The sequence below is a fragment of the Ornithorhynchus anatinus genome, chromosome X1, assembly GCF_004115215.2.
Source record: "Ornithorhynchus anatinus isolate Pmale09 chromosome X1, mOrnAna1.pri.v4, whole genome shotgun sequence".
NCBI lineage: Eukaryota > Metazoa > Chordata > Mammalia > Monotremata > Ornithorhynchidae > Ornithorhynchus > Ornithorhynchus anatinus.
This window is the reverse complement of record NC_041749.1, coordinates 33,170,759-33,301,086: the sequence shown is the minus strand read 5'-3', so window position 1 is coordinate 33,301,086 and position 130,328 is coordinate 33,170,759. Positions and strand designations below refer to the sequence as shown.

Here is a 130,328-nt window from a genome sequence, read left to right as displayed (position 1 = left end):
CACCAACCTCATCCCAATAAGGGAGGGCACAAGAGACAGGCAGCCACATGTCCTGGGACTAGGATGTCACAGAAGGAGCCCGGTGGGTATAAATGACACTGTTCACATTTTATTCACTGTTCACACTGCCTGAAGCAACTTCACTGGGGGGACAGACCAAGTTGTGTGCCCCTCTCCTCCCAGGAGACAAATCCCTCTCCCTTCCCTCCCTCCCACCCACCCCATCCCACCGTCCCACCCCCCACTGGTCTTTGGTGCCCCCTGCACTTAGATTTGGCTGTGGGATGCTGCTCCCACTGTTGGCTGTGTCTTCTCTTGGGGAAAACTGGCTGCAATCAGAGGATCCTCTCTGGGCCAGATGGGGCGAAGTGGCTCTGACCTGGGGCCCGACCGGCTCCTCAGCTACCCCCAGGCTGGCTAGTCCTCTCCTCCGCAGAGCGCTAGCAGGGCCTTGAGGTAGTCCCCAGAGTTGTCACTCTGACAGGAAGGAAAAGAGAGACCCAAGACCCATGTGAAGACAAGCAACCAGCAAGGGAACGCCAGAGACCACCCAGGGGATGGAGTGGGCAGGCAGCCCTTTCCTCAGCCTGGAAAGGCCCAGACAGCCAGGGGAGTGAAGGAGGGAGGGAAGGAGGGCAGTGGTATGAGTCACACATTAATTACCATGCCTGGGCTTCCAGCCCCCGACGAGAACGAGTTCAGCAGATCTAGCCCCCGACATCTGCCCGCCCCCCAACAGAAGACTCTGACCTCAGCATTCAACATCCCTCCCAACTCCCTGGCTGGGAAACCAGTCATTACCCCAGGGTGGCCCATTTCGGCCCACCCCTTGCCGAATGCAATATGGCCACCCTGTCCAGCAGATATTCAAGGGCCGCCTCGTGGCTGAGATCAAAAATGGAGACTCTCCTCAGACAAACTGTGGGCCCAACCCCAGCCAAGATGGTCCTCTCTCTTCACCAGTAAATTGAGAGAGGAGGCCCATCCCCACCCCCAAGGAGAAGAGCCGGGGCGGGGCGGGGACCTGGCGGGAATAGCGTTCTCCTACCCTCTCTCCTCTCACCTCAATGACATGGTGCAGCGATTTGTCATACATGTCGATGAACTCCCTCCTGATGTTGAGCAAGTCAATCTCGCTCCGGGAGACCATGATCCGGGTGAGTGTCTTCTCGTCCGTGCCAGCCCCCTATGGGAGTTGAGCAGAGAAACCCCCGCACCCAGCTGGGAAGCCAGCCCACACAGCTGCAGGAAGCCCTATCTTTAGCCCCCAAAGCTGAACAATGTGGATTTCTGCTACCATTTGGCGAGTGGGCTCCTGCGTAATGGCTCTAAGCGCTATAGGAAACAAGAGGATCAGCTACTTTCCCCACCCTCTGGGACTCCCCAACCTAATGGGCCCTCCTTGTCAACTGAGACCCCACACAGACTCTCAGGGCACCAGAGCTCTCCAAGAAGCCAGCCTTGATTAGCAGTGAAGCCAACCAAGGTGGTGGAGCAGTTGGCCAGGAGAGTTTCCGAGGATGTCCGTCCATCCATCCATCCATCCTTTCTGCCACCCCAAAAGCATCTCAGAAAGAGAACATCCATCTATCTCCCTCCTTCAGCCTGCCCAGTGTCCCATTTGTATATTAGTTTCGAGTCACAGGGCAACATGGTCTAGTGGATAAGCGTGGGCCTGGGGGTGAGAAGGGCTCTGGTTCTAATCCCAGCTCTGCCACTTGTCTGCTGTATGACTTGGGCAAGTCATAACTTCTCTGTGCCTCAGTTACATCACCTGTAAAATGGGGATTATGATTGTGCACCCTAAGTGGGACATGGACTATGTCCAACCTGATTATCTTGTATTTACACCAGTGCCTGGCACATAGAAGTACTTAACACATACCATAAAATAAAAAAAATTCCTGAGCTAGGCCCATGGATTGCTGTCACTCCTCCTGGTCTCTGGACCAGGGACAGTGAGCCTGCTTCCACCCTGCAGCTTCTGAGCCTGACCTCAAAGGAATAATCCCCTAGGAGGCTTTACCTTCATGGATTTGTACAGCTTGTCGGCAAAGAAGAGAGGCTTGTTCTTGACACTCCGTACTGGGGGCGAAGGAAAAAACAAACAGTAAAAAAAATGAGAGGAGAGCTAAGCGCATGAATGGTCAAGGACAAGGCTGCCCCCAGACTGCCACCCAACAGCAGTGTGGCCTAATGGATAGAGCATGGGCCCGGGAGTCAGAAGAACCTGGGTGCTACCCCGGCTGTGCCATTTAACTGCTGTGTGACCTTGGGCAAGACACTTCACTTCTCTGTGCCTGTTACCTCATCTGTAAGATGGGGATTAAGACTGTGAGCCCCATGGGGGACATGGACTGTGTCCAACCTGATTAATTTGTATCTACCCCTGAGCTTAGAACAAGGCATGGCACATGGTAAGTGCTGAAAAAATACCATAAAAAACAAAAACCAAAAACAACCGGCAGCTTACACCTGGGCCTGCTTCAGGGCACATCCTGCCCACCCTTCTTCCGCCCCCGAAACCAGCCGTGGGGCCCCTGAATCCTGACCGTTGGAATCATAGACAGGAGGGGGGCTAGGCAGTATGTAGGGTGGAGGAGGAAGGGACACAGGGGAGAGGCAGGGGAGGGTCCCAGCAAAGATGAAGCTGCTGACTCAGTGCCCAATGAGGCTCCGGTATTGGAAACCGCAACAACCAGTCACGGGAGGCTGGCAGTCCTGCCCGCCGTCGGCAGTCCTACCGCACGGCAAAGGGCTCGTGACCGGCTGACGCAGGACTGAGCCTCGTGCGCCTGGCTGTTGGGCCTTATCTCAGCCTATCAAGGTTCTTTCCACCCGGTGCCTCGTTTATCCCAATCATCTGCTCTCACACACACGGAGAGGGTGTCTCCCCTCATTTGTGTTCCATCTCCAGGGAAACCGTGCCCAGTGGCCCCTTGCTGCTGCTGACACTTCAACAAAACCCCAAAAACAAACCACCAAAGCTTTCCGCATTAGCGCAGGCTGCATCCTGATGCCTCCACTTGCCGCCCCAGGGGTGCCAACCTGCCAATCGCTACAGTTCGCATCCTCCCTAGTGGGAAAGGCTCAGAGTTTTTTGCAGGAGGCAAGGGTGTCCCCCCTACCGCCTCGATCCCTGCCCCCACCATCAAATCACGCTGACGCTACCCAATCATCTGCGGAAACCAAGGGCCGGCCAGACTTCACGGCCATCCCTTCTCCCTTCCCAGAAGCCGGTGCCCTCGCCCGCCTCCTCCGCGGAACCAGATGCGACCGTGAGTGGGTGTCTGGGCACTGACCGATAGCCACCAGCGCATCCCTCACGTCGCCTGACATCTCCTTCTTGATTGTGTTCTCCACGTCATGGTTGGTCAGTTTGATGAACTCTTGGAACACTGCCCAACAGAGAGCCCGTGATGAAGGGAGGAAGGGAAGGTGTTAGCCTAGCTGCCCTGACCTTAACCCTCACAGGCTCGGACAGCTAGCACCCACCTGCCACCATTGGCTAGGCAGCTGGGCTCTGACCTGGGACGGTGCCAGGACACCCAAGAGGGGTTTGGATCAGTTTTGGCCACGTGGACCCACGCATTCCCGGTCGGAGTCGGGGTGGAGGGGGTGGAGAGGAGAGTGCAAGTTAAGGATGGGAGGCGGCAGGAAGGGCAACCGTTAGATTTTTCCTGCCACCACCTTGGGACCACAGTCCCAAACAGGACGATCCTTTGGCCCGACTTAGTAACGGCTCGTGAGGCTCTGCAAGCCACAGTCCTTGGGTCCAACCCATGGCCAGTCTACTTGGGGACTGGAAGCGGCCAACAAAAGCCCTTTGGGGCTGGTGCCCCAGAAGGCTGTCCAGCCGACCTGCAGACCGGGCAGACAGGGGCACGGCCCTTCACCCGCCTCCATCGGGAGTGGTCTTCCTGCTCCTGTGAAGCCCCTAGGAGAGCAAGTTGACACCCACGCCCGGTTGCCCAAACCCAGAAGCCACCCATTTCTGGCTGGCTGGGGGAGCTGGATAGTGCCACAAAAGCAAGGCAGATGACAAGAGCAGGCCCTTTCCGCGTGCTCTTCCTGTCTCGATGACCCCAAACCAACAGCTTTGCATGCAGCTGGCACCACTGCCGGCTCAAGGCCGTGGCTGCAGCCCCCGTAACTTCCCCTAGACCAACAGGCCATGAGACGTCAAGAGCGGGTCCCGGGGTCCGGAAGGAGCCCCGTGACAGAGGCAAGGGAGAGGCCGGGCGGAGGGGCGGCTCCTCACCCCTCCGGAGGTGCTGGTAGCTCCGAGTGCACAAGATGCTCATGAAACGCGTCTCGAGGGAATTTTTGTCCCCACTGGAGGTGTCGGAAATTTCCTACAAAACCAGCCGCGTGGGAAAGAGCGGGAGAGGGGGAGAGGGAAGAGAGACAAGGAAAGCATTTAGTCCTCTCAGATCAAGCAACCAACACTTTGGGGGGTGCTGAGGAGCCTCACCCTGGGCCAGGGTCCAGCTCTTCCTTCTGGGTGGGCCGGGGGCAAGCGACTATCCCTCTTGGGTAGTGTAGAGCTGGGCTATAGGTGAGCCCAAAAGTTTGTGGGGATCAACCCACAGCCTTCCCTCCCCAAAGGCTGGCAGGGTAATCTAGATTTGGAGAGGGGGTGGGGAGGCCGGCCCCCTAAGGCTGAGAGCACAACTGGATTCTTAAGAGAATCTTTGGCCTGTTGGTGGGGGGTGAAAGTGGATAGATGGATGAGTTATCCTCATGCTATTTCAGTAAATATGAGAGAGAGAGAGAAAGAGAGAGTGCAAGAGAGAGAGGGAGCCTCCACTGCCATCCACCCATCTTCCCTTCTCCTTCCGACTTCCACAAACCCTTCTCGCCACCCGGCCCCAAGCAAGCCTGCAAACTGAGAGCACAGCTGGCTGGATTTCACCCCAAGATAGTGTTAAAATTATAATAATAAAGTGCAAGAGACTCACCAGGATTTCAGCAACAACCTGAGAGCAAGGAGAGAGAGAGAGGGGGAGAGAGGGGAAGGGAAGAGAGTAAGAGAAAGGCTGGAGGGGGTTTGTGGGAAGGGGAGGGAAAGGGGCAGCGGAGGGAGAGGGCTGCGGAGCGGGGTGTCGGAAAAGGATCTAGTCATGGCAAAGGAGGAGGCGGCAGAAGGGCCTTGGCACTGTATGATGGGGACACAAAAGAGCTAAATTCCACCTCATCTTTCCCCTCATTATTATGAGCTTGGCCCTCAGTCAAGATGGGATGGAAATCATAGAAGGGGACAGAAACCCTTAGAATCTCTGCGTGTCCTGGGGGACAGGCATCTAGAAATAAATGCCTACTTGCCTCTCTGAACTGGGTTGGCACCTCCTGGCCCCAAAACAGAGATCCTGACATATGTACGGGGAGTAGTTGGACTGGGGGTGTGCAGTGAGGTGGCTGGGGTTAGAGGCCCAAGCATCTTTTGGTAGGGTAGTCTCTTTTTGTCTGTCTGTCTGTCTCTCTCTCTCTCTGTGTCTCATACACAGAGGCAACAAGTGGTGAGCAGAGCGAGTAACAACAGACCAGCCAGGCCAAATCTCCCTCTGCTGGTATTAAGAGAAAGCAAAATCAATGGGCCAGAGGCCTGGGCTTCACAGCACAGCTGGAACAGGTGGGGACTGGACGAGAGAAGTGCTAGAGGGGAATACCATCCTAGGGAACCACCCCAGAATTAAACTGTCCCACCAGCATGGTGGGCCAGCAGAGCCTTTGAAGCCAAATTCTCCCCAGCCACAACTTAGAAGCTCTCGAGCACCGTCCTGTTGAGGATGAGGATGTCAGGGTGGGTTAGAAACTTTTTGGGGGTGGGGAATGGGAAGGAAGGGGAAGACAGGTTTTCCCATTGTTCTGAAAACTCCAAGTCAGTTAGATGAGCCAAAATGTTGTTGGCTCACCTGACTGGTGGCTTTTCATTTGGCCCCGGGAGAGGGCTAAGCCAACTGGGGCAGGTTCCTGCAGAGAGAACAGCTAGCTTGGTTCTCCCACAAAATAATCCAAGTCAGTCAAATTTTCCCGAGGGTCAACCCCTACTTCTCTCTCACCCTATGGAAAGGGGAAGCTCTCAAGCACCAGCAAGTCCTGGGAAGTTGATACACCCAAGCCTCGAGACCCCCTGCCCAAACCAAGACACTTAGCCAGCCACCAAGCTCCCAGCAAGCCAGAAAGGCCTCAAAGAATCCTCCTTCTGAGCCACTCAAGATGCTCAAAGAACACAATCCTAACTCACCCTCCCAGGAAGGCTGTCGGGAAACCAAAGTCTAGAGTCCTGGAGGCCTACTCTGTCCAAGCTGGGGGCCGAAGCCAGGAGTCCTGAATCCTAGCCCAGTTGTCTATCCGCTGGACAGCTTGACCTCTCAATGGCTTAATCCTGATATTTCCTCCCACTAACCAGCCCTTCTGAACAGATTCTCTGGAGATTCCCCAGCTTTAAGTTGTCTTCTAATCAATCAATGCTATTTAGTGAGTGCTTACTGTGTGTCATGCACTAAGTCCTTGGAAAACTACAATACAACAGAGTTGGTAGACATGTTCCCTGCGCCCAGTGAGAAGCAGAGAGGCCCAGTAGAAAGAGTACAGGCCCGGAACTCAAAGGACCTGGATTCTGATCCTGGCTTCACCACTTGTCTGTTGTGGGACCATGGGCAAGTCATTTAACTTCTCTGGGTTTCAGTTACCTCATCTCTAAAATGAGGGTTAAGACTGTGCACCCCCTGTGGCTCACATGGTTGGACTGTGTCCAACCTACCGTGTATTTACCACAGGACTCAGTACAGTGCCTGGTATGTAGTAAGCACTTAAATGCCATTTAAAAAATAAGCTAAGAGTCTAGAGAATTCTTAGGAATTGGGGACCCATTTTCTCCAGGAAAAAAGTGCTCTCAGAAGGAAGTTCCAACTAGACCAGACTGAAGCGCCATCTCAGAAACCAACACCAAACCATGCCACTCCCAACCCCAGGCAGGGACTCAGGCTTTGCCTGAGCTGCTTAGCTGGGAGTGAGTCTCCCTTTGGTGGAGGGGCAGCTTTTACCTTAGCATCCTCCAGGGCTTGTTCCCGATCTTCTGCTCCCTCATCTCGGTTGCCCTGCAGCCAGAGTCAAAAAAGAACAGAAGATAATGATCTTGGTTCACGCTAACAGCCTTTCCGAAACCACAGCCCCTCTTGCCCCTTCCTGGCCTAACCCAGATGGCACAACCAGCCCTGTCACTGGGTTTTGACTACTGCCCATGAGACCTGGTGGCTAACCTCGCTGTCAGGGAACAGAGCCACGATCTCTAGTCCAGTCAGCCTGACTTTCTCTCTGCCTGTCAAAGAGATTTGAGGTAGTCTAAAAACAAGAATGAGGCATTCCACGGCTTGGTGCTTTTCTGCCCAGTCCACGGCTCCCTTTGCCTGAATTGTGCAGTGGTCTTGATGGAGAGGATTCAGTCCCCTAGGTAGTTCAACAGCAAAGCAAATGCCATGAGGCAGATGGCTCCGCCTCTTCGGCCCAAAGACCAGCATGGGCCTTCCGGGTCCTCTCCAGTGCCAACGGCCCCAGGCTGGATGCCAGGGAACGGGGCAAAGGAAGAAGGGGTGAGATGCCAAGTGCCCCTCATTGTTGGCTCCCAGGCTTCCTCTCTAGGTTGGCCTCCTGCAAGGGAAAGTCCCTTGAAAATGAGTGTGGCTCACAATGATAGAAAGACTCACTTTAGCTCTCCTATAAGTGACATCAACAGGCAGCTTCAGTGGCCCCAAAATTAGTTTGACCCAGTGGAGGCTGGCAAGTGTCTGGCATTTTCCTACCCTCACAGCCTTGGTGCCATTGGCCACTCGCTCTCCTGTCCTGGCTAGTGTATCTCTCTCCTCTAGGTCCCCGGGGTTGAGGAAGTGGATGGAGGGTCCATCTGCCTTATGACAGATCCCAGGGCATCCTGACAAGAATGGCTAAGGCAGAGTCACACTCCCAAAGGAGGGGCATGGAAGGGGTGGGGGTGAGGCTGCTTCATCGCTGTATGGGAGGGCTTTGGAAGGCAGTTGGAGGGGGCAGGGATGAGCATGGCAGCGGCCCTACCGTTGCCAGGGAGACAAGGATCCTTCTGAAATGGCCCGACGTGTCTGAGCTCAGGGCGTCCTCCAAGGATTTGTGGTAGTCTAGAAACAAGAACGAGGCGTTAAGATCCAAGGCTCCCTAACCATCCAACCGCAGCCACAGAGGAGCATGGGGGGCCTCTTCTCCGAGGGCAGAGAGGGAGCCACGGGGCCAGGCCCAGCCACAGACAATCAGGGATTAGGGCAGATTTGGGCCTCCTCATATCGGTGCTGCTCAATTCTCTCTCTCCAGCGTGAAGACTACAAGTGCCACCCACATCCTTCAACCCCCCTCCACAACATCCCAGCCCAGGACCAGGCTGGGTCTAAATTCTACCAGGCCAAAAGAAACCAGCTGCCAGAAACCACTCTTGGGGTGCCTACTGACCTCTCTGAGGAGACCCGAGCACTTTTCAGCCAGTGGGTCCCTCCAGGAGCTCAAAGACAAGACTGAAGCTCTTTCTCCCCACCGGAGGGCATCTCATTTACTTTCAGAGACTGTCTCCAGCAGCACCCAGGCTCCCGGCAGCACCCCTTGCTGCTTCCATCCTTCTAATAACAGGCAGCATCTGGGCCCAAGGAGCTCTTTGGGTGAGGAAATATGGGCACTCCGGACAAGGTGGAGATTAAGGATTCAGGGTTAAAGGGGAGTGGGAACCGGGGGGGGGGTTGGAGGGGGAACGACACCTAACAGAGATTCCATCAGATGGAGAGATTCTTGGTGCTTTTCTGCCCAGGCCCCACAGCTCCAATGGGCTGTCCCACAGCTCGCCAGACTCACCTTCCCGAAATGCTTCATTAATGGCCTGGATCTCCTGGTTGTTCCGAGTGGCCAGGATTTCAATGAGCGCCTGTTCATCAGTGCCAGCTCCCTGAAACCACAAGAGGACCAGCTCAGATACCCACCCCCACGTTAGGGCTGGCCGGCCAGGAGAGGGCAGGAAGCAGGCCTCAGCCTTCAGGCTCACACAGAGACACGGCTCTTACCCCTCCAGAAATCTGTCCAGAAATCAGGGGTCAGGATTCCCCTGCTGGCAAGTCCTAGTTGGCCCTGAAATTGCCCCGCCCCTCACCCTGTCTCAGGGAATGCGACTCCTTGGATCGCTTGAGATCCAGCCCTCCTGGAGCATGGGCCTGGAAATCAGAGGAACTGGGATCTAATCCTGGCTCTGAGGCTTGCAAACTGTGACACCTTGGGCATGTGGCTTAACTTCTCTGTGCCTCAGTTCCCTCACCTGCCAATGAAGATTCAGTACCTGTTCTCCCTCGTACTTGACTGTGGGTCCCATGGGGGATCTGATTATCTTGTAGCTACCCCAGGGCTTAGTACAGTTCTTGGCACATAATGCTTAACAAATACCACAATTATTATTACTACTCTCAGAGGGGAGTTGATGGGACAGACGAATTGGATACTCAGATGTGCCTCTCCTCACATTTCTGTCTCAGAGGCAAAGGTCATAGGTGGGGGGTACAACTTGGTTGACCCAGTCAGCAGCATGAGAAGGGGCAAGAGTGGTGGTGGAACAGTTGGCGAGGGTGTCGACATTAGGCTGAAGAAGCCTGAATATTGAGGAATCAGGGTGGCATCTAAATGGGCCTCTCTCTTCCCCCAAGGGACTCCCAATCGGTGGGCTGCGGGGGGGGGGGGGGGGGGGCGGGGGGAAGGAGACGGGACACAGACAGACGGAAGGACCCCAGGTGATCCTTAATCATCAGAATTGAACTCTCAGTCCCATCCCATCAGGTGGGACTCCCAGGTGCAGTGATTTCCTGATTTTATGAAGGAACTTGGTAGGAGGCAATGTGACCTAGTGGAAAGAGCACCAGAGTAAGGAGGTCCAGGTTCCAGTAGTGGCTCTGCCACTGGCCTCATATGACACTTGGGGCAAGTCACCTGACCTCTCCAGACCTCATTTTCCTTCTCCATAAACTGGGGATTTGATTTCTGGTCTCCCTACTTAGACTCTGAGCCCCTTGTGGGTCAGGGCCTGTGTCCATTCTAATTATCTTCTATCTATCTCAGGACTTAAAGCAGGGCTGGGCACAGAGTGAGCACCCTTCCAGGGGCTGGAAGGGATTCTGAGAGGTCACTTATTTCATCCCACTGTCTCCAGACAGTGTCCTACACAAACCATCCCCAAAAGGTCATTATCCTTTTCAAAAACTTCTGGAGATGACTGCAGGCTCCTGCAGTAAAATGTTACAGGCTGCAAGACACTTTCTTTTTCTTTTTTTACGGCATTTGTTAAGCATTTATTGTACATCAAGCACTGTTCTAAATGCTGGGGTAGATTCAAGTTAAACAGGTTGGTCACAGTCCCTGACCCACATGGGACTCACAGTCTTAACTCCCATTTTACAGGTGAGGGAACCAAGGCATCGAGAAGTGCTTTGCCCAAGGTCACACAGTAGGCAAGTGGTGGAGCCAGGCCCAGGCTCTATCCACTAGGCCACGCTGCCACCACTTGAGGAATGCAAGTTCACAGACCAGTTGAAAGCCTGTGCAATCTGGGAGCTCTTCCTACAGCCTGTATGTAATTCCGGTCCCCTCTGACAGGCTCTGAGTGGAACAGTAGCTGTACCTTATCCTTATCATAGACTAAAAAAGAGCCACAGTTTGTTTTCCCCCAGCCTTCCCTACGATGAGCAGCCAAGTTGGAATCAAGCCCCTCTCTCCAAGATTCAAGATGTATTCCATCCTTCCCTTGAAGTCTCCAGAGGCCCCACAGGATAGGGACATGGTCTCCTTCCCTCTCCCTCCCTCCCTCTCTGTTCTGATGGGCTGCCAACCACATACCTCCATGGCCTTCTTCAGCTGCTTGGCATCGTAATGGGCTGGCGTCATCATGAGTCCCAGGATCAGCTTGGCCAGGTTGCCCGAAATCTCCGACTTCAGGTCGGCCATCAGGTCCTTCCGGAAACCCAACCGGACAACGGGTGTTAGAGACCCCCTCGGCCGGAAGGAAAACACAAGTCCCACCCTCGGGGCCTTCTGTGCCCCAACGAAGGGCACCCATGAGGGGGAAGGAACGGGGGGCCGGGGTCACGGGTGGAAGAAAACAGTGAGGATGGCAGCCGATACAGCTGTGAGGGGCCAGACCGGCTCCCAGCCACATAAGCAGGGCAGAGGTGACGAGGAAGGAGAGGGGGCTTGGCTGACGTCAGGATGGAGCAGGGGTTGGGGAGGCGGTGGGGTTGGGAGGAGATGTGGGAATAAGAGAAGGAAGATCACTACCCTGCCAAAGTGGGATTTGAACGTCTTTCGGATTTCCTGCCTCTGGGCATTGCTCCGGTGGGTGAGGATGTCAATGATGGTGCTTTCATCGGTTCCTAGAACAAGAGAAGCAGTATGGTCTAGTGGTTAGAACATAGGCCTAGGAGTCAGGAGGAACTGGGCTGTAGTCCTGGTTCTGCCACTTGTTTGCTGTGTGACCTTGAGCAAGTCACTTCACTGTGCCTCAGTTATCTCATCTATAAAATGGGGATTAAGACTGTGAATCCCATGAGGGACATGGACTGTATATAACCTGATTACTCTGTATCTACTCCAGCACTTAAAACAGTGCCTGGCAAACAGTAAGTGTTTAACAAATATTATTTTAAAAAAACGCTAACCTACTCACTGTGCTTCCTTCCTCTTGCCACTGAGTCCCTTGCCTCACATCCTCCCTCCTTTCTGGAACTCCCTCCCCCTTCATGTCCAGCAGACCATCACTCTCCCCACTTTCAAAGCCCAACTAAAACAATCTCTCCTCCAGGAAGCCTTCCCTAACCTCTAATCACCCCATTCTATTTTCCCTCCCTACTCCATCACCCCTGCATTTGAGCCTATACCCCCTAAACACTTAGGGACACACACCACTCCCACAGTACTTACGTACACATCTCTACACACTGTAGCTTCCCCTAATTATTTTAGGGTCTATCTTCCCTACTAGACTGTAAGTTCCTTAAGGGCAGGGACCATGTCTACTAACTCTGCTGTATTGTATTCCCAGTGCGTAGTACAGTTCCCTGCACACTGTAAGCACTCAATAAATAAATACTGTTGCTTGATTAACTCGATGGGGTGAACGACGAACATGACTGAATCAACGATTCGAAGCTTCCATACCCTCTCTGCCCCTTCAGCGGGGGCAGATCCCCCTTAAGGGGCTTCCGTACCAAGTCCTTTCATGGCTTTGCGCAGGGCCTTGGCGTCCGCCTCGGGATTGAAGTCCACAGCCGGTTGCACGGTTCCTTTCAGCTGCAGAAAGTACAAAAGGCTTCAGGGGGAAGCCAGGCCCTCTTCGAGAGGGGCGGGACAGAAGGGGGCATGCGATTCAGCAAAAGTGAGGACAAACACCCAGCAAACTGGGCTAAGCAGGCTGGGGGAGTGAGAGCGGAGGCGGCTGGGAGTGCGGTCCCCTGCCCCTCAACTCACAAAGAGAAAACCCACCACCCAGACAGCAGAGCATCCAGGAAGTGAAGAACAACTGTCCCAGGAGGAATGGAGGCCGGGGCTTTTGAATTCAAACCCTATTTTTGTCTGAGGTGCTGACCCCATTTCCTGTTCTTCTCAATCAGGATGGGGCCTCCCCCAACTTCCCACACTTTGGGAGTTTGTAATCCACTGCCACTCTTTCCTCACTCTATGTCTGCTCCGTTGCCCTCGTCCTCCCCTGCTTCCTATGGGCTCAGCCTCAACCCACCGCCCAACGCTCCCCAGGCCCTCTCATAACCACCCCAGGGAGTGTTTCCTGGCAGCTTCAGGGAGCTGGAGACCAGGAAGAAAAATCCCAGAGAAGTTTGCTCAAACCTCTCTCTTAACCCTCCGCCCGCCGCTGCTTCTGCCTTACAGGGGCCTGGAGCCTGATGAATCCAGACAGGAGCCAGGGTGGTAGGGATCCCCCAGTGGAGGGCACGAGAGGGTCCCGCTAGGAACTACTGGGTTTCATGCCAAGATCTTTCCGCTACAGGATGACATGCCCTCAGCAGAAGCAGCCTGGCCTCCTCTCTCCCTCATTCCTCAACAGTCCCTGTCAGTGGTTAGTGGCCCAGGAACCTTTCCAGCATGTTAGGGGTTAATGCAAGAGCGCCCACCAATCCACTCACAAAAGAGAAGAGAGTCCCAAGTGCAGGAGAGAGAGTCCCCATCGGCCGGAGGGGGGCTCAGAGCAGGGAGAAAGGGAGCAGGGCCACCCAATCGGCTGCAGGGGGAGGAGCCAGCACACAGGTTAGAAGCAGTGTTGTTTTTAGAGTGCAAGCGGGAAAGGGGTGGTGGGAGGGTTCGGGGGGTGCCTGACCTCCACTCTGGCCACGGCACTAAGTTCCCACATCCGATAAGCCACCTGTGCTGCCTCGGGGAAGAACTGGCCAGCGGCACTGGAACGGAGCGGACAGGACACGAGGATGGTGAGGATCGGTACGGAACCACCGGAGGCGGCGGCAGCAGCCCAAACCCACCCCCGGCAGCCCTCCGGTCCTGCCCAGGGGATCGTATCTGGGCAGCCCAGCAGAGAAGCTGCCCCCTTCTTACCCGCCCGCCTGGAAGTGGAGGTTGATCGGAGGGCCCGGAGAGGAGCGGCTCCAAAAGGCATGGAGGTAGCCCTCTCCTTCTCCTCCCTCTTCTCCTCCACACTGTGGAGGAACGGGGGGTACCACCCTGCCACTCGGTCCCCTACCCCTGGAGGTGACGCTTGGAGCAGAACTGATCCCAAATCTTGCGGGAGACCCACTGTTACTTACCCCAAATGGGGAGTGACCATTACCATGGCTAGAGAAGGGCCCCAGAGAAGGAGCAAAACCAGGTCCCCGCTGCTGTGGGGACCATCCCATGGGCCTGGTTGCTAGGCCATGGCCCTCACACCTGGTTCCAACACCGACTGTGAGGCTCGGGGCTGGGGGCCCAGTTGCCACGGAGCTCTGAACCCTGTAGGCCGATGGGGGTTTTTGACAGCAGCTGGAGGGCCCGGGTTGGTGGTCAGGGTGGGATGCTTCCTTAGCTCCTTCTCGCCCGAGGGACAGCACAAGTCCAGCCTTGGTGTGGTTAGCCCGAGCGGCACCTGGGTCCAGCCTCAGGCCCATTCCCTCACCACCCAGGCATGGGGCTGCCTGGGGGCACCAGGTTGGTGTGGGACAATCTGCTTTCTCGTCATCACCTACCCTAGATTGGGCTGTGCTGAGACCTGCTGAGGTCTGGCAGAGGCAGGACTGAAGACTGGTTTGGAGCTGGAACTTCTGCTTCCTTGGGGTGGGTTGTGAAGGGACAGAAGGACTACTGAAGGGCCAGTAGCTCCCAGGGACGGTTAAACATGTGCCCCAACCCAAGTGAGGCTGCACAATCCAAGGCAATTTGGACAAAGCTCACGGGGGATGGGAGCGAGCTCTGGTCCACCCACTGCCTTAGTCACCCCCTGGCCTGGCTGGGAGCCCTTCCAGGTCATACGTGGGCATTCACCTGCCCAAAGTGGACTAGAGTTCTTAATGGATGAGGGCACAGGCACAAGCTCATAGTTTTCACATACCCAATTAAGAAACAGGAAGTGCCCCCTTCACCGCCCACCTACCCACTGGGCCAGAGCAGATCTGGACCTGTAGCTGCCATTGGGGCAACCATCTGGCTCATTCCAGACTGCATCCACCAAGCTCCAGAATTTAAGTCTGGGCCAGTCTACTAGGCTAGTGTGGGAGCCAAGGACTAAACAAGTAAACCCAAGCAATCTAAAAGATGGCACCTTTGCTCTGGGGGTAAAGAGGACACATCTTTGCCTCTTGTCTGCCTATGTGGCCCATTAGACTTTGAGCCCCTTGAAGGCAGGCAGTGTGTGCCTTTCTTCTGTTGTATCTTCCAGGCGCCTACTTTATACTTGGTAAATGCTCAACGAATACGATTAAGTGACTAAAAAATCTAACGATCAAGCACCTGTGTACTAACGTGCAAACACATACATTCTCTCTCTCTCTCTGTGCCTGACCCCTACTATAGACGGCCCCAGACGAAGCCCTTTCTCCTGAGCAGATTATCCCTTCCCCAGGGTTTACTAAGTAGCTGTTCTGCTGGATGTGAGAAGCTGGAGAAGATGTCACTTTCCTCCACCTCAACAAACTGAAACCCTCCTGCTCCTTCCCTCCTGTGCTGGCAGGAGGACCTGGGAGGGACTTTCCCCTGGAAAGAGCTACAGGCCCAGGGCTACCCCAACTGGGTGGCTTCACAGCAGGTGACGGGAAAAGCTGCAGAGAGGGAGGGGAAGGAGGGAGGGAGAAGAGGGGTGAGGCAGGGAGGGAGAGAGGGAAGGAAGGCGGGAGAAGAATCGGGGAGGCCTCAACTACTTACTCATCGTCTCCCCCGCAGAGTTTCAGCAGGGCCTTTTTGTATTCCCCAGAGGTGTCATTCTATAAAGAAAAGGGGTTGGGGGAGAGAGGAGCTTGAGTGCCAGCTCTCCCCAATCCTCAGGGAATGTTGCTCACCCTGCTTCTGCTGGGGGTGGGGAAGAGTGGAAATGCCTGGTCTGGGCTGGGAAGGGGAGCAAGTACTGTCCCTGCTCCTCACTACTATCCAGGAGGACTCCTACACACCTTTCCACACCCCCAGAAAAGCTAGCACAAAGCCATATGGATCTTATTCCTCCCAGAGCTACAATTATTGGCAGGTTTGCTTTAGGGGGTGCGTGCCCGAAGAGTGTGCTCAAGATTGAGAAGCAGCGTGGCTCACTGGAAAGAGCACGGGCTTTGGAGTCAGAGGTCATGGGTTCAAACCCCGGCTCTGCCACTTGCCAGCTGTGTGACTTTGGGCAAGTCACTTAACTTCTCGGTGCCTCAGTTCCCTCATCTGTAAAATGGGGATTAAGACTGTGAGCCCCACGTGGGACAACCTGATTCCCCTGTGTCTACCCCAGCGCTTAGAACAGTGCTCGGCACATAGTAAGCGCTTAACAAATACCAACATTATTATTAAGGAGTGCACACTGAAGAGGTGTGCTCACAAGGGGGTGTGTCCCGAGATGGTGTGGGAACAAGGAGGTGTGCCCCAAAAGGGTGACGGGGTGTCCGCCCTGTCTTTCCTTCCTGGAGCTTCCCAGACATCTTAGCCCAGTTCCATGCTCAGAGCTCAGCAAATCTCGTCGCTGACTTCTGTATGGGTCCAGTTCCTAATCCCTGCTAGCTGGAAGAGTTTCTGTCTTTGCCGTTCACTGCGGCCTACAGCTCAGCTTCCAGGTCCCTGGTGAAGGAGACACTCTACCAGGGTTGATTGGCTCCACCCCCTCCCCAAGCCCTGCCCTGGTTTCTGCCACCGCTCACCTTGATCATGCTGAACAGAGACTTCTCATACTTGGTCCGGAAGACCTCCCGGATGTCCAGCATGTCCAGCTCGCTGCGGGAGACCATGATCCGGATCAGGGTGTTGTCCCGGGTTCCCAGGCCCTACAAGAAGCAGAGAGGGTTTGTGAGGTGGGGGGAGGGACGCGGGGGACAGCTTGATCGCTCCTCCTTGGGCTTCTCCAGATGGGCAACAGACGTTCCTAAGAGCAGAAGCCACTGGAGCCCAGGTTGGGCCCCGGGGCCTGAAACACGAGACCAGGGCTAGAGATGCCAGGCTGCGATGCCCTGGGGCAACATCTGAGCACCAGGCGCTCCCCGTTTCTGGGCTCAGAGGCCAATGACAAACTGCATGGCTCACTCCACCCCCACCCTCATGCTTCCAAGCAGCCTCCCAGAACCCAGAACCCACCACTCACTTTCATGGCCTTGAAGAGTCTTTCGGCAAAATACTCAGCAGTGCTGCGCACGCACTTCACTGGGAAAGGAGAAGAGGGAACAGGATCACGGTGGGCATGAAGTGTAAACTCATTGTGGGCAGGGATTATGTCTGTCATATTGTACTCTACCAAGTGCTTAGTACTGTGCTCTGCAGACAGTAAGCGCTCAATAAATACGACTGAATGAATCAATGGAAGTGCTTCCTGCATTCAGAGCCGCTGTAGTAAGTACTAATGAAGGTTATGAGCGGAAGTGTAGCGTGAGAGAAGAGCATGAGAAGCAGCACGGCCTAGTGGATGGAGCATGGGCCTGGGAGTCAGAAGGATCTGGATTTTAATTCCGCCTCTGCCACCTGTCTGTTATGTAATCTTGGGCAAGTCATTTAACTTTTCTGTGTTGTAAAATGTAAAATGTAAAATGAGGTTTAAGCCTTTGAGCCCCATGTGGGATATGGACTATGGTAGCTTGTATCTACCTCAGCGCTTAGGACAGTACCTGGCACATAGTAAGGGCTTAACAAATACCATAAAAAAAGAGTGGATAAGTAGGAGAGAGAGAACTGGTTGAATGCTTTAAAACGATCTGTCAAAGGAGTTTCTGCTTGATAGAAGAGGAACGGGCAACCACTGTAGGCTTTTGAGGAATGGAGAGACGTGTGCAGAATGACACTTTAGAAATATGATCCGGGCCACAGAGTGAAATAAAGATCTTGCTAATCGTTTGGATGGAAAGGAAGAGATAGAGCCAGGAAAAGATGTGGAGGAAGAACAGACTGGATGTGGAGTCCCGCCCCAATCATCTAGATACTCCTGCTTTCCTACCACATCTTTTATATTCCCAGCTGGGACCCAAGCATCCTATAGAATTACTAAGTAGGACGAGAAGGCAGGATGGACTCACCCACGGCCAGCATCAGCTTCTGGAAGTCCCCAGACAGCTCCGCGCGGATACTAGATTCAATTGGCTTCCCTGTGGTCTTCAGGTACTCGTCAAACACTGCAGAAGATGACGGGGCACAAAATGATGTGCAGAGAGACCCCCATTTGAGCAGCAGGGAGACACATAGTGGCTGAGAAGATAGAGTATGGGCCTGGGAGCCAGAGGAACCTAACGCTGGCTCTGTCACCTGTCTGCCTTGTGACTTTGGGCAAGTCACTCACAACTTCTCTGTGCTTCAGTTACCTCATCTGTAAAATGGGGGTTAAGACTGTGAGCCCCATGCGGGGCAGGGATTGTATCTAACCTGAATTGCCTGTATCCATCCCAGTGCTTAGTACAGTGGCTGGCACAGAGTTAGCACTTAAATACAACATAATAATTATCATTATTATTATATGGGGTTAGGGGAGGGAGAGAAGCTGTGTAGTGGGCAGGAGGTTCTTTGCAGAGCCACCAGGTGTCAGGCCAGCTTCATGGGTGCAAATCACCAAGCATATGAGGCCGGGATGGGCCGTTACTTCTGAGAGGAAGGGTCGCTTATCCAATTTCACGGCTGCCCAGCAAAATCCTGTAAGCTGTCACCGTGATAATTGGGCTGGACAAGGAAGTGACTGTTCTTTCAACCGCAGCAGGTCCTGTCTGGTCCCCTGCCTGCCTTGGACATTTTTAACAACCCTATCTGTTGCATGCTCAGGGCCAGAAAGAAGCCACCAAGGTGGGCTCAGGGATCAGAGAGGAGCTGCCACAACAGGCTCAGAGATCAGAAAGAAGCCACCGGGGCGGGCTCAGACCCAGACAAAAAGCCACCATAGCAGGCTCAGGGACGAGAAAGAAGCCACATGGGACCGAAAGTGAAGCTGCTTCCACAAATCAACAGATGGCCTGGATCCAGCCTAATTAGCACCCCCCCATCTGGATCTCGCCCTCCCCTGATCTCGGGGGCACAGCCGGCAAGAAGGAGGCCGCCCGGCTGTCATCTCTGGGCCGAGAGGCTTCCTCACCCAGCCGCAGGTGCTGTTTGCTCCGGTTTCCCAAGATGTAGATGAACTCGGCCTCGTCCGTTCCCCATTTCAGTTCCCCAGCTTCATAGAGGGTCTGCCGGGAAGGGGAGAAAGTGCATCAACCCAAGGGGAAGTGGAAATCTGGATCCTACGTCCCCTGCTCACGAAGCCACGCCGAACCTAGCTTCAGAACACCGGTCTGCCACCCCTCCTCTGCCAGCCATCTCTCGGCGGCCCTTCAGGTGGGCTCGGGACCACTAGTAGAGAACTCATGTGGAGACTGAGTTCCCACTGGGGAGTTCCCTTCTCTCACTCACCACCCTCCCTCCCTCATTTCCAAATCTCAAAGGTCCCTGAGCACAGCGGTCGATTTGTCAACACCATGGGTAGCTGGGGTCAGAGGGCATCGTGTTGGGAAAGGGCTCAGCATTACCACAGGCCATCCGGGTATGGAACTCTAGCCTGGAATTTGGGTGACTCAATAGGGCCTGGGGACGGCAGAAGTGGTAATGCACTTGCAGGATCTTGAGGGAACCAGAGTCAGATTGGGGAGACAATTTCACTAAGAGGAAAAACTGAACATTCAGCAGCAAGCGATGAAGCTATGGAGCCTTGGAGACACGGGGAGGGGGCAGCTCATGAGCCTATGAGGGTAAGGAGGTCAAGCTCGTCTTTTGGCTACCGGCAAGCCCAGGGTCTACGTCCCAAGCTACCCAGCAACTTTTTAGACCACTATGTTCGGCAGGTGAGACACTCCTCTCGAAGGCCTCCTGCCACATCCCAAAATCTCCAGAGGCTCTGGCCTCCAGTCCCCAAGCCTCCATCCCCATCCCCACCCAGCAACTGCGTGCTGCCCTTGCCTACCTGGACATCTTGCTGCACCAGGTCTTCGCTCACCACGTCATCTTCCTCCCGTGTGCCCTGGGGATAGAAATGTGAGACAACCCTACTCAGACCCAACAGACAATTGCAACTTGTTGAACAGAGAGCAGGGTGGGACCAGGTCGCCAGGACCAAAGGATAATTTCTGAGGGCTGCTCAGAGGGAAGGGGTCTGGGTGGCTACTCAACTCTCCTGCTCTCTCTGGCTGGGAAAGGAAGAGAGTCCCCACCAGGGCTCACCCCAAACCTCTTCCTCTTCACCATTCCCATATTTGGGAGATCAAAACTGCTTCTGTCACCATCAGTGGTATTTGAGCACTCACTATGTGCAGACCACTGTACTACACACTTGGGAAAGTACAACAGAGTTGGCAGACACTTTCCCTGCAGCAGAGGAGAGGTCCAGTTGTCCCTCTTGGTCCACCTCCTGCAACTGCCATACGTCAGCTCCACCTCTGCTGACTCTGTACCCCGCCACTGCCCCGTGGAAGAGCATTCTGAGTGTGTTTCAAACCAATCAGTGGTATTTATTGAGCACTTATTTGTAGAGTACTGTACTGAGCACTTGGGGGAAAGCACAATACCAAGGTGACAGACATGATCCTTGTCCACAAGGAGTTAACAGTCTAGAGGGGCAACAGACTTTAAAATATATTATGGATATGTACATCAGTACTGTGGGGCTGAGGGAGGGGTGAATATGAAGTGCTGAAAGAGTAGAGATTCAAGTGCATAGGCTGACACAGAAGAGAGAGGGAGTGGGGGAGATAAGGGCTTAGGGAAGGTCTCTTGGAGGAGATGCAATTTTAATAAAACTTTGAAGATGGGGTGAGAGGTAGTCTGTTACCCTATGAAGAGAGAAGGAGTTCCAGACTAGAAGCAAGACCTGGGCAAGGGTCAGAGACAAGGTAGACGAGATGAAGGTTCAGTGGGTAGGTGAGTCGGCATTAGAGGAACGAAATGTGCTGGCTGAGTTGTAGTAGGATATCAGTAATGTAAGGTAGAAGTCGGTGAGCTGACTGAGTTTTCCTTTATCTCTTATCGTGAGTCCGTCTCCTCTTAGATTCGGAGCCTCCTGAAGGCCAGGGACCATGTCTAATTCCCATCTGTGAATTCTTTCCCAGCGCTTACTGTAGTGCTTTGCTCATAGTGAGCACTGAATAAATACTATTACTACTATGGCTATGCCTTATTTACTGTAAGGGGCAGGAGACGGTGAAAGGAGGGACACCAACCTCCTATTGTAGGTGGAGTAAGTCTGAGGATGGCAGAGCATGTATGAATTAATTCAAGATGTGGAATCAAGACTAGAAATTCTGCATCTCAAAGGTGAACTAAAAGTTACTGCTCAGAAATAAGACAGAGTGAAACAATCTCGACCAATTAGCACAAGGCAGACAGGAGAATGGGTCAGAGAGGAAAAAGGCTAGAGTCATATTGAAGAACTACAGGCCAAAAACAAGAAGGCAATATTCCTTACAAGTGTCCCAAAGGCAGACAGACATTTTCACTCATTCCTAATTTTAGAGCAGTGCTCAAAGGAATAAGGTTTACTGGCTGTGTCTACTGATTCTGGCAGTTTCTTGCACTCTTTTGCATGTGAAGCAGCATGGCCTAGTGGAAAGAGCACAAGCCTGGGAGTCAGAGGACCTGGGTTCTAAACCCAGCTCTGCCACTTACCTGTGTGACTTTGGGCATCTCTGTACCTAAGTTCCCTCATCTGCAAAATGGGGATTTAAACCTGCTCTCCCTCTTACATAATGATAATAATAATAATAATAATGTTGGTATTTGTTAAGTGCTTACTATGTGCCGAGAACTGTTCTAAGTGCCGCTGGGATAGATACAGGGTAATCAGGTTGTCCCACATGAGGCACCGAGAAGTTAAGTGACTTGCCCAAAGTCACACAGCTAGCAGGTGGCGGAGCCTGGATTAGAACCCATGACCTCTGACTCCTAAGCCCGTGCTCCTTCCACTGAGCCACACAGTTTCTCTAGTCTTTGAGCCTCATGTAGAACCTGATTACCTTATATCTACTCAATGCTTGGCACACAGAAAGCACTTTAATACCACAGTTATTTTGTGATACTGTTTACCAAAAGGCGGTCAAAACTTGACTTAAAGGATTCCCAGTTGTGATCATTTAATATGCATAATGGAAGTGATAGTGGGTATACGGATGGAGGGCGGGAAGGATGTTGGATAGAGGAAGCTTCAGCAGGCTGAAGGCTATCAGTGGAGGGGAATCTGATTTCTTCAGCTTCTAGGAGAGGGCCCTGAAGCAGCTCAGGTGTCCGTGGGTCACAGGGGTGGGTTCTGAGTTCCAGACTGGCCCAGAATTGACTGCAGCGAAGGAGCTGCAGAAGATCCTAATTGGATGGAGACTTCCAACCCTACTTCCACCCTCAAAAGTTTCAGGAGTTGGGCCCAGTCCCTTTCCTTCTCCCTCAGCTCTGTTCTTTGGGTCAACCAGCAAGGCAGCTGGTTTGAGCACGACCTAGCACCCTCCTCTCAAGTAGATAGCCAGCCAGTTCATGGACCGGGGCTGTCTTTAAGTGCTACTTGAATTGATATTTTGTGGTTTGGTTTTGGACAGAGCATGCCGATATCACAGGAGAGTGAGTTGGGGAGCCCATTCCCAGCTGGGTGGCTCAAGAGTTCATTTCCTAAGGGCTGCATTAGACCGGGGCTTTCTCAGAAGCATCAGCATCTTGGATACTTCTCTGAGTCAGGGTGCCCACTCCCAACTAGCTAAAACCAGCCTCTCAGACAACCCTTAAGCAGGGGCAGGGACCTAAGGATGTTTTGTAAGGGGACTGGGTAAACAATACACTAGCATCTTCACATTTTAGTAAATGATAGGGCTTGGGGAGAGGAAAGAGATAGATTTCGAGTGGAAGAGGAACAGAAGGGAAAGAGGAGTCCTTTGGGTTTAAAGAATACTAAGTGGGCAGGGAAAATGGTGCCCTCCTTCCCCCCCTTTTTTTTAAAATGGTACTTGTTAAGCGCTTACTATGTGTCAAGCACTGTTCTAAATGCTCGGGTAGATACAAGATAATCAGGTCTGGCACAGTCCTTATCCCACATGGGGCTCACAACCTGTCTCCCTCCAGTCCTCGTCACCTCCAGACCCTCAGCCATTCACCCTGGCACCGTCCCAGGCTGTCCACCCCAAGGAGGTTGTCTGACACTGGCATGGGGAGAACAGCAGGGACAGGCCCCCTCTCCTCACCCCCGACCTACCTGAAGCAACACCACGAGCATCTTTTGGAAGTGGCCAGAGGTGTCAGCGATGACGTCTCCCTCCAGGTCTCGCTCGTACGCTGTGAAGAATCAATCGATGGATTAAATCACTCAATCATTTCCAGGCCAGGAAAGGCCTATCCAGAATCCGCCAGTCCAGCTCTTTCCGGGCCACTCACCGTCTTTGTAGGCCTCCACCAGCTGGTGAACCTGCTGGTTCGTCCGGGAGGCCAGGATCTCAATCAGGCACTTCTCATCGGTGCCAATCCCCTGAGGGAGACAAGGGAATGCCGTGAAGGGACCTCCCCCACTCCGGCCCAGTTCCAGAGTAAGCCCCCGCCCCGATGACACCCACCCGGCTGGGGCACCTAGATGGTGACAGAACGATGGTCCGGGTGGGAGACCTGCCCAGGGAGCACGTCCTCTCCCAGGCCAGACTCCCCACCCACCCCATTTTACCGCAATGGCATCTTTAATCTCCTTGGCATCGAAGTAAGCCAGAGGCCTCATGAGGCCCACAATCAGCCGCTCGAACTTCCCGGTCAGCTCATACTTTAGGTCCGCAATGAGGTCCTGGGGAGGAAGAGGAGGAGGACAGAGTAGGGATGGAGGGAGACAGAGGAGTTGGGGGTTCCCCAGATGTCCGCCTGACCTCAGGATCATTCATTTCCAAGGGTCCTCCAACTTCACTCCTCTTCCTCCTCAAACCCTAGGGGCAAAGGCCTGGTTTCCATGATTACCTTGCCATAGAGGGACTTGTAGCTCTGGCAGATCTCATTCCTCTGGCGATTGTTCCGGGAGGTGATCAATTCCAATATGGCCTCCTTGTCACTGCCTGCAGGAGAAGAGACCAGAGCCTGGGCCCTTAAATCCCTCTCCCACAGGATCCTTCACATATGCAGCCCCTTTTCCCCAAAGGCGGCCCAGGGCAACCTAAACCAGACCCTGTGCGATACTCCCACCTAAATTCCATGGCGGGGAGAGAGAGGGAGCACAAGAGAACTGGGGATAAAAGGAGGTGGTGCATTGTTGTTGCTGGGGGAATAGAGGATAATCTAGGAAGACTTGGAGAGAGGGAATCTAGACTGCTCCTGAGTTGGTTTCGGGCAGCTCCAGGCTGGAATTCTCCTTATCCCCATGTCCTCTCAGACACACCTCCTTCCTGGTACCCTGTTCCCCTACCCACCTTCTTCCTGCTTCCACCCAGTGCCAGGGGATTCCCTGAGTTGTTTCCCAACCAGACAAGCCTCTCCCAGTCTTTGGAGTCACTTACCTATGCCCTTCATGGCACTGTACAGGGCCTCAGCATCCTGGTTAGCATCAAAATCGCCAAACTCATTGATGGAGCCCCGATACCTTCCACCCTGAAGAGAGAGATCAAAGTGCAGGCATGAGGCCACAGGTTGTCCCCTGAGTAACAGTCACCCCTGAGAGTGCCCCTTGTCCCTCATCAACCCACCCACGGGTTTCCCGCATCCAAGACGTGCGCATCATCAACCGGAACCCTGGAAATGAAAGTCGACCACCCCATTAATCAAGCCAGGCTCCAGTGGGGGTATGTAGCAGGACAGAAACCAGGCCTGGATTTGCTGAGGACTGTTGGGGGCTTGGGCATCACCAACGGCCCCCAAGAGTCAGGTGACTAGTATACCATCCACAGCCTAGACCAAGCAGTTTGTGAGCAAACGCAAGTGGCAGGTGCCGCCTTGCTCTATCAGAGCTCTATGCAGCACCGTGGGTGTTTTGCAAAGCTCTCTGAATTTCCGTCTCAGCGCCAACAACATTTACAAGCACCTACGGTGTACCAGACACTTGGGAAAAGCTCAGAAGTTAAAGACATGACCCCTCCATATGAAAAGCTTACACTTTATCAAGGCAAAGGTTAGGTAAATTGACAAATGTACCACAGCTGAATATACAAGAACGTGTCTGATATATTATTATATTGTACTCTCCCAACCACTTAATAGAGTGCTCTGTACAATGTAAGCTCTCCATACAGTTGACTAACAGATAGAGGTAAATAAATTTCCAATTAAGTTCCAGCTTCCATGGTTCCATCTGTCCGTCCACCAGCCATCCTTAGCACTTATGCAGATTTTGATTTTTGTTCATTTTCTATTTTTTTATGGTATGTAAGCACTTACTATGTTGTCAGGCATTGTACTAAGTGCTGGGGTAGATACAAGTTAATCAGGTCCCTGTCCCACATAGGGCTCACAGTCTAAATCCCCCTTTTGCAGATGAGGTCACTGAGGCACAGAGTAGTTAAGTGACTTGTCCAAAGTCACACAGCGGACAAGTGGCAGAGCCAGGATTAGAACGCAGGTCTTTCTGACACCCAGGCCCATGCCTGATCCACTAGGCCATGCTGTTTCTCTAGTTATCCTGCCATACTCCTGTTATCAACAGCTGTTATGTTATCCTTCCTGCCATTCCTACTCTTTATAAATAATTTGTGTCTTTCTTTCTCCCCCATTAGCATGCAAACTACTAGAGGGAAGGGACAGAGTCCTTTTTACCTTTACTCTTCAAGTCTAAGGTACAGTGGTACAGTGCTCATTTTTTTTTTTTACCTATTATTGTCACATTTGTTAAGTGCTTACCTTGTACTAAGCACTGGGGTAATCAGGTTAGACCCTGTTACTGTCCCACATGGGCCTGACAGTCTAAGAAATAATAATTATGGCATTTGTTAAGTGCTATATGCTAGGCACTGTACTAACAGCTGGGGTGTATACAAGCAAATCGGTTTAGCCACAGTCCCTGGCCCAAGTGGGGCTCAGTCTCAATTCCCCTTTTACAGATGAGATAAAGGAGGCACAGAGAATTAAGTGACTTGCCCAAGATCACACAGCAGACAAATGGTGGAGTTGGGATTAGAACCAATTACCTTCTGACTCCCAAACCCATGCTCTATCCACTATGCCATGCTGCTTCTCTGTGGGAGGGAGTAGGGCTTAATCTCCATTTTACAGATGAGGTAACTCAGGAACAGAGAAGTTAGGTGACTTTCCCAAGGTCACACAACAGAAAAGTGACAGAACTGGGATTAGAACTCGGGTCCTCTGACTCCCAGGCCCTTGCTCTTTCCACTAGACCATGCTGCACACAGTAAGTGCTCATGATCACCTGACAACAGAGAACTATATGAATACCAGGAAGGTTGATGGGATGACACAACTGGAGAAATGGGAGGATTAATCAGGGAAGACCTCTTGAAACAGGATTTTGAAGTGGGGGATGGAGGTCCTTTGACGAAGCTGATCGGGGAAGGCCGCAGAAAGAATCCCTGCTTCACAAAAGTACCCCACTGGTTCCTAAAATCTCCAGGTCTGTCTCTAAGAGACTGCAATCCAAATATTGCCAGCCTCAATCGAAGCGGGGATTTCCACGTCAGCCAGTGTGAATCCCCATCGGCCCTCCCCTCCATCAGCTCTCCGGCTGATGGCCCTCCCCTCCATCAGCTCAAGGACATCCTGTGAACGCCTCCAGCGATAACTGGCCATTTCCATTCTAAGACCCAGCTAGGGGGATGAATTAGGCAACAGGGAAGTTCACTCACTTCCCTTGGGAGAAACCTGTCCCGAGGCAGCAATAATGAACCATCAAGGGCAAGTCCTGGCCAAGATGAGGAGGGTGAGGATGGATGGGGAGGGTAAACAGAGTTGGAGAGTCAGCCACCAGGGCCCGATGCCCACTGGAATGGGCTCAGAGAGAGGCTGGATGTGGACAGTCCAGTTACTGCTGAAGATCAGTGACTGTTTGCCATGGGCTCAGTTCGAGAGCTGTCTTTTTTGGAGGCTCCTGTCCCAATACTGCTGGTGTTAAGATCTAGCGTCAGCTCGCTCACTGTGTCCCCATCGTCTATCTCGCCACCAACCCCTTTCCCACATCCTGTCTCTGGTCTGGAACTTCCTCCCTCTTCACGTACACCAGACCATCGATCTCCCTATTTCAAAGCCTTATTAAGATTATATCCCCGTCAAGGCCTTCCATGATTAAGCCCTCTTTTCCTGACTTCCTCTCCTTTCTGCATCATCTGTGTACCTGGGTCTTACCCTCTGGACACTTGATATTCACCCCACCCTCAGCCCCACTGCACTTATGGGTATAACCATAACATTTATTTTAATGTCTGTCTTTCCCTTTAGAATGTAAGCTCCTTGAGGGCAGAGAATGTATCTACAAACTCTGCTGTATTGTACTCTCCCAAAAGCTTAGTACAGTGCTCTGCACACAGTAAGCTCTCAAAAAATACAACTGATTGATTTAAAAAAAACAGTGATTGACTGGACAGTGGGGTAGGGGTCCAGCTGGGGGTTGCAGGAATGAGAGCTGAGCCCAACCTGAGCCCTCCCCAATGTGCACCCCATGAAGGACAGTATCCTTGTTTAATTCCCACCCGGGTATTTTCTCTCCTTGTTTAGTACAGTACTCTGCACCCAATAAGGGTTTAACAGTGTTACTATGGGAACCCCTCAATCCCCTCTCCCTCCCCGAACTGGGCTCTGCAATCAGGAGAGTATTTTGGGGAAGGCACTGCAGGAGCAGAGAGCTGGACAAACCTCCCCCGCTCACATTCGATCTTCTCCCCAGACCACCCACGATAGCGACTTAGCTGCTCCTCCCTCAGCTCAGCTGAACTTCCTGTATGTGATTCTGGTCACCACGCCCTAAGACGGACGATATAAGATTTATAGTAGGGACCAAGATGACTCAGGGATTGGAGAAGCTTCCATATGAGGCTAGGCTGAAAGGATTATTGGTGACATTTGTTAAACACATATTATGCGTCAAGCATTGCGCTGAGTGCTATGGAAGATTCAAGATGACCATGAGGGGACAGTCCCTGTTCCCCATGGGATTCACAGTCTAAGTAGGAGGCAGAACAGATACTCAATCGCCATTTTAGAGATGAGGCAACTGAGGCACAGGGAAGTTAAGTGATTTAACAGTACAACTTCTGTTCACCAAAACTCACAACAAAAGATTGCAGTCACTCTTACTGAGCTTGAAGGTGACAGTCTCAGAACAGACAATAAGAGACATGTTTTCTACAGCAGGTGGTTACCAAATTAAATCTGTTACCACGGAAAGTTGTACCTGCTTCTGGTTCAAGCAGGGTTGGGATAAATTTGTGAATGACAAGTCTATAATGGCCTAATGTAGAGGGGGGAAGAGGGGGAGTTTGGGATGTTAGATGAAGGCATAGGCTAAATGTCAAGGAAGATAACCAGTCCACTGTTTCTCCAAGAATCCAGTTCTTACCATTGGAGGAAGAACCTGGGCTGGACTGACCATCTCTGGAATGACACTGCTGTCCTCCTGATCAAAAAGGAATGGTGGAGTGTTCTGAACCTCAGCTGGAAAGGCAGCTAGTGCACTCTCCCCTATCCCAGAAAGAGCTGCTAGAATGGCTGAGGAAACCAGTTGTGTGCCTGGTCCACTCTACTCAAATTAAAAAGCTAAAGAAGGTATTGTGCAGGTCAAGTTTCACCATTGCCCGCAGCTGGCAACTCTGCGAGAACCCCGATCTAGGTTCTAGTAGGGATAAGTAGTGTTTATTAAATACTTACTGTGTGCAGAGCACTGTGTGAACACTGGGAGAGAATGTGCATGTGGGAATTAGACATGGTCATTCCCACCCAAGCCATTTGGGGGGCAGCCCCTGCCATCATCCTTGAGGGAGGAGGAAGGAAGAAGGGGAAGCCTTCTTCCTCTTCGACTGTTCCCGCCCCACTCTTCAATATCCTTCCGGGGGGCTATATCTGTCTAACTGAAGAGCAACACAGGATATGAGCTCGTTGTGGGCAGGAATATGTCTATTTGTTGTTATAATGCATTCGTTCATTCAATCGTATTTATTGAGCACTTACTGTGTGCAGAGCACTGCACTAAGCCCTTGGAAAGTACAATTCTGTAACAGACACCATCTCTACCCAACAACAGGCTCACTGTCTAGAAGGGGGAGACAGACAACAAAACAATTGTACTCTTCTTAGCAGTTAGTCCAGTGCTTTGCATACAGTAAACACTCAATAAATACGACTGAATGCTGGCAATGAGCGATGGAGGCTCTTACTTGTCATCTATAAGACCATTAGTTCTGCTGGTTTATGGACTGGTTGGGAGCCTAAGCCCTCAGGGACAGCATGACCAGTTTTGTTGTATTGTAGTCATCCAAGCACTTGGTACAGTGCTCTGCACAAAGTAAGCACTCAATAAATACCATACAGATCTCATATGCCCCCCTCATCCCAGAAATTCTCCTTTCAGAGATCTTTAATTCCATTGCCTTTTGGGCAAAGAATGCTTCACTGTAAAAGTATCCCTCTCGGCTAAATCTTTAGTGAGAGCTTGGGGAATGCACAGTTTGGCTTGTCTCTCTCCTGGGCCAAGGGAAATTTGGAAACGAGCACAAGTTCTGGGGCCATGACTGGTTTCAGGGAGTGGTCGTGTACACAGTGCTTGGTGTGGCTGCGGTAATCCCTAGTGGTCACACCTGGGCCAGCTACAAGCCCCGACACTACTGCAGGAAACGGTGAGCCACGGTGAGCCCGAATGACATCAGCGCCAAAGATCACAGTTCGAAACTCGCTTGTGGGTTATGTGGCCGGAAGGAAGAGCTCCAGGGGGTGGGTCGATATCTGTGGGTCTCTGGCAGCAAGGGCACACTCCCTCTTCAAGATCTGAGAAAGCAGCCACCCGGGCTGAAGACAAGAAAGCTGCAGAACATCGGCTGGGCTCCTTGCCTTCCGGGAGGTGTGGGGAGAATGCCAACTGCCCTTTGGCACCCACAGGTGGGATAAGATCAGCTTGCAAGAGATTCACAGATGGAGGGAGGAGGCTAAGTCATCTTCCGATCACTACCTCCCTTTCCTTCCAAGCTCTAAATAGCCCCGCTGGTCTCCCTTCCCACACATGCATTCCTCAGTAGGGACCACAGCTGCCTTCAGACATAAATAAACAAGAAGGCAAAGCCACTTTCCCAGTATGCTCTAAGGAGCATGGGAAGAATCCATCTCAACTTGGTCCAACATGGGGCACAAAGGCAGATCCACCCAGAGGGTCCCAACCTAAGAAAAGTTGCCACTCTGCTGAGTGGAGGTCAAGAAGAAGAGGGCAGAGGATGGCAGCTGCCCCTACCTTGCCCAGAGAAGGAATGACCAGTCCCTATCTGATACCTGAGCTGCAATTTGCTGGGGGAGGTCTTGCCCAGCCTGGCTCCATCCCCCATCTGCTGGACAAAGAAGTAGCATGGTCTAGTGGTTAGAGCACAGGCCTGGGAGTCAGAGGACCTGGATTCTAATTCTGGCTCCACCACTTGTTAGCTATATGATTTTGGGTAAATCACTTAATTTCTCTGTGCCTCAGTTACCTCATCCATAAAATGGGGATTAAATCCTATCCCCTCATACTTACATTGTGAGCCTCATGTCGGACAGGGACTATGTCCAACCCTGATTACCTCGTATCCACCCCAGGGATTAGAACAGTGCTTGACACCTAGTAAGTGCTTAACAAGTACCATAATTAAAGAAGGGTCAGCGTCTCCCCGTGCTGCGTAGCGGCGTCATGGGAGAGAGTTGAGGGCGGAGACTCAAGTTGACTCTACGAAAGAGGGCAACGGTAAACCGCTTCCGTATTTTGACCAAGAAAACCCTACGGATACACTACCAGAACAATTGCAGAAGGAGGTGAGGCGTTCTGGGAGAGAGATGTTCATGATGTCGCTATAGGTCGGAGACGACTCGACGCCATACAACAAGGCAGTGTCTCATTCTTCTACCCAACTTCATTTCCACTTGGCCTGCTTTTACATTATATCAGCCACTAGTTCATCACAGGAAAGGAGAGGGTCTAGGGTCTATAAGTTATTATTATGGAATAATAACACCATTATATTATTATGTATGGTAATATATCATTATTATCTAACTTTAAGTGCTTACTATGTATCAAGTACTATTCTGAGCGCTGGGGTAGATACAAGTTAATCAGGTTAGATAAAGTCCCTTTCCACATGGGCTCACAGTCTAAGTAGGAGGGAGTGGGATTTAATCTCCATTTTACAGGTGAAGAAACTTGGGCCCAGGGATTTTCGTTCATTCATTCGAATTTATCGAGCACTTATTGTGTGCAGAGTACTATACTAAGCGCTTGGGAGAGTATACTATAACAATAAACAGACACATTCCCTGCCCACAATGAGTTTAGAGTCTAGAGGGACATTAAGTGATTTGCCCAAAGCCACACTGCATGCAACTGGCAGGGTCACAATTAGAAGCAAGTTCCTCTGACTCCCAGGGCCATGCTCTTTCCACTAGGCCATGCTGCTTCTCATCCATCACTGACCATGCTATACTCTCCCTTTAAACTGGGCCTCCCCCCAACCCCCACCCTCTGAGTCACACTGGCTGCAGCTCTTAATATAAATAGGCCGCCCCTCGGTGAAATTCCCTGCGTGTTTCTCACCCCTCAAGCAGACTCAAGTCATTCCATCTCCCTCAGCTGCACCATTACTCAAGGCCTTTTTGTCCTTTTCCCGCATGTGGCCACGAGCACGAGCACATGACAGCTATGAGCCAGCCAGATTAGCATCCCCTGGCTAACCTCCACCTCACACCCTTCTTCACATCTTCCCCTGTGGAGGCTTTGGCCTCTGGAGTCTGGATTTTGACAGAAGGAGAATTGAAGTGATCTAGGAAACAGAAGAAGGAGCAGCTGAGAGGAAGTCAACTCCATGTACCTAAATAAGCAACATGGACTAGTGGAAAGATATATTTTCATTACCCTATTTATTTTGCTAATGAGATGTACATCACCTTGATTCTATTTATTTGCTATTGTTTTAATGAGATGTTCTTCCCCTTGATTGTATTTATTGCTACTGTTCTTGTCTGTCTCCCCTGATTAGACTGTAAGCTCGTCAAAGGGCAGGGACCGTCTCTATCTGTTACGGATTTGTACATTTCAAGCGCTTAGTACAGTGCTCTGCACATAGTAAGTGCTCAATAAATACTATTGAATGAATGAACCATGGGCGGGGAGTCAGAAGACCGGGGTTCTAGTCCCAGCTAGGCTACTGGTCTGCTGTGTGACTTTGGGTGAGGCATTTACCCTCTTGGGTTGTTTCCTCCCCTATAAAATGGAATTAAGACTCCTCCCCCATATTCCCCTTATCTCACAGGGCTGTCGTGAGGATAAAATGAGATGTAGTGAAGATGCCTACCATCAGTCTTCTAGGACATAAGCTCCTTATGGGAAGGAAACATGTCTTCCAACTCTGTTGTATTGCTCTCTCCCAAATGCTTACTCTAGGGCTTGGCATACAGCAAGTCCTCAATAAATATGATTGACTGACTAGTTGGCTGGTGGAGGGCCTGAGACTACTAGATGACCAGGGTAGAGAAGGCACAGCATAGATCATGACACTGGAATGAAAACTTCAGGTTTGGATTTTACTGATAGGAGTAGCTGGATTTGCAAGAGGAAGCCCATATGCAGGGGATTTGGGATCTCTGAAGTTCTCAAGAGATTTCCAGTAGCAGGAATCCTTCACGGTAATGAAGGGAGATGTTGTGGGTCAGTGACTGTCTACTAACTGCTATGTGACCTCAGGCAAGTCACTTAACCTCTCTGTGTTTCACATTTCCCTCTCTGAAAGATGAAGTGGTATGTCCGATCCAAGGGGAACAGATATTACATGATGAAGCTGCTATGTTTCCCTGCTCACCTTAACCTGTGTGGTAATTTTGGCTACACCCAACCCAACCAATCAGCTTGGTGTGGGCCAGTGGGAGCCTTCACCAGGAATCAATCTCTTGATAAAGATGATCTAGGGCTACCAGTTTCCTTCTCCTTGCCCCCAAATAATTATACATTTTTATTGTTATTAATATTAATAATCATCATAACTGTGATATAAGTGGTATTTGGTAAGCACTTACTGTGTACCAGGCACTGTACTAAGCACTGGGGTAGATATAAGACCATTGGGTTGGACATAGTCCCTGTCTCATATGGGACTTACAGCCTTAATCCCCATTTTACAGATGAGGAGACTGAGGCAAAGACAAGTGGCTTGCCCAAGATGACACAGCAGACAAGGAGTGGAGCGAGGATTAGAACCCAGGTCCTTCTGACTCCTAGACCTGTGTTCTTCCCACTAAGCCATGCTACTTACCATCTAAATCCCAGTCTGTGCCCCTAGCAGAATCCCAGGGAGACAAACTGGCACTCAGGGGGAGGAGGGATGTTCCATCCTGAAATATTCATCAGAGCAGATGGGGAGCAGGGCCCAGGTTCCCGTTGTCATGGAAATAACGGCAGCCTCTTTCATCCAGAAACACCTGGCCAGGATGTTCTTGAGTCTAATAGGGGGTTCCTTCCTCCCTGTCCTTGCGAGGGAGCCCAGCCTTCTCTCCTGGCAGTGTCAGGACAGTCCCAGGTGCCCTTGGTGTCCCGTCCATCTTCACTCCAACTACCCCCACCCACAGGTCTGCCTGAGCAAAGAGCACAGTGTTTGGGAGGCATCTATGCAAGTTAAAGATGAGTTCCCCACCCTCCAAGGTGCTGATGGCCTAAGAGGGAAGACAAGCCTGACAAACTGACAGAGCAACAATTAAAGAACATGAGTAAACATGCAAATCACACACAAACCACTAAAGAGCTAAGCAATTGAGATGGCTGAGAGGAAGGCCTGACAGGAGGGTGAGTGGAGAAGCACTCTTCTCTGTAAAGTGATCACATTGGACTGGGCTAACTCCTCACAGCCTATACCACAGTCAGAATTCATTAATCAATTAATGGTATTCATGGAGCACCTTCTGTGAGAGATCACTTTACTGAGCGCTCACAAAGGAGAGTCTCAGAATCTCCCTCGAGGGGTCAGTTAATCATATTTATTGAGCACTGACTGTGTGCAGGGCATATACCAAGTGCTCGGGAGAGTACAATATAATAGACACAGAGAGCTTACAGTCTAGAGGGGAAGACAGACATTAACATAAATAAATTACGGATGTGAACATTACAGATAGCCGCAAGCCCAGCAAAGCCAGAGCTAGTTGTGGGGTTCTGCCCAGAAGCTGAGGGCTGTAAAAGCATGAAGAGACTATGCCTGGAACACGCTCACTCACCCTCGGCCTCTACCTTTGTTTAGGGAAAAGAATAGGTGACTTTTCCCCTTCAAAAGGTCTGTCTGCGCACCACTCTCTTCTCATTTATCTTCCCCTCATTTGCTCTCCTCCACCCTAAGTGTTTCATGCAGAGCTGCTTTTCTGTTTGAAACCAGGCCCTAGCAGCAGCATGTGGCCTGCAACAGACCCAATCCCTGACACCTCCCACCTCCTCAGCTCTAGGTTTCCTCTTCCTTTTGACTTCGATCCAGGTGAGCCCTTACACAACCCGATCTCTGCTGCCTTAACTCCAGGCCCCCTGCCTCCCTCCCCCTTATAATGTGAGCCTCACATGGGACAGGAACTATGTCCGACCAGATTATCTTGTATCAACCTCAGAGCGTGATATAGTGCTTGGCACATAGTGAGTTGCTTAAATATTATCATCATCACCCCAGCCATACCCACCAAACAGCAGGAGGGATGCTGTTAGATCGGTGAGGTGGTTAGACACTGGAATGGAGGGTGTTAGAACTCATCAGTTGGGAGAAATGCTCAGCCAGGAGGCAGAGAAATGGCCGACATGAACTCTCAAGGTACGTTCTGGCAGAAGGAGTCTATGATCTCATCAGCTCAGGGTCACTATAAACAAAGCGAAGCAAGAGTCAGAGCCACAAGAGACAGGTCAGTCTGTCCCTCTGGAGGACAGAATGGGGTCCTTACCTGGACTTGGTTGGCCATGGCTTCTCAATGGGCAGAGGAGGGAGCTGCAGAGGGAAAGAGAACATGTCAGTCAATGAACAGATCCTCACTTGCTCTCCTCCCACCACTCTACTAAGTGCAGACGAGCAGGGGGGAGAGGAGGGGCTTTCTACAAGTTTGGATTGGGTCTCTGGAGGTAGCCAGGGATGGGGGGCGGTAAAGTCCATGAGCTGAAGGGGACTGAGCCACCCTCATTTGGCTGCTTCTTTTTTCCAATAACAAACTACTATTGATAATAGACAGTCTTGCTATTATTACTAAATCATAGATGAAATGGATGGATTGATTTCTTTTTTACACAGGCTCTCCGATGCCACTTTCTTTCCTCGTTCGGCAAAGCCCAGAACCTTCATCTGCAAAACAGGGAGCTAGAGGGCTTGGGAGGAGAGAAAGCCTGTTTGCAGAGGTGGAGAGCAGATCAGACTTGTATTGGCCATGTCAAGAAGCCCAAATCCTGGGAAAAGCCCCTAATGACAGATAGAGAGGCGACAAGATGGCTGCTTTAGCCTCTGCCTTACAGTGTGTGAGAGGGGAAGGCAGAGACAGGCACAGACAAGTGGGGGGGGCGGGGGGGCAGAGAGAGAGGGGGGCAGAGGGGGGGGGCAGAGAGGGGGGGGCAGAGAGGGGGGGCAGGGGGGGGGCAGAGAGGGGGGGCAGAGAGAGAGGGGGGCAGGGGGGGCAGAGAGAGAGGGGGGCAGAGAGAGAGGGGGGCAGAGAGAGAGGGGGGCAGAGAGAGAGGGGGGCAGGGGGGCGTGGGGCAGAGGGGGGGCAGAGAGAGGGGGGTGGGGGGCAGAGAGAGAAGGGGGTGGGGGGCATGGGGGGGCAGAGAGAGAGGGGGCAGAGAGAGAGGGGGCAGAGAGAGAGGGGGCAGAGAGGGACGGGGGCAGAGAGGGGGCGAGGGGGCAGAGAGGGGGCGAGGGGGCAGAGAGGGGGCGAGGGGGCAGAGAGGGGGCGAGGGGGCAGAGAGGGGGCGAGGGGGCAGAGAGGGGGCGAGGGGGCAGAGAGGGGGCGAGGGGGCAGAGGGGGGTGGGGGGGGCATAGAGAGAGGGGAGCAGAGGGAGAGAGGCAGGAGACGAGACAGAGACACAGTTCTAGGTAGACAGGAGTTTGCAACATCTTATTTCCAATAGTGGGAGGAAAAGCTTCCAACGCCTTCAAAAATGCGGCATTGTACCGAGCTCTGCACACAGCAGTTTAAACACACAGCCAGGAGCCAAGCTGGCTGAATCCCAGCCAGCCCTGCTTCAACTTCAGGGGGCTATCCCCGCCCCCAGCCCTCCAGCCTAGGCAGTTCATCTTTCCAGCTCTCTCCTTCAGCTCTCCCCTTGCAGTTCCCCTCCCTTAAGACCACCGTCCGGCCTCCGCCAACTCCCCACCGGAGAAGTCATGAGGCCCACGGACCTGAGAAACTCCCATTGTTTCCCCAGCAACTCCTGAACTTTGGTAAAGATTTACTTTTGGGCAAGCTGTGGGTAGTGAGGGGAGGGGAGAGAAATATCTTCAGGCATTTGGAAACAGACCCCAAAGACACTGTGTGGGTCTGAGTGGCAGAGGGAGCGACTGGGTGGGGTGAGGTGCGGGGGAGAACTGGAGTAGGGGCTTGGTAAGTGAAAGAGCCTTTGAATGTCATTGGATCCCACTGGGGACGCCAGGCAATCACCCCGAGTCACACACTCCTCTCTTCTCTCTTCACTCCCCTTCTAGGGCCCGCCATTTCCTTGCCCAGAATCAATCTTCTCTTGGACACGTTGGTGGAAAATTCAGGGATGGAAGCTGGCCAGGACTCGGAGAAACAGCGGCGGAGAGGCGAAAGCTATTTTCTAAATTGGACGAGGCTGGGGGGGACGTGGGTGAAGATTGTGAGGCTCTGGCACTCTGGGAAGTAATTCTGCCTGCACTGCACAGTACTCAGCACACTGTACCGCCTCGACCCTCCTGCCTCCCCTCTGGATGACCGGCTCTGCTTCCCCCTTAAAACGGGCTTGTCATTCACAAAGATTGCTCAAGGCCCAGCTACGTCAATCCCCTGTACACACAAATGTGTGTGTGTGTCTCCGCTTTTACTCAACTTCAAACTCAGAATGGAGGGCTCCTTTTTTCTAACCTCTCTAGGCTGGTCGAAAACAGCCAGGTGCCCTTGGACTGCCCCGCTCTCTTGCCGCCACAAATCTCTTCAGCAGATCACCTCGGGGTAGGATAAATTTACCTTGGTTTTCTGGGCTCCAATGTCCCGATCAGATCCCCTCCTACCTCAGACCTAGGGGCCATTCAATCTCGGTAACTTACACAATATCCTCGCTGGCACCAGGCAGTCCGGCCCCAGGGGTTACCGGAGCAGGTTCAGATAGCTGAGTGGCACAGGAGTGCAGCCAACTGCTTCTGCGTCTATGGTGAAGCTCCTCCCTTGGGCTAAGGAATCGAGCCCCAGTGGTCTCAATCCGACTTTGCCCCACCCCGTGAACCAGGAGGGCTGTGTGGGAATTGTCTACGTGAACACAGCAGTGCTGCTCTCCAGCCATTCAAGTTACAGTGTCATCCCTGCCCTTGAATCTTCCCTGTTTCTTTCCACCCTCCCACTGCTGCTGACCCAGATTCCCTGTGCCAGCCTAGGGGGACGGACAAAGCCGGGGGAAGTGGGGGTGGGACGGAACACGGAGGGAGATTGGGCGGCTTCGAGAGAGATTTGAAGGCAAAGGGGATGCAGTGCTGGGTTTGTGGTTGGTTTAGTACATGTGGTAGCTAACTAGCAGAGACCCAGCTTCCGGAAAGCAATCAGAGGAAGAAGGAAATGAGACTGAACCTCCAGGGCTCTGGTTGTTAGAAGAAAAGGGAGTCAGTCACAAGGACTCCAAACCGGCTTTTTCCCCCTCTAAATCCTTTGGATCTTCACTCTCCCCCAAGCCTCGAGGCAGTACATTCAAGGACAGCACAACCCCATTGCCACCACAATCCTCCTACGAAAACCATGAGATGCCTTGCAACCCCCTGACACATGCGCAAATCCTGGGCCTGCCGCTCCTCCGCCCTGGCACAGAATCCCATGGATACGCCAATCCGGCAAGCCTCTTCTGAGTCACTCCTCATTCTTAGACAGCAAAATCCCACCTTCTCTTCCTCTCCCATGACCAACACTGCTTTGGATCTCTAGTGTTTTCAAGTTTCTGAAGATGGATAGTAGACATGGGGGGGTTCTCTATTAGAGCAATATAGTAATATTAATCTTCAGTGAGGATCAGCAGACTACTTATGGTGGTGTTCTTTTTTCATCACCTTGCTGACGCCTTATGGTGGTGTTCTTTTTTCATCACCTTGCTAACTGCTACATAGGCAGAACGAGGAACTTCAGGAGCCCAGAGGTAAGTAAGCTTATCACTGCAGGTAGAAGTCTCCATCCTCCGGCATGGCCTAGCGGCAAGAGCACGGGCTTGGGACTCAAGAGGACATGGGTTCTAATCCCTGCTCCCCTGCTCGGCTTCTTGTCTACTGCGTGACCTTGGGCAAGTCACTTTACTTCTCTGTGTCTGTTACCTCATCTGTAAAATGCGGATTAAGGCTGGGAGTCCCATGTGGGACAGGGACTGTGTCCAACCTAATTACTTTGTATCAACATCAGCGCTCAGAACAGTGCTTGGCACATAGCAAGTGCTTAACACATACCATAATTAATTATTACCACCACCTGGCACAACCCCATAGCGAGCTGGGGACACAGGTCGTCCCGGCTTCAATCTGAGGCTGTGCTCTGAGCAGAGATCAGAAGAGTCGCGTGGTGGCTCCCAGTTTTAAGTAGAAAAATAAGGAGATTTGGTTCCCGTTCTCTCCTCACCGACCTGAGCCCACGTGAACAGGTGGCAGTGCTGACTCACTCAGAGCCCTGACGCCCCTTCAGATGGCTGAGAAGATGGCTGAGTTAAAGCCCCAGTGCTCTGAAACACCTTCTCCAATTAAAAAACAAAAAAACAAGAAATTCAGAAATGGGTGAATCCACTCCGCATGAGCCTATATAAAACCAAGTGAGGGGCAGGCCACCCGAATAAAAGGAGAGAAATGCAGGAGCAAAATGTGAGGAAAGGAAGGCATTTTATACCTTGGATCAGCTCCTAGCTGGGATATTAGGTGTTCCCCTAAGGGACAGGCCTGGCCTCAGCTGCTTCCTCCCATTTTCTACCCTGCTTCATGCTGAGTGAGGAAGGGGTTGTCGCCTGCATTCTTTCCCAGGGCCCCTCCCAGGAATTCCTCTTGGCGCAGACTCGAGGCTGGGGGAAGAGAGGACTCCAGAGTGAAGCCCACCAGTGACGGCAGCCCGCATCTGCACTGCAGTCCCGTTCTCAGGCTGGGATCCAGCAGTGCACCAAAGGAAACTGCTCAGAAGCCCAGCATCTTCGAAATATCAGACAGCCCGCCTCCCCTCCCCACAGCAACGTTTCTCCATTCAACCGGACAGCAGCCACTTCTTAAAGGGTTTCCAGTCCCAGCTCATGTTCCACTGTTAGCAGCCTCCCCAGCTGTCCCCTTTTCCCAGAAGATCACAAATATTTTCCACTTCCCAATGGCCAAAGTCCATCCACACAAAGGGGAGCAGATGGGGGGGATGGAGAGGGGGTGTAGGGTTAGATCTACAGATCCGGGCAATGAGACAACTGATTGAGTCTCGCCAGCTGTAAGAGAGATGCCCTCCACCTGGCAGGGGGCTCCCAACAACTGGGGAGGGGGCTGTTTGATCCTTTAACATAATTTGGCCTCTAGAACTGGGGGCCCGAGGGGCGTGGGGTTCACTATCTGCAGGGATCAAGGAGGAGGGGGGAGTGCCAAGCCCAGGGCAGAGAGGTCTTGACCACTGCAGGTCATTCTCCATGAGGCAACCTTTCACTCCAGCCATCGCCACTTTCTCAGAGGAAGCCCAAAATGCTAACAGTCTCAGTGCTGCTTCCCAATCTGGATGATCCATTTCCAAATTTGGAAGTCTCTGGGAGGACAGAAAGGATTTTGGCGCGAATTCCATTCGCTTCCCCCTTCCCGGCCCCCTGGCCACATCTGCACCCCATTCCGGAGACTGCTTTTGGGGTAACTCTGGGGCAATGAGGCAGCCACACCCCTAACCCAGGGCTAAGAGGTTTGACTAACGGAAGCGCTGGGTGTGTCCCGTTACAAAGCCCAATCCTGTCAGTCAATTGTATTTACAGAACACTTACTGTGTGTGGAGCGCTGTACTAAGTGCTGGGGAGAGTACAACAATAAACAGACACATTCCCTGTCCACAGTGAGCTTACGATCTAGAGGGGGAGACAGGCATTAATATAAGTGACAGATATGTACATATCTGGGCGGGGCGGTGCTCTCCCTGGTGCTTAGAAGAGCGCTCTGCACACTGTGACTGCTCAATAAATCTTATTAATTCACCGACTGATGTGATGGCCAGTAAGAGGCACATAGCGAGGAATGGTGAGGAGGATGGGAACCTGGGGCTTATTTTTAAACCTGTGGCCAGGGAGATCCCACCCTCAAAGTCCCCCCCGGTCTCCAAGGCCACCGGACCCGTTGTCGCTTTAAGAGATTGTTGAATCTTGGCCACATCTGCCCACAAAACGGTGCAGTGTCCTGAAACCAGACCCCGCTGCTCAGCCGCCAGTTGCTTCAGACTTTCAAAAAGGAGACGAGACGAAGGCCGTGGGTGGGGGGTGGGGAGCTTAAAAATCACCTCTGGAAGCAACCTCCAAGGTGGAATAGGAAGGAGGAGGCGGAAAAGAAGGGGGAGGAAAAGAAGGGGAGGAAAAGAAGGGGGAGGAAAAGAAGGGGGAAGAAAAAAGGGGGAGGAAAAAAAGGGGGAGGAAAAAAAGGGGGAGGAAAAAAAGGGGGAGGAAAAAAAGGGGGAGGAAAAAAGGGGGAGGAAAAAAGGAGGAGAAAAAAGGGGGAGGAAAAAAAGGGGGAGAAAAAAGGGGGAGACAGGGGGAGAAAAAGGGGAGAAAAAAGGGGAGAAAAAAGGGGAGAAAAAAGGGGGAGGAAAAAAAGGAGGAAGAAAAAAAGGAGGAAGAAAAAAAGGAGGAGGAAAAAAAGGAGGAGGAAAAAAGGGGGAGAAAAAAAGGAGGAGGAAAAAAAGGAGGAGGAAGAGGGAGGGGGAGAGAAGCAGTGAAATCAGGGCAATCCTGAGCCTGTCCCAATGGCGGCTGTTCTCCATGATTCTATTTCTCTTGATGATGATGTTTTGTTTTGTTCTGTTTGTTTTTGCTGTCCGTCTCCCCCGTTTAGACTGCGAGCCCGTCACTGGGCAGGGATGGTCTCTCTGTGTCGCCCAGTTGTCCATTCCAAGCGCTTAGTCCAGTGCTCTGCACCTAGTAGCGCTCAATCAATACCACTGGATGAATGAATGAACACTGCAGTGTGTCTTTCCTGGGGCTGCGGGCCACACCGTCGGGGGAGGGGGGCACCAGCCGCCGCCCCGGCCCATCTCCGGCGGCCACAACCCACACACACCACACACACACCCCCTCCCCCCCACCCCCTCCCGCCCCCCACCCGAGCCCCTCTAACCCGCCTCCTCCGCTCGCCTGCCCCTACAACGCTATCCACGCCTCCGCTTCTACAGCGCTCCCCGTACCTCCTCCTCCTCCACAGTGCTCCCCGTACCTCCTCTCTGCTCCTCCAGCGCTCCCCGCACCTCCTCCTCCTTCTCCCCGCCCTTACAGCGCTCCCCGCACCTCCTCCTTTACAGTGCTCCCCGTACCTCCTCCTCCTTTACAGTGCTCTCCGTACCTCCTCCCTTACAATGCTCCCTGTAGCGCCTCCTTTACAGTGCTCCCCATACCTCCTCCCTTACAATGTTCACCGTACCTCCTCCTCCCTTACAGTGCTCCCCGTACCTCCTCCTCCTTTACAGTGCTCTCCGTACCTAACTTACAATGCTCCCTGTACCGCCTCCTTTACAGTGCTCTCCGTACCTCCTAACTTACAATGCTCCCTGTACCTCCTCCTCCTTTACAGTGCTCTCTGTACCTCCTAACTTACAATGCTCCCTGTACCGCCTCCTTTACAGTGCTCTCCGTACCTCCTAACTTACAATGCTCCCTGTACCTCCTCCTCCTTTACAGTGCTCCCCATACCTCCTCTCTGCTTCTACAGTGCTCCCCGCACCTCCTCCTCCCCTATAGCGCTCCCCGCACCTCCTCCTCCTCCTCCCCTATTGAGCTCCCCGCACCTCCTCGTCCCCCTCCTCCCCTCCAGCGCTCCCCGTACTCCTCCTCCTCCCTCCTTACAGCGCTTCCCTTACCACCACCTCCTCCTCCTCCTCCCCTCCAGCGCTGCCCGCACCCCTTCCCCACCTTTACAGCGCTCCCCGCCCCTCCCCCTCGCCCCCTGCAGCTCTCCCCGCCCCTCCGCCCCTAGAGCGCTCCCCCCGCTCCCACAACGCGATGGACGGGGGGGGTGGGGGGGGTGCTGAGCCAGCAGCTGGGGTGGGGAGGGGGCGCCCCCGCAACTCACCGCTCTGTGGGGGGTGTCCGGGGCAGGAGCAGGGGGCAGGGGTCCGGCTGGGCGCGGCAGAAATGAGGGCGGTGGCGGTGGGAGAAGAGATCGGACCCGCGCTAAAGCAATGCAGCTCTTTGGTAGCCGCTCCGCCCCCCCCCCGGGGAGCAGCATCACATGTTCCGCCATCGTCCAATCCCCGCCGGCTCTTCCCCCCCCCCTTTGGTCCCCCCCCTTTCCATTGAGCGCTTACTGAGTGCGCTACACTAAGCGCTTGGAAAGTAATAATAATCACGATGGTATTTCTTAAGCCCTTACTATGTGCCAAGCACTAGTTCTAAGCGCTGGGGGGGGGGGGATACAATAATAATGTTGGTATTTCATTCATTCAATAGTATTTATTGAGCGCTTACTATGTGCAGAGCGCTGTACTAAGCGCTTGGAATGGACAAGTCGGCAACAGATAGAGACAGTCCCTGCCCTTTGACGGGCTTACAGTCTAATCGGGGGAGGCGGACGGACGAGAACAATAGCAATAAATAGAGTCAAGGGGAAGAACATTTCATAAAAACAATGGCAAATAAATAGAATCAGGGTGATGTACATCTCATTAAACAAAATAAACAAAATAAATAGGGTGATGAAGATATATACGGTTGAGCGGAAGAGTACAGTGCTGAGCACTCTTAATCCCCATTTTACAGATGATGTAATTGAGGCACAGAGAAGTTAAGCAGCTTGCCCAAGGTCACACAGCAGACAAGTGGAAGAATCAGCATTAAAACCCACATCCTCTGACTCCCAGACTTGTGCTCTATCAATCAGTTGTATTTAGTGAGTGCTTACTATGTGCAAAGCTCTGTACTAAGCGCTTGGGAGAGTACGATGCAACTAAACAGTCTGGGAAGGCCTCTTGTATTTGTTAAGCGCTTACTATGTGCAAAGCACTGTTCTAAGCGCTGGGGGAGATACAGGGTAATCAAGTCGTCCCACTTGAGGCTCACAGTTAATCCCCATTTTCCAGATTAGGTAACTGAGGCACAGAGAAGTGAAGTGACTCGCCCACAGTCACACAGCTGACAAGTGGCAGAGCCGGGAGTCGAACTCATGACCTCTGACTCCGAAGCCCAGGCTCTTTCCACTGAGCCACGCTGCTCATCAGGTTGTCTCGCAGTCTTAAAGTCCCCATTTTGCAGAGGAGCGAACTGAGGCCGGGAGAATAATAATAACGTTGGTATTTGTTAAGCGCTTACTATGTGCAGAGCACTGTTCTAAGCGCTGGGGTAAACACAGGGGAATCAGGTTGTCCCACGTGGGGCTCACAGTCTTAATTCCCATTTTACACATGAGGTAACTGAGGCAAGAGAAGTTAAGTGTCGCCCACAGTCATACAGCTGACAAGCAGTGGAGGCGGGATTAGAACCCATGACTTCCGACTCCCAAGCCCGGGCTCTTTCCACTGAGCACAGTGTACCATTCGGCAACCGATAGAGACAATCCCTCCCCGACTTGTCCCAGGTGGGGCTCACACTCTTAATCCCCATTTTACAGACGATGTAACTGAGGCACAGAGAATAATAATAATCATAATAATGATGTTGTATTTGTTAAATGCTTACTATGTGCAAAGCACCGTTCTAAGCGCTGGGGGGAATACTAGGTGATCAGGTTGTCTCATGTGGGGCTCGCAGTCTTAAAATCCCCATTTTGCAGTTGAGAAAACTGAGGCCCGGAGAAACGAGGTGACTTGCCCAAAGTCACACAGCAGACATGCGGCGGAGGCGGCATTAGAACCCATGACCTCTGATTCCCAAGCCCGAGCTCTTTCCACTGAGCCACGCTGTACCAGTCGGCAACCGATAGAGACGATGCCTCCCCAACATGTCCCACGTGGGGCTCACACTCTTAATCCCCATTTTACAGATGATGTAATTGAGGCACCGAGAAGTTAAGCAGCTTGCCCAAGGTCACACAGCAGACAATTGGCAGAATCAGCATTAAAACCCACATCCTCTGACTCCCAGACTTGTGCTCTATCAATCAGTTGTATTTAGCGAGTGCTTACTATATGCAAAGCTCTGTACTAAGCGCTTGGGAGAGTACGATGCAACTAAACAGTAGGCTACGCTGACTCTACCCTTTGCCTGCTTATTTGATGATATTTGTTAAGCGCCTACTATACCGTCACTATTATTATTTTGTGTCAAGCAGGGTTCTAAGCACTGGAGCAGGTACAAGCTAATCACGTTGGACACGGTCCCTGTCCCACGAGGAGCTCACACTCTTAATCCCCAATCTACAGATGATGTAACTGAGGCACAGAGAAGTGAAGTGACTTGCCCAAGGTCCCTTAGAACCCAGGTCCTTCTGACTCCCAGGTCCATGCTCTATCCACTAGGCTATGCTGCTTCACAGACCGCTTAGTGATTAGCAGGATGCGCAACCAGGGACAGAGCTCCCTCCCTCTCCTGTGGGAAGAAGCCACTGAGGTAGCTTTTCTTCTTATTCTGACAACACACAAACACACACATGCACATTCATTCATTCAATCATATTTGTTGAGCGCTTACTCTGTGCAGAGCACTGTACTAAGCGCTTGGAATGTACAAATCAGCAACAGATAGAGACTATCCCTGCCCAACAACGGGCTCACAGTCTAAAAGGGGAAGACAGATGAGTGGGGGAAGCATGATTAGACTGTAAGCCCGTCAAAGGGCAGGGACTACCTCTGTTACTGATTTGTACATTCCAAGCGTTTAGTAATAATAATAATAATGTTGGTATTTGTTAAGCGCTTACTATGTGCCAGGCACTGTTCTAAGCGCTGGGGGAGACACAGGGGAATCAGGATGTCCCACGTGGGGCTCACAGTCTTAATCCCCATTTTACAGATGAGGTCACTGAGGCACAGAGAAGTGAAGTGACTTGCCCACAGTCACACAGCTGACAAGTGGCAGAGCTGGGATTCGAACTCATGACCTCTGACTCCAAAGCCCGTGCTCTTTCCACTGAGCCACGGTGCTCTGCGCATAGTAAGCGCTCAATAAATACTACTGAATGAATGTGGGGTATTGACCTGGAGGTTAACCTCACGCCTGATCACCCATGAGGCCACTGACTGGCTGACTTTATCACTAAATCAGGAAAAATCACATAAATACATGTTGCCAGTCCCCCAGAGTTTGAGGGCTTATTGGGCAGAAAACACTTCTATTTCGACTCTTTGACTTTTAAGTCAGAAGATGACTTAACCTGTAGCTAAGAGTGGAGTAGGAAACCCACAATATCTACTGGGATAAAAACAACCCACTTCAAGCAGACCAACAACTAGTTTACACCTGCCCAGTTTCTTTCCTGGTAGGGGATGTCTCCTTGCTCTCTGCTATTGCCTCGTGTGTCCAACATGATTTGCTTGTATCTACCCCAGTGCATAGTACAGTGCTTGGCACATAATAAAATAAAATACCACAATTATTATTAGTAGTTATATACATATGTATTATATATAATCTCCTCTGTACTCATCACACAAACTCTTCCCTATATTATAGCCCTAATGAAAGCTCTCCTCCTCCAGGAGGCCTTCCCAGGCTAAAGCTCCCTATTCCTCTGCTCCCCCTCCCCATTGCTCCAACTCGCTCCCTTTGCTCTACCTCCCCTTCCCTCCTCACAGCACTTGTGTATATATGTACATGTTTATAATTAGAATTCTATTTATTTATATTTTTATATGTGTATATATCTATAATTCTATTTATGTATAATGATGTTACTGATGCCTATTTACATGATTTGATGTCTGTCTCCGCCTTCTAGACTGTGAGCCTGTTGTAGGCAGAGAATGTTGCTGAATTGTACTTCCCAAGCGCTTAGTACAGTGCTCTGCACACAGTAAGCACTCAATAAACATAATTGAATGAATGAATTAACCTCCCTGAAACCATCTCCATTTCTCCATCTCACTTTGCTGAGGATGACCTGACCTACTACAATCCATTCCACACAATTTGCTCTTTTAGAGAAGCTGTGTGGCCTAGTGGATAAGAGCATGAGCCTATGTGTCATGGGATCTACGTTCTAACTCTGGCTTCACCGTGTACCTGCTGTGTGACCTTGGACAAATCACTTAACTTCTCTATGTCTCATCTGCAAAATGGGGATTCAATACCTATTCTCCCTCCTACCTAGACTGTGATCCCCAAATGGGACTTGATGATCTTATAACCTACCCCAGTACCTAGTACAGTGCCAAGTAGTATCCTTGGCCAATAGTAAGTGTTTAACAAATACCACAGCTTATTATTATTATTATTATCATTATGCCAACCTACTCATTGTGCCTCAATCTCATCTTTCTCAGTGCTAAATCCTTGCACACATCTGCCTGGAACTCCCTTCCCCTTCATATATGACAGGCTATCACTCTCTGATTGTTTGACTAATCACATCCAAAAGATATTCCCTAACTAGACCCTCATTTTCCATACTCCCCCTCCTTTCTGAGTTGCACTTGGATCTGTACCCCTTAAGTCTTGGATATTCTTCCCACCCCAGCCCCACTACCCTTACATATACATCCTATTTGTCTCATGCCGTCAAGTCGTCGCCCACCTATAGTGATGCCACAGACACATCTCTCCCAGATCATCCCGACTCCATCAGCTATTGTTCTGGTAGTGGAGCTGTAGGTTTTCTTGGAAAAATACAAAAATGGTTGACCATTACCTCCTTTCACGCAGTAAACTTGAGTCTCCCCCCTCGACTCTCTCCCACGAGTCTGCTGCTGCCCAGCACAGGTGAGTTTTGACTTGTAGCAGATTGCCTTCCACTAGCTAGCCCCTGCCCAAGCTAGGTATGGAATCAAATGGATAGGCCTCAGCTTGACTTTCCCTTCCATAGTCGAGACTGGTAGAGTACGGGAAACTCCTCAGGTGCGACCCCGAGAGGGAATACATATAATAATACTGTTGGCATTTGTTAAGCGCTTACTATGTGCCAAACACCGTTCTAAGCCCTGGGGTAGATAGAAGGTAATCAGGTTGTCCCACGTGGGGTTCACAGTCCAGTCTCCATCCCCATTTTACAGATGAGGTAACTGAGGCACAGAGAAGTGAAGTGACTTACTTGCCCAAGGTCACACAGCTGACAATTCTAATCCATGACCTCTGACTCCCAAGCCGCCGCTCTTTCTACTAAGCCACGCTGCTTCTCTCCTTACCCTCTGCCACTTTCCTTTCTGTAAAGGAAATGTCTGCCGCCCACTCTAGCCTGTAAACCCCTTGTGGGCAAGTAGAACTCTATTTTATTGTAGTCTCCCAAGTGTTTAGTACGGTGCTCAATGAATACCATTAATTGAGTCCCTTCCTTTCCCCTGCTTCCTCACTCCTTGCTTTTCCCACCCCCAACCTTTCTTTTATTAGAGGCAGAAGAAGCCTGCCAGGAAAACTTCCCCATGGAGTTTGCAAGCATTCAGCCTTGAAGAAAGGACTACTCCTCTTCCCTCCTGGAGAAAAGTCAACTGAAAACGATACCAGAGACGGCTCCTTTGTCCATCTCCTCTCCCATTCAGAGGACCAGCCAGCTGATAAAAGAATCAGTCATTGTTGGAGCTTCTTAGATATCTAAATCCAGTAGAGGCAAATTCTCTTCTTTTAACCAGTCCCATTCCTTGACCACTTTCAATAGCCTATTGGTGTGGCTGGAAGAAAAAATTCCCAACTTAATTACCTGCTTTAATTCATCGCCTACTTTAATTCATCCTATATCACCTGCAGCAATCACCACTGTCATTGTCAACCACTAAAACTGTTTGCCTGAAGCGATGGAGAGTCCAAGGACCCCCAAGCCCAACTGTTCTTTTACTTGCCTTGACACTGTTGCCTTTCTTTGTTGACTTACTGCTTGGGACCCATTGTTACCAATGTTTTATCTATTTGCCCCATCTAAATTGTGTAGGGGAGGGAACTTTGCCTGATCTGTTATTTTTGCATCTACCCCAGTCAGTCAGCAGTATTTACTGAGCATCTACCTCAGCTCTTAGCCCAGTGCTTGGCACATAGCACTGTCCTGTGGACAGTGAAATTCACCTAGAGGTGCACGTGGGAGTGAAAGACTATTGCGAGACCCCCAGTGCCACCACCAAAGCTGGCCCTTGTTGTGCTGTCAGGTTGGTTGCTTGCAGCACCTGACTCTGTCTTTGGGAGTGGCAGTAGGATACCGCATAACCGCTTAGCACATAGCAAGCATGTAATAAATACCATAACTAATTATTTTTTAAGTCCCGATAGGCTGCGTGGCATGATGCAGTGAAAGGCACGGGATTTAAAGAACACCTTTGGTTGCCCCTGTCTGGCCTTGTTCCCTTGCAAATATTTGCATTAAACTGATAAAAAGAAAAATAGCGATTTGCAGTTTGAGGGTTTCGCAAAATGGGAAGCAGAGGGGAAATATAAAATATGAAGAAAATTGTTCCCCAAGAGTTGGTCAGTAGGTTGCCTCATGGAGTCGAAGTTATCACTAAGAACAACTTTAATCATTAAAAAATAAACACTCAACTTGCTCATAAAATAATACTCTATTGTTTCTTTTTTTAATGTATTTGTTAAGCACTTACCATGTGCCAGGCACTGTACTAAGGTAGTACAGTGAATCTACACTGGAGTAGATTCAAGCTAATCAGGTTGGGCACTGTCCGTGTTCCAAGTGGGGGCTCACGGTCTTAATCTAAAATTTACAGATGAGGTCATTGAGGCACAGAGAAGTTAAGCGACTTGCCCAAGGTCATACCGAGAAGCAGTGAGGACTAGTACTCGGCACATAGTAAGCGCTTAACAAATACCAAGATTATTAGTAGATAGAGCGTAGGCCTGGGAGTGAGAAGGACCTGGGTTCTAGTCCCCAGTGCATCACTTCTCTGCTATGTGACCTTGGGCAAATCACTTAACCTCTTTGTGCCTCACTTACCTCATCTATAAAATGTGGATTACAACTGTGAGCCCCATGGGGGACGTGGACTGGGTCCACCTGATTACCTTGTACCCCAGCTCTCAGAACAGTGTCTGGCACATAGTAAGTGGTTAACAAATACCATTTTAAAAAAAGTGGCAGAGCCGAAATTAGAATCCAGATCCTCTGACTCTCAGGCCTGTGCTCTAGCCACTGGGCCACTTACTGTCTAACACCAGGTTAATGAAAAATACATGCCCTGAAACCTATCAAAGGGATAATTCATGAGGCCCCAGAACAAGCAGTGATCTTTCTGACAGACCCTGAGCACTAACAATATAAGCTCCTCCAGTACAAGTAGGAAGGGAAAATTTTGGTAACCTGAATCAGGAATGCCAGCCCTCATAGCAATGGCATAAGGCTACTGCTGGCCACCAGTGAGATATTCAAAGCAGGGCTGACTTCAGAGAGTATATGAGGCAAGTAGCCTCCTCAAGACTCCACACAGGGGAGGGAAGGCAGGTCAGGGAAGCCAGGGAGGGAAGTTCAGCAGGGCAGAAGCGTAGGTGCCCCAACAGAGTCATCAGTCAATCAATCGTAATTACTGAGCGCTTATCGTGTGCAGAGCACTTTATGGAGTGCTTTGGACTGCATAATTTTATTCATATTAATGTCTATCTCCCCCTCTAGACAGTAAGAACATTGTGGGCAGGGACATGTCTGCTAATTAATAATAATAATGGTATTTGTTAAGCGATTACTATGTGCAAAGCACTGTTCTAAGCACTGGGGAGGATACAAGGAGATCAAATTGTCCCATGCGGGGCTCACAGTCTTAATCCCCATTTTACAGATGAGGGAATTGAGGCACAGAGAAGTTAAGTGATGCCCAAAGTCACACAGCTTTCTGTTGTACTGTGCTCTCCCAAGCACTTAGTACAGTACTCATAGTAAGTGCTCAGTAAATATGATTGGTTGATTGATTATAATATAATAGAGTTGGTAGACACGTTCCCTGCCCTCTATGAGCTTAGACTCTATAGGGGGAGAGTCCTAAGTGGTGTGGTCTTAGCAGTGACCCGGGAGGGAAGCATAATTCATTCATTCATTCCATTGTATTTATTGAATGCTTACTATGTGCAGAGCACTGTACTAAGCGCTTGGAATGTACAATTCGGCAATAGAGACAATCCCTGCCCAGTGACGGGCTCACAGTCTAATAGCTCTGGAGCAATGGAGGCAGGTCAGAGGTCCCCCAAGAGAAACATTCTAGGTTTGGGAGCTTGAACTGGCTTCTGCATGACACCACCACACACCATGGACCCTCATACAGAATGTTGTGTGAGCAATGAAGAATAATAGCATCACTCACTTGTCCCTGCCTTGAGTGGATAAATGTCTGAAGCCAGTCCTGACTCCAGACCATGAAGAATCCTCTTGAGGTTCTGGTGGGAGAGTCCATCCCAATAAGGTCAAGGATCAAGGTTGTTGGACAAGATTTGGAATGAACAAATGAGGATACTGAATATCTTCACTAAGCATTAGTGCTTTCATCAGAAGGTGGGCCACAGAGAGGAAATAAAAACCATGAACTTCCTTTTACTATACCTCAGAGTTGGTAGATAGTAACCCTAAACACAGTATTTTACAGTCTAGAGTGGGAGAGAGACATTAAAATGCATTGTGGAAAAGTTGTTAAATTGCTGAAGTTGCTAAGGAGCCAGTGCTCAAGGAAGATCTCCCTCTATACCAGCTGGAATAATAACAATAATAATAATAATAACTATGGTAATTGTTAAGCGCTTACTATGTGAAAAGCACTGTTCTAAGCACTGGGGTTAATACAAGGTAATCAGATGTCCCACATGGGGCTCACAGTCTTCATCCCCGTTTTACAGATGAGGTAACTGAGCCACAGAGAAGTTAAGTGACTTGCCCAAAGTCACACAGCTAAGTGGCAGAGTTGGGATTAGGACCCGTGACCTCTGACTCCCAAGCCCGTGCTCTTTCCGCTGAGCCACACTGCTGGATGAGGGGAAAAGAAAAAGGTTGTGGGGACCAGTTGCCCTTTCCATCTGGCAATGGCAACCCCAAGCCTGACAGGTCCAATTCAGGTTGGGCCGTGCTGAGAATCCCTTCCTGAGCCCATGGGAGAATCCAACTGAAAGCAGGGGGTGAAAGACACATTTCTTTTAACTGCATTTGTTAGGCACTTACTATGTTCCAGGCACTGTACTGTGCTGTGCTGGGGTAGATACAGGCTAATCAGATTGGACACAGTCCATGTCCCACATGGGGCTCACAGTCTTTAATCCCTACTTTATGAGGTGATTGAGGTTCAGTGATTTGCCCAAGATCACACACCAGACAAGTAGTGGAGACAACACTAGAACCTAGGTGCTTCTGATTCCCGGGGCCGTGCCCTATCCACTAGGCAAGACTGCTTCTCAGTTGGCACATCTACCTATGTCTCACACAGTTTGCCTCAGTTTGCCCCACAACAGGGCAGGTGGGACAGAGTCAACTTCCCCAGCCTGGGGGTTGGGGGTCATGGCTCCAACCTAGGAACTCCTCCAGGAGGCCTTCCCCGACTGAGCCCTCCCTTTCCCTCTGCTCCTCCACCACTCCCCTTTCCCCCCTCTCCCCTCCTCTGCTCTCCCCCTTCCCCTCCCCACCGCACTGTGCATATTTGTTTATATTCTTTATTACTCTATTTATTTTGTTAATGTGTATATATCTATGATTCTATTTATCTTAATGATATTTACGCCAGGCTACTTGTTTTGTTCTGTTTTGTTTTGCTGTCTGTCTCTCCCGTTTAGACTGTGAGCCGTTATTGGTCAGGGACTGTCTCTGTTGCCGAATTGCACATTCCAAGCGCTTAGTCCAGTGTTCTGCACATAGTAAGAACTCAATAAATACGATTGAATGAATAAGTATGATGAGACCCTGCCACCTGCTGGCTCATTGGCACTGCAAATGGAAGGAGTCAGGTCAGAAGGGCTGCCTCTCCGCTGCCTTGGAGAACACAAAAGCTCAATAAATACTCTTGACTGACTGCTCGGATGCTCAGGGATTCATGACACAGTGATTCGGCTCCAACTAACCCCTTTCAGGCCTAGGCTAATCACCTAATTTACTCAAGTAATTGCCTCCATTCCACAGTTCCTTTCCTCACATTTTTGGGGAGGAAATAAAGAATTTTTTAAAAGCTTTGATAGAGGTGAACGCCAGGGTAGGAAAAAAGGTAGGGTCAGGACACCTGGAATACAGGCTTCAACAGAGAAGCTTTATTCTGCCAATGCTGGGAGGAGAAGTGGGGTGGGGGCATTTCCGGTAATTCACTGAGAGCCTATTGTGTGCAGCACTTGGGAGAGTGTGATATGAATGCCCTTTTACCTTTCTTTTCCTTCTCCCCTCCTCTTCACCACCTTTTTTTCCTCTTCTGGTTCCCCCTTATCACCTTATCACTAGACTTAATTCCCCTGTAATAGTCTCTTCCCCAATTTTGCGTTGCAAAAATGATGCCAGAAATTGGCACAAATATGATTGTAACTACAGTAACTACTTTCTGTCTTAATCTTAATCTTCTCCCCCGACTAGACTGTAAACCCGTCAATGGGCAGGGATTGTCTCTATCTGTTGCCGAATTGTACATTCCAAGCGCTTAGTACAATGCTCTGCACATAGTAATTACTCAATAAATACTATTGAATCTTTTTTAATCTGTACTGATTTGGACATCATCAACTATCAACTTGAGAAGCAGCGTGGCTCAGTGGAAAGAGCACGGGCTTTGGAGTCAGGGCTCATGAGTTCGAATCCCAGCTCTGCCACTTGTCGGCTGTGTGACTGTGGGCAAGTCACTTAACTTATCTGGGCCTCAGTTCCCTCATCTGTAAAATGGGGATTAAGATTGTGAGCCCCACGTGGGACAACCTGATTCCCCTATGTCTACCCCAGCGCTTAGAACAGTGCTCGGCACATAGTAAGCGCTTAACAAATACCAACATTATTATTATTAACTATCCTTTCCTCCCTGAAATATCCTGGGTGACAAGGACACAATCCTTTCCTGGTTCTCCTCAAGCTGTTCCTTCTATGACTCTCAAGTCTGAGGTTCTGGTTTTACCGCTCTTCTCTTACACTCTCTCTTTTGAAGTTCATCGGCTCACATGGTTTCAACTCCGTTGTGTGGTCGGCTCTCAAATTGCCCCCTCTTTCAAAACTCTCCCAAAAACCGCCTTCAGGAAGCACTCCCCGATCAATCCCACCTTTCCAGGTTTGCCATCCATCTGCCACCTCAGCACTCATGTATTTATCAATGTATTAATTACTTTAATTATGGAAAATGTAAATTTAGGCCTACTGCCTCCTCCATTCAATTATAAACCTCTTGAGAGCAGAGATGGAACCACTGGTAATAATAATAATGATGATGATAATTGTAGTGCTTGTTAATCAACCCGTCAGTCATGGTATTTACTGAGTACTTACTGTGTGTTCCACTAAGCACTTGGAAGATTGCAATACAAAAGAGTTGTTAACCACTAATTATGTGCCAAGCACTGGAGTTAAGTGTTGAAGTTGTATAATCAGATCAGACACAGAGCCTGTTTTTTAAGAGGATTACCTCTAAGGGGAAGAAAAAACGGTGTTTAATACCCATTTTACAGGTGAGGAAATTGAGGCACAGAGAAGTTATGTGACTTGACCAAGTTCACACAGCAGCCAAGTGGCAGAGCCAGGATTAGAACTTGTCCTAGGCTCTATTCACTGGGTCATTGTGTGCTCCCCAAGACCTTAATACAGTGCTCTTCATCCAGGAAGCACTCAATAGTTTGTCTCTACAGATTCTGATGTTGATCTACATATCCAGTCCTGAACTCTCTCACCACTCCAATTTCATATTCCCTCCTGTCACCAGTACATCTTTACTTGACTGTTTCTCCTCTCTCCCAACGTTTAATGTACCAAAAATTCAACTCACCATCTTAGCTAAAACTTCCTGCCTTTTCCATCCCATTACAAAACTGCTCTCCTCCCTGTCACCCACACTACTGCTCAGGATTAAAAGTCATCTATGCCTCGTTAACGACTTTAAAGCATTCGATCAGGTCTCTCCCTCCTACCTTACCTCGGTGATTTCCTATTAAAACCCAGCCCACACACTTCACTCCTCTAATGCCAACCTATGCACTGTACCTCGATCTAGTCTTTCTCGCTGTTGACCCCTTGTCCACCTCCTCACTCTGGCCTGGAACTCCCTCCTCTTCATATATGACAGATCACCACTCTCCCCACCTTCAAAGGCTTCTTAAAATCACATCTCCTCCAAGAAGTCAGTTAAGCCCTCATTTCCCCTACTCTCTCTCCCTTCTGCTTCAACTATTCACTTGGATCTGAACCCTTTAAGCACTTGATATTCAACCCACCCTCAGCCCCACAGCACTTACAGGGTCCATAATTCATCATTCATCCATAATTCATAATCAGAATCCATCCATAATTCATTTTAATGTTTGTCTCTCCCTCTAAACTGTAAGTTCCTTGTGGGTAGGGTAACTAATAACTCTGCTGTATTTTACTCTCCCAAACGCTTAGTACAGTGCTCTGAATATTGTAAGTGCTCAATAAATATCGACTGATTGATTGATTGGCTCTTTTCTTACTTTCATTCAGGATCATTGAGTCTTGTTGATTCTTCCTTTGCTATGTTTCTCCACTTCTTCAACCACAGCACTCCTCCCAGAGGGTTTCTTCCTGACTCCAGCTTCTCTCAACTCCAGGTCAACTAGCAAGCAGTTACAAGAATTATCTTTCTAAAACCTTCATCTGAACTCCATACTTTTCTCCCCACAAACCAGAAGGGATCCATCAGTCAATCCGCTCCAGGCCACCCAGTCCACAGTCAGAAGAATTGTCAAACTCATCATTGATCCCCAAACAGAAAGAATAAATCAATAAGTTACTCAATGGTACTTATTGAGTGCCTACAGATTGCAAATCATTATACTAAGTAGGTGGAAGAGCGTAACAGAAGCCAAAGACCTGATCACTGACCTAAAAGGGCTTATCATCTAATGGGGGTCTTTTCTGCTGCTTAGCTACTGATCCCCAATTACTTACTGTGGACATTAGGGCTATCTTCACCATACTTTATGGGGTTGATGATGGAGGATTTTGTGCCAGGGTATACTGCTAGCTCCTCACTCCTCCAGCCTCCTCCAGCTCCTCCTCCTTTATGAACCATTTCATTGCTTTTTAGCCTTGGTTCTCCACCCCTCTGAAGAAAACACTCCCGCATCTGAAATGCTTTCTCCCAAAGTTTTACCAAACCGCATCCCTGCTCTCTTTCACAGCTAGTAAAAGTCTATCTTCTGCATGAAGTGTCCCCATTTTAATTCCCGGTCACGCTAGCTGCTAAAGCTACCTTAGCACTTAATTGCAGCTCTGGGAGTTTCTGGGTATATTTCTAGAGTTTGTACACCTAATTCTGCTCCTTTGTGATTTGGAAATTGTCTGCTTCAAAGCTTTTCAGTTTCCCTATTAGATTTTAAGCTCCTCTAAGACATGTCCAAGTTTTCTCATTTTGTAATTCCCATCAACTAAATAGACACTCATTAAGTAGCAGGTTGCATCAACTGAATAGCTACTGCCCAGAAGAGAATAGAATCCTGCTCCAGCAGTTAGAGAAAATCAGTAAAAGTAAAAGATGGAGGCCTCTGTCCTTCATCTTACAATCTAATGAATGAGCAATTTGATGATCATCATGATAATGCTGACGTGTGTCCACCAGAAAAAGATTTGTCTATTGGTTAAAAGGTGCCTTCGGAACATACAATTCTAAGACTTTCAAGGCTGCAGTAGCTCCCCTTCTTAAGCCACAAAGGGAAAAGCAGTGTGGTCTAGTGGATAGAGCATGGGCCGGGGAGTCAGAAAGACCTATGTTCTAATCTCAACTCTGCCACTTGTCCGCTGTGTTATCTTGGGCAAGTCACCTAACTTCTCCATATCTCAGTTACCTCATCTGCAAAATGGAGATTAAAACTGTGAGTCTATGTGGGACAGGGATTGTGTCAAACCTCATTAGCTTGCATCTACACCAACGTTTAGAACAGTACCTGACAGTAGTGAGCACTTAACAAATACCATAAAAAGAAAAAAAAAACTAGCTCATTCACCCCTTCTCCTATACTCCATTTGAAGCAGACTTTCAGGAGAATCAGTGCCAACCACTATTTCACCTTAGGAGAGGCACCAGCAAAAGGATAATAATAATAGCTGTGGTGTTTTTAAGCTTTTACTGTATACCAAGCTTGGGGAAAGTATAAGATAATCAGGTCAGACACCGTCCCTGTCCCAAATAGGGCTCATAGACTATGTAGGAGAGAGATCAGGTATTGAATCTCAATTTTTACAGCTGAGGCACAGAGATGTTAAGTGATTTACCCAAGGTTACACAGCAGGCACTTGTCCGAGTCTAGACTGGAACCCAGATCTCTCATTTCCAGACCCAGAATCCTCTTTTCACTGGGGCCCCCTATTCTTGATCTGTTGAGGTGAGAGAAATGCCCTTATCTGAACTATTTCTTGTTGGGGGGTTGGTTGGGGGAGCTAATGAATTTCACATACTGTTTGGAGAGTAGCTGAGATTTAGAGAGGTTGAGTCTAAATCTCAATATTCGAAGCAGTAAAATCTAGCCGGGAAATTTATACCTGATGAACCAGTTGTCCAAGTAGGAGAATTTTTGAGATTTCTGGAGGGATGGGTTAAAATGTGAGAAGTTGTGAAATTTGTACCTGAGGAACCAGTTGTCCAAGTAGGGGAATTTTTAAGATTTCTGGAGGAATGGGTTAAAATATGGGAAGTTGTTCAACTCTGGACTTTGTTAAAGCCTACTTCCTCCTAGTTAGACTGCATTCCCCATGTGGAATAGGGACTGTGTCCAACCTGATTACCTTGTAACTACTCTAGTGCTAAGTACAGTGTCTGACATGTAGTAAGTGCTTAAAAATAAACTTCAGTAAACACTTTCGGTGCTGGGCTGAGGCTGGAAATGGGAGAAGATTTTAGGCCAAAGTTCTCTCCTGTAGCTTGGATGGATCTCTGTGTGGAAGTAAGTGTCCTCTAGGTCGGGGAAATTCTTTACAATCTCAGTCTTTGGGAAAACTACATTTCTCCTGGGTTTCCAACTCCTGCAATGATAAACAGGAGAACCCGAGGCTCAGCTGGGGGTAGGACAACAGAGACTGATTTAACTCAGCAAATAATTCCCTTTCTCTCCCATTCCCCAGGGAGACTTCCCTGCTCAGAAACCCGGCAGGGGGCTCAACTAGGTAACAAGGAAACACCCTGGAAGCCTTCAAAAGCCAAAGCGACTGCCTTCAAGTGCTAATGAGCTCCCCAGCCAACCCTCTGATCTCTCAATGTAGGCTTGGGAACCCTCCTTTAGGTCAGATTCAAGCCACTTTAACCCACTCGGGGTCAGTGTTGGGGTGAAGAAATCATCTCCCTGCTGGTTTCACCACCTCCCTCTTTAGACTGTAAATTCAGTGTGGACAAGGAACAGGTCTAATAATAACATAATAATGACGGCATTTGTTAGGAGTTTACTATGTGCCAAACTGTTCCAAGCGCTGGAGTAGATACAAGCTAATCAGGTTGTCCCACGTGGGGCTCGCAACCTTAATTCCCATTTTACAGATGAGGGAACTGAGGCACAGAGAAGTTAAGTGACTTGCCCAAGGCCATACAGCAGACAAGTGCTCTGCTCTAAGCGCTTAATAAATATGATTGAATGAATGAAACCCATGATTTTCTGACTTCCAGGCCCGTGTTTTGTATTCTCCCATGCTGTGTACTCTCCCAAGTGCTTTGTACGGTGCTCAGCACCGTGCAACCACTCAGTAGATACTATTGATTGATTTCCCTTATTCTATTTGCACAAGGCACAAACTCCTGGCCCTCCTAAACTAAAGCCTACTATATTATGCTAACTCGTTATTTTTCCATAGGGCTTTCACAGGGATTACACTGTAAGCCCATCAATGGGCAGGATTGTCTCTATCTGTTGCCGAATGGTACATTCCAAGCGCTTAGTACAGTGCTGTGCACATAGTAAGCGCTCAATAAATACTATTGAATTAATTAGTTCATTTTTTTTCTCACAAGTTTCCTGTCAGGTGTGGAGGGGCAGATTGTATCTGACTTTTTTTAGAAGAAAGGGAGGCCCAGAGAGGTTAAGCAGCTTGCCTAAGATCATCCAGTAGTGACTAAAGCCCAGGTCTCCTATCAGTCAATCAATTGTACTAAGCTCATGGGAGAGTACAATATAACAGAGTTGGTAGATTCCTTCCCTGACTGTAACAGTCTACTCCTCTCCTAATTCCCAGTCCTATTTCATTCATTCATTCTTTCAATCGTATTTATTGAGCGCTTACTGTGTGCAGAGCACTGTACTAAATGCTTGGAAAATACAATTCGGCATGATCTTTCCTCTAGACTTAATCAGAGATGGTTCGGTCACCTCTACTCTACTCACCTCTTTTAAATCGTGAGCCTCTTGCGGGGCAGGGATGCTGTCCGAAATGAGTATTCTTTTCTTTTTCCAAACTGGTAGCATAACCAATCATATTCAACTGCAGGAATACAAGTTATATGGACCACAGCGAGGGCTAATGGAAGGAGCATGGACCTTGGATGTATCTCCCTCCATCCTGCCTGTGTCACAAGCCTCCCTTCTTCAAAGCCCTCCTGAGAGCTCACCTTCTCCAGGAGGCCTTCCCAGATTGAGCCTACCCTTTCCCTCTGCCCCTCCTCCCCTCCCTATTCCCCCTCCTCCCTCCCTCTGTTCTACCCCTTTCCTCTCCCCACAGCACTTGTGTATATTTGTATATATTATTTATGACTCTATTTTATTAATGATGTGTGTATATCTATGATTCTATTTGGATGGTATTGATGCCTGTCTACTTGTTTCGTTTTGCTATCTGTCTCCCCCTTCTAGACTGTGAGCCCGTGGTTGGGCGGGGATTGTCTCTATCTGCATTCTGCATTGGTACATTCCAAGCGCTCAATACAGTGCTCTGCACACATTAAGCGCTCAATAAATACGATTGAATGAATGAACAAGCCCATTTAACCTTGGCGTTATCCTCAACTCAAATCTCTCATAACTCATAACACACATCTTCAACTTGTCGCCAAATCCCATCGGTTCTACCTTCACAACATCGCTAAATCTGCCCTTTTTCTCCATCCAAACTGCTACCTCATTGAGCCAAGCTCTTGTCCCATCCCTTCTTTGTGCTCCCGTATCAGCCTCCTCGCTAACCTTCTTTCCTCTTGCCTCTCCCCACTCCAGTCTATTTTTCATTCTGCTGCAGAGATCATTTTTCTAAGTAAACTGTTTAGACTAGGTAACCCCACTCCCCAGTGGTTGCCCATCCACCTCCGCAACAGACAGAAATTCCTTACCGTTGGCTTAAAACACTCACCCTCGCCCACTCCTATCTCACCCCCCTGATTTTCTATTGCAATCCAGTACTCTCACTTCACTGTTCTAACACCGACATTGTACCTTGATCTTGTCTAGCTCACCGATGACCCTCCTCCACGCCCTGCTTCTGACCTGCAACTCTCTTTCCCTTCATATCTGACAGACGATCACTCTCCCCCACCTTCAAAACCTCATTACAATCACATCTCTGTCAAGGGGCGTTCCCTGACTAAGCCCTCATTTCCTCTATTCCCTCTCTTCTCTGTCACCTTTGCACTTAGATTTGGACCTCCCACCCTCAGCCCCATAGCATTTAGGTACATACCCGTTATTTATATATTTATATTAATATCTGTCTCCCCTTCTAGACTATAAGATCCTAATGGGCGGGGAACTCTGTTACATCGTACTGTCCCAAGTACTTAGTACGGTGCTCTGCACGTAGTAAGCGCTCAACAAAGACAATAGAGTGATTGATTGGCTCAGGTAGCCCCAAGTTCTAGCCCCCAGCCCCTCAGTGGCTCTGTGACTCGGCACAAATCACCTGATCTTTCTGGGCCTTGGTTTCCTCGTGTGTAAAATGGGGTTGAACTATCTGCTCTTCCCACCTCTTAATTTGGGAGCCCCAGGTGATGATGAAGTTGTGGTAGATCTGATGATCTTGTCCTGCCCAACACTTCGCACAGTGTTTAGCAACTATTAAGCAGTTAGTGTCATTTTATCTCCCCCTCCTTTCCCATTGTATGAATACACTTTACAAAATACACTTTATGTCTGCCTGCTCTCCAGTAAATAGGAAATTCCTCAAGAGCAGGCATTGTGTCTTTCGCTTCCATGGTCCTCTCCCTAAACTCATTGTTCAGTGCTAGGCACCCAGGGGTGTTAAATAAATATTATTGTATTGTATTGAATTGAACCGAACTGAATCCTTGTACCTTTCCAGCCTGTGTTACAGTTCGGACGATGAGGCAGCAGGATGTCATTCCCCAGCCCCCGTCCCTCAGCCCTGCACAGAGATCTCCTTTAGGAAGCTTGGGATACAAGGCAGTATCTTGTATCCCACGCTCCACCAATTCCTGCCCTTGAGAAGGAGTCAGGTTCCCCCGAATAAAGCAAGACCACCCTTATTGGGATTGTCATACTGACCAGACAAGGACTATGTCTCCCAAGCGCTTAGTCCAGTGCTCTGCACACAGTAAGCCCTCAATGAATACGATGGACTGACTTGACTGGTCTGTGACATCAAGTGTTTATCAGATGCAATAAATATTATTATTGTTATTATTAATAAGAATGATCATGATAATAAATGTGTACAGCTCACGCAAAAGGCCCTTACAGCCACATTTACTTGGCCTGGAGCTGCGGGAATCCCTGCTCAAAATCAGCCTACGTGTTCCCCACCTGCCTGGCAACCCAACTCTTCCTGTATTCTCACGGTCTAAACTGTACACACTGATGGAGCTCAAGATACGCAAGGAGAGGTGGAGGATTCCGAGTTCAAGAAGCAGACGGGAGATAGAGAGAGAGAATTTTTTCGAAGGCCCAGGACCTGCACTGCTAAAGAAGGCAGGAAAGGAGACGTTACAGGTGGGGCTAGATCGTTTAGCTTAACAATAGAGTGTGGACAAGGGGCCCGCAAGAAATATATTCTTCCGATGGGCGGGTGAAATGACCCGCCAAGAGCGGTCGGGGGAGGTAAACGAAAACCAATCAGCGGCTAAGAGGGAGTCGATTGCCCAGGGCCAAGGAGGAGAGTATAAAGCTTAGCGATTTGGGCAACTGGGGAGTCTGTGTGATTATAAGGACGAAGAGCACCCACTGTGAGGGCTTTTGACTGCTGCCAGGAAGAAGGGGCCCAACGGGACCGGTGAGAGTTGAAGGTACTGCTTTATTTTACGGTGCTTCGGTGGTTTATGCTGCTCAGAGCTGACTTTGTACTGGGGATTTGGGATGAAGCTGAGCATAATTAGGATGAAGATTTTTAGGGTCTTCCCCGATTTCTAAACGCACAGCAATTTAAAAAAAATTAAAGTTAAATCCCAGACCGCTCCCAAATTATATATTTCAATTTTTATTCTGATTTTTTTCACTACCCAAATGGCCACAGTCGGTTTAGGCTGATTGTAGTCCTTTTGTGGAACGAATTTTGTTGTTCTGGATTGACCTTGGGTCTGGCGGGACCCTAAGTAAGCTAAACAAGGCTGCCTTAATATTGCTCTGAGGGCCACCGACATTGCTATGGACTATCCAGCGCTCATTTAGCGATTTCATTTCAACTTTTCAAATGCCAGAAAAGTGATATTACTTAAGAAATGCTGGCCTTTCAGCTGTCGTACGTGATTCGAAAAATAAAGGCTAGAATAACAACCCCGATTTTACTTTTTGGAAATTCAAGTCCTGACTTTAAGGGATAGATCTGGAAAGCAGCACTCTTGGTCGATGTTTCTGCTGACTAGGGATTGCATTCATCTCAAGAGGAGTCGAGTAGACTCCTCGCGGAGCCCTGTTCGTAGCCCTAGGATGGGCGACGTTGTACCCGGATCCCCGTCCCCAACCTCGCAGTCTCAAAGACTATCTTCCGCGGTGGGTAATAATGATAATAATTATGGTATTTGTTACTGGCCTTGTGCTGCGACCGGAGCCCCTGTCGGAAATCCGGGGCCCAAGACCGACCCTGAGTGAATTAGGGTCACTCTTATACTGAGACTGCAATACCAGAGTCCAGGATCTGACCAATCCTAGATAATAATAGTTCGGTGCTACCACCCTGACTCCTGAAACAGTCCTAATAATAATAATTGTGATATCTGTTGAGCGCTTATGTGTCAGGCTTACATAGTAAGCGCTGGGATGGATACAAATAAATAGGGTTCAACACAGTTCCTGTCCCACGTGGAGCTCACAGTAGCAGTCCCTATTTTACAGATGAGGTAATTGAGGCACAGAGAAGTGAAGTGACTTGACCAAAGTCACCCAGCAGACGAGTGGCAGAGCCGGGATTAGAAATCAGTCCTGTTCAAATTCTGGCCAGATCTGCCTGGGGTGTGGAATTTCAGCTAAAAATTCCCTTTTGGACACACAACTTGAGGGGTAACCAATCAATCAATCAATGGTATTTACTGAGCCCTCACTATGTGCAAAGCACTGTACTTAAGAGCTAGGGAGAGTTTAATACAATAGAGTTGGCAGCCATGATCCCTGCCATCAAGGAGTTTACAGTGTAAAGGGAGACCCAAATATTCAAATACATTCCAGTTAGGGGAAAGGAAGAGTATAAGGATACATAACTGCTGTGGGGCAGGAAGTGGGCAAATATCAAGTGCTTAGTAGGTTCAAGTTCATAGGAAACTAAGAAAGGAGGGGGAGGAGGGGAAATGAGGGCTCAGTTAGAGAAGATCTTTTGGAGGAAATGTGATTTTAGGAGGGTTTTGAAGGTGGGGAGAGTGATAGTCTGTCATATATGAAGTGGGACGGAGTTCCAGGCCAGAGGGAAGATGCGAGCAAGGGGTTGGCAATGAGATAGATGAGATCCAGGCTACAGACAGTTGGTTGGCCTTAAAGGAGGGGAGTGCAGGTTAGGTAGTTGTAGGGGATCAGCTAGGTAAGTTAGGAGCAAGAGAGTTAACTAGTCCTGACTTCAAGCCCACAAGTCCATCAGGCAGCACATTTTTCTGTGTGCCATGTTGCATTTGCCTTCTCAGGGTTTCCTAGACCCATCACTCACTCCCCATCTCCAGCCTGGGACTCCCGTGGAGCTGTAAGGCAGATCCCAGAGCCCAGGTGGGTGACCAGGCAGGCAGACAGAAGTCAGACCTCATCTTACTGCTTTTCTGTCCTGGGCTGAATTACGACAGGAAGTGCTCAAGATTAATCTCTAGGGATTCTAAGAAGCATGTGGATTCTGAAAAATGTTTTTCAACTCCTCTACATCCCACCAGTTTCCTCCTGACATCTGATGATGCCTACTCATTCATCCATTCAGCCTCCACATTCTCCCTCCAGATCTCTTGGTTTCCGTGGTTAGACTAAATTACTGATCTTTTCTGTCCTCTGTCTTCTCCATCCTTCTTTTTCACTTTACCATCCAAATTGTAGTCAGATAATGAATGAAAAAGAGCAACAATAATAATAACGCGGGTATTTTTTAAGTGCTTACTATGTCCCAAGAATGAATACAGGACATTCAGATCAGGCACAGTCCCTGTCTCAAACGGAACTCAGTTTCTCCTGTTTAAGACCAGAAATGAGAAAGAGAGAGGGAGAGAAGGAGAAGGGAGAGAAAACTCAAGTAAGATGGATTCTGAATTCTTTTATTCTGCTAGGACCAGTCAGTTTTAAATGCTCATTTTAAAGCTTCATAATGCCCCTGAGCCTATTAGTATTGTGTGCTATGTGTATGAGTTGGAAATCGTTGTGGGAAAAATATTTCTGCATAGATGTTCTGTTGTGTAACCAAAGGCGTTGGGTGCAGAGGGCAGGAGTAGGTGGGCAATGGCGAAGAGGGGTTGGGCCAGACCTGTGGGAAAAAGGGATTTACATTCAGAGGAAGCAGCCCTCCCTCCAGCACCCCCCACCCCACCCCATTCTCCTCAACATCTCTTCCCCCTAAATCCCCTGCTCCTGTGTCTGGGGTTGGAGCTGGTTCGGCTTGGCTGGAGGAAGAAGTGAGTGGCATATCTGGTGAACAAAAAGAGGCCAGGCTTTGTGGTGCCAGCTGCCCTGGACTGAAGTCATGATCCCTCCTCAGGAGTGACTTGGTGGATTGGTAGGATGGGGAGATGGGGTGCGCGCTTTGGCGGGGATTGCTTTTTTGTGGACCAACAAGGAGTTGGGAGGAAACTGAGCAGGAACAAGGAGCGGAAAGAAAAAGACGTGAAAAGGAGACTGGCATCTGTCCCACTAAGGTATTGGGAGAACGATTAAGCTTTGAATTGCAATAATAACAATTGCGGTATATATTAAGTGCTTACTATGTGTCAAGCACTGTACTAAGTGCTGGGGTGGAGATAAGATAATCAGGTCACACCCAGGGCTCGCAGTCTTATTAGGAGGTAGCAGAGATTGAGCTTTGTCTTTACTGAGTTTTGGAAGACTGGAATTAGGGGGTGGAAAGCTTGGAAAAAAAGAGGTTCGCTTCCCTCCCTCCATATCGGCTGGGCTGAAGGGAGAAGGTGCTTTGACTCTTCTGACTTGATGTTATTTCCGAATGTGCATGTGTGGGCAATGAGACTTTCAGAGAAGAGAGTGATCTTGGCAGAAGTCGTCTCTAGATGACATTCCAGCCAGCAGTGTAATGTGTTCTCCCATGAGGGACAGAGCTGTTGAGAAAAGCTCATAGGTGAGACTCAGTGATGATGATGATGATGATGATGATGAGGGAAAGTTCCAGGTCCCCTCCTTGCCAAGGGAAGCCCTGGGAAGTCCCAGGGGAGCCATCTCCACCTGAAGATGTAATTAGGAAGCCCAGGGACCTTGAATTCTAGACAGTAAGGTGTGCAGTTATGTAACCTGGCCTTTGGATGTGGCAAAACTGTCTTCTCTGACTTAGAGGGTTGCTTAGGCTTCTAAACTCCAACTCTTCCTATGGACATCCACTTCCACCCCCAGATCTGCCAGGATCTCCCCCGTCCTAAATGTGGATGACTGGAGACATACTCTACGACTGGACTTTGAGTCGCTCGTGATGGCACACATCTTACGGCAGCATACAGCATGATGCGATGATGACACACCGTAGCCAGTATAGGGAAGTCCACCTGATTTAGCTCCATTTGGCCTGGAGAATTTCTCTGGGATGCCCTGACCCACCCCCTGAAATTGCTTCATGACCTTGAGTCCCTGCCGAGTTCCGGGTGAACTCTGGCAGTGTCCAAGACACAGAATTCGGGCGCAAGGAGCCACAACGCTGAAGACCAAAACTGGACAGAAGAGCAGCCGAAATCATACCAAAACTGGACAGGGAACAGGCCAGCTGCAAACCAGACTTGTCTGCTATAATCCCTGACCTCTGTCCAACCTCTTCTAAAGTCTGTTACAGATGCTAGGAGCTCTCTAAAAAGATCCAAAGAGATGCAGACTTTTGGATCTCAGGAAAAACTCAGTCTCTTTGCTTTCAAATGTAAAAGTCTTTTGGAGGGCCGGGAGCTGAGGGGTGGGGGTGGAGGGCCTGAAGGAGATAGGGGCAGGATATCCCTTGCCATGAAGCCATGCCCCACTCTCTCCCACTCTTTCAGAGGTCAATCCAGTCTTAGCCAGGCTCCAGGGGAATGGGTCTGAAATGGCAGGCGGGGTGGGGGTGGGGGTCTCCTGAAACCCCTATCCCAGTTTGGGGCTGCCCCAGGGGATGCGGTGGGCCATTTAGGTGGACCCCCTCTGGACTGTAAGCTCATTGTGGGAAGGGAATGTCACCGTTTATTGTTGTATTGTGCTTTCCCAAGCACTTAGTAGAGTGCTCTGCACACGGTAAGTGCTCAGTAAATATGATTGAATGAATGAGTGAATGTTGGGGGTAGAGGAAACAGTTTCTGGCCTCTCCTCTTTTCTCTTCCCTCTCTTCAACCTCCCTCCTGAAGTCTTCCACTTCAGAAAATGTGACGTAATGCTAAGAGTCTGCCCCATTCCTCCCACATAGCTCTCCCTGTGCCCCACAGCCCAAGCAGCTTCTCCTTCTGCTCACTCTCTTGCAGGAGTTCTGAAACCAGTAAAGCTGCCTCTCCCCAGGCCCAAGTGGGCAGAAAGCTTGGTCCGTCCCCCAGCTGCCACGAGACCCGTCCCATGAGCGTCTCCCTTCCCTGAATGACCCAGACCTTGAAATGGAGCTGGATCTTCCACTGCTCTTGGCATAGGCCCATGAGTGGAAGATTAGGAGATTTACAAGATGTAAATGGGACTGTTTACTCCAGGTGGAGGAGGGAAGGTCTCAGATGCAGCCAAGTATAAAAGTAACAAGTGGGATGTGAGGCGGTGAAACATTTCAAAATATTTCTCCATCAGGAGGAACAGAAAGGTATCCTGCGGGGCTGTGGGCAAAGAAGGCTAGATACATTTGGTAGATCCTGCCCTGTGGAGAGTGGTGATCTAAAATGAATAAATAGAGCGGCATACAGAGATCAGACAAGTGGATAAGCTTTGTTGAAGGAATGAATGAGTGAATGAAGCCTTTATAATTACCCTTCAGGAGAAAGGAAGGATCTGGGTTGGGAGAATGATTGGAAGAAGGGGATTGAGAAAGGGAGGAGGTTGTGGTCTGCAGACTATGAGCCCTTTGTGGGCAGGGATTGTCTCTTTGTTGCTTAATTGTACTTCCCAAGCAGTAGTACAGTGTTCTGCATACAGTAAGCGCTCAAAAAATACGAATGAATGAGTAAATCACAGGTCTATGAATTGGAAGTACTGGTTTTTAATCCCGACTCCCCACTTGTCTGCTGTGTGACCTTGAGCAAGACACTTAACTTCCCTGTGCCTCAGTTATCTCATCTGCAAAATGGGGATTAAGACTGTGAGCCCCATATGGGACACGGACTGTAAGCAGCCTAATTAGCTCGTATCTATCTCAGCGCTTAGTACAGAACACATAGTAAGTACTTAACAAATACCATTAAAAAAAACCGTGACCAACCAATCAATCGACTGTATTTTTCGAGCACTTACTGTGTGCAGAACACTGTACTAAGTTCTCAGGAGAGTAAAATATAACAAAGCTGGTAGAGGTTTCAGCCTAGAGGGGAGACAGACATTAATATAAATAAATAAATAAATAAATAAATTACAGATGTGTGTAAGTGTTGTGGGGATGCATGACTACCAGTTTTTGCTTCTCTTCCTGCAGATGTCGGCGTTGACCTCTCTTCTCTCGGTCCTTCGGGCCTTTTCCCGCAAAAAGATGCTTCTCCCCAAGGAATCGAATCTTCGGCGCTGCCTGTCCACCCTGGACCTGGTGGCCTTAGGAGTGGGCAGCACGCTTGGGGCCGGTGTGTATGTCCTCGCCGGGGATGTGGCCAAGGTCACCGCCGGCCCTAGCATTGTGCTGTCCTTCCTGGTGGCTGCCTTGGTATCCGTTCTGGCGGGACTCTGCTATGCCGAATTTGGGGCCCGGGTGCCCTTGACGGGCTCGGCCTATCTCTATAGCTACGTGACAGTGGGCGAGCTGTGGGCCTTCATCACCGGCTGGAACCTGCTGCTGTCCTACGTCATTGGTACAAGGCTCTGGCCTCTTCATCCTTAGCACTTGCCTTGGGGAAGTCCCAATGTGGATTAAGGGTGGGACCAAAGGACCTGGAGGCCAACCAGAAGTTTTTGAAGGCTGGCCTGGTCAAACCTGGCACCCAACTGGGGTTGGAGTTGGGAAAGGAGCAAGTTGTGGTGGGGAGATTTCTAGGCACCTCAGCAAAGAGTGGAGAGGAGACCAAGCTAATAGGCTGTACTGTGTTTCCATGCAAGTAGGATTCTTGCCTCACTTCCCAACTCTTCTCGAAACAGGCAGGAGGGGAGCTGACTTGGCCCTGCTCCCACAAATCCAGCGTCTCCCCTGTGCCTGTAGCTACTCAGGGAAGGGAGCTGGGGAGATGTGGCGATAAGGAAGCCAGGAATGTGATAACGTGACATGGCTGTCACTCTCCAAGCAGGACATACAAACCTCTTCCTTATTCAACTCAGGTAGCTCTAGCTGCTTCCCAGACTGCTCTCACTGCTGTCAGATTCAGCAAACTTTTTTGCTCCAGTTTTCCCTTCAAGACCAGCTTCTTTAAACTCATCTCTCATTGAGGTTTTCAGTGTTCAGTCCTCCCTGCCCCTTTGTCTCCATCCCCTTTGGAACAGGCCCTTGAGAAGACCTGTAGACACACATAGTTCTTAGCAAGTCCTGCCCCTGGCAGTCAGGCTTAGAGATGACAGTGGTGTCTCCTGACCTCAAGTCCACTTCCCACTACTCTTCTGTGGTAAATTTCTGGCTCTTCCCTAGGAACATCCAGTGTGGCCCGGGCCTGGAGTGCCACTTTTGATGAACTGATTGGCAAGAGAATGGGTGTGTTCTTCAATACCTACATGGCCATGTCAACCCCTGGGCTGGCTGAGTACCCAGACATCTTTGCTGTCTGCCTCATTGCTGTGCTGACAGGTACCCTGGAGTTTCTGCTCTCTGCGGATGGGTTCAAATCTCAACTCTTTTTGCTCATGAAGGAGATCAAGACCTGACCTGCAGAGATTTGAAATAATTTCATGTGGGATCCGGAACCATTAGAGAGCAAAGCTGATGGCTGATGGGACAACCTGGAATTATATTGGGACTTGTTAGGGCAAAACATCTGAGCTGGGAACCTTCTGAACTAGTGAAAATGGTGGAGGACAAGGACTGTTTATAAGGAACAGGATCTATCTTAGTGTCCATTTCAGAGGTGCTCAATAAAAGTGAATTAACTGTAAGGTTATGCCTGGCTGAGTTCTAGAACTAACATGATCTTAGTTTCTCAAGGATAGAGAACATCTATCCCAACCCCACCTCCATCAGAGAAGCAACTGATTCTAGGAATGGGGAGGAGGGTGGAGAGGTAGTCTTGTCTGGAGAGGGGGATAGAGTAGGTGTCCTCATGCTATCTCCTTCCTTGATCTCCCAACCTCATTCGTGGGCATGAGGTGTCATCAATCCCCTGGGTCTCATTTCTGCTTCCGCAGCGCTGCTTTCCTTTGGGGTCAGAGAATCGACGGTGGTGAACAAGATTTTCACTGGTGTGAACATGCTCGTACTACTGTTCATTGTGCTGAGCGGCTGCATCAAAGGGGACCTGAAACACTGGCAGCTGAGCCAGGAGGACCTGAGGAAACAAGCTTTCTACCTTGCATGGTGAGAGTCTTACAGCCTACACAGAAATGAATTCAACTCAGGAGAAATGTCAAAGCCCTGGATGGTGCCCACTCTCTCACACCATTATCTCCTTGAGTGCTGTTGAGCAGAGAGGGGAGCAGTGGGGAAGATGGGACTAGAGGCAGAGGAGATTAGGAAACCGAGAAGTGGCTGGAGATTTGCTCTTCTGGCACTCATCCTTCTCAGCCTACTGTGAGACATCCTGACCAGCCAGGTATCCACTACGCACTGTGCTCACTCTTCCCTGAAAGAAGGAGCCACTGAAACGTACCTCAAATGTCAACTCCACCTAGTCTGTCCACTCAAGCCCCTGCTTTGGGTACCTCCTCGGAAGGACCAGCAGAGTTACTGCCTTCATAATATTATGGTAATTTTTGAGCACTTACTATGGGCCAGACACTGTACTAAGCACTGGGGTGGCTACAAGCAAATCGAGTCAGACACAGTCCCTGTCTCATGTGGGGTTCACAGTCTTAATTCCCATTTTGCAGATGAGGTAAATGATGCACAGAGAAGTGAAGTGACTTGCCCAAGGTCACCCAGCAAACAAGTGATGGAGCCAGGATTAGAACAGGTTCTAATCCTGTTCATCCTCTCAGTGCTTTTGTAGAGTGGGAGTTGATTTAGCAGAGGAAAGTCAGAAGTTTTTTTATTTCTCCATCCCCATCTCACAGTATATGGGAGTCCTGCCTGAGGAGAATTGCTCCCGGATGCTCAGACTCCTGGAGGGCTTGTTTTCAGATCCCTGGTCCCCTCTGTAGGTGCCCAGCTCTCTAACTGGCTGTTGATTTGTTATCGCTGAGCTTCCTGGGGTCTCATTCAACATGGAAGGATATCCTGTGGCCTTCCAGTTCTGGGTGGTTTGGGGAGGGATCTTCAGACCCCACTAGTCTACTCTATTCCCAAGGCTCACCTCTTGAATGATTCCCCCTTCGCCTTCCTCCCCACTGATAGGAATGAGACTTCGTCCAGGAATGAGACAGGGGAGTTCGGAGTGGGAGGATTCATGCCATACGGGTTAAGTGGGACCCTAGCCGGAGCCGCCACCTGCTTTTATGCTTTCGTGGGGTTTGACTGCATCGCTACGACAGGTCAGTGCTGAGAGGGGAGACGTTCCGTGTCCCGAGAACTGGCCTCGGTTGATCCCGGGAGTGGGGTCCGTCTGGGAGGCAAGGAAATGATGGTAAAGCCCAACAGGAAGCGGGGCAGAATGGGGAGGAGCTGAGGGAGTGATGGGGGTGGGAGCTGGAGAAATCCCCAGGGCCTCCCTGCCCCACTGGCCAGTGGGGTGAGCAAGCATGTGCTTTATTTCTCCCAGGAGAGGAAGTGAAGAACCCTCAGCGGTCCATCCCCCTGGGAATTGCCATCTCCCTTTTGGTCTGTTTCCTGGCATATTTTGGAGTCTCAGCTGCCCTGACCCTGATGATGCCCTATCACCTACTGGACATCCAGAGCCCACTGCCTGCTGCCTTTGAATATGTGGGGTGGAACGTGGCCAAGTATATCGTGGCCGCTGGGTCGCTGTGTGCCCTGACCACCAGGTGAGGCGAGGTGGTGGCCGATGGCTGTAGGAATGGGGTGTGGGGGGAGGAGTAATGGGAACAGAACGGTTTGGACGCCCTGTGCCCCAGGCGTGGTCCTTATTTCCTGACTGGTTCTGAAAGCATCAGGACTTCTATGGTGGGTGGTTCTGGGTGGGCTGGTCCAAGCTGGAGTCCCGTGGGGAAGTCCAGGAACACTGTCCATTTCCATGCAGGCCTAGCTTGGAATCCTTCCTGAACTGACACCTATCTCATTCCACAGTTGCTCCCACCTTTATGTGCCCTTCTCCCCGAACCCAGATATATACATGGGCTGGGTGGAGATCAGTCAATCAGTGGTATTTATTGAGCACTTGCTATGTTCAGAGCACTGTACTAAGTGCCTGGGAGTGTACAGTATAACAGAATTAACAGACATGTTCCCTGCCCATAATGAACTGACAATCTAGAGGGAGAGACAAACAATTAATGTGAATAAACAAGTAATTTATAGTACGTAATTTAAAGCTATGTATGTAAGTGCTGTTGGGTTTGGGGGTGGTGGTGAAATATCAAATGTCCAACGTTCATTCAGTCATATTTACTGAGCTCTTACTGTAATCAGAACATTGAACTAAGCGCTTGGGAGAGTACTAACTAACAATAAACACAATCCCTGCCCTCAGCCAGTTACTCCTCAAACCCCAAAATGACTCTTCCCCTCTTCAAAGCCTTCCTTGAAGGCACATCTCCAGAAGGCCTTCGCTGACTAAGTCCCCCTTTGCTGTTTTCCCACTCCCTTCTGGGTCACCCTGACTTGCTCCTTTTGTTCTTCCCCACCCTCTAGATTGTAAATTCATTGTGGGAGGAGAATGTGTCTATTTTTTGCTGTACTGTACTCGCCCAAGCGGCTTGCACACAGTAAGCACTCAGTAAATATGACCGAATGAATAAAGTATATAGACAGGAGATAGCCAGGTGGCCTGGGTGGGCTTGGTAAAGAGGGCTGAGTAGGGAGGGATAGGTGGGCTGGGTGGTCTGGGTAGAAAGGATTCCCTGTTCCTGAAGGTCCATGTCAACTCTGGCTGTTAGCTCGCTGTGGGAAGGGAATGTATCAAGCAAGCTTTATAAGCTTTAATAAGCTGTTTTATTGTACTTTCCCAAGCGCTTAGTTCAGTGCTCTGCACACAGTGAGCGCTCAGTGAATATGATTGATTGATTGATTAAAAACTCTAGAGATTCCCTTCACTGCTCCCTCATCCCGTTCCTGGGGAATTAAAATGAGGAGGATCCCAGAGGAGACCACTGATTGATGACGTCCTCTGCTGCCAGAGATCTCTGCCAGCCCAGGCATAGGTCTCCCTAATATCCGTAACTGGATGTGGGCTGAGGAGTTGGAGTGGGAAGAGGGTGTTTCTGGGGGAGACCACTAGCTGGTGTTGCTTCCTGCTTCAGGGGATCCCTGCCCGCCCCAGACTGCAGCACTCTGAGGCCTTTTCCTCCGAGCATCTCTTCTTCCCCACAGCCTGCTGGGCTCCATGTTCCCGATGCCCCGCATCCTCTATGCCATGGCGAGGGATGGGCTGCTCTTCCGACCACTGGCCCACATCAGTCAGCGGCAGAGCCCAGCAGTGGCCACCTTTGTGTCCGGAGGGGTGGCAGGTATGGTCTTCCCAGGTGGGCAGGGTATGGGGATGGGGGCAGCTCCGGCCGGGAGGAGGCTCACCCTCTCCGTTCACCCCCTCTGCCTTCTGTGAGGGGGATGGCTCAAAAGGTCATCCTTAGTTATGGAAGGGAGAGTTGGGATCCCCCTTATTGACTTGAGGGCTTTCTGAGTCCCAAGCTAAAGAAAAGGAAGAGGAAGGGGGTATCAGAGTCCCTAGAATAGTGGTTTGGGGAGTGGGGTTGAGCTACCTATACACTGTTAACAACTTTGCCAGATCTCTGAGGTTTTTTTGTTTTTTTAATAGTACTCATTAAGCACTTCCTATGTGTCAAGTACTCTTCTAAGCGTTGGGGTACATACAAGATAATCAGGTTGGACACAGTCATTATCTCATGCGGGGCTCACTGTCTAAATCCCCACTTTAGAGTTGAGGTAAATGAGGCACAGAAAAGTGAAGTGACTTGCCCAAGATCCCACAACTGACAAGGGATAGAGCTGGAATTAGAATCCAGATCCTTCTGATCAGGCCCATGCTCGATCCACTAGGCCACTATCCACTAGTTTGCCTTTAAAATTGCCTTTTCACCTGGTCAGGTCTGAGTAGGAACCAAGAGGGACAGAGTGGCTTGTCCTTAAAGGCAGGAGAGGAACAGAGCATGGGAGGTCCAGGCCAGAAGGGGCCTCCATCCTGACAACCACCCCAGGCCTGGAGACAGGGTACGGCCCTTGGTGGAGTCTTAGTTGAACTAAGATGGGGATGTGGAAGGTGACTTTCATCCCTGATCCAGGAGGCAGGTGGGACAGGAGAGAGGTTCTGAGAACTCTCCCCCTACCCATTAGAGACTCCTTGGGAGGGGGAAGCAGAGGTCAGGTCTGACATGCAGGGATGGGGCTGAAGGGTTTGCAGGGAAGGAGCCGCAGGATGAGTCAGGAAGGAGGATCCCATCTACCAATTTTCCTGGGGAAAAGGAAGGAAAAGCTGACCAGTCCCTCCCAGTGCCCCTTGGAGAGCTGGGCTGAGCCCAAGCAGGCTCTGACCAACAGCCAGCAGCTCAGTGACTTTGTTTTCCCAGCCCTCATGGCCGCTTTCTTCGACCTGAAAGCCTTGGTTGACATGATGTCCATTGGTACCCTGCTAGCCTACACCTTGGTGGCCGTCTGTGTCCTCCTGCTCAGGTAACGATGGCAGAATTGAGAATGGGGGTAGGTGGGAAGGAAGGGGGATTCTGATCTGTGGTCCAGCCCCTCCTCCAGAAGCTGTCACCCATGCAGCAGAGGGGCCCGGCTCCCACAACCATTCACCTCTCTCTCCTATCTTCGCTGCAGGTACCAGCCTGACACTGATGAGAAGGAGCTCCCTGACTTAGAGAACTGTAGCCAGTCAACTCAGCTGGAGGTCTCTGACCCTAACCCAACACCTCTTCCAACTCCACGCTCCTCCAGACGGGTGTCCTATGCTGTGGCGCTCGTGGGTAAGTGGGTGCCCGCTGGCAGGGGGAGAGGTGTTCCTGGCAGCTAACTCTGACAGAGGGTGTCTTGGCAGTCTTGAAACCCGTCACTCTCACTCCCAACTCTAAAGCACTGTCGTATTTGGGGCAGGTGTAGTCACACTGACAGTTGATGCAGGAGGAGAGGGTTGTCCTGTCCCTGAGTACTTGTTCCTTCATTCACTCAGTTGTATTTATTGAGCTTTTACTGTGTACAAAGCACTGTACTAAGCACTTGGGAGAGTACAACAGACAGACACGTTCCCTGCCCCATTCCCTGAAAGCACTGGGGTGCAAGATGAAATCAACACCTCCCCCTTTCCCAGTGAGTCTGAGGGAGTAAGTGAAGATGAGGCCTCCTCTAAAGAGAGCAGCAGGGGAGATTCTGTCACCTGAGGAGAGGCAGGTTTCAGTGATGACAAGGAGGAGCAGTGAGTGGGTCAGGAGCAGGACTATAATGAAGGGAAGCGACCCCATGAACCCATGATGGAATGGGGATTACACAAGCCTCACTTGGCTGAGGCTGTTGGGGGGAGGGGTTGAATGGGTGAGTTGACTCACAGAGGGGTGGGGGGGGTCATTGTGGTTGAGGGGTGGCACTGGGACAGGATAATAGGGATGGGGTGTGGGGAGAGGTTGGAAGAAGGAGGGAGAGGGGTGTTGGGAGGGGAGGACTGGGATGAGCTGACTGGAGGGTGGGGGTTGAAGACACGGTGGGGTCAGGGACATTTAAGCCTTGTAAGTGAGGTAATATTTAAAAAAACAAGACAAAACAAGGAAAAGCAGCAATAACTACTTAATCCAATGATTCCCTGAGGCTATTGTTGCATTGTGCATAGATCCCTGGGTCCTTGAGTGAAGAGGCCAGTATTTAGGACAAAGCAGAGTCTGGGTTGGTGTGATGGCAGGCAGCAGTTGGGCCCCACTGCTACTCCACATCACTGGGTCCTAGCAGGTTCCAACAAGGAGGGAAGGGTCCCCTTCTTTCCCCTAGCTCCATGCCGGTGACCCCTTTGTGTTTGCTTTGCAGCTGTCCTGGTGGTGATCGTGAGTGTGGTGACCTCCGTGGGGCTGGAGTGCCTCCTGTCTGGGGCCGTCTCATGCATTCTTGGCCTGACTCTCCCTCTCTTGGGCATCCTGGGTGCAGCTCTCCTCATCTGGTGGCAGCCTCAGAGCAGCAAGAAAGCAACCTTCATGGTAAGAACCCTGAGGAGGCCTCAGGAAGTGGGGGAATCTGGAAGATTGACATTCGCTCTGGGTCCAGCTCTTCTTTGCTATTTGTTAAGCACTTACTATGTACTGTGGTAGATACAAAGTAATTATGTTGGACACAGTCTCTGTTCCACCTGGGTGTCCCAGTCTTAATCTCCATTTTACAGATGAAGTAACCAAGACACTGAGAAGTGAAATGATTTGCCCAAGGTCTCAGCAGACAAGTGGCAGAGCTGAGATTAGATCCCAGGCCCTTGCTTTATCTACTAGGCCACGCTTGATCTTCCCCTGGCTCTGTCCTGTTTCAGCCAGCACCTTCCTCAATTTGGGGGCTGGATATCCAGAAAGGACTCCAACATAGTCATGGCATGCCATCTTCCCTGTGGATTTCCACTAATCCTTTCTCCAGTGCCCCACCCAATTAGAGCAATGATCTGCTCAACAGCACAAAACATGAATAGCCTGGAGCAAGTGAAGAGCAAAGCTGAAGTTTCCCTGATTTCCTTTAGCCTCACCTCATTTCTTTAAGTCCCTCTGTCTGTATGCCCAGGCTCATCTGGTTGATGAGGGGAGAGGAACGACAAGAAGTTAAAGCATGTGTCTCAGCTGCAAATCTCACAGTGGCTCTTCCTGTCCTGCTATGCCCTTTTGTCCATCTGCCTGGACGCCCTTTTGTCCATCTGCCTGGTATCCCTCGGTCCCCTTCCCCTGGGATTTCTGGTCATTTCTCTTTAATCCTGCCCATCCCACCCTGCAGGTTCCTGGCCTCCCGTTCCTCCCAGTCTTCAGCATCCTGATCAATACTTACCTGATGGCCCAGCTCAGCACTGACACGTGGCTGCGGTACGCCGTCTGGATGGCTGTGGGTAAGTTAGAGCCCAGGAGTCAGGGAATCTACACGGTGCGAGAGCAACCTCAATCTCAGGGTGTTCAGAGACAGCCACAAGAGCTTCTTTCACAAACGGGGGAGGGGAGGGAGTAGAAAAGGGGTGACCTTGACAAATGGGCCAGTCCATCAATCAATCATATTTATTGAATTTACTGAGTGCTCACCGTGTGCAGAACTCTACACTAAGTGCTTGGGAGAATACAACAGAGTTGGTAGACATGTTCCCTGCCTACAAGGCGTTTACAGTCTAGAGAGAGGAGCTCACAGTCCAGAGGGTGGAAATGTTGTCCTGACCAAAGGCAGGGGACTGGCCTTTTGGCAATTCCTCTTAGCTTTCTTATTCTGGGGTTGGGGAAGTGGAAAAGCCTTGTAAAGGCTCTTCAAAAGCCTTACCTGCCTCTCCAGACACATTCCTGTTTGCTTGTCATCCTCCCAGGCCTCCTCATCTACTTTGGTTACGGGTTTCGCCACAGTGTGGAGAGAGAACGCTCCAGAGATCTCCCGGCAGGAGAAGTTGGGGGGCCCGGGGAGAGACCGCAGCAGTGAGCTCTGGGAGGAGATGCTGGGTGAACCGTCTGCACTGCCTTGGACTCACCATCAACCTCCACTGCTTCCTTCCCTAGGACTCTCGAATCAAGTGTTTGTGTCAATGTGTTCTGTCCAGGGACCCCCTTGAAAGGTTCTGTGAGACCGCTTGCACTGTGGGAAGAGGTTGAAATGGACCTTATTTTTTTAAAGAAATCTGTGCTGGGTTGCCTCTAGGGCACCGTGCCCGGACTCTGCCCCGTTCAGGCATGCAACCTGCGGCAGTTGCCTATCCTCTCACCCTGAACTCCCAGTGACCTCCGCATGATGCCTGTTTGCTGTTGCGTCATGCGGCACTTGGTGTGATGTGATGAGGTCATTGTGTTGTGCCTGGTGGGATCCTGGAGGGGTTGGTAGCCATGGGGACCCAGGCCAGGTGCTGCCTCCCCACCATCCCTGCTCTTCAGGCACCTGCCGGGACTCAGGACTCATGTGGGGACGCTTCCCGCTGATGGCAGCCGTGGCAGCAATGGCAGTTGCTGAGGCGAGGGGTGCCTGGAGGCCGGAGTTGGGGTCTGAGTGCGACTCCACAAGGCCAAGCCCATTGACCCCACGTAGCCTCGCCCTCCCCAGCATCTGCCGGCCCTCCCCAACCTCCCCCTAGCCTTCCTTGCTGGGGCCTGGCACCGTGAGGCTCTTGCAAGAAGTCTCCTTTTCCCCTGGCCCCTTCGGCACCGCTGGCTCTTGCAATCCTCCTGGCCTCACTGAGACGGCTCGGCTCCCTCCACGCCCGATTGTGCTCTCTTCCCTCCATTGTGCTCTCTTCCCTCCGCTTGGCCACTCCTCATGATCCCACTGCTCCCCGGTCCCTGATGTAAATACATTCCAAGCGCTTAGTACAGTGCTCTGCACATAGTAAGCGCTCAATAAATACTACTGAACGAATGAATGAATGTAAATACATGTCTTTGCATAAATGCACCTTCTCATAAATGCTCAGCCTTGACTTCTTTCATTTAGGGAAGCAGAGTGGCCTGATGGGTAGAGCTCAGACCTCGGAGTCAGAAGGACTGCGTTCTAATCCCAGCTCTGCCGCTTGTCTGCTGTGTGATCTTGGGCAAGTCATTTCACTTCTCCGGGCCTCAGTTACTTCATCTGTAAAATGGGGAATGAGACTGTGAGCCTCCACCTGGGGCAGGGACTGCAACCAACCCGATTTGCTTGTATTCAACCCAGTCCTTAACAAATACCATCATTATTTTTGTTATTATTGGGGGGCAGTAAGGAGGGGCAGACAGGAAGCAGGTTTGGGGGCAGGCACCAATGAACTCTATTTCAGACTGGAAAACCTTTTCTGGCAGGTTCCCCCTCCAGCCCCACGCCTGGAGGTTGCTGGGGGAGACTGAGCAGAGGGGGTTGGAAGCTCCTGCTCGAACTGCTCCAGGGCAGCTGTCCTGACTTGCTGCTGCCAATGATGACCCCCCTGCAGTTTGTCACCAGTCTTTGTCATGTGCATGCATGCCTGCTTGCTGGTGGGGAGGCTGGAGATGGTAGGAGAAGGAAAAAGCAGGGAATGTTAGGGGAGGAAGGTGGGAAGGCAGGGAAAAGCACAGGCCAAGAAGTCAGAGGACCTGGGTTCTAATCCCGGCTCTGCCACTTGCCTGCTATATGACCTTGCAGGTAACTTAATAATTGTGGTATTTTTTAAGCACTTACTATATTCCAGGCATCTAGGTACACTAAGTACTGGGGTGTTTACAAGCAAATCCAGTTAGACACAGTACCTGTCTCTTATGGGGTTTACAGCCTTAATCCTCATTTTACAGTTGAGGCCACTGGGGTACAGAGAAGTGAAATGATTTGCCTAATTTCCGTAACAGAAGTGGCGGAACTTGGATTAGAACCCAGGTCCTTCTGACTTCTAGGCATGTGCTCTAAACCACGCTACTTCTATGGTAATTCTATGCCTTAGTTTCTTCAACTGTTCAATGGGGATTCAGTTCTTAAACTGTGGGCCCCATGTGGGGCTGGGACTGAGGTTTACCTGATTGTTTTGTTTCTATCAGAGCGCTTAGAATAATGTTTGACACTTAGCACTTAACAAGTACTATTAAAAAATGAAACAAAACCAAAAACACCCTCCAGGGCTATCCCTCCCAACTTTGCGCAGAAGTGGTAACCATTTTAGGAAGGGCTGGTATAGGCACCATCTTAGAATGTTCCAAGTGATAGGGTCAGAAAGTGCACAATCAATGGTATTTTTTTTTAGTACTTTCTGAGTGCAGAGCACCGTACTAAGCACTTGGGAGAATACAAAAAAGCAAGTAGCTTGGCCTAGTAGAGAGAGTCTGGTCCTGGGCCTAGATCAGAGGATCTAAATTCTAATCTTGGCTCCACCTCATGACTGCTGTGTGACCTTGGGCAAGTCATTTAACTTCTGTGCCTCAGTTACTCATCTGTAAAATGGAGATTAAGACTGAGTTCCATGTGGGACAGGGACTTTGTCCAACCTAATTAGCTTGTATCTACCCCAGCGCTTAGAACAGTGCCTGGCATAGAGTAAGTGCTTAACAAATACCTTTTTAAAAGCAACTTAAAAAAAAACTGATTAGCTTGTATCTAGCCCTAGCACTTAGAACAGGGCTTGACATACAGTAAGCGCTTAACAAATACCAAAAAAAAAAAAGAGTTGGTAGGTACAATCTCTGCCCTCAAGGAGTTTACAATCTAGTGGATTACTACCTGAAGTCAGTTATGGGTTCCCCGATTCCAACCAGAGATGTGGTGCTTAATAAGTGTTTTCTGGTGGTGATAGAAATTTGGGTCTTTGGCAAAGACAGGATAGCAGGCAATAAATTTCCCCTTGAGCAGGCTGGGAAGGAGGAGAAAGTTGAAGTGAAGGGTGACCTGGGTAAATTCAAACTTGAAGGATTCTGTTTTATCAACTAAATAGTCGGAAGGTTTTTCTAGGACTAAAGAGGTGGAAGCCGGGGAATTTGGCTTCAGGAGGGAGTTTAAGATCTAAAATAATTCTGTGGGTTTGGAAGTCCATGAAGAAGAAATAGCAGTGTTGCCAGGCAAAAGGGTGGATTGAGTACAAGCTAGGATGAATTTGAAGAAGCAGACTTTAGCCTAGTGCCCGGATGAGTGCCAACAAGATTCAGTTGGTTGAGTGGTAAAGCTGGGAACATAGGGATTGTGGAGGTGATTCAGGGCTAGAGATTGGTGGTGTGTTGGTGCTGAAGGGCCAGAGGACCAAAGGGAGCTGAATGTGGTGGAGGGAGCAGTGTTAAGACTTCTGCATCAGAAGAGGATGGGAGGCTGCTAGGGTGGAGAAGCCTGACAGTTGGAGACAGTTGGAGAGGGTTCAGAGGATGATCTGAGGAGACAGGGTGGTTTGGTTGTCAGTCTCAGTCAATTGTATTTATTGAGCACTTACTGTACGCAGAGCACTGTACTAAGTGCTTGGGAGAGCATACCAGTAAACAGATACATCACCTGCCCACAGTGAGCTTCCAGTCAAGAAGAGGGAGGTGAGGTGGCTACCGGAGCAGAGTTGGTATGGTTAGAAATAGAACAGTATCGTACGAGTCCAAATGGGTGTGTGGCTGATGGGTGTAGGGCGTACCAGCTGGTGAGGTCAACGGACAACCCTCCACGGCTAGGCTTCCTCACGGCTTCCTCACAGCTTCCTGGGGCTGGCTGGCTGGCTGGCTGGCCGTGTTTCTCCTCTGCCTCCGTCCCCTTCGTGAACCTCCCTCCTCGCGCCCCTGCCCAGCCCCACGACCTGGCTTTCCCCTCCGTCCAGCCCCGTGAGCAGACCCCGGCTCTGAATGGTTCCATTCACCTTGCTCAGAGGCACCCGACCCCCTCACGGCCCGCTGTGAGAGGAATTTTGTTTGGAGAGGCCTGGAATCAAGCATTTGATTTGCTTCTGAAATCAGGAGCTCTAATCTCTGGGGCCTTGGCCCTCCTCCTGGCCCCTCAGCACTTCCTTTCCTTCCTCCCCTCAAAGAGGAGCATGAGGGGAGGGTGGGTTATTTCTCTCAGCTGCCTCAGAACTCAGCGGGCAGTGCCACATCGGGAGCTTGGCCACCAGTTTCCTGCAGCATGGATCCCAAGGCCCTGACCATCCTCAGCTGCTCTCTTCTTCTCTTCGTTGTCCTGGGTATGTACCTTGAGAAGCTTGGCTTCCTTCCCCCCGCACCCTTCCCAGCACTGTACCTTGATGTATTATCCGCCCATATTCCCGCATTTGACACATTCTGCTCTGCTCTGCACAGGACTGCCTTGTTGGCCCTCGGCAGCCTGAAAGAAAACGAGGTGTTGAAGGCTGGGGCTGTTCCCAGGACTGGATGCTGAGCTTCTCCAAGCTTGTCTGAGTCAGTCATTCAATCTATTTCTTGAGTGCTTACTGTGTGCAGAGCATTGTACTAAGCGCTTGGGAGAGTGCAATGTAACAATGAACAGACACATTCTCTATCGACACCGAGTTTACAGGCTGAGGTCTGGACAAGGTGGCCAAATCCTCAGATGGCTTATAGAGACCTCAAGAGTTCAACTAGTCCATCCTGCCACCAGGCAGTGGAAAGCCTGTATCAGTACAGAGTCAATCAATCAGTGGTATTTATTGAGCACTTGCAGCATGCGGAGCAGAAGCTGAAAGATCTTCTTGAAGACTCTCCATAACCTTTCTTGATCAGGCTAGAGGAAGAATTATTCTGACCTAAAGCATTATGCTTCCACTTATATAACTCCAATATCATGCTTTTTCAGTGATGTGGTTGGCTCCCGATCTGCTCTGTGGTTCACTCTGACCTCTATCACTTGTGTATTTCCCCATGGCTTCACAATAGCATGCTTCCAATCTTTGTATGTCTGTGGAGATCTCATCCCCCAAGGTGGAGGTGGAAGAGGGGGTCACAGGGATAGGGCATACAGGCAAGGTTTGATTCATGGCACACGGTGAAAGGAGTAGAGCCAAAGGAGGGAAGAATGGGAGGATTGTCGGGCTGTGGGGCATGGAGATCCCCTGGAATAACTGGGAGAGAGGCTGGTATTCAGGACCATTTCCCTCAGACCAGTCCTAGGGACACTCAGGGACTAGGCTACCGAAAGAGACAACCTGAAAAATCTGAGCTGGAACAGTGAAATGAATGGTCCTGGGGAGCCTGGAGTGAGCCTGGACGCTGATGAATCGCCTCCACAGTCCCCACAGTCCCTGCTCTACCACTCATCCAACTGAGCCTTGTTGGCACTCATCCACAGGCACTAGGCTGAAGTCTGCTTCTTCAAATTCATCCTGGCCTGTTCTCAGCGTCCAGGTCCAATAATCACCTTCCCCGGGACAGTTCATTTCACATAATAATGTTGATGATAATAACAATAATAAGCACTTACTACTCTACAGGGGGCTTGCCATCTAAAAGCCAGGAACGAGTACAGATTGGTCCACAAATTTCCATTCCTGAAGCCTTCTTGCACATGTCTATGCTCGTGACGTGGGGAGGTTGGCCAGCTCCGACCTGCAGGGTTTTGATTTCACCAGGATGGAGCTTATCATTTTAAGGAAAAAGCACAAGGTCCTGCAGCCTGAACTGTAATTACTCTCAGCCAGACTTTCTGAGGCATGAAAACAACTGTGCTGTCTCTCCACCATGGCTTCCTCTTTTATTGGCCACAATGGCTAACAGTTAGTAGGTGGCTGCCTACCTCCCCTGCATTTAACCAGTCCCGTTTCCTGGCCTTTTAAGGACAGAGAGCCCGCTACAATCTCAATCCACAGCAAAGCTCTGGCTCTGGTGTCCTAGTGTTAGCCCACCTCGAAAGACTGGGGACCTAAGGCCTGGAGAAAGATCAGTCAATAGTATTTAAACAGTGGTATTTACTGAGCACTTACTGTGTGCAGAGCACTGTACTAAGCCCTTGGGAGATTATAATAAAACTGTGTAGACACGTTCTCTGACACAAAGAGCTTACAGTCTAGAAGGTAGGAGCTTTAGTTTTGTTCAGCCAGTGCTCTGCACAGAGTGAGAGCTCAATACATTCCACTGATTGACTGGGTAGGTGGCCCATCCTCTTGCGTTTCAGGCTTTGGGTTTGGCCAGTAAGAAGGATGTGGTGTCTTCCACTGAAGGAGCAATAGAGTGGTTTGGATGGCTGCAAAGTGCTTTATTTCCCAGAGGGGCTTGGTGGTCCTTAGGTTCAGTTGTCACAGGATCAGATGTCCCTGGAGAGGCGCAGGAGGGGTAAGCGAGTTGTGGTTTGCCCAAAGTGAGCTAGTGGTGGAGTCAGGACTCCGAGCTCCATCTCTTGTCTTTCGGCCTAGGGATCCCATTAGGACTGACCAGAAATTCCTCTTCTTGGTTGCAGGCAACTGTCAGGAGAATAGGACTTCTCAGGCCCAGGGGAAGAAGTTCTCCAGAGCTCCAGAGACCGAGGAGGTGAAAACTTTTAAAAACCCAGGCCGAAAGCCCTCACAGGTGTCTATGAAAGCCGCAAAGGTGAAGCCTCAAGCGAAGGCCACGGCCGCCACTCCCTCCCCAGGGCCCCAGGCCCCCAGCATCCTGGTGCAGGTGGTGGGAAGAGGCCGCTTCCTGAAGTTGACTGACACCCTGGTGCTGCCAGCTGGGGCCAGCCTGGAGCTGCGCTGCAGAGGGAGGTCTGCCCGCTGGAGGTTCCCCGTATCCCTGGAGGAGGAGGGAGCAGGGCGGCTCAGGTATGTGGGCTTGGGGCCAGAGGGCTTGGTGCTGGGGGTTTTGGTGGCTAGTACGCCTCGGGGTGGGAGATCAATAGGGATCAATCAGCTCTGGCTTGTGCCCATTGCTGCTTAAGGGTGTGACATGTAAACGTGGGTCCAGGTGTCCAGTACCCAGTTGCCTGGGACCTTCAGGAAATGGAACAAGCCTTAAGGGAAAGCTGATGACCTGCAAGAAATGGACTACCCCTGCCTCGTCATTTTTATGGCATTCACATTCTGTTTTTCACAGAAACCTGAATCTGCTGGTAGGGACAGGGTGGGGTTGACCTGGGCTCTGTCAGTTGCCCCATGTCCAACATTCTCTTCTAGCCTAGGGGATCAGAAGTTGGAGTCACTTGGTCAGGATGAGTCCACCGGGGAGGGTGATGTTGGCCAATGAGGGAGGGGCCAGTGCAGATTTGGTGACATGATTCCCCAAACCTAGGGAAAACACCTCTCTGGTGTCCATTGCGAACTGGACCCCCACTTCCCCGGTGCCCCCCAGACCCTGACTCCAGCCCTCCCGGGCTCTCACCTGCTCCGTTTCAGGATCAAGCACTTCAGCCGGTTCAGCCAGCTATTGGTGGTAAACTCCACTGCGTCGGACACAGGCGAGTACAGCTGCTGGTCCCTCCAGTGCCCCAACAGTGAGTGCCGGAATGGAGAGGACAGGATAGGCACAACCTTCGTCTTTTTCACAGGTACCGCTCGGCCTAGAGCATTGGCCCCGGGGCTTGGCAGGGGACGGGAGGGAAGGAGGGAAAGAGAGAGGCTGAAGGGATCATCAGAGGACTCCTAGATGTCCATGGTACCACCTCAGGGCTTCCTTAGGTGCATGGTGGGATCTGGGGTTCTCAGGCATGCTCTGTATTGGGGCCCCTACCTCCCGGCTGCCAGTGGAGAGGATCGGATGCTTAAACATTCCACTTTCTCTCCTCATCTGAAATACCAAGAAGCACTCAGAAACACCACGACAAGCAAGCAGCGTCTTATCAATCAATCAGTGGTATTTATGGAGTGCTGACCATATTCAGAGAAGCAGTGCGGTACAGTAGAAAGAGCACAGGCTTGGGAGTCAGAGGTCGTGAGTTCTATTCCCAGCTCCACCATTGATTAGCTGTGTGACTTTGGGCAAGTCATTCGACTACTCTGTGCCTCAGTTCCCTCATCTGTGAAATGGGGATTAACTGGGAGCGTCTCGTGGGACAACCTGATTAGCCTGTAACTACCCCAGTGCTTCCAACAGTGCTCTGCACATAGTAAGCGCTTAACAAATACCAACATTATTATTATTATTATTACATCAAAACAAGAAAACAGGAATCAATCAATCAATCAACCAATTATATTTATTGAGTGCTTACTATGTGCAGAGCAAACACTGTGATATCCTCATAGGCAGGGAATGTGTCTACTAACTCCCAAACATTTAATGTAGTGTTCTGCACACAGTAAGTGCTCAATAAATACAACTGATTGATTGTATTAAATGGGTAGGATAGCGTAATATAACTGAGCTTACAGGGGTGAATATCAAGTGCTTAACGGGTACAGATCCAAATGCGTAGGTAACACAGATGTGAGAGAGAGTAGGGGAAAAGAGGATTTAGTCAGGGAAGACCCTTTGGAGGAGACCCCATTTTAATAAGACTTTGAAGGTGGGAAGAGTGATGATCTATAGGATATGAAGGAAGAAGAAGTTCTAGGCCAGAGGCAGAACTTGGGCAAGGGGTCATTGACGAGATAGAGGAGATTTAGGTTTAGTGAGTAGTTTGGTCTTAGAGGGTTGAAGTGAGCAGGCTGGGCAATAGTAGGAAATCAGTAGGGTAAGATGGGGGGCAAGGTGATTGAATGCTATAAAGTCAATGGTAAGGAGTTTCTGTTTAACGTGGAAGAGAATGGGCAACCACTGCAGGTTCTTGAGAAGCTTAAAGTCAGTCAGATCCAGGATGAATACAGGGAGAGACCACGATGGGCAGTGGACACTATCAATAGATCTGAGCTCCGGCAAAGCCTTGGCAACGGCCTGTCCGAGATGTTTGTCCCGGAATCGAGGTGGCTCCGAGACCACGGGGTTGGTCCAGTCAGACCTGGTGGTGGCCTGTGCTCTGTCTGATTCATTCTCCGTCACTGGAGGAGCTGTATAAGAGGGTCAAGGCCCACACAGTTCATCCTAGGCAGTCGTGTGGGATGTAAAGATGGACTGGGCGTTGGCCTCTCATCATCCCAGTCAGTGCTGCAGGCAGAGAAGTTGGGGGTGGGGCAGATAAGATGAACTCTGCACACACAGAATCCACTACCCCATCAGGGCTGCCTCTCCTTGTCCGGTGCACCTGCCCCCTTGGATGTACACATCCCTTTTGGATGTACACATGTGTATGGTGCAGAGATCTTTGCCCTAGAAGGTTTCTCCTAATAATTATGGTATTTGTTAAAGGCTTGCTCTGTGCCAAGCACGGCATTAAGCACTGGGGTATGTACAATACAATCAGGGCAGACTCAGTCCCTGTCCCACACGGGGTTCCCAGTCTGAAGGGGAGGGAGAACCGGAATTTACTCAGCATTGTACAGATGAGGAAACTGAGGCACAGAGAAGGTGAATACCTTGCTCTAGAGGAGAAGCAGCGTGGCTTAGTGGAAAGAGCCCGGGCTCGGGAGTCAGAGGTCATGGGTTCTAATCCCAGTTCCCAGTTCTGCCACTTATCAACCGTGTGACTTGGGGCAAGTCACTTAACTTCTCTGGGCCTCAGTTACCTCATCTTTAAGATGGGAATTAAGACTGTGAGCCCCAAGTGGGACAACCTGACTACCTCGTATCTACCCCAGTGCTTAGAAGAGTGTTTGGCACATAATAAGCGCTTAACAAATACGATCACTATTATTACGAGCCGGAGCAGGAAGTGTAACCCAGGTCTCCTGACTACCAGTCTCAAATCCACCAAGCCCCGCTGCTTCTTGGTCCGGTCCCTGTGGCACCAAAGACCGTCGTGTGCCCTAGGCCAGGCCTCACCTCCCGTCCCCTCTCGGCCACCCCTCTTCTCTCTCCGGCAGACCCCCAGGAGCTCTTCGTGCCCACCGAGGATTACTACGAGGTGGTACAGCTGCGGGCCAACCAGCCCATCCTGCTCCCCTGTCAGGTGACCAGCCCTCTGGCCAAGGTGACACTGCACCGGGAGTTCCCCCTGGAGGAGATTCTGGTGGACGGGGTGGACATCTCATTCGACCCGAAGAAGGGTTTCACCATCCACCGACCCCGAGCTTCCTACGCCGGGTCCCTGTTCTGCATGGCCAGCCTCGAAGACGTGCGACAGATCTCCACCAAGTACATGCTCATCTACGTCAACTGTGCGTGAGCACCCCCTGCGGGAAGCTGGGTTGGTTTGTTTTTTCAGTGGTATTTCTTAAGTGCCGATCCCTGCTCTAAACGCTGGGGTAGGTACAAGGTTGGACACAATCCATGTCCCCCGCTGGGGCTCCCAGTTTGCAGCCCCATTTTATAGATGAGGTAACTGAGGCAGAGAGAAATTGAGCGACTTGCCCAAGGTCACACAGCAGACAAATGGTGTTTAGACTGTGAGTCCCTCATAGGGCAGGGATTGTCTCTATCTGTTGCCGAATGGTACATTCCATGCGCTTAGTACTGTGCTCTGCACATAGTAAGCGCTCAATGAATATGATTGAATGAATGAAATGGTGGAGCCAGGATCAGAGCCCAGATTCTCTAACTCCCAAGCCCAGGCTCTATCCACCAAGTTACACTGCTTCTCTACAGTGATCTGTCGGTCCTGATGCTTAACCTAGCACTGTTCAGTTAGTGGTCCGAATTGATGGGTCAACCGGTTATATTTACCGAGTGCCTACTGGATGCTGAGCGTTGGACTAAGTACTTGGAAGGGCACACCGGAAGTAAAAGATGTGTTTCCTGTCCTTGATGACTTTACTATCATCATCATATGGGTCACTCTAAAGCCACTCTTGACAGGCCATTTCATATCTAAGCAAACCATCTCAGTGTTTGCCTTTTAAGAGAGGATGATGGTAGCTGACTTACATTTTTGTTGTAGATTCCTTTTGTCATTGTTTGATTTACTGTGAAAGTTTGCTATAATCCCTATAGTTTTCCAGCCTGAGACTTTCAAAAATGATGATGATGATGATGATAGTGATGTTTATGAAGCATTTATTAAGTTTATTATTAAACACTTAATAAATATTGGGCTAGGTGCTGGGGTGGATAATTATAATCATGACCATCATGGTATTTGTTAAGCACTTACTATGTGCCAAGCATTGTGCTAAGCACTGGGACAGATAGAGTTCACTCAGATTGAATACAGTCCCTTTCCCTCATGGAGCTCACCATATAAGTGGGAGAGAGAACAGAGGAGGAAACTGAGACACAGAGAAGTGACTTACCTTAGGTCACACAGCAGGCAGATGGCAGGGCTGGAATTAGGTCCCAGGTATCCTGACTCCCAGATGGGACGCAGTATCTATCCCACGCGGGACTCTTAATTAAAGAGGGAGATAGAGCAGTTATCTTCCCATCATTTTACAGATGAAAAAACTGAAACATAGAGAGGTTAAGTGACTTATCCAAGACCCCACAACAGGCCAGTGTCTCTTGAGTCTCTTGACTTCCATGGATCTAGGGTAGCCAATCATCCTGTTTTATATGACAGTCTGGTTTTCAGTTGGCCTGTTTCCATCTAGTACAGAATCAGCCCCAGGTATTTTTAAAGTAGGTAATATGACTTTAAACAGCTCCCCTCTCTCCAACTTGGCTCCTGCCACTGAGCCTCATAGCTTGGAAGCAGAGCCCACATTTGCAGTGACCTGGGGGAAAGGAACAGAAAAGTTCTGGAGCAAACCTGGGTAGGTCGGGGGTCCCACGGTGGAAGCATTCTAGGACGTGCAGGCTTCCACAGTAAGTTCTATAGGATGCCATTAAATTGTAGTGTACAATTCATAACAAACCCCTGTTACTTCCAGGTTGGCAAAGGGGTCGCCAGTATTTACAACTGCTGTAGGTGACCACCCTACATGGGACTGCCAGTCCTATGCTCTGTCCACTGAACCATCCTCCCTCCTCTCCCCTCCATGCACCCAAGAGTCTCCAGAGACCAAGTGCCACTCCAGTGGCACTCTCAATGAAGTTGAAAAGGCAACCGGTCCAGTCATCAGCCAGGTCTTCCCCCAGCCTCCAGGTCAGGCTGCTCACAGGGAAGGGGATTCCACAACCTCTCAGTTACCGTGTAGCACATGATTTGCAGGATCTTTAGAGTTCACCACATAACTCTGGTATGCATATCTGATTTCATTGCTCTTGAGAATCCCTGTCTTTTCAGTCAATCATATTTACAGAGAGTGCTTACTGTGTGCAGAACACTGTTAATTGAGAGTACAATATAACAAACACATTCCCTGCCCACAATGAACTTACAGCCCCCAGTCTGTTACCTCAGAATAACCAATCTGTTTCCACCAATCTGGGTGACAGGGAGGGGTGGGGTTGGTAGTCACCTCAAAGGCTGAATGGGAAACTTAGATCCAGAGAGGTGAAGTGTTTTGCCCAGGGTCAGGAAATAGAGTCAGAATCTCCTCAATCCTCACCCACTGCTCTTTCTACTCTGGTTACGGTAACTTTGGGCCTTACGATTCACCATTCCTTCTCTCTCTTGCCCTGCAGACCCATCTTCTCCCCCAAAGTCTTCCATCAAGTCATCTGGGGCATCCGTCCAGGTGGGAGAAAACTTCAACGTGACTTGTATGGTCCTGGGTGAACCAGAGATTGCCGTGGACTTCACCTGGGAATACCCAGGACAGCAGGTGGGCAGGAAACTTGCCTAGGGGTGGGTTGGGTCAGAAATCGGGGAATCCCCCAGCGAGTATCTGGCCAGGCGGGGGTCAGGAGAGGGCTGAAGAGAGCAACCACTTTGGAGCTGCTCTTGATTAGGATGGGGCGGGGATGGGGAGAACAAAAAGCTGAAGAATGAGCTGTCATAGAGGTGTGGCACTGAGGCATGCCAGTTATCCTTGGGGCGATGCAGTTTATGGTGATTGGCACCAAGGGTGTACGAAAGCTCTTTAACACTGAGTTGGAAGGGCTCTGAGACCTTGCGTTTTCATTCATTCAATCGCATTTATTGAGCACTTACTGCGTGCAGAACACTATACTAGGCCCTTGGGAGAGTACAATATAACAATATCAGAAACATTCTTTTCATTACCCCAACATTGCAGAGGCTGACCAACCAATCGATCAATCAGTGGTATTTATTGAGCACTTTTGCAAAAACACTGTATTAAGTGCTTGGTACAGTTGGTAGATGTGATCCCCTCCCTTAGGGAATTTACAATCTATCAGGGGAGATAGACTTTAAAATAAATTACTGAAAAAGAAATCAACTGGGTATATATATATATACGTATAAAGATATGTATATAAGGGCAACAGGGGTGGGGTGAGTGCCTAAGTGCTTAGTGGGTCGGATTAATGCGTGAGTGAGACAGGAAGAAAATAGGGTGGAGAGATAAGGTGAGTTTAGTAGGGTTTTGAAGATGGAGAGAGAGTATGAATGGAAGGAAGTTCCTGGCAAGAGAAGCAGCATTGCCTAGTGGCTAGGGCATGGGCCTGGCAGTGAGCAGGACCTGGGTTCTAATCCCAATTCCGCCACTTGTCTGCTGTGTGACCTTTGGCAAATTACTTAAAACTTCTCAGTGCCTCAGCTACCTCATCTGTAAAATGGGGCTTAATACTGTGAGCCCCATGTTGGACATGGACTGTGTCCAACCTGATTAGCTTGTCTCTACCCTAGAGCTTAGTACAGTGCCTGGCACATAGTAAATGCTTAACAAATACCATTAAAAAAAAAGGTAAGAGGAAGGGTATGAGCGACGGTTCAGTGGTGGGTGAAGAGAAAGCAAGAGACAGAGAGTAGATTGGTATTAGAGGAACGAAACACATGGGCCGTGTTCTAGAGCTGGGATAGGCGGGGGAGAGAGTTTGATTGAGTGCCTTCAATCGGACAGTGAGGAGATTCTGCTCGATGAAGAGATGGATGGGCAACCACGGAAGGTACTTGAGGAGGGGAAACATGTAGAACAGGTGCAGAGGCTGAGACCGCATAAGGCTTTTAAAATCTCCACCATCCTGGACCCAGAAGCCCCTGTAGAACCCACACTAACACAGCCTGGTTTCAAGCCACCGAAACACCGATTCCCAACAGGGTTTTGTTTGTTTTTTTGTGGTAAACGGTCCAGGTAGGGGAGACAGGCATCTGTTTGAACCTGTGCAAAATACTGTTCAAAGCGCTGGGGATAGGCCTTGGGATGGTAATTCAGAAACAACCCCTGACATACAAAGAGCTCACAATCTAAATGTGTGTGTCAGGGTGGCGGGGAGGACAACCACACCAAGAAAGAAACACCACACTTAAATGAAACAAAAATGGTAAACCGAGGACAGAAACAGAAAGAGCCTCAGTACAGTAGGGGGAAGCGTTTCCGTGTTCCTCACCATTCCGCCTGGATCATCTCCAGCCCCATGATCACAACCTCCTCCATGTTCTAACCTTTGGGATGCTTGCTGTCACCCTCCCGCCATCCTGGGGCAGGGCTTTTTCTCTGCCATGGCTGGCGGGGTGTGAGGAAAAAGAGGCAGAGCATCTCGTGAGAGCCCTCAGGAGGGTCCTGGACTGCTGGCTTGGGGAGGGGGACACCCCGATGGTCTCCTCTCCCTTCTAGAGGCTCCCTGGGGCAGACAGAAGAGAAGAGTAGGAAGGTGCAATTAGCCACTGAAAACACTCTCAATGCTTTGGTCAGACAGGCAGAAGGGTGTGCTTTGGGGGGTTCTAAGGAAGGATGAGGGCTTCCACACACAGTTTTCCACACCCACGAGCATTCGATTTCTTCCCTGCAGACGGTGGGCCAAGATGGTACAGACCAGTCTATAGGAGTGAACATTTTGCCCTCAATCGAGCCAAGTGGCCTATGAACTTGGTCCAGCCTCCATGGCCACGCTGGGCCGCTTCCTGTTGTCTGGCCACACTTGCTAAATTGGACAGTCCTGGGTAACCCTGAAAGTGGGAGCTCCCTTAATGCCTAGCCCACGGGGGTCCTTGGCTGGCCCAGCCCACTGCCTCCAAGACCTCCTTCTCAGCCAACCTTGCCCAAAGGGCCAGCCATGGGGAGGCCGTTGGGTCCATATGGGGAGCAGAAGGAGGAGGAAGCCCAGGGAGCAGGGGAGAAGCGGGGAGGGAGACAGGAGTGGTGAGCCTCTTGAAGCAAACCTCCCTGCTTTGCCTTGCAGATTGGCCGCCCGCCCTATGTCCGAGAGCGCACGGTTCTAGTTCGCCGCGTCGGGCAGGTGCAGCTGGAGTCGGAGAGCGTCTTGTATGTGGATGAGGCCCGGGTGGTGGACGATGGGCTCTACTCCTGCAGGACCGAGAACCACCAGGGCAGCACCACCGCTTCCACCCGCATCCGTGTGCTCCCAGCACCCCCAGCAGCCCGGCCTGCTTCCCGGGGATAGGTCACGGGGCCTGGCCAGGCAGAGGTTGGATGTGGTTCTTCCCACAGATTCCCTCCCTTCGGTGAAGGTTCCTGCGTAAGGTGCCTGATGGACATGGCTTAGTCACAAGTAAAAGTTCTGTGTATTTTGCACATGTGTGGGGGGGACATACCTGCATGTATGAGTGCCTTTGTGCTAGGACAGAGTCTAGTTTCTGCTTTTCTATTAATAATTATGCATTTTGACTTCCCAGTGTTCTTAGTTCAGTAATCCCATTTTGCAGGGTGGAAACCAATTCCTGCGCTCCCTTCTACATAGACTGTGAGCCCCGTGTGGGACCTGATGATCTTGTATCTAACCCAGTGCTTAAAACAGTGCTCGACATCTAGTAAGCACCTAACAAATGCCACAATTATTTTTACTGTTATTAGTACAGTAAAACACATAGTAAGCACTTAACAAAAACCACAGTTATTATTATTTCTCTGCTGAGAGAAAGAGAGATTCACTAATTGATGTAGCCACACAACGGAAAAGGGGAACCAAGATCGAATCAAGATCGGGTCTCTTTCCATTTGCAATTACCATCTGGCCTCCTTTCAGGCCTGTCTGGACACCCAGGGGCTAGTCTACCTTCCCGACTGCCATAGTCACTGTGAGAAATTGTTGACTTCTTCCCAGCAGCCCAAGCTCCACGTTCCTCCTCCTCCGCTTTTCTGTATGAACCCCTGATTGGACTGTGGGCGGGAGAGGTGGGGTGAGAAAAATATCTGCCCTGCTTGAAAAGGCCAGTGTACCCACTGGGTGGGGCATGGGGATGCTGTCTTCCCTGAGTGAGGCCATCTCCACTGCAGGCTAATGTGGGGTTACATAAGGCCGTTCACTCTTAAGTCTCCTAAGGAAGAGCATTTGACCTAGAGGGAAAAAGGCCTGAGAGAAGAGAGCAAGATGATTGATTTCCCTCCCTCCTCTGAGCTCCACTCCTCCTCCCCCAGACTCCACCCTTTTTCTTGGCTCCTAGAACTGAACTGGAGCGACCGCCAGGACCCAGCCCTCTCTCCCATCTGCCAAATCCAACCCCCTGGCTATTACCGAGTCTGGTCGGGAATGCTTGAAGAGGGAACAATGGTGCATTATGGGCCATTCCATCCACGGTCTGTCCACTTCCCTTGTTTCTGGCTCCAGACTTTTCTAGGAAAATAGCAGCTTTGTTTCCATGGACGATCACTCGTTCCTTCTGTTCCCTCTCCCCCGCCTCCTCCTGCAGTGGTGACCCTCCCCTTAGCCTGTTGCTGTGGCAATGACCCGCTAAGAGGAACCGGAGATTAGGGCCACAGGTGGAGGGGAAATCACGGGGGCTGATGAACAACCTCAAGACAAAGATCCCATTTTCATTCCTCCGCCCCGTCCCGGAGGGCGGGGGCAGCGGAGGTGCGGATATTGGTACAGGATGGTTTCTGCAGAGGGACAGCTGCTCTGTCCCCGGAAGCCCTCCTCCACGAGACCCGGCTCCAACAGAGTTGGTAGATGCATTCCCTGCCCACAAGGAGCTTGGGCAGAGAGGGGCTAATGACCCTGGACCTTGGACAAAAGTGGGTGATGCTCAGTTGCCTTCTTGGCCCCAGGGGCCTGACTCCCACCTGTAGCCAGACCGGGTAGTCTTCAATTAATGATGCCTTGATTAAGACGAGCACTTACATTTTTAAGTTTACGCCCCATCTCTGTTTGCCAACACATCACTGTTGACTTGACCAATACTAATCTCCTTTTTGACAGAGTACTGGAGGTGTGGGCAGTGGGAGGCAGAGGGGGCATCCCAGGGAAATTGGGGGAAACAATTTTAAAAACTGCAATGGGGAGAAGGGGAGAATTAAGGGAGGCTGGAGAGGTAAAAGTGTGTGTGTGTGTGTGTGTATGTGTGTTTGCCCTGATCTCCTGGACTGGCTGATCTGTCTGTTTTATCTGTGATCAAGTAAGTCAGCTACCTGAGCATGGAACCCCTCTGACTCCATACAAATACACTGACACAACTCTATTACCCATCTGTAATTGAATGAGTACTCAGTTTGGAACAATTTTGGTCCAAATGGGGAATCTGACCTCAGATTAAGTGGACTCCAGTCCCGTTTATAACACTTCCCTGTGAGAAGATAGGATCCGCCTCACATTTCAATCTGATATTTTAGGGAAGCGGCTGTGTCGAAGGTTTGAGGACTGCCTATAGCCCTCTTGCCGAGCCAGTAGCTTCACAACCCTGGCACCATGGGGGGTGGCAGAGGAGGAGGTGCCACTGGCTAGATGCCTAGAGGACTCAAGGTTTGGAAATAGACATAGAAGAGGGGTATGGGAAGACTATGAGGAAGAGCAGCAGGAAACAGCTAGGATATTCCATCCTGGCAAGGCTTTAGGATGCCTAAGCATGATCGGGAACAACTCTGGAGCTGAGGCTGGGCAGACTACTGGGAGGAGGCATATGACTTGTCCCCCAGAACTTGTCAAAAACACTGGACACTTATCATGGGGCACTGCAGCCAGACCAGAGCACCCAATAGTCAGTAAAGGCCAGGTACAGCTACATATCCCGTGCCCAAGTAGCACGGCCTAGTGGGAAGAGCACGGGCCTGGGAGTCAGAGGACCTGGGTAATAATCCTGACTCGGCCACCTTTCTGCTCTGTGACCTCGGACAAATCACATCTCCGAGCTTTAAGTTACCTCATCTGTTAAAGGGTATTAAATACCTGTTTTCACTCCTATTTGACTATGATCCCCTTATGGGACAGGGACTATCTGACCTGATTATCTTGTATCTACTCCTATGCTAAGTACAGGGCTTGGCACACAAAACCACAATTATACCAATACCACAAAAATGTGAGAAGCAGTGTGGCATGGTGGAGAGAGCACGGGCCTGGGAGTCAACAGGTCTTGGGTTCTAATTTCAGCTTTGCCACTTGTCTTTTGTGTGACCTTGGGTTAGTCACTTCTCTGTCCCTCAGTTACCTCATCTGTAAAATGGGGATTAAGACTGGGAGACCCATGTGGGACAGGAACCGTGTCCAACCTTATTAGCTTGGGTCCAGCCCAGCACTTAGTACCTGGCTGGGTTCATAGTAAGCACGTAACAAATTCCATAAAAAAATTACCTCCAGGGATGAATCGGCATGGCCCCTTTAACCATACAGCCCTGCCATCATCGTCCACGTACGGCTACCCCTTCTAACCCCGCATACGCTCCATCTGCTTTGCTTTAAGGCTGGGGAAAAGAGCCAGAGGCGGTTTCTCTCTCACTAATATTTCCCTCGTGGTCTTCCAGGCCCCGTGGCTGGATCAGCTCCAAGATTGCTAATAAACAGCTTTTGCAGGTAATGCTGCAGCTTTGCCAGCAGAGGATGGCTCCCACAGGCTGAGTTGTGACAGGGCAGGGGAACGGGCACTACCACCCCTAGGAAACACCTTCATTTTAATGTTGAATTTGGGACTCGATAGAAAAATCTCTGCCTGGAGAAAGTGACTAATGGACCACTCCCAAAGAGGGGCCAGCCTCACCAACTATGGCTAGGTAGGTTTCGTAGGCCTCTCCCTCCTACCCCCACATCCCAGACACTATTATGGCTCACTGGCCCCCTCTGGAAGAAATGTCCACAGTTCCCCTTGACTCTGCCTTTATTGGCCTCACCCGAGGGGTGGGACAGACCCATTTTCGTATTTCTGGATGGATCTGATCCCTCCACCTCCCAGCCATATGTCTTTCCATCCCCCCCAAACACACACACACCTGGCTCCCCCTCCCCCACTCTGCACACCAGGAACTGGGAATGTGAAGGAGATCTGAGGAAACAGCCGTGCCCCGGGAAAGCAGAAACTCGCTCAGTCTTAGCGGGGAGATTCCCTTGAAAGACAAGAGAGCTCCTCAGCAGCAGCAGCATTGAGACTCAGTGGCAAGAGGAGGGAGGGGTGAACTGAGGCAAGGTGGGAATAGAGACCAGGGTGTTCCCTCGGTCCTCCTTCCCTGCCCCTCTCCATTCCCCCACATCCCGCCCCTCCGGTCCGGAGTCCTATGTGGGAAGAAAGGAGACTTCCGTAGGGGTGACGGAGGACAGCGGGAAGGCTTGAGGGGAGTTGTTCAGAAGTTGATAAAGGAGTTCTTCTTTTTCCTGACGGATCTGTTGTCTTGACCGGGATTCCTTTTCCAAAGCCTCTTGGACCAGAAGGAGCTCGTCAGAGAGCTGCCTGCAGAGCAGAAAGCAAGAACCAAGGCTCAGGATATGTCTGCAAACGGCACACGAGGAGAACTTGAGGAGGCACAGACCATCCAGTTTGGGGGTTTGGCTGTGAGTACAGGCAGCCCTCATTCTTGGAAAAATGGCGACAAGGCCCTAAGGGCGGGGCTGGTGGCACAATCAATTAATCAATCATTTATTGAGCACTTACTGTGAGCAGAGCACTCTATTAAGTGTTGACGAGAGGACAAAAAGGAGGGGCCTAAGAGTTTGGGGTTGGAGCCGGTGGATCCCAGGGAGGAGTTAGGGGGTGTCGGCCCAGGATTCTTCATCCTCTAACTCCAGAGAGTTGAGGGAGGAGGAAACCCTCTGTAAAGCTTGAATGGGGAAGGACACAGTGGCTCTCTATTTCTAGGGCTCAGGCAGTTGAGGGAGGAGGAAACGCTCTGGAAAGCTTTAGGCAGGTAAGACACAGCAGCTCTCTACTTGGGGCTCGGACAGTTGAGGGAAGAGGAAGCTCTCTGGAAAGCAGGATGGGGGCAGGATACAGTGGCTCTCTACGTCTACGGCTTGGACAGTTGAGGAAAGAGGAAACTCTCTGGAAAGCTTGATGGGGGCAGGATACAGTGGCTCTCTACTTCTAGGGCTCCGACGGTCGTACTCTGCCCCAAGCCCGGCCACACAAGCTCTCCAGGGACTCTGGGGTAGACTCCAGGGTGCTACTTTTAGGGCCAGCTGGAGCTCTCCAGGGGGGCAGTGAGGTTGGGGAGGACACGAAGGAGAAAGAGAGCAGGTTACCTTGACACCAGCAGGTGGTTCTGTCCCCGAACTCGAAGGTCCTCGTTCTCCTGTTGCAGGGTCTTAATTTTTTCCTCCAAGAACAGGTTTTTCTCTTTCTGTTTCAGGCCAGTGGGAGGGAGAGGTTGGTGGTTCAGACAGGCTCAGAGAAATGTGCCAATTATTTTTTGCTTAGATTTCACATATCAAATGGTTAGGCGAAATCCATAGCACCCCCATGAAAACTGACATCTAAGCTCCTCACATGCCTAAGCTTTAACTAGAGTTGCTCACAAGGAGAAAGACTGACTAAACTGCATCTCGCTGTTCTCCTTTCCCCCTGCCTGACCTCTGAGAGGGTGAGGAAACAGATAGAAGATTAATACCAGGAAGGAGCCTGGATAATCCATAAACTGGAACCGGGAACTAGGGTTAATTGAGAGTTGATTGTTTTATAATCCGGATTGATCAAGTTTCAGGGGAAGCAGTGGCTTCTGAAGGGAGGGATGGCCTGCCCACAGGTGGGTTCCTAGGCTCTCCTGGGCATATACATCTTACACACAACTGCGACTGACATTCGAAACTCAAGTTGCGGGGGTACCTGGTGTCAGCAAGGACCCACGGTCCTGCAGGAGGCTTGAAAGAAGGCATCCAACCTACCACAGTTTCCAAGTTCATCAGCTTTCGGTCCTGCTCATGGATGCGTTCATTCTTCATCTCAATGACAAAGTGCAAACTCTTCAGCTCCTGCTCCCAGAACTGGCTGGGGCTGCCATAATCCTAGTAAGGAAAAGACCGAGTGGATTTCAGGCCGACATGTGGCAGGGCGCTGGGCCTCTGGCTCCCACGTGGAAGGGGATCTGAGTTGAGCCCGCTTCCGGCACATGGGACGGGGCCTGCTGCCCCTGGCCTTCAACTTTGGAGCCCCTTTGAGATCCAGAAACGAACTTCCTCCCAAATGGCCAATCCAGGCACCGATATCAGGCACCTGGACACCCAGTGGACTAGGGCGTGTTATCTGAGAGTTGAGGGCAGGTCTCCACCTGGATGTGCTTCTTGTAATCTCGACTCAGGATCGACTCCTCTACTCGCTTCATCTTTGTTTGGAAGGGCTCCAACTGGGAGTTCAACGCATCTATGGTATCCTAGGGCAGGAGAGAGAGGGAGAGGGAGAGGGAGAGAGGAAGAAAGAGAGAAAGAGAGGAGAGAGAGAACAAGAGAGAGCCATTAAGGCTATTACTTATTGAGCGTCACTTTCTAGGCTCCCCTCCTCCAGGAGCCTGGTATCCAGTATAGCAGGTAAAGATTTAGGGTAATTGCCCCGGATATCCCACAAGGCACCACTAGATGTCCTTCACCAACTTTTGATTATATAACAAATGTCCACCCATCAGTACCCCCCATCAATCAATTAATAAACTTTATTGAGCACCTACTATGTGCAGAGCACTTGGGGGAGTACAATAGAGTTAATAGGTTTCGTCCCTTCTTCGAGAAGTTTTCATTTAGTTGGGGAAACAGAAAAATCGTGACCTAGTGGAAAGGCCATGGGCCTGGGTTTTAATCCCAGATCTTCCATTTGCCTCTGTGAGATCTTGGGCAAGTCACTTGTTTTATCTGTGCCTCGGTTTCCTCATCTGTCAAAATGGAGATTAAATAACTGCTTTCCCTCCCACTTGGACTGTGAGCCCTATGGGGGAAGGGGACTGTGTCTGATCTCATTATCCCTAGGGCTTAGAACAGTACTTAACATATAATAAGTGCTTCACAAATACAAATATTGCTATTACTAAAATACTTTACAGATAGAAGGAAGAAGGAAAAGTGTACATGTATGCACATGTGAGTGCTTAAGTAACAGTGCTTAAGTAACAGTCAATATGCACAAAAGTGCGACAGTTAATTGTACCTCCATGAATTATTCTTCATCAAATCCAGCCAACGCTCCATTATCTGTGATAGTAATTGAGGTATTTGTTAAGCACTTATTATGGGCCAAGCACTATACTAAGTGTGGGATAGGTACATGATAATCAGGCTGACATGAGGCTCACAGTTTTAAGTAGGAGTGAGGTTGAATCCCCATTTTTCAAATGAGGAAACTGAAGCCCTGAGAAGTGAAGCAACTTGCTCAGGTCATACAGCAGGTATTTGGTAGAGACGGCATTAGAACTCAGGTCCTCGGACTCCCAGGCTCATGCTCTTTCCACTACGCCACATTGCTTCTATTTGGATGCAGAGAAATGAAATCCACAGGTAATCTAAAAACCTCATTTAGCCTCTGCCTCATTTGAATTGCATTTTACCTCCACCTTCACCACACCTTTGAAAAACTGCTTAACAAGTACAGTATCAAAATAGGCAGGTTTTCTGTTTCACTTCCTCTTCTGTTCTATCTCTTCCCGGTTTCTAAGGAAACCAGGCAGCAGAAGAGAGATGGAGAAGCCAGTGGTCTGGATATATCAGTTCCTAGATTGTTGAAAATTGACTAGACTGCATCTTTAAGGGGGTGGTTAAGAGATGCCCTAGCATTAATGGGGCCCCAAAGAGACAGAATGACTTTATAAGGCTGGCTTGAGCCCAGCGGGGTCAGGAATAGTTGCAAGAGGCACAAAAATTCTTTTCTGGGTTTTGGTATACGTTCATCGAAGTGAAAGCGAGTGAGTGTGTGTGTGTGTGTGTGTGTGTGTGTGTGTGTGTGTGTGTATGGGGGGGTGGGGGTGTGTGTGAGAGAGAGAGAGACAGGCGGACAGACAGAGAGAAAGAGAGTAACCTCTACTATTCATGGAAGTATGGTTGGGAAAATGAGCTTTAGTTAGGAACTGGATAAGGGCTGCTCCCTTAGAATGTGAGCCCTGTGTGAGATAGAAGCTATGTTTAAACTGACTGTATTATTTCTACCCCAGCCCTTACTACAGTGCCTGTAAACACTTTACAAATACCAAAACTATAATAATAATAATAACAATAATAAGAAGCAGCAGCAGCGGCATGGTTTAGTGGAAAGAACATGGGCCTGGGAGTCAGAGGGCCTGGGTTCTTATCCCGGCTCCTCTTCTTGTCTGTTGTATGACCTTGGGTAAGTGACTTAACTTCTCTATGCCTCAGGTCCCTCGTCTGCAAAATGGAGATTCAATACTCCTCCTTCCCATTTAGGCTGAGATACCCATGCCAGCTCTAATTATCTTTTATCTACCCCAGTGCTCAGTACAGTGCTTGAAACATAGTGAGCACTTAATAAATACCACGGTTATCCTCTTCTTTTCATTATTATTATTATTACTTTATAGCACATCAGCTAATAGCCTTTATACTGGTCTCCCTGCTTCTTATCTCTTTCCTCTTCAGGGTATCCTACATCCCGCAGTCCAATTACCTCAGCACTCATAGTCATCCAGGGCAAATTTATAAAAATTTATAAAAATTGATTTATGTACTCTATTTATATCAATAGAATTATTGAGCACTTACGGTGTGCAGAGTACTGTACTAAACTCTTGGGAGAGTACGATTTAACAATATGACAGACACAGACTCTGCCCACAGCGAGCTTAGAGCCTAGAGGGAAATCCACTTTCATATTTCCATTCTCTTTTTCCTGTTATTTATAAACTATTTTATATCTGTCTCAATTGTAAGCTCCTTTAGGGAAGGATTCATGTCTTCTGTCTTCATTGAACTCTCTCAATCATTGAGTATTGTGCTCTGTACCCAGTAGGTGGTGCTCACTTTGGGCAAGGAACATGTCTATCAACTTTTGATGTACTGTACTCTCCCCAGTGCTCTGTACAAAGCTATGCACACAGTAAAGAGCTTAATAAATACCACTGATTTTTTGACTGATTACTGTGGGGTCTGCTTTACTAAGTGAGGATGAGGATAATCTGTTAGCTAACTTTTTGCTTTGAATGACTTTTAGTTTTCTAAGGAAAGACTTGCCTATTGTTAAAATTTACTTTGTCCCCTTAATGTCTGGGCCAATCAGTTGTTTCCCCCTTTCCACTTGAGGGTCTCCTGGGGAAGTCAAAAATCTCCTAAGTGATTTTCTCCCAAATAAAACAATGGTTGAAAAGCACATGACCTCAGCCCCTCCCCATTTGGCCTCTTAATAATAATGTTGCTATTTGTTAAGCTCCTACTATGTGCACAGCACTGTTCTAAGCGCTGGGGGGATACAAGGTGATCAGGTTGTCCCTCATGGGGCTTACAGTCTTGATCCCCATTTTACAGATGAAGTAACTGAGGCTCAGAGAAGTTCAGCGATTTTGCCCAAAGTCACACAGCTGACAAGTGGCAGAGCCGGGATTAGAACCCATGACCTCTGACTCCCAAGCCTGTGCTCTTTCCACTGAGCCATGCTGCTCCTCTTCCATTCTGCTCATACACCCTGCTGAAACAGGAAGCCACCCAGGCTAGGTGACAGGAGGGTCTGACCTTCAGGGACGACTGTGCTGCTTGGAAGGACTCCGTCAGGGCCGCCTTCTCTCGCTCATTTGACAAATGGATCTCTGGAGGAGGAGACAGTACACGTGGTGACCACCCAGTTTGCTCTAAGTCGGGAACGCAGCAGTAATTATGGCTCAACCAAATGGACCATGGGGATGAACCCCTTTAAATGGGGGTCCTGGCTTGCTGGTGTTTTCCCTGGGCCTTGGAGGCTATTGGAGAGGAGAAAAGGTAAAGGGGCAACTTGAGCCAGTTCCTTCAGCTTTGCTTCCTAGGTGCCTGTGGAAATGTCATGTAGAAGAAGAGGCAAGATGAGGTCTGGCAGCAGTCACTCCCGCCACAGGCACCCCGCTGAGGGGGCCAGGCACAGGGGGGACACTGAGGAATGGGCTCCCCAGGAGGACCTGGGTGTCAGCTTCTCGCCTGGTCCCACTCCGGAATTAACAAAAGTGGCACAATGGCTCTGCCCAGCCCAGGTGCTGCTTTCTGAAAACGTGGAGTCAAAACTGGGATCTGTGCCATTGGGCAGAGAGCATGCCATGGACAGTGAATTAAAGGTGGGTAGTTAGGATTCCTAGCAGCCAGTAAATCAGAGCAGCAAGCAGACTTCCACCAAACAGAACCTGTTTTCCAAAGGGATTTGGGCAGATGGCAGAGACTTGTCAACGGGGCAGCACAGGTACTCACTCTGTACAGACCTGGGTCTGTGTCAAGACCCCCGAGACAGGGGAGGGGGAGCACGGGGCCCAGGTTGAGGCGCAGACCCCACAGTTACCTCGTAGCTTCCCATCATGTGCCTCCGTCAAAGCCCGGAACTGTTCGGCAAGCTTCTCTTGAAGCTCTAACTCCCTTTCCTGGGTCACCTAAAAATACAACGTGGAACACGAGACTGATTATAATATGCTCCAGTGATGAGGCAGTTCCTTTCCCACAAACAGAAAACCAATACCTCCCAGCCCTGCCCTCCCACACAAGTGACAACAGGACTTTAATGGAACCTTGGAAACAGACACCAGCCTGGATTGAGTAACCAGGGGAACTGCAATGAAGGCAGGTTTTTGAGTCTACTGACTCTGTTGTACGCTCCCAAGTGTTTGGTGCTTTGCACAGAGGTTGCCCATCCACCTCCGCATCAAACAAAAGCTCATCCCCACTGTCTTTAAAGCACTCAAACGCCTTGCTCCCTCCTACTTCATCTCACTACTCTCCTACTACAACCCAGCCCACAAACTTTGCTCCTGTACTACTACCCTTCTCACTGTACCTCGATCTCATCTTTCTCACCACTGAACCTTCACCCAAGCCTAAGCCTCTGGCTTAGATCGTCCTCCCTCCCAAAATCCTACAGACAACTAGTCTCCCCACCTCAAAGCCTTATTAAAGGCACATGTCCTCCAAGAGGCCTTCCCTGACTAAGCCCTCCTTTTCTCTTCTCCCACTCCCTTCTGCAATGCCCTGACTTGCTTCCTTTATTCATCCTCCCTCCCGGTCCCACAGCACTTAATAATAATGTTGGTATTTGTTAAGCGCTTACTATGTGCCGAGCACTGTTCTAAGCGCTGGGGAAGATACAGGGTAATCAGGTTGTCCCACGTGAGGCTCATAGTTAATCCCCATTTTACAGATGAGGTAACTGAGGCACAGAGAACTTAAGTGACTTGCCCACAGTCACACAGCTGTCAAGTGGCAGAGCTGGGCATGTACATACATGTAATTTATTTATTATATTAATGTCTGTCTCCCCTCTAGGTTGTAAGGTCATTGTGGGCCGGGAATGTGTTTATTTATTATTATATTGTACTCTCCCAAGCACTTAGTACAGTGCTCTGCACACAGTAAGTGCTAAATAATATGATTGACTGACCGACCCACCCACCATGGCCTGTACCTAACTCTCCCTTCTATGGTATTTATTAAGTGCATTAAGAAACAAGAGAGTCAAAAGATAAGATGGTGCCAGGTGCTGCAAACATCACACAACAATTTTGTGTGGCCGTTGTAGCTCCCTCACTGGCCTCTTCAGCCACACACACACTGTGAACTAAACCATCAATAGTATCATCTTCACATTCCAAAGACAACTCTATGCATACATATTTTAAGCACAAATGCAGCACTGTGCTGGACTGAGCTAAAACTCTAAGACAGTCAATTTACAGACAATCCCTAGCCTGCAATCTAGCAAATTAGGGAAGACAGGCACATAGACTGATAAAAATAAATTACCAACAACTGAAATTTAGAATATTAAAAGGAGAAGCTAAAATGTCTTTTGGAGGGAATAGAACTCAGATTCTTCAACATTTGAGGTTACAAACTGATACAGTTTTGGACAGTTAGGCAGTTGGGGAGTTAGGTAGGCAGGTGGAATTCCACTTGGAGGGAATAATGGGGCTTCACTCCTCAGTGGTCAGTGGGAGGCAGGTCCAGGCATTGGTGATGTCATGCAGCGTGTCCTCCAACCCCAGCACCTTCACCCCCAGATGCTCTGCCCAAAGTGTCTGACACCAAGGAACTGGACTGACTTGAAGAAGGAGGTGTCCTCTCCAGGCCCTCCATTCATGTGTGAGGATCTGAAACCCAGAGCCATTGATGTAATCAACCACACTTGAGAAAGTCATTATGGCCTGTATTAGTTGCAGTTGCAAGTTTAATTCTTGTTCAGCCTCCTGTATAGTTCAGTTCCAAAGTCTGCGGTTCCCAAATTCCTGAAACCAAGGCTTTCCCTTTGTGGTGAGCCATCTCCTTGGGGTTCAGGGACACCTTCAGGTTGTGTATCCGGGATGGTCTGTGGTCCCTCTGCCACAGGCGAAGCAAACCTTACAGGTCCCCGGAAGGACACTTTCTGACAATCAAAAATACTTCGGGCCCATCCCAGCCCTTGTTCCTTGGTAGGACATCTGGCTGACTGTGATCTCCCCATCCCCTTGGAGCTGTGAGCACCCCCGGGGGACAGATGGATGGAGCCGGAGCAGAAGTGAAAGCATCCAAAGGTCAGCTCTGCCTTTAGTCAAAAATGATGAAAGTACCCGATGTTCTGGCTCCGGATCAGGTGGGGGCTTGCTTCCCAGCCCCTTCTCTCTGAGCTCACTTGGTTTGAGACCCTCCATAAATGTTGAGGCTTCTGCCAGTGCTCCACTTTGCTCCCTTTTAAGTCTCCCATGGTGCTTCTCTGGCCTCTCTCACAGCAGGGGCTGATGGCCTAACAAGCGTGGGACTTGCCCCGGGGAAAGGAGCAATGAGAATCTTGGGAACAGCACAGGGCTTACTGCTGTCTTTGGGCAAGTGAGGCAGGTAGACTGAGGAGTGGTAGAGGAAGTCTAGGTGTCTACCTGCAGGAGTGGAAGTGCCAGCGAGTAGTGTGCCCCATGTCCCAGCTTGGAGCCAGCCAGGGTGCGTAGTAGATGCAAGGAGGCAGAGGACCACACGTGCATGGGGTGAGGGGGAGGAAGGCAGACAATAATAATAATAATAATTACAGTATTTGTTAAGTGCTTACTATGTGCCAGGCACTGTTCTAAGCCCTGGGGTCAATACAACCCAGTCCCAGACACAGTCCCAGTCCCAACTAGGGCTCACTGTCTTAATTCCCATTTTATAGATGAAGGAAATGAGGCATAGAGAAGTGAAATGACTTGCCCAAGGTCATTCAACCCAGGACCTTCTCACAACCAGGCCTGTGCTCTGTCCACTAGGCCACGCTGCTTCTTTGCCAGAAGGCTTTAGGGGAGGGGGCATCTGAGCAACCAACCAGGCACTCCCAATCACTCCTCGGCCAAACAGCTCTCTGCTCTCCAGATCTTAAGCCTTACTTGCAGGAGAATAAGGGAAGAGGCTTCTGCTCCTGCCCTCCCAGTCCACCTGATCCCAAATGGTGATCCTGGTGCTCTCGAACAAGAAGCCCTGTAGGTCAGGATACTGCCCCTCCACAGAGGGATGGGGCTCCTAAGGGCTATGTGGAGGAGGGGTCCTCGAGGCCTGTACAACTTGGGAAAAGGCAGCCTCAAAAGTGGACACCCTGACCCCGCATGGGGACGCCCTACACTGGAAGTTCTGACAGGATGGATGAGTCACTCCCAACGGACGCCAGCCAGCATCCAACCAGCCAACCCAACCGGCCTTTGTTCAAGCGCACGGGAGGGGAGGGCCCGCCCCACCCCTGAACTCTGCTTCACCCTGACGCTGGGGAGATGAGTTCTCAGCCCATCCCTGAATTTTCTGGATGGCCAGTGGCACTGAGGGCGGCAGGGAGACGGGCCGCTCAGGAGAGCTCAGGCCTGCCTGCCTTCCTGAGGACGAATGGAGGGGGCGGGAGCAGGGTTAGCGGTGTTCCCAGGACACAGCATCTGAGGTCCTAAGAGCAGAACTGTGGGATGGAGGGGTAGGAAGGGAACTGACCCTAATTCCAAATGTAGCCCCACCCAAAGGATAATCCGAATCAGCAGTAAGAGAAAAGTTATTCAGTTATTATAGCAAGGCCAGGGACTAGCTGTCTTCAACCTCATTGGGTTGAGAGCCAGGAAATGGGCTTAATTGTTAGAGGGGGAACACATACTAGAGCTAAGAAAGAGCTTTTTACAGGAAACACTTAATTGGGTACCATGGGGAGACCATGCAGCTTGACCTAGTGGAAAGAGGACGAGCCTGAGGTTCAGAGGATTTGGGTTCTAATCCCTGCTCCACCACTTTTCTGCTGCATGACCTTGGGCAAGTCACTTATCTTCTCTGTGCCTCAGTTACCTCATCTGAAAAAACAGGATGAAGAATGTGAGCCCCTCATGGGACATGGACTGTGTCCAACATGATTAGCTTGTATCTCCCCAGTACTTAGTACAGTGCCTGGCACACAGTAAGCATTTAACAAACACCATTTTTTAAAAAAAGACCGAGGAGTCAGGGGAGTCAGGTTTTAACCCTGGCTCCTCCACTTTTCTGGCTGTGTCCTTGGGCAAGTCACTCACCTTCTCTGTGCCTCTGTTTCCTCATGTCTCTGTTTCCTCATTGTAAAATTGGGATTCAACATCTGTTTTCCTTCCTATTTAAACTGTGAGCCCAATTGGATTGTGCTCAATCTGATTATCTTGCATCTAATCCCAGGAATTAACACAGTATTTGGCATATAGTAATTGCTTAATAAATACCATCATTATCATATGACATAAGTGGAGAGGTTGGATTCATGGGGAGTAGCTGGGTAGGTGGGTTGGGGGAAGGAATGGATAGGTAAACCCACCTGGACTCTGATCTCCTGGGCCTGTTTCTCCTTGTCCGCTCGATGGTCTGCCTCCAACCTCTCCTTTTCCTCTTCATGCTGTTGGAGGATCCTGGAAATCTCCCTCTGCTGCTTCTCCAGAAGTTCAGCTGTCTCCTTGCAAAGAAGTGAGGTTTGTCCTGCAAGAGAAAACACCAACCAGGGGAGGGATTGAGTGGAAGCTGAAAACACGCAGTCATCTTGGGGAAAAATTCTGGAACAGTCAAATTCAAGTCAATCAATTCATGGCATGTATTTGCTGAGTGCCGAGTGCAAAGCACTGAACTAAGCACCTGCGAGAGTATGATATAACAGAGTTGGAGACACATTCCCTGCCCACAATGAGCTCACAGCCTAGAGGAGGAAACAGACCAAAATATAAATAAATTAAATTATGGCTATTTACATAAATGCTGTGGGGCTGAGGGATGGGTGAATAAAGGGTTCAAATCCAAGTGCAAGGGAGACTCAGAAGGGAGTGAGAGAAGAGGAAATGAGGGATTAGTTGAGGAAGGCCTCTTGGAGGAGATATGCTTTGAAGGTGTGGAGGGTGATCATCTGTCGGATATGAAGTGGGAGGGTGTTCCAGGCCAGAGGCAGCACGTGGGTGAGGGGTCAGTGGCAAGATGGATGAGATCGAGGTACAGTGAGTAGGTTGGCATTCAAGCGCTTAGTACAGTGCTCTGCACATAGTAAGCGCTCAATAAATACTATTGAATGAAGAAGAGCGAGGCACGCATGCTGGGTTGTAGGAGGAAATCAGGGAAGTAAGATAGGAGGGGGCAAGGGGATCGAGTGCCTTAAAACCTCTGGTGAAGAGTTTCTACTTGATGCCTAGACACTGGCCCCCACGGGCAAACATGTTGCAGACAGTTTGGGTGGACAAGAAACCTGAGTTGTTGTCTTGGACCCTCAACCCAAAGAGAGGAGCGACCCAAGAGCTGAGGGCAGCACCTGGAAAGCTTTCACTTGACCTAAGTTCTCTGTCCATTCTTGTGGCTTAAGAGCAAGCATATTCCTGTGAGACCTACAGCACTTGGAGAAAATGTCCAGGGAAGAGGCACAGAGTAAGAAGGTTATGAGGTATGAGAACCAATCAGGAAGCCCTTCATTTGAACACAGTGGGGAGACATTTGCAAAGCTGATTCGGGAATTTTTGACGTCTTGACGAATAGGTACAAATGTCACCCAAGCTCTCTCTGGCCGGCCACATCCTCTCTTCCCAGGATGTTGAACCACTCGGCTTGTGATGTTCTGTACGTGTCCTCTACATGTACTATCAGACGTGACAGGAGAGCCGTCCCCCACTTTGCAGGGAGCTGTCAGATACGGGACAAGAAACAGGAGCTGTTCTGTGGAGCTTGCCCAAGGAGGTCTGGTCAGAGCTGGAGCAAAGTCTCCCTCCTCTTTCTCTTTTGCCTCAGGCAAGGCCATTAATCTCATCCCTGCTGCCAGAGGGAAGCTTTACTCTGGTGCTGGGCTGAGGGCAGGTACTCTGGAGAAAGATGAGGCCACTGGTGTGGGTCTGTAGAGGAATCCCTGTGATGGATCCGGTGGGAAGACCAGGTTTGATCCACTGGCAGTCACGGGGATGGAACGCACCTCTGGAGCCCGAGCATATCTGACTGGATAGTCGCTCCTGTGACTACAACTGTGCAAATGCTGTACCCGATGACCTACTTGTGCACTGAAAAACTCCTGTGGGGAAGGTATGGAGGTGCCTCTCACCTGAATCTGCCTTCAAGGAGCCTAACTCCTGGGTCTCCGGTTTGGGCAGCTGCTCGGCTTTCTGTCGCCTCTAGAGAAACACAAAAGTTGGAATTCAGCATCCTGGCATACATAATGGGAGAACTTTTTAGGAAGTGAGTTGACTCCATGGATAGTAGGGATGGGAAACACCAATCTTGGGAGATGGCAGTGTCAAGAAGCAACGTGGCCTCCAGGTTAGAGCACGGGCCTGGGAGTCAGAGAACCAAAATTCCAATCCCAACTCCACCATTTGCCCGCTGTTGAAGTCACTTCACTTCTCTGTGCCTCAGTTTCTTCATCTGTAAAATGGGGATTTGTTACCTGCTCTCCCTCCTATTTAGACTCTGAGTCTCATGAGGGACAGGAAGGTACTACCTCAGCACTTAGAACAATCCTTTGCACATAGTAAGGATTTAACAGATACCATTATTATCAGTTGGAATGCTTTTTGAAATCCAACTTTGACCAGGTCTTTTTTCCTGGCCTTCCTCTGCCTATGCCCACATCAGCAGCAGCAGCAACAACAACAGCAGCTTAAGTGTTAGGCCGGGTGCCTGGAGCAGGGCTGATCTGGGAGTCCAGTCTTTGGAGGCTGCTCTTTCCTCGTGGCTTCTCTTAGCCTTTCCCCACCACCCTGCCCACCCAGCTCTCGCTCCCCATTTGGGGGTGCTTCTATCCTGTTTGCCCTCCTTCAGCTTGGGGTGCATTAACTCTATGCCTCCTTCCCTCCTACAGAACACCTGCCAGGTCCCGCCCCAATTCTGGGCTGTTGGAAATTTCCTGCTCCATTCTGAGAGTGCATTTGGGTCACCTTGGGCCAACCTCAGCTTCATCGTCACTGTCAACTGACATTTGTGGAGCACCCTTCCGGTGAAAGACATTGAAATAAACACTTGGAGGGACGTGGAGGAAAGAGGGCCCTAGCCCTCAAGGAGATTACAGTCTAACAAAGATAGGCAAACTACTTACAGAGTTTCTCCTCTGAAGTCCGAAAAAAGCAATGCTTTGTAAAGGCTGCTTAATGTGGCAAGTGGTGTTAAAATTCTGTAACCAGGCAGAGGGACCTGCCCCATCATCAATGTCACAGCATGAGAAGCAGTGTGGTCTAGTGGAAAGAGCACGGGCCTGGGAGTCAGAAGATTTCGATTCTAACCCCAGTTCCACCACTTGCTTGCTGGGTGACCTTGGGAAAGTCATTTAACTTCTCTGTGCCTCACCTTCTTTTTTGTAAAATGGGGATTAAATACTTGCTCTCCCTCTCAGAACCCCATGTGGGACAGGGACTGTGTCTGATATGATTGCTACCATGTACCAGTGCTTGGTACATAGTAAATGCTTTACAATTACTATTATTATTATTTTGTGTTGTTGTTATTATTATATACCACTCCCAAGGACAAAAGGGAACTATCTGATGTCTCTTTTCTCTCTCTCAGATAACAGAATTTGTCCAGAATACCTTGGGGGAGCATATGCAAATCATTAAGGGTAACAGATTATCTCAAACATATGAGAACAACATGAGAAGGAGCATAGCCTAGAGGATAGAGCACGGGCCTGAGATCAAAAGGACCTGGGTTCTAATCCTGGCTCCACCACTTTTCTACTCCGTGACCTTTGGTGAGTCACTTCACTTCTCTGTGCCTCAGTTACCTCATCTGCAAATTGGGGATTAAGACTGTGAGCCCCAAGTTGGACCAGGATTGTGTCCAATACGATTTGCTTGTATCCACTCCAGCACTTAGTACAGCACCTGACACGTAGTAAGCACTTAATAAATGCCACATTATTATTCCTTATTAATAGTAGTAGTAACATATGACCATTCAGTGAGCTCTCTCTGTCTCCAACCTGCAGACCTGCTGGTCTTCCCGTTTTTGAGATGTTCCCTGCTGTTCTGGCATTCTGTTTGCAACCTTACAGGCTGCCTGTCAGTCTCCTCCAGCTATAGCTTTTAGTGCGTGGCCAAGGGGAGAAAGCATAATCTGGGGCTCAGGAGATCTGTGTTGTAAACCCAGCTCTGCTACTGACCTCTTCTGTGACCTTAGGCAAGTCACTTAACCTCTCTAGGCCTCGGTTTCCTCATCTGAAAAATGGAAACAAATTTCCTGCTCTCTCCCTCTTAGAGATTGTGAGCCCCGTGACCCAGGGGCTGTGTCCAATCTGATAATCTTGGGTTGCCCCAGTACTTAGTACACAGTAAAATACTTGATAAGTACCATGGTTACTGTTATCCCAAACTCCCGGTGAGGAGGTTGGGCAGGGTGGCAGGGAAGTGGGAGAGGATGTTGGGGATTTGAGAGTCTCGGGAGGAGCTGCAGAACCAGAAACCCAGCGGGAAGAAAGAGAAAGCATCTTGCAAAACTTTGGGGTTTGGGAGTTAGACATTTTGATCAACCCCAAAGCCCCGACGGCCCCCCAAGATCTTCTCTCCCTCCAGTCTCCTTTCTCACAGAACAACCTGCCTGCTGGCAAGAACCAAGACGAGACAGCAGAGGGGCCCAAATCAGTTAACAGCTCCCATCCCCACACAAACTCTGCTGCTTTTTATAGCCTCCTGCAGAGTCCAGAAATAGCGCGAGGCTAAGAGCAGAGCCTCAGCAGGAATGAGAAAAGGAGAAATAACAATAAATCAAAGGCAATCACAGGCACGAAGCTCTGTCCCACCAATATCTGGCCCCTGAGAAATCTCCCCTCTTCCCTGCCACAGTTCAAACAATGACGCTATCAGTGGAGGAATGCTTTGTTAGGCGATCAGCTGTCCTCTCAGACAAGGCTGTTCTTAATATGGGGCCACGGTTCCCCTCTCCCTGTCCAGGGTAGCAGGTTCAGGAGGGATCCACTTCAGAAGTTCACTGAGGGTGGAAAACTTGGCAGAAGCGGCCCTGGGTGTGAGTTCATTTTTATTTTTAATGCTTTCTGAGGGAGAGGCGAGAGGTGATGGCATTCTTTTGCACTATTCTTACTTGATTTCCCAGCTCTTTCCTTCCTCTTCCTCGCTCCTCACTCATTCCATGAACTGCACCCCAATGGGCAGTGTGGATTAGCGGTCAGAGCCTGCATGGTAAGGCAACTGAGTTTGTATCTTGCCTGGGCACCTGACTCCTCCGGGTCGTCTTACTGAACTCATCTGGAAAATGGGGAAAGGCCGAGTGGAAAGAGCATGGGCCTGGGAGTTGGGGGACTAGGGTTCAAATTCCGGATCTGCCACTCACCTGCTGTGTTTCCCTGAGTGCGTCACTTAACAGTTCTGTGCTTCAATTTCCTCATTTGTAAAATGGGGATTAAATCCCTTTTCTTCCTCCCCCGTAGACTATAAGCCCTGTATAGAACAGGGACTGTGTCCAACCTGATTATCTTGTATCTACCTCAGTATTTAGTACAGTGGGTTTGGCACGTAGTAAGTTCTTAACAAATATAATAATAATAATAATACACATTCCAAGGAGCTCAAGATAAAGGTTTGGGGTCAGTTTGATCTTTTTTTTTCCCTTCTGGGGAGACCAAAGAGCTGTTCTTAGAAAACAGAAATTTTGCCCCTCACTGGTGAGATGGCTTCCAGGGAAATGAGGAAGTCGCCAGGGGGCACCTTCTTGGTCATCACTAACTAGAACCTCTCGGAGAAGAATAATAATAATAATAATAGTAATGTTGGTATTTGTTAAGCGCTGAGCAGAGCACTATTCTAAGCGCTGGGGGAGATACAGGATAATCAGGTCGTCCCACGTGAGGCTCAGTTAATCCCCATTTTACAGATGAGGTAACTGAGGCATAGAGAAGTTGTGACTTGCCCACAGTCACACAGCTGACAAATGGCAGATCCAGGAGTCGAACCCATGACCTCTGACTCCGAAGCCCAGGCTCTTTCCACTGAGCCACGCTGCTTCCCCTAAGGGTTGTAGATGCTGGTTACTGACATCTGTCTGGGATTCTGGGCCTGGATATTGGTGGGATGTGAGCAGTTTGGAAGAGGGGAATGAAAAACAGATCTTGGTGGGATTTTTGCTTTCAAGGCAGCAAGGGGATGACTTGTCTGTGGGGTGGCAGGCGGTGGGGGACAGGAGTGCTGTTATTACAGGCCAGTCCAGTCAGGAGCTTAAGGCTGCGCACCTGTTCCTCCTTCCAGTGTGGAACAGATAAGCCCCTTATCTGAGGTACAGAGTTGGGCTTTCTGGTCCTGGCCTGGAGTGACCCTGCTGGCAACAGAGGGTACCTAGCTAGCACCAACAGCCTACCTCCCCACCACCTACTGCTCCTTCTGCGGAGCTCACATCTGCTCCCAGCTGCCGCCAGCAGGAAGCCTACGTGGCAACTGGCAGAGGAGTGAAGTGGGTGGAACAGCCCTCCCCCTTGCCGTCCACCGAGCTGCCCCTCCTCCTGCACAGGATGGGCAGATGACTGATCTGCAGATGGCAGACTGCTGTCTAAACTCACACCTTGGCTTTGGCCGAGATGATCCACCTCCTTGGGGCTGCACCTGTAAAGCTATATATATTTAAAGGGGAAGGGATTTTTAATGATAACTGTGGTATTTGTTAAGCGCTTACTTTGTGCCAGGTATTAAGTGCCGAGGTGGACACAAGGAAGTTGGACCCAGTTCTTGTCCCACATAAGGCTCACAGTCTCAATCCCCATTTTGCAGCTGAGGTAATGGAAGCACAGAGAAGTGAAGTGACTTGCCCAAGGTCACACAGCAGACAAGTGGCAGAGCCAGAATAAGAACCCATAACCTTCTGACTTTCAGGTCCGTGGTCTATCCACTACACCAGGGTGCTTCTCTTTCTCCCTCCTCTCTGGAGCACATGGCTGTACTTCGCTCCTGCCTAGGGGGATAGTTGGACCCATCTAAAGAAAATGTGGGCTTCCCCCTCTGAGCAAAAACAGTACTTGGACCAGCCCAAGGGATTCTGCGTCTGAGAATGAAGGAGAGATGGATAGTATAGACTGTAGAATGTAAGCTTTAGACTAGAAGCTCACTGTTGGCAGGGAACATGTCTACCAACTTTGTTATAGTGTACTCTCCCAAATGTTTAGTAAAGTACTGTGCACACAGTAAGCACTCAATAAATACTGATTGACTGACAGTGGAACAAGGAAACTGTGGCCAGATTTCTGGGTGGATGCACGCAAAAGTAGACACCTCCAAGAGCAGGTTTCATTAACAATCAATCAGTGGTATTTATTGAACGTTCACTATGTGCGGGGGGCAAGAAGAGCACAATACAACAGCATTAGCAGAACTGGTGCTAATGCTGTCCACATTTTCTGCCCACAATGAGCTTACAGTTTAGAAAGGGAGACAGATATTAGAGAATCTCAGTTCTTACAGCCCATTAGTCTCCTGCTAGATACAACTTCTTCTTAACACCCTTCTCTCCATCTTAGTTTCTAGTTGCAAAACATGGACTCTTCATAACCATTTGGATCACTGGTAATTTTCCCTGTGTCGGGCATTCTCATACCATCAAATCCTAAAAGCCAGGAAACAGGAGGTCCTGATCATTGGCTTCAGGGCTCTTCAACATCAATATATACGTCTGCTATCTCCATAGCTATACCCCCAGCTCATAGTCTTCTCTATACTATATAAGTAATTTATTTATATGTATGTCTGTCTCCCTCTCTGGACTGTAAAGCTCACTGTAGGCAGGGTACATGTCTACCAATTCTTAGTGCTTAGTACAGTGCTCTGCAAGAAATACCATTAATAGATATGCTTCTTCCAAGTTCCCAAGCTCACAGTCTTACTACATCGCACTCTCGCCTCTCTTGCTTCCACCTTCTTGCTTATGTCATCTCCCATGCCAGAAACTCGCTTCTCCTTCAAATCCACCAGATTACAGCTCTTCCATCTTTGAAGTCCTCCCAGGAACCCTTCCCTGATTAATTTCCACCACTTTGGGTGATGTCTTCCCCACAGCCACTTTTAGCACTAGATTCTAAGCAATCGACGGCAGGGATTGTGTCCACCTACTCTATTGTACTCTCCCAAGTGCTTAGTACAGTGCTCTGCACACAGTAAGCTCTCAATAAAATACTGCTGATTGATATAAGCAACCATGTATACCTATTTTTCCCTCCTGCTCCTCTCACTTGTCTTCCCCCATTAGATTGGGAGCTCCTGAAGGGCAGGGGCTGCCTCTTTTACTTCTTTTGTGTGGTCCCAAGTGCGCCTAGATCAGTGTGCTGTATGATTATCGACTGACTAAGAAGGAGTTCTGAGAACTGTCTAGTCATTTTTTTAAAATTAGTATTTGTTAAGCTTGGGAGAGAGTCGAGAACAGAGACTCATTCACTATGCAGAAGTGGGCAATGGTAAGCCACTGCCATATTTTTACCAAAAAAACTCTATGGATACACTACTAGAACAAATGCAGATGGAAGTGGGGCATTCTGAAAGAGATGTGTCTGTGGTGTCGCTATGGGTCGGACACAACTCGACAGCATAAAACAACAACAACATCAACAAGCACTTACTATGTGCCAAACACTGTTCTAAGCGCTGGAATAGATACAAATTAATTAGGTTGGTCACAGTCCCTTGTCCTGCATAAGGCTCACAGTCTAAGTAGGAGAGAGTACAGGAAAACTGAAGCACAGAGAAGTTAAATGACTTGCCCAACCCAAGGTCACACAGCAAGCAATAGGCAGAGGCAGGATTAGAATCCAGGTACTGGTCTTTCTACAAGGCTATGCTGCTTCTTCATTTCCTCGCTGAGTCCTTCCTTTCAAAGAGAGAGATGGAAAGCTGGGCAAACAGCAGCATTAATTGAAGATTCTGCCGTCAAAGTGCTCAAACTGTAGCTACCGAAAAAACTTTCTCAGTTAACCACTCAACAGACCTGGCTCTGCTGAGCCTAATCAGTCATTGAGTTATGCAGGGAAATGGACTTTATGAGTCAACCTTGTTCTCCCTTTTAGAGTCAGAGATACTAGATGAAGAAAACTCGAGAGGTCATCAGGTTCAGGCTCCCGCCTCGGGGGAAAGCAAATGCCTAAGACCACCCAGAGCAGATGGTGTTCAGTCTGCCGTTAAGGGGTCCCAGGAACCAGTCCAAATCTTGGGGAAGGAAATGGGAATGGCTGATGCCCTACGAGTCTTGCCGTACTTTCCCACTGTTTGTGCTACTGATGCTAGGTCTGTTTCCTGTGTTGAAGTTCTACAAGGGAGGGGCCCTTTTGTCGCAATGAGGTACAGGATTTGAAAACAGATTTGAGATAAAGCTGATTGGCTGAAGTCGCAAGGCAGGAAGCGGAGGAGGACGTGGGGGAGGCAGCTGGGGGCCTAGAGACCGGGTGTGTCTGAGGCAGAACGCCCTCGTATGCAGGATTCAGGGGAGGGTGAGCCCCCCCCACCCCGTCCGGGGACGGAAGCCCAGCACAGCCAGGATATTCTATTCCCAGAGCTCAGGTTTCGGAGGCTGTGTGGGAAAGATCAGGGCAGGACGGTCGTTGCTGCCCTTCCCCACCAGGCCTCAGGTTCCCCACCTGCAAAATGGGCAGTTTGACTACTTTGGACCAATGATCTCGGTGGACTCTGCAGACCTCCTCCAGAGAAAGAAGAATCCAGCTGTCAGTTACTACCCTGGTGATGTTATCACATTTAGAAGGGACCTTATTTAACCTTACTGCCTGGCAAAGTGCCTGTGGTAACGGGGTTGGAATCACCAAAACCTAGAATGCAAGAGCTGAGAGGAACCCAGAAAGGACCCAAAAAGATCAGGTGATTCAGTTCCTGCTTTTCAGAAGATGAAACCCATCCAAGAAAAATGCTGGGCTTTTAATTAAAGAGCTCCAGGCTCTACGGTATAATCATTCTTTGTGTTCCTCTACTTGTCCTGTAAAGAGCTTTGGGAACTGGGATGAAAGATGGACCGGGAGTGGGTGAAACAACAAGCCACCTGTTGGCAGGGACTCACTGGGGATGGGGCAAGGGGAATTTCAGAGGGGCAAGAAGAGTGGGGCCCTCAGGTGACTAGTTTCCCAGGATCTGGGTTCCCTGCTCCAGCTGAGAGGCCTTGAGCTCTCTCCTGCCCTTGAAAGAGCAGCCTCACACCTGACTGGGCCAACAGGCCAGTTGCCACCAAATTAACAGAACCTGGGCCAGAGCCAAGTGCCTTCCTGAGCAGAAGAGTGGCTGTAGCATCAGGAATTGCCGACGCCCAGCAGGGCAGGCCTAGCGCTCAGAGGGTCCTGTTCTGGACATCCCTAGAAGGACTTTGGAACATGTGCTCTTATCTTATAGTGACCAGAGAAGGGGAGCGGTATGAAGTCTGTCCCCCTCGACCATCCCGGCTCTCAAATCTGGCCCAGGACAGCTGGGGTGAGCTGAGGCAGCCCAACCCCGTGGGTCTGAGGCAGGGTAGCAGATCAGGGCCTGGGAGAGCCTAGCCGGGCCATTCAGCCCACCGGATGCAACGGGAGAAATGGGAATCTGGGAAAAAGGGCAGGTTCTGAGGGGATGCCAATGCAGAATGATAGAAAGATGACATGCGAGTATGATGCTAATTTCCATCTGCTGCTTTTGGGTCAATAGCATGAGCCTTTGCACCCTTCTCCTTCTTTCCCCCCTCCTCCTTCCCCCATCCCCCTTTTCCCTCCTCAGAGTAATTTCTTGTGAATCCATCTGTTTATGCCACTTACAGCTAGCTAGACATCACCAAAACTTGAAGCAGTGTGGTCTAATGGAAAGATCACAGGCCCGGGGAATCAGAGTACTTGGGTCTAAACCCAGCTCCACCACTTATCTGCTGTGTGACTGTGGGCAATTCACTTAACTGCTCTGTGCCTCAATTACCTCACCTATAAAAATGGGGACCGAGACTGTGAGACCCATGTAGGACATGGACTGATTCCAACCTTCTGTCTACCTCAGTGTTTAGGACAGTGCCCGACACATAGTAAGTGCTTAACAAATACCATAAAAAAACCCCACCACTTCCCAAAGCTTTCAACTCAAGACTATAACTATCCATTGCCAAAGATAGATAGAGGGTATGCATTATCTTCAACATCGGCACTGATTGAAGGCTTCCTGAATGCAGGGCACTCCTCTAGACTGTAAGCTCACTGTGGGCAGGGAACGTGTCTACCAAGTCTCCAAAGTGTTTAGTACAGTGCTCTGCACAAGGTAAGTGCACAATGAATACGATTGATTGATTGGTTGATTGCTTCTCCATACTTGGGACCTGGATCTTTGCCCTGAGCACTCTTCCCCATCTTCTCTGTACTTGGGAATCAAACCATAGTTATAAAAGGCTCTGGGTCTCTGTCCTCAAGGAGCTGACACTATAATGGGAGGGGGCAGGGCAGGTGGAGGGATTTAGACTCTAACTGCCAAATATAATAATAATAATAATGTTGGTATTTGTTAAGTGCTTACTATGTGCAGAGCACTGTTCTAAGCACTGGGGTAGAAACGGGGCAATCAGGTTGTCCCTCGTGAGGCTCACAGTCTTCATCTCCATTTTATAGATGAGGGAACTGAGGCACAGAGAAGTTAAGTGACACCCACAGTCACAATAGGTAACAGAATGGGTACAGATGATAACCAGTGGTACTTATAAAACAAATGAATAAACAAAGACACATAAGGAACATATTAGCTCCCACAGTTTCAACTACCATCTCTACATAGATTCCCACATTTTTCTCTCCACCCCTGACCTCTCTCCTCTGCAGTCCCACATTTCCTCATAACTTCAGGACATCCCTTCTTCCGGCCAACACCTCAAACTTAACTTGTCCAAAACAGAACATTTCATTTTCCCACTCAAATCCTGTCCTTCCCAACTTTCCCATCATGATAAACATCACCACCATTCTTCCTGTCTCACAAGCTGAACCTTGACATTATCCTTGACTCATCTCTCTCTTTCAGCCTGTCGGTTCAACCTTCACAACAGAACTAAAATCCACCAATTTCCTCTCTATCCAAACTGCTACTATCCAAGCACTTATCCTACCCTTCCTTGACTAAAGCATCAGCCTCCTTGCTGACATCCCTGCCTTCTGCCTCTTTCCACTCCGGTTCTTACTTCACTCTACTGCCTGGATCATTTTTCTGAAAAAAACATTCAGTCCACGTCTCCCCACTCCTCAAGAACCTCCTGTAGTTGCCCTTCCACCTCGGCATCAAACAGAAACTCTTTTCCTTAGGCTTTAAAGCACTCAATCAACTTGCACCCTCCTACCTTACCTCATTGATTTCCTAGCCCCCACACTTTGCTCCTCTAAATGCCAACCTGCTCACTGTACCTTGATCTCGTCTATGTCACCACCAACTGCTTACCCACGTCCGGCCCTGGCCTGGAACTTCTTCCTCCTTTATATACAAAAGATGATCACTCTCCCTACCTTCAAAGCCTTATTAAAACCCCACCTCCTCCAAGAGGCTTTCCCTGACTAAGCCCTCATTTCCCCTTCATTGCCTATGCACTTGATATTCACCACCCCTCCCTCCCTCACCCCCAGCCCCATATAATTTAATGTCTCTCTACCTCTCTACACAATAAGTTCCTTGTGGGCAGGGAAAATGTCTACCAAGTTTGCTGTATGTTTCCAAGCGCTTAGTACAGTGCTCTATACACAGTAAGTAAGCACTCAGTGAATACCACTGATTAATTGATTATGCATGAATACTAAGGTAGCTGTGGAGATCAGGAAGATTGGAAGTTAGTCTGGGGACTCCTGTTGGAGTTAGTGGTTTTCTTGGAGGCTCCAAAGGCAGGACAGACAGGATTTGGCTGCTATGAGGGAGATTTTCATTTAGGGGGATAGGTGTGAGCAAGGGATATTTGAATTTTGAGCCTGGTTCATTCAATAGTATTTATTGAGCACTTATGTGCAGAGCACTGTACTAAGCACTTGGAATGTACAGTTTGGCAACAGATTTAGACAATCCCTGCCCAATAATGGGCTCACAGTCTAAGCCTGGTGTAGTTAGAAGATCAGTTCAGGAGAAGCAAAGTATGCAAGATGGACTATAGCAGGAGAAAAGAGTGGAGAAGCAGAGGGACACTACTGGAGGACAGCATATGCATTGGGAAAACTGGTATTTTTTTTCAGCCAGTCAATCATATTTATTGAGTGCTTACTGTGTGCCAAGCACTATATTAAGTGCTTGGGAGAGTAAAACATAACAATACAACAGAAACATTCCCTGTCCATAATAAGCTTACAGTTTAGAGGATTATTTGCTCAGAAGATTTCACAGCTTCATTCCTACTGCCCTTCTTCTTACTCGTGTCAACATAGCCAGTTCCCATTCAAAGTAACCCACACAGAACTGGTGTGGAAGGGTGTGGGCAGCGCCTATGGGCATGTGTGCACTTGCCCGGCATGTGGAGCAGAGGAGTGAATTTTGGGTGGGGCCCCCTGCCTCCCTCTGCTCAGGATCCACCCAGCCTAACACTGACCCTATGGACAGACCTGCAAATAACATCTCTGGCACTAGGACAGCAACGCTCCTCAAAAGGTCTAGGATCGAGCACCCACCCGAAATGGAGCCAGGCCCATAGAAAGAGCAGAAGGTAAATTAAGGCCTGTTTCTATGCCTATGAACAAACAAGCCAGCAGAGGAATTGTGGGCAGAGAAGTATTGGAAATGCCACCATGGATCACCTCCGGCTGGTGGACCAAAAGTCTTTTCTGAGGGCTTGGAGATGTTTCAAAGAGACATGCCAACCAAAGCTACCCCTGCTTTAGAGTAGTTGTGTCAATCAAAGTTACCCCTGCCTCTGTCATCCCAGACAAAGGTACCCCTGTCTTCATCATCCCAGCCAAAGCGATCCCTGCCTCCATCATCCTAGCCCAAGAGATCCCTGCCTCCACCATCCTGGTCAAAACTACTCCTGCCTCCATCATCCTAGCCAGAACTATCCCTGCCTCCATCATCCTAGAAAAAGCTATCCCTGCCTCCGTTACTGTACTTCAGTTACCTCAAATGTAAAATGGGGGATTAAATATGCTCCCTCCAAATTAGGATGTGAGCCCAATGTGGGACAGGGACTGTGTCCAACCTATCTTGTATCTACCTCAATGCTTAGTACAGCATCTGGTATGTAGTGAGCATTTAATATGTATCATTAAAAATCAAACAAAGAAAACCCAGATAGGACAATCTAAGTAGGGCTTTAGAAAGCAAGGCTGGGACTCCAGTGCTACAACTCAAGAAATGCCAGTATCTACATGTTTATGCAACTTTACATTTTAAATCTCTAATAAGTTTGAAGTCCAGGGGTGCCCGGGCCTATTCCAGGGAACCCGGGGCTGGTACCCCCATGGGCCAAGAAAGCCCTGCCACAAGGGGAGACTTGACTATGGTGAAGAAACTATGATACAAAAGGGAGAGGAAAGTTGGAGGACCCCACAAGACTCAGGTGAAATGAAAACACGGGGTGTTTGGCAGGATTCCTCTCTTAGGACATGTACAATATCAAACCTCTCCAAAGGGATCAAGAAACCCTTTCCAGCTTCAGCTTCAGGAGAGGAGACTGAGTTATTACAAAACGACTTTACAAAAAGCCACCCACAAACAGCCCAAGGTGAGTAAGAACATATGCCAGGCTGCAGAAGAGAATGCCCCTATCGCTTCATTTGCTGGAGATTGGAGGGCCAGTAAATATGCTGGGTGAACAGGAGAACAGGTATGTCCTTATTGCAAGGCTAGTCCCAAATATGTGGAGAATATTTTTGTCACTAGGAAAAGAAAAGGATAATTTCAAGCAAGGTGGGATCCAAGCCAGGAGGATTGGCAGGGAGAGCGGGTGGCAGGAAGAACATCTTCCTGAGGTCACCTGGATCCTGGGCCAGATAATCAGGCCAGGGTTCTGAGATGTCCTCAACTCGCTCCCAAGGGGAAACTCACCCTCGGGAAGCCTTACCCTCGGGGCACCTCCATCCAACTCTATGCTGACATTTAGTCCCCGGAGAACTGCAGAAATAATAATAATAATGTTGGTATTTGTTAAGCGCTTACTACGTGCAGAGCACTGTTCTAAGCACTGGGGAAGATACAGTGTAATCAGGTCGTCCCTCATGAGGCTCACAGTCTTAATCCCCATTTTACAGATGAGGTAACTCAGGCATAGAGAAGTTAAGTGACTTGCCCACAGTAACACAGCTGATAAGTGGCAGAGCTGGCATTCTAACCCATGACCTCTGATTCCTAAGCCTGTGCTCTTTCCACTGAGCCACGCTGCTCCTGGCCTATTTTTGTACAATGGCAAAGACACATTCTCCTCCATCAAACCCTCAAGACTACCAAAATGAAGATTGGATATAAACATCTTGTCCCCACGCTCCCTTGGTTCTGGGAGCAAGAAAGGTTAAGGGGCTCTCTCTCCTTCAGCACTCACAGGAAAGCCATCAACTTTGAACGTCGGCTTTCAGAAACCCTGAGTTTCTTTCACATTTCTGTGATTTCCAGCCTGGAACTCCCTCCCTCTTCACAGACCACAGCTCTCCCCACCTTCAAAACCCAATTAAAATCACATCTCCTGAAGGAACCCTTCACTGACTAACTTCTCATCTCCCCACCCTATTCTCCCTCCCTATTTGATACCCATCTCCACCCTTACATCACTTTTGTCCATATCCTTATACTCCATTGCTTCCCTTGCCTGTAATTTAATGTCTGTGTCCCCAACTAGATCACAAGCTCCTTGAGGGCAGGGATGGCATTTAAGAACTTTATGGTATTCTCCCAGGGGACAGGTTCAGTGCTTTGAACACAATAAGCACTTAAGAGATACCCTGATTGATCAACTGCCAGGGGAGAACAAGTAGGATGAAGGAAAGAGCAAGCCACGGAGTATATGGGGTTAATGCCAGAAGCCTGAGGGGAGGCATCACTGTAGGGTGGGAAGGTCTCTGTTTGAAGTTTGAACAAAATTTGAATGATGGAGAAACCCTTGTTGCCTTGAAGGAAGGGGGGGCCCTGGTTTCTCTCTGCAGCTTGGGTCGGAAGAAGGTCTGACCTGTGGTTATTTCCCCTGTCTCTGCTCAGGGGAGAGGTCATAGGGACGGGGAGAAGGCTGGGGTACCCCAGAGGCAGGCTAAGGGGAATGATCTGGACATCAGGTGTTGTTTTGCTTAAACTTTCCTTTCTCCCTTTGCTCTGAGGGCCTGCCCCCCTGCACCCTTGGCTAGGCAGCGAGCAGCTTTATAAACATAAGTTCCACTAAAGCCTAAAGTGGAGGTACAGTACAAATGTCCCACCATCTCAAGCAGTGAAGAGCGACAGAGGTGGACGGCAGCCTCTGCCTACCGGTCCCTCAGGTTCTGGAGAAGAAGGCTGGGATGTACACAGCGGTGTTAAAAAGTCCAGTAAGTGCAGGCTGGCCCCAGATAATCACTGGGCAGACTTTAGGGTGTTTAGATAGATTGACTGAGCAGAACTGCGTGTTTAGAGAACAAAGCTCAGGGCCATTTGGTTAGAAGCATGTATTTGCATCAGTCTCTGCTGATGCCTAGGCACACCCTTCTTTCCCTCCTTGAGCCTTATGAGAATGGTGTCACCTGGCATGCCACTCTGATTCTCTGCGAATGGCATCAGCACCTTTGAATGGGTAGGGGACGGGTCTGTATTTTCCTTCGTAATTCCCCGCAGCGCCTGGCTCAGGGCTCTTCACCCAATGAGCCCTCACTGCCGGATAAATGATGGTGGGAAGTGGTAGGGCCCTATAGGTAGAAGGGTCAGACTCTTGTGAAGATTCCCCCAGACTGGTCTGCTCCTGCCCAGGTACCTGAAGCTACAGCCATCTGGGAGGCTATTTTAGGGCACCCTCTCTCCAGTCAGCCTTCCCCCAATTACATGAGACTAGCAAGAGGATGTGGCCAAGTTGCAAATCACCACACACCCAGCTGAAGGTAAATCCCCATCCATCTTACTGTAGTTTAATAACCTTCTCTGGGCACATACTGGGCCACCCCTGGAAAAAAGTCTGGCTAAAAAAGGCTCCAATTAGAAGCAATCAGTGAAATGGGCCAGCTGATGGGACAGTAACCCTTCCTCCCTTCTGCTGCCTCTTAAATTGCCATTCCAGCTCAATGCCTTCCCCAGCTCCTCCCACTCCCTGAGAAGGCTGCAACCAGCCACTGTGGATAGAGTGGCTGTTGAGGCTGGCCATCCTTGCAGATTTGGCTCCTCCCTCTTCCCTCGGCAACCAGCGCCCACCCAGTTGGAGGAACCACTTTGCTGGCTCACTGGGGCAGAGTTCCATAGGGCTCAATAATAATTAAAAATAATAACTGTGGTATTTGTCACGTGCTTACTATGTGCCAAGCACTGTAATAAGTGCTGGGGTATGAACCCCTGAGCCACCCATGGCAGGTAGATACAAAATCATCGGGTCCCACATGTGGCTCAGTCTCAGCAGGAGGGAGAACAGGTACTGAATCCCCATTGTGCAGATGCAGGGAACCCAGGTCCTCTGACTCCCAGGCCCGTGCTCTTTCCATTATGCATTCCATAATAATAATAATAATTGTAGGATTTGTTAAACGCTTACTCTGAAACTAGCCCTGTACTAATGCTGGGAAAGAAACAAGACCATCATGTGGGTTAGACGGTCCCTATCCCACATGAGGCTCAGTCTAAGTAGAAGGGAGAACTAGCATTTTATTTCATTCATTCAATAGTATTTATTTCCATTTTACAGATGAAGAAACAGGCACAGAAAAATTAAGTGACTTGCCCAAGGCCACACAACAGGCAAGTGGCAGAACGGGGATTAGAACCAGATCCTCTGCCTAGAGAGGAGGATCCATAATCTTCCCCTCTCACCCATCCTAAAAACTAAAACCCCTCACTGGGTCAGAAAGCTCTAATCTAAATCCCTGATGCTGCAGCACTGCTTAGGGCTGCCCTCAGGGCTGCTCACCCAGTTCCAGGGAGGAAACCGGCAGGACCAGAGAAGGTGTTTGCCCAGAAAAAAATATCCCATGAGCTCATGCTCCCCATGGAAGGAAGCCTGGCACCTGGAGGAGGAACTGTCCACCCACCACCACAGTCCAGTGGGATCAGAGCTGGAATGAACTTTAAACAAAAAAGCCCATCTGTCCCGGCTGCCATGTATGGGCTCGGGCTCAGGCAACTTCACGCTCTCCGAGCAGGGTGGAGGGGAGGGGGAATCCAGGACTACTAGTTAAAGGGAGTGTTGTTCGGGGTTTCCGCCGCACATTCGGCCAAACAACTGTGGATTTGCTATCCAGCTCAGCTGGCCTGAGGAGAGCTGTGCCGGCTTTGCAGAGGTCAGGAAAAGGGGCAAGACTTGCTCAAGGGTGGGAAGAACCAGGATTATAACTTTCAATCACTTAATTATGGCTGCTTAATTGTGCTGTTAATTAAGCACCTACTCGCTATGGGTCGGAGATGAACAGTTTAAGACGAGACAAGGCAATGTGTCGAGCATTGATTCAATACATGATCATCACATCAGACATATTCCCTTCCCTATGTGGGACTCACAGTGTAAGAACTGGTATCCTCACTTTACAGATGAGGAAACTGAGGCTCTGTGCAGTCAAGTCTATGGTCCATAGACCATGAGGTCTGTGGTCACAGAGCAAGTCAGCAGTTAAACTAGGCTTAGAACCCAGGTTTCTTCACTATAAGAAAAATACATAAGTGTGACAGGAGCTCATAATAATAATAACTGTGGTAGTTGTTAAGCTCTTATTATGTGCCGGGGTAATTGCTGAAATGGACACAAATAAATCAGTTCAACACAGTCCCTGTCCCACATGGGGCTCACAGTCTTAATCCCCATTTTACAGATGAGGGAACTGAGGCACAGAGACGTTAAGTGACTTGACCAACGTCACACAGCAGACGATTGGCAGAAAAAGGATTTCTGACTCCCAGGCCGTGTGCTCTATCCACTAGGCCATGCTACTTCTCATGAGAACTTCACCACCTAGGTGGCTAATGTAGAGTTGGGGGATATTAGGTGGGGAGATTAAAAATTAATCGAGAAGGCTACCTACTTCCTCCCTGAGCGGGGGTGTGCCCTGGGCTAGCTAGACACCAAGGATCTCTACCAATCTATCAATCAGTACCATGGGAAGCAACATAGCCTCGTGGAAAGACCTTGGCCCTGGGAGTCAGAGGACTTGGGTTCAAATCCCAGTTCTGCCACTGGTATGCTGTGTGACCTTGGGCAAGCACTTAATTTCTCAGCGTGGTCAGTGGAAAGAGCCCGGGCTTGGGAGCCAGAGTCATGGGTTCTAATCCCTGCTCCATCACTTGTCTGCTGTGTGACCTTGGGCAAGTCATTTACCTTCTCTGTGGCTCCGTTCCCTCATCGGTAAAATGGGGGTTAAGACTGTGACCCCATGTGGGACAACCTGATTACCTTGTATCTACCTCAGGTGCTTAGAACAGAGCTTGACACATAATAAGCGCTTAACAAATAACATCATCATCATCATCATGTTTCCTCATCTGCAAAATGGGGATTAAATCCTACTCTCACCTACTTAGACTGTGAGTCCCATTTGGGGCAGGGACCATGTCCAACCTGATTATCTTGTATCTACCCCAGTGTTTGGAAAAGTGCTTTGATGCATAGTAAGTGGTTAACAAGTACCATAATGATTATTAATCAGAGAGGGGCAACCAGTCATTCAGTCAGTCACCGATTATTCTTGAGCCTCCCAGAGGGTATATGAGGTGGTTGGGCTAATAGTCAAGATTACACCTCGTCCTTGACTTCTGCGAGTTTCCAGCTTAATTCTGAAAACACAAATCCAAAGGGATTCTGCCTCCCTGAGATAATTCCTAATCCAGGGTAGAAGGTGGACTGTATCCTGGAGGGTTTTGTCCTCCCTTATGGGACTGTGAGGCTGGTCTGGGATGAATCCTGAAGCCTGAGAGGGCAACCTGAGGTTCCCTGCTTGATTCTGAGCAAGGCGACAGAGGTAGGCCAAGGCTGCAGATTAATATCCCAGGAGCATCATTCATGAAACCCCTTCCCTCCCCCCCAGTCATTTCTTGGACTCTTCCCCCACTGGGAGGCAGGAGGAGAGGCCAGGCTCCACCCATGGTCCCCCCTATTGCAACTCTAGGAAATGAGTCAGTTCTGAATTGCCCAGCAGTCCTGGCAAAAGTTCTCCAAATTCTCTACTTTGCATGGCAGGAAAAGACCACCTCCTCCCAGCAAGACCACCTCCTCCCTCCCTCCTCCTCCTCCTCCCTCCTCCCTTCCTTTTACCTCATCCCAATCTCCTCCCAGTGCCCTCCTCCCGGCACTGGGTAGCAGCTCTTCCTGATCCTCACGTTGCCAGTCAGAATGGCACAACACAAGACGAACAGCCCACCCAAGTTCCAATCCAATCCTTCCTCCTTATGAGCATGGAAGATTCTCCAAGAACCGGCTTGATTTCCAACTCTACCCAACCACCCTCTCCCAAACTCCCTGCTGCTCTGCAGTTCATTGCCTTACAGGGAGGCTGGCTTGCTTGTATCCTACATACCTGAGTTCAACCCAGGTTTTGAGCAAATAATACTTATTTTTACAGTTCTCTAGACTCTAAGATCGTTATGGGCAGAGAACATGTCTACCAACTCTGTTGCACTGTACTTGACCCAGCCCTTAGTACAGTGCTCTGCACACAGCACTCAATAAATACCACTGATTGACTGATTATCGTATCTTTAAACATGTGCTAAGCGCCAGGGTACATACAAAGATGAATGTATGTATGTACAAAGAGATCAGACATCACCCCTGTTCCACGGGGACTCCCAACCCCATTTTACAGATGTGTTAAGAGATTCAGAGAAGACAAGTGACTTGCCCAACAGTGCCAAAACTGGGCCTCGAACCAACTCCTGACTCTTAGTCCCTGGACTCTTTCCATTGGGTCACGCTTCATGTCTGAGTGTAGGCAGAGCATATCTTCCTCTTGGGAATACTTGAATATGTCCCTGGCCAGGAGCAACAGGTCTGCTTGTCATTACAACCTCTCCAACCTCTCTCCACTATGCTGGAAGTTTCAGAGTAACCAGGTGACCCTGATTATCCCATAGAGCTATAAATCTATATAGATCTATAGCTATAGAGCGCTTAGTACAGTGAGTTACCCCAGCGATTAAGTCAGTCCTAGGCATATAGTACTTGCTTAACAAATACCGGAGCCGGCAAGCAGTCAGTCAGTCAATTGTATTTATTGAGAGCTTACTGTGTGCAGAGTGCTGTACTAAGCGCTTGGGAGAATACAACAGAACAATATAACAGACACATTCTCTGCCCGAGATAAGCTTACTGTCTGGAGGGGGAGACAGTGGGGGATGCCTGCTGCCAGATTGCTTTTTTTAAATGGTATTTGTTACGTGATTACTAGGTACCAAGCACTGTACTAGCCCTGGTATAGATATGAGATGGATTGGACACAGTCCATATCCCATATGGGGCTCCCCATCTTAATCCCCATTTTACAGATGAAGTAACTGAGGCACAGAGAATTTAAGGTCACAAACCGACACGTGGCAGATACAGAGTTGGAACCCAGGTGTTCTGACTCTCGGGCTCGTGATCACAAATACTTTTGAGAAAAAAAAGAAAGACTGGCAGAAGCACTTCTTTAAACATTTCTGCTTCGCTTCGTCGAACTTCTGCAAACAACTTGCTCTCCACCACCCTACCCCGTGGCCGGAGGAATTGAGTCGCTATTGCCCTTTCCCTCTTGCCTTTGCTCCAGGAGTAAGTGTAAAGTTCCTGAACCTATTACCTTGAACCCAGAAAACCAGACTCCTCCAACGATGGTGCAACTTAAAGCAAACTCCCCAAGGCCCCAAACTCTTTCTTCACCCTTTTTACCACCAGTCCGGACAGTTGCTGTCTGTCTCCCCATTTCAGACTGTGAGCCCCTTGTTGGGTGGGTATTTTCTCTATCTGTTGCAGAACTGTACATTCCAAGTACTTAGTACAGTGCTCTGCACATAGTAAGCGCTCAATAAATACGACTGAATGAATGTCAAGGACCTGCCTGAAGCCCAGGTAACGGGAGGAGGAGGTCTCGAATCGGGAGCTTTTCCTGATGGCTCTCCGAGAGGGGAGAGATTTCACACCCTAACTGGGGAAGCCCGTCTCTGCCTGCGTAATCTGCTGCTCCCCCCAGTATGTACCCCAATGCTTTTCCCCTTTCCCCTCCTCCCCCCGACCCCATCCTGCAAGCATCCGTCCCCTTCCTAACTTATTGAAGGCGATGGCTTTTCCCTCTGTCGGCTCCTGCCCAGCCCCGGTTTAGCGTTTAGCACAGAGCTTGGCACATAGTAATCACATAACCTGTCTACTTGTTTTTGTTCTGTTTCGTTGTCTGTCTCTCCCTCCACCCCTTCTAGATTGCGAGCCTCCGTGGCTGAACTGTACTTTCCAACGGCTTAGTAAAGTGCTCTGCACCCAGTAAGCGCTCAATAAATACCGCTGAATGGAAAGATACGATCGAATGAATGCACGTAACAAATACTATTTTTTTTCTTAAAAGAAAAAGCGATCTGGCAGCAGGCATCCCCCACCGTCTCCCCCGTGGCTTTGTTATTAAAGTAGGGTCGGGTTTTCCCCTTCCAAGCCAAGACCAGGAGCCGGGTGGGGGGGGACGACAGACTCAAATCGCCCCCACTCTCCGCCGGCTGATTCCGCTTGATTATCTGAAATGCAAAAGGACGATGGCCCAGAGACGACCCCCGAAGTCCCTTCCCCCCGCAATGAAGCGGACCCCGCACTTTGGAGAAAGCAAACTTGGCCCGGCGTTGCTCTTTTACCTTTCTCCTGGGTTTGCAGCAGGACGTTTTGCTGCATTTACAGCCCATCCCCTCCTCCTCGGGGGTGTCCCAGGGGAGGGTCTCCTCCCCTCAAAATAAACCCCCCTCCGGGAGGGGAGGTGGCAGGCTGGTCCCCAGCTGCCTCTAAGACCCCGAATCTGAACCCGAAAGAGCCGCCTTAACCCTAGGCAGCGGGGCGCCGTAAATACCAGGAGAGAAGCGACGCCCCAATCCCTCTGAACGACTCCTTAAGAGGCCAGGGCAGCCACACCTCTGCGGGACCACGACCTATTCTTAGTATTCTTCTAACACACGTCGGCTCTGTGACCTTGGGCCAGTCACTTCTCTGGGCCTCGGTGACCTCATCCGGAAAATGGGAATTCAAAGTCTCAGCCCCAAGGGGCGGGGGACAAACTGGTTAGCCTCTATCTACACCACCTGGTTACCCTGTATCTACCCCAGGGCTCGGAAGAAGCAGCGTGGCTTAGTGGCAAGAGCCTGGGTTTGGGAGTCAGAGATCATGGGTTCGCATCGCGGCTCTGCCGCCTGTCAGCTGTGTGACTTTGGGCAAGTCACTTAACTTCTCTGGGCCTCATTTGCCTCATGTGTAAAATGGGGATAAAGACTGTGAGCCCTACGTGGGACAATCTGATGACCTTGTATCTACCCCAGCGCTTAGAACAGTGCTTGGCACATAGTAAGTGTTTAACAAGTAACAACCACAAGAGGGCTTGGTACATAGTAAATATGTAATAATTAATAATTATTATGTTTGTTAAGTGCTTATTATGTGTTTTAAGCGCTGGGGTAGATACAAGGTAATCAGGTTGTCCCACGTGGGGCTCACACTCTTAATCCCCATTTTACAGATGAGGTAATGGAGGCCCAGGGAAGTGGCTTGCCCAAGGTCACACAGCAGAGAAGTGGCGGAGCCAGAATAATAATAATAATAATAATTGTGGTGTTTGTTTAGCACTTAACTATGTTCCAGGCACTGTTTTAAGGGCTGGGGTGGATA

The 130,328-nt window shown here is 49.8% G+C and overlaps 4 protein-coding genes across 8 annotated transcripts; 2 read left to right on the top strand and 2 right to left on the bottom strand.

Annotated features, from left to right (window-relative positions):
- Nucleotides 1-224: 224 nt before the first annotated feature.
- ANXA6 (annexin A6) lies at nt 225-42,370 on the bottom strand. 5 transcript variants are annotated; one of them, XM_029051162.2, is made up of 26 exons: nt 42,259-42,369; nt 34,744-34,787; nt 24,171-24,261; nt 23,638-23,732; nt 23,357-23,470; nt 23,077-23,167; nt 22,898-22,977; nt 19,637-19,693; nt 18,773-18,866; nt 17,733-17,828; nt 16,811-16,869; nt 16,374-16,496; nt 15,409-15,467; nt 13,379-13,457; nt 12,258-12,339; nt 11,329-11,423; nt 10,891-11,004; nt 8,872-8,962; nt 8,074-8,153; nt 7,050-7,103; nt 4,962-4,979; nt 4,262-4,355; nt 3,303-3,398; nt 2,027-2,085; nt 1,064-1,186; nt 225-477 (listed from the first exon to the last, which is right to left on the bottom strand). In XM_029051162.2, the coding sequence occupies exons 2-26, from the start codon at nt 34,759-34,761 to the stop codon at nt 418-420; spliced, it is 2,022 nt and encodes a 673-aa protein (XP_028906995.1). In that variant the 5' UTR covers nt 34,762-34,787; nt 42,259-42,369; the 3' UTR covers nt 225-417. The 5 variants fall into 5 exon arrangements, with proteins under 5 accessions (XP_028906995.1, XP_028907000.1, XP_028906998.1 ...); XM_029051165.1 differs by lacking the exon at nt 42,259-42,369 and adding an exon at nt 42,053-42,068 and having other exon boundaries at nt 418-477; XM_029051163.2 differs by lacking the exon at nt 42,259-42,369 and adding an exon at nt 37,069-37,132 and having other exon boundaries at nt 418-477.
- A 25,112-nt stretch (nt 42,371-67,482) lies between these two features.
- Nucleotides 67,483-76,869, top strand: LOC100089051 (cationic amino acid transporter 2-like). The gene is made up of 11 exons (XM_016225551.2): nt 67,483-67,885; nt 68,650-68,805; nt 69,360-69,507; nt 70,489-70,640; nt 70,868-71,090; nt 72,595-72,731; nt 73,809-73,911; nt 74,062-74,207; nt 75,253-75,419; nt 76,192-76,300; nt 76,760-76,869. The coding sequence occupies exons 1-11, from the start codon at nt 67,483-67,485 to the stop codon at nt 76,867-76,869; spliced, it is 1,854 nt and encodes a 617-aa protein (XP_016081037.1).
- Nucleotides 76,870-80,958: 4,089 nt separating this feature from the next.
- On the top strand, nt 80,959-92,457 carry LOC103168243 (platelet-derived growth factor receptor-like protein). The gene is made up of 7 exons (XM_039910179.1): nt 80,959-81,016; nt 83,221-83,566; nt 83,838-83,853; nt 84,093-84,288; nt 86,639-86,932; nt 89,277-89,416; nt 91,899-92,457. The coding sequence occupies exons 1-7, from the start codon at nt 80,959-80,961 to the stop codon at nt 92,118-92,120; spliced, it is 1,272 nt and encodes a 423-aa protein (XP_039766113.1). The 3' UTR covers nt 92,121-92,457.
- Nucleotides 92,458-95,745: 3,288 nt separating this feature from the next.
- On the bottom strand, nt 95,746-129,480 carry CCDC69 (coiled-coil domain containing 69). Its single transcript, XM_029051359.2, has 9 exons — nt 129,311-129,480; nt 108,523-108,592; nt 106,777-106,934; nt 102,319-102,406; nt 101,532-101,605; nt 98,141-98,242; nt 97,758-97,877; nt 97,119-97,216; nt 95,746-96,330 (listed from the first exon to the last, which is right to left on the bottom strand). Exons 1-9 carry the CDS (start codon nt 129,356-129,358, stop codon nt 96,156-96,158), a joined length of 933 nt encoding a protein of 310 aa, XP_028907192.1. The 5' UTR covers nt 129,359-129,480; the 3' UTR covers nt 95,746-96,155.
- Between the last annotated feature and the right edge of the window lie 848 nt (nt 129,481-130,328).

What these genes read in the sequence shown, in the direction of transcription:
- ANXA6 (XM_029051162.2), bottom strand. An exon ending in GTGCCGTGGCCAGAGTGGAG is followed by an intron (nt 12,340 to 13,378) that starts GTCAGGCACCCC and finishes TACTTTCTGCAG; the next exon opens with CTGAAAGGAACCGTGCAACC. An exon ending in AGCTGTACAAATCCATGAAG is followed by an intron (nt 1,187 to 2,026) that starts GTAAAGCCTCCT and finishes CAACTCCCATAG; the next exon opens with GGGGCTGGCACGGACGAGAA.
- LOC100089051 (XM_016225551.2), top strand. Translation starts at nt 67,483, where the DNA reads ATGCATGACTACCAGTTTTTGCTTCTCTTCCTGCAGATGTCGGCGTTG. An exon ending in CCTCATTGCTGTGCTGACAG is followed by an intron (nt 68,806 to 69,359) that starts GTACCCTGGAGT and finishes CTGCTTCCGCAG; the next exon opens with CGCTGCTTTCCTTTGGGGTC. An exon ending in GCAAGAAAGCAACCTTCATG is followed by an intron (nt 75,420 to 76,191) that starts GTAAGAACCCTG and finishes CCCACCCTGCAG; the next exon opens with GTTCCTGGCCTCCCGTTCCT.
- LOC103168243 (XM_039910179.1), top strand. Translation starts at nt 80,959, where the DNA reads ATGGATCCCAAGGCCCTGACCATCCTCAGCTGCTCTCTTCTTCTCTTC. An exon ending in AACCTTCGTCTTTTTCACAG is followed by an intron (nt 84,289 to 86,638) that starts GTACCGCTCGGC and finishes TCTCTCCGGCAG; the next exon opens with ACCCCCAGGAGCTCTTCGTG. An exon ending in GGGAATACCCAGGACAGCAG is followed by an intron (nt 89,417 to 91,898) that starts GTGGGCAGGAAA and finishes TTTGCCTTGCAG; the next exon opens with ATTGGCCGCCCGCCCTATGT.
- CCDC69 (XM_029051359.2), bottom strand. Translation starts at nt 129,358, where the DNA reads ATGGGCTGTAAATGCAGCAAAACGTCCTGCTGCAAACCCAGGAGAAAG. An exon ending in CCCAGGAGATCAGAGTCCAG is followed by an intron (nt 102,407 to 106,776) that starts GTGGGTTTACCT and finishes TTGTATTTTTAG; the next exon opens with GTGACCCAGGAAAGGGAGTT. An exon ending in ACATGATGGGAAGCTACGAG is followed by an intron (nt 101,606 to 102,318) that starts GTAACTGTGGGG and finishes CTCCTCCTCCAG; the next exon opens with AGATCCATTTGTCAAATGAG.